Here is a 144179-nt window from a genome sequence, read left to right as displayed (position 1 = left end):
CCTAACCGCACTACACCACCTAACCCCCATCCCTAACCACACTACACCACCTAACCCCCATCCCTAACCGCACTACACCACCTAACCCCCATCCCTAACCACACTACACCACCTAACCCCCATCCCTAACCGCACTACACCACCTAACCCCCATCCCTAACCACACTACACCACCTAACCCCCATTCCTAACCGCACTACACCACCTAACCCCCATCCCTAACCGCAATACACCACCTAACCCCCATCCCTAACCCCCATCCCTAACCGCAATACACCACCTAACCCCCATCCCTAACCCCCATCCCTAACCGCAATACACCACCTAACCCCCATCCCTAACCCCCATTCCTAACCGCACTACACCACCTAACCCCCATCCCTAACCACACTACACCACCTAACCCCCATTCCTAACCGCACTACACCACCTAACCCCCATCCCTAACCGCAATACACCACCTAACCCCCATCCCTAACCGCAATACACCACCTAACCCCCATCCCTAACCCCCATTCCTAACCGCACTACACCACCTAACCCCCATCCCTAACCACACTACACCACCTAACCCCCATCCCTAACCGCAATACACCACCTAACCCCCATCCCTAACCCCCATCCCTAACCGCAATACACCACCTAACCCCCATCCCTAACCGCAATACACCACCTAACCCCCATCCCTAACCCCCATTCCTAACCGCACTACACCACCTAACCCCCATCCCTAACCACACTACACCACCTAACCCCCATTCCTAACCGCACTACACCACCTAACCCCCATCCCTAACCGCAATACACCACCTAACCCCCATCCCTAACCCCCATCCCTAACCGCAATACACCACCTAACCCCCATCCCTAACCCCCATCCCTAACCGCACTACACCACCTAACCCCCATCCCTAACCACACTACACCACCTAACCCCCATCCCTAACCGCACTACACCACCTAACCCCCATCCCTAACCACACTACACCACCTAACCCCCATCCCTAACCGCACTACACCACCTAACCCCCATCCCTAACCACACTACACCACCTAACCCCCATTCCTAACCGCACTACACCACCTAACCCCCATCCCTAACCACACTACACCACCTAACCCCCATTCCTAACCGCACTACACCACCTAACCCCCATCCCTAACCGCAATACACCACCTAACCCCCATCCCTAACCCCCATCCCTAACCGCAATACACCACCTAACCCCCATCCCTAACCACACTACACCACCTAACCCCCATCCCTAACCGCAATACACCACCTAACCCCCATCCCTAACCCCCATCCCTAACCGCAATACACCACCTAACCCCCATCCCTAACCGCAATACACCACCTAACCCCCATCCCTAACCCCCATCCCTAACCGCACTACACCACCTAACCCCCATCCCTAACCACTCTACACCACCTAACCCCCATCCCTAACCGCACTACACCACCTAACCCCCATCCCTAACCGCACTACACCACCTAACCCCCATCCCTAACCACACTACACCACCTAACCCCCATCCCTAACCGCACTACACCACCTAACCCCCATCCCTAACCACACTACACCACCTAACCCCCATCCCTAACCGCACTACACCACCTAACCCCCATCCCTAACCACACTACACCACCTAACCCCCATTCCTAACCGCACTACACCACCTAACCCCCATCCCTAACCACACTACACCACCTAACCCCCATTCCTAACCGCACTACACCACCTAACCCCCATCCCTAACCGCAATACACCACCTAACCCCCATCCCTAACCCCCATCCCTAACCGCAATACACCACCTAACCCCCATCCCTAACCCCCATTCCTAACCGCACTACACCACCTAACCCCCATCCCTAACCACACTACACCACCTAACCCCCATCCCTAACCGCAATACACCACCTAACCCCCATCCCTAACCCCCATCCCTAACCGCAATACACCACCTAACCCCCATCCCTAACCGCAATACACCACCTAACCCCCATCCCTAACCCCCATCCCTAACCGCACTACACCACCTAACCCCCATCCCTAACCACTCTACACCACCTAACCCCCATCCCTAACCGCACTACACCACCTAACCCCCATCCCTAACCGCACTACACCACCTAACCCCCATCCCTAACCACACTACACCACCTAACCCCCATTCCTAACCGCACTACACCACCTAACCCCCATCCCTAAACGCAATACACCACCTAACCCCCATCCCTAACCGCAATACACCACCTAACCCCCATCCCTAACCGCAATACACCACCTAACCCCCATCCCTAACCCCCATTCCTAACCGCACTACACCACCTAACCCCCATCCCTAACCACACTACACCACCTAACCCCCATTCCTAACCGCACTACACCACCTAACCCCCATCCCTAACCGCAATACACCACCTAACCCCCATCCCTAACCCCCATCCCTAACCGCAATACACCACCTAACCCCCATCCCTAACCCCCATCCCTAACCGCACTACACCACCTAACCCCCATTCCTAACCGCACTACACCACCTAACCCCCATTCCTAACCGCACTACACCACCTAAACCCCATCCCTAACCCTAATTATTTAATTGTTTTACACATTATACACATTTTTAATTGCCAAAGAAACTGCAGCTCCATATGACTGACCACTGGGGGCGATCTAGACCACAAATACATTTCTTAGCATAGCCACGTTAGCTTTACAAAAAATGTATGTAAGATTTGGTATTTATTTGTATCCATCCATCCATCCATCTTCTCCCGCTTTATCCGGGGCCGGGTCGCGGGGGCAGCAGTCTAAGCAGGGATGCCCAGACTTCCCTCTCCCCAGACACTTCCTCTAGCTCTTCCGGGGGGACACCGAGGCGTTCCCAGGCCAGCCGGGAGACATAGTCCCTCCAGCGTGTCCTAGGTCTTCCCCGGGGTCTCTTCCCGGTGGGACGGGACCGGAACACCTTCCCAGGAAGGCGTTCCGGAGGCATCCGAAAAAGATGCCCAAGCCACCTCAGCTGACCCCTCTCGATGTGGAGGAGCAGCGGCTCTACTCTGAGCTCCTCCCGGGTGACCGAGCTTCTCACCCTATCTCTAAGGGATCGCCCGGCCACCCTGCGGAGAAAGCTCATTTCGGCCGCCTGTATCCGGGATCTTGTCCTTTCGGTCATGACCCAAAGCTCATGACCATAGGTGAGAGTAGGAACGTAGATTGACTGGTAAATCGAGAGCTTCGCCTTGCGGCTCAGCTCTTTCTTCACCACGACAGACCGATACATCGACTGCATTACTGCAGAAGCTGCACCGATCCGTCTGTCAATCTCCCGTTCCATCCTTCCCTCACTCGTGAACAAGACCCCTAGATACTTAAACTCCTCCACTTGAGGCAGGCACTCTCCACCAACCTGAAGTGGGCAAGCCACCCTTTTCCGACTGAGGACCATGGCCTCAGATTTGGAGGTACTGATTTTCATCCCCACCGCTTCACACTCGGCTGCAAACCGTCCCAGTGCATGCTGAAGGTCCTGGTTAAAAGGGGCCAACACGACAACATCATCTGCAAAGAGCAGAGACGAAATTGTGTGGTCCCCAAACCTGACACCCTCCGGCCCCTGGCTGCGCCTAGAAATTCTGTCCATAAAAATTAAGAACAGAACCGGTGACAAAGGGCAGCCCTGCCGGAGTCCAACATGCACTGGGAACAAGTCTGACTTACTGCCGGCAATGCGGACCAAGCTCCTGCTTCGGTTGTACAGGGACCTGACAGCCCTTAGCAAAGGACCCAGGACCCCATATTCCCCAAGCACCCTCCACATTTATTTGTATGTATTATGTAAATCGTATGCTGCATTGTGTAGATTGCAAGAAATTGATTGTGATTACGCATTTTGCATCTTTGAAAAATGAAACCTCTAAACCTCCGGATTACATATTGTTGCATACGAATTACATGAAATGCAACTTCCATATTTTGGTGACATACAAATCATGTAATCTATACAAACAGGAGATCAACACTTGAAGCCTGTCCTGTTAACCCCTTTTGGGTATCCTACCTATAAATGTGTGGATTTAACCATCCACCTTGAAAAGGGCGCATTACCAAGGTCATGACCTCTCCCCATTGGAATACATTGCCTACACATTCATATAATTAATGTGTGCAGAAGGCTTTTATCAATGTCCGATTGAGTTGAACCTTGGAACATATCAGGCTTTATCCATGTCCCATTGAGTTGAACCTCGGAACATATCAGGCTTTATCCATGTCCCATTGAGTTGAACCTCGGAACATATCAGGCTTTATCCATGTCCCATTGAGTTGAACCTCGGAACATATCAGGCTTTATCCATGTCCCATTGAGTTGAACCTCGGAACATATCAGGCTTTATCCATGTCCCATTGAGTTGAACCTCGGAACATATCAGGCTTTATCCATGTCCCATTGAGTTGAACCTCGGAACATATCAGGCTTTATCCATGTCCCATTGAGTTGAACCTCGGGACATATCAGGCTTTATCCATGTCCCATTGAGTTGAACCTCGGAACATATCAGGCTTTATCCATGTCCCATTGAGTTGAACTTCGGAATATGTCAGGCTTAATTCATGTCCGATTAAAATGAAACCTGGAACATATCAGGCTTTATCCATGTCCCATTGAGTTGAATCTTGGAACATATCAGGCTTTATCCATGTCCCATTGAGTTGAACCTCGGAACATATCGTCTTCGGAGGTAGAGCTTTAACTGGGATGATTTTTAGCTTGCTGTGGAACCAGGAAGTGGGTCATATCCCCCTCTATGTGATATATTTACTCGCCCAGCCTTAATGTTATCTAAACTCATTGTTATGCAGGTTTCATTTGTTAAGGCAAACATTCCCATTCGGGATTGCGAATGCGCACATTTTCAAAATCCCATATGGATCATGCATTCTGCATGTGTTTACAAGTAAGGATTACAACTTTTGTATGTGAAGGAGATACAGAAATGTAGCCCCGTTTTTCAGGCTCAAATCACTGTCGGTTGGCAATTTTAGTCTTCACCATCTTTTGAGGCTGTGACATTGTAGATTAGGTAGACCTTTATTTCTTCTTTGACCTCGATTACTGCCGGCCTCATGTCCTCAATTTGTTTTCAGCCTCTAATGTGGAAGAGCATTCGGCCTCAATTACTGCCGGACTCTTGGCCTCACTTTACATTTCCAGCCTCTAATGTGGAAGAGCATTCGAACTCGATTACTGGCCTCATGGCATAATTTTTTACAATGATTTCATGTAATAAGGAAGAGTTGTGTGACAATGTTCTTTGAAAGTTTTGTTCATTATTCAATGAGGCTGTAATATTTCAGATGAGGTAGAGCTAGTTTTTCTTGTCTTTGTCCTCAATTACTGGTGGCCTCATGGTCTTACTTTGTTTTCAGCTTCTAATGGGGAATTACTGCCGGACTCCTGGCCTCACGTTTTACAATGATTTCACTCTTGATTTCCTGCTTTCAGCTTCTAATGTGGAGGAGCATTCACGCTCGATCACTGCAGGCCTCGTGTCCTCACTTGATTTCAGCCTCTAATGAGGAAGAGCTTTCTGCTGGCCTCAATTCTGCCAGCCTCATGGCCTCCCTTTAAGTTTCCAGCCTCTAATATAGAAGAGACTTCTACCTCGATTATTGTCCAGCCTCATGGGCTCACTTTACCTTTTCATCCTCCAATGCAGATGAGCTTTTGGCCTACATTACTGCCGGCCTCTTGGATGATGTGATGGCAATTTCTAAAGTCCAAACTATTTACAAAAATGGTAGGTAAAACAGAGGAAAACTCAAATGCACAATAAACAGTTTTATTCTTGCAAGGAGAGAATACACAGGTTACAAAGTAACAATGAATAATCTCTAAGTCAGTATAGGAAATGCATCAGTATATAAGGAGGGAAAAAGGGGTGTGGTAAGATGCTGCCCCTCTGTCCCATGTCAACCAAACACACCCTTTGTTCTATCACATGTCCTGGGCTTAACACAAGGGACATGGTGTCTTCCCTCATGTGGTTAACTTTCTTAACCCTTAAGGGGGAATTAAAGCATCTGAGCAACCTACTCATATGTAGATGATTAACCCTAAAATTACTCGTGGCCAAACAAGAATGCCCCCTAGGACAAAACCTAGATCCCCTCTCCCACACTCCTCTATGCATTTAAACATTGGGACTCAGTCCTTTACTCAGAATATAATTTATCAGGTTACAGAAATTTCCCTAACAATTATTACAATTTTGGCCATTCATTTTAAGCAATGGCCCCTGAAAAAATTAATATTGACATTCAGAGGATGTAGTTAGTATGCCCAATAAGTAATCGGTTTAGGGTTGTCCTTTTGGTTACATACGATTTACGTAATCAAAATCCAGATTGTGTACATTACCAAAAAATTATTTTTGATTACGTAAAACGCATGTTGGAAGATTAATTCACTTCAACAATAACTTATTGCAACATGCAGAATACGTAATCTGCATGATGTTTGTTAATACGAATTACGCAATATGTATGGTTTGGAAGTTTGCTTATCCTTTAGGTCATGGGGACTTTCAATCAAGGTGTCTTTATTTCTTGTCTTTGGCTTCAATTACTGCCATTCTCATTTCTGCCAGCCTAATGGCCCTTAAGTTTTCATCCTCTAATACGGAAGAGCCTTGGCCCTCAATAACTGCCAGCCTCTTGGCCTAACTTTACGTTTTCAGCCTCTTTCCATGGGGACTTTAGTAGTTTTCAAAATAAGAGTCTGACATCTACAGTATAGAACATATGAATTATGCAGTAAGTATGGGGCTGCAGTTTGCTCATCCTATAGGCCATGGAGACTTCCAAACTTTCAATCAAGTTGTCTTGGACTCACCCTTTCAATTGTGGGCATTAAGGATGACTATAAATGTGACATTCACTTATGCAGCGGCTTCCTACAAAAGACATATTTCGGAATTCAAATGACGCAATCTGTATTCTACAACCCTAAAATTATAGCATATTGCAGCATACATGATACGTAATCTGCATATTGTTTTGTGTAAAATGAAAACACAAGTCTTCCATTGTCTTTGAGGACCACATGACTTAGTATATCTTTGAAGAGTTGAAGAATTACATATTATGTATGCGACGTGGAAATATATTGTGATTTCTTTTTGTATGGGAAAGTGTAGAGCTTCATAACGCAAGATTATAAACAGATTACGCATTCTTGGTGTAATTTACATATTGTAACATACGTAATATGTAATATGAAGATGAACCCTAAACAAACATAGTAAGTATGTCACCTGACTTATTCTTGGAGGACTTGAAGAGTCTGAGATCTGCAGATTAGAACATACAAATTACAGAATGTGTGTGCAACTGGAAAACATGAATAAGTTTTTCAATTACGTAATCTAAATCTGTTTCTTGTAAATATTTTCCTATGCAACAACGCCACCACCTGGTCATAATATTTTTCGGCTATTTACATATTTTAGGGATTTAGATTTTGAATTGTGTTGTGTAAAAGTCCTGTTGTAATTTATCCATTAAAAGTCTATGAGCGACATAAGTCGCATTTACACTGCGTCGAAAATGTGAAACAGTTCACTGGATATCCATTCATTGTATGAGATTTTCAGGTTCTTGGAAATATATCGCATGGAATAGTCTTTTCTCAGACCAAAAACATAATCTGAATGTCCGAATGACTTTTGTATTCATGTTGTGAAATACAATCGTTCATTGAGCATAATAATGTCGTTAAAGTTAGTTCTCTCTAATGTTCCTGTGTGTTTACCCCTACAGACTGTCAGTTCTTTAGGCTGTGATGAGGTGGTCCAGTGGTTGGAGGTGAACACCAGCACCAGGATGAGTTCGTACCAGAAAGACTCTTTGAGACGTGTGGCTGAGCTGCACCTGTGGAACATGTAGCCACCGTAGGATTTTCTAGATGGACCACAGGAACATGTAGCCACCGTAGGATCTTCTAGATGGACCACAGGAACATGTAGCCACCATAGGATCTTCTAGATGGACCACAGGAACATGTAGCCACCATAGGATCTTCTAGATGGACCACAGGAACATGTAGCCACCATCGGATCTTCTAGATGGACCACAGGAACATGTAGCCACCCAGGCAATTTCTAGGTTGTCTGAAGAGGGACTCTGCATCTGGATATCTGACTGCAGGAGGAGACACAATAGCTTTGGGACAGATGCTAGGGATCCATGTTTATGTTGTTAAAAAGATAATAAATAGAAGATGACTCCACACACTGATGCACGACCAAAGGATGGGTTACTGTAAGAACATGTAGTCAGGATACACATCACCTTACTTTCGAGTATATACCCTGTACTGTTCAGATACATGGAATCACAACTTGAAAAGAGACACAGAATGTCTTTCAAATGTTGTTTACTGATGTGAAATAAAATCCTTAACTGTGAGATACTCAACTGTATGTATGTGATTGGACTTGATAGTACGTAATATTTTGTCAGTGGTATACTGGAAGTTAAATTGAAAAGTGGGTAATAAAATAATTGAGTGAGCATGCAAACAGCATGACCACTAGCCTTGTTATGGTAATTTTGAACTAAGGTACATTTGAGAAATGTCTGTCTTTCCATTTGGCTGATATGTAGATCTTTACTTTGATTGTAACACACATGTATGTATAATATCAGAGGATTAACAGGTATTTGGGCCATGTACTCCTGCCTAGAAGAAGGGTGTCAGTCTTTTGTTCCTCAGGAATGTGGTCCTTGGGGGGAGTAAGGTCAGTTGGCCCCTTTGGGTAAACACTACAGTAAACATTATGGCAGGAAGGATAAGGTGGGGGAAGATAGCATTTGACTTGTGTGATGGAACAAAGGGAATGTGTTTGATTGACATGAGACAGATGGCAGCATCTTACCACACCCCTTTTTCCTATGTGATATATATGGTTGAATGAGCTATATTGAGTTAGAGACTATTCACTGTTACTTTGTAACCTGCGTACTCTCTCCTTGCAAGTTTATGAAAACCGTTTATTGCGCAATTGATTTCTCCTGTCTTACCTACCATTTTCATAGAACTGTTTTGCACTTTAGAAATTGCCATCACAGCCTACAATGTAAACATGTAACAAATATGTTTAATGTATAATATAATGTAAACAAATAAATATAACAAGAAACTATTTAAAAATACAAATGGACCAATAAACATTGATTTAACAATTCCATTTACACTGAATACAGTATGAAAAATATGCTGATAGGTATGGGAGATTCAGTGGGAATTATTAAATAATAGGTAATTCACTTTTTTGTGAGGTGCGGAGACAGCATCAAGCTTAAGGAGTGTTGTAAGTTGTCAGAGTGTAAAGGTCACAGTGATGAGAGTTGAAGGGTGTCGGAGTATAAAGGTCACAGTGATGAGTCTTTAAGGGTGAAGAGTGTAAAGGTCACAGTGATGAGTGTTGAAGGGTGTCAGAGTGTAAAGGTCACAGAGATGAGTGTTGAAGGGTGTCAGAGTGTAAAGGTCACAGTGATGAGTGTTGAAGGGTGTCAGAGTGTAAAGGTCACAGTGATGAGTGTTGAAGGGTGTCAGAGTGTAAAGGTCACAGTGATGAGTGTTTAAAGGTGTCAGAGTGTAAAGGTCACAGTGATGAGTGTTGAAGGGTGCAGATGTTACAAACCAGATGACTGAGTGATAACACATCCATAATAAGATGGAAAATCAGTGCCCCCCAGTCGATAAAGGTTTATCTAAAAATTACCAAATGTACAGTTACAGAATGTTTCTCACTCAATATTTGTATTTTACAATACTCTATATTTTTAATCTATCTGTCTGATGTATGAAGCTGGCTGACTGACTGGTGTTGAAGTCTAACACTTCCCCAAGTTGGTTTGTTGGAAAGGAGAATAAAACACCAGGAGTCAGGGCAAATACCGTATCATACGTCCATTTATTACAGAAGCTTCTGGAGACACGTGTCGCCGCACAATGTCTAAGGATCAACAGTCAAAACATCATTTTTATACTTCTACTACGCCCAAAAAGATAGAGGCGTTAACTTACAAAGCAAGTGTGTCCTTGGCCCAATCCCAGTTCTATTCCTTATAGGATAACTGCAAGTACCCCTTGGCCCCCCTTGTGGTGTCTGTGTTGTCTGTCGACTATGTGTGTGTGTCTCTAACCTGTGTCCTGTTTCTCACAAAACAGACATACTAAATCTTTCTCTCCCCGGCAACCGCTTGAACAGGGTTTCCTATTCTCCTACTTGCTCCTTCAGTTTCAGCTCATATTACAAACAATTAATATTCTGCTTCATTGGTTACAACAGCTTATAACAGTTCACTAACTAATACAATCAATATATCTACAATTCCCCCTTTTGATCTCTCCCCAGAGAGATCACCCCTATTCGCCAAGCTCCAGTTCTCCCGGGTCATGCTGCTCCAGTAGAGGCATCAGCTCCCCTGGTGGCGGTCCTGGAGCCTCCTCAATGGCTGTAGAGATCACTCTCATGGCAAGCCCTCTTATGCATGGGATACAACAACACACACAAGTAACCATTATAGCACCAAATGTAGAAAGTGATAAAAGAACAGACATTATCAAACCTTTCCACTGGCCGAACATCGAGGTCATCCATTCCTCCAGCGGATTATCTATCCCAGAATGCTCGTATGTGACCCCTTGACATAGTCCAATTCAATCCCCCAAATTTCCTCAAACAGGTGTCCTCAGGTGGGGTCGTGAACCTCTTTGCTGAGGGAATGAAGACCCGATGCCAACCTGGGAAACCTGTAACAACATACAACACACATCATTATGCCACCAATGTCCCATATACCATTTCATTCTACTATCATCTCCCCAGACCTTTCTCTGTAACCCTGTCATCTTGGTACGAGTGGTATGAGCCACTCGGTGTCCTATACCCCCTTTTGTTACAGTATTTTTCAGTTCTTTCCCCTAAGAGTCTATTTCCCTGGCGCCGTCCTTTGTCTCCTTCACTCGCTCGTGGTCCTGCCGTGTCCTGTGGTCCGCTCCTGGCACCGGTCCGGCTGGTGTTGGTCCTCCTTCCGTCCACGCTGGGGAAAGCTCCTCCTTCCCGGTTTGGATGAGGTCCTTTAGCGACCTCCCTGGCTCCTGCGCTGGTGTACACTGACTCCAATGGTACCACGTCTCTCCTTTGTCCCTCATGTGGACCGCATGACTCGTTCTCTCCACCACCTGATGAGGACCCGTCCACCTTGGCTCTGACCACTTTCGCTTGATGACCTTCAGCAACGCCCACTCCGCCTGGGGCAGGTTCTGGTCCAGCGGGTGCAGGTCCCTCCTTTCTCCGACTCTGTTGGTGAATTCTGAAACGAGAGCTCGCAATTCATCAAAATACATTTTATGGTCTTTGGGCCACTTTTCCCCTTCCGGGACCGCAGGCCCCGCGGCTGGTCCTGGAAACTGTCTCCCCATCAGCAGCTCGTATGGGGTGAACCCAGTGGTCTGATTTAACGAGCACCGAATCGTCATGAGTGTCAGTGGCAGTGCATCCACCCAGTTCAATTTAATCTGTGCACATATCTTAGCCAACTTGTTTTTTAAGTTCTGGTTCATCCTTTCTACCTTTCCCTGGGACTGTGGATGGTATACAGTGCCAAAAGCATGTTTTAGGCCCAATAATCTCTCTACCTCCTGTAAATCACTGTTCTTAAAGTGAGTCCCATTGTCTGACCTGATTTTCTCTGGGACACTTGATCACTGTCTGACTGTCCTCCCTTCTTGCCGGCCAGGCTTCTGGCCACCCTGTGAACATGTCCACACACACTAACATGTAGCGGCACCCCCGTACAGTTTCCCCCATGTCAGTGTAGTCTATCACTATCTCTTGTCCAGGTCTCGTCGTCATGGGGAACGCCCCCCTCTCAGGTTTGATCGTCGGTTTTGGATTGTGGTGAGTGCAGATGGTGCATGTCCTAGTGTAGTTACGTACCATGTCTACCATAATTGGTTCCTCAACATCTGTGCTGGCCCTACATGGCCCAACCCGTGGGCTTCTGCAAATTTATCTCCCCGCATGGCTGGTGGAATTATTACTCTACCGTCTGGCCCTCTCCAGAGCCCGCTCATCTCTGTTGCTCCTCTCTGTTGCCAAATTGTTTTCTCTTGTGTGGAAGCCCCCTTTTGATGTCTCACTAGCTCGTCTCTCTCAGAGCCTTCTCCCCCTTTTTTCTGAAACAGGACCCCGTTCATGACTTGACCTGTTTCAGAAACATCTAAAAAAAAGGTTTTGTGTAGTCGGGTATGGCCAGATCAGCTGTGGTGGCTAGTTGTTGTTTCAGCAAAATGAAGGCCTGGTCGGCCGGGCAAGTCGAATTGAGAGTGGCTTTAAGTTTACGCATTCCCTGCTCCTTAACTAGCGCTCTAAGTGGCTCTGTGAGCCCTGAATAGTTTGGGATGTAATTGCGGCTGTACCCCGTGAGCCCCAGGAATGATAGCATTTCCTGAACAGTAGTGGGTTTAGGATGGTGGAGGATGGTTGTGTGGTGAGCTGGGGAAAGCCCCGCTCCCTTCTGCGAGATTACTCTGCCCAGAAAGGAGACCTGCGTCCTTACCAGCTGTAGCTTTTCTTTTGATACCTTGAACCCTTTCTCAGCCAGTCTGGTGAGGACCGTCATTGTAGCTTGGATGCAGGCGGCCACCGTCGGGGCCGCCAGAAGCAGGTCGTGTATCGCCATTGTCGACCCCTATGTGTGAAAGAAAAAATATTACGAAGTTCCTCTGCTAGTGGGAGACAGAAAAAAGCGTTAGCCAGGTCAATGCAGGTGAACCATTTTTACGTCTTACAGCTGTGAGTACCATACGTTTGGCGCCTGAGTGAGTGTCCAATCAGTGCATTCGACTGCCCTTTTAACCATGGGCCCCAGGTCTTTTGCTTGGTGTTTAGGATGCAGGGCCAGCGACACATGTGGGACGGACTCCTCCGCCATCATGTACCACTGATCCTGCTCGTCTGTCAACTGTACATCTGCCGCTACCCCTTCAGGGCCTACATGTATGAATTTAGACCCAACCTGTAACGTGTCCCCACACACTACATCCCCAAACCCCTCTCTATACACCTCATCGCCCTGCCGATCATAAAATAGGGTTACATGTGGGGGGTCTGGCGGAGGAAAGTACGGCTCGAGGAGGGAGATCCACGGCCTCCACTTGAAGTACTGGGACAAAATACCCTGTTTGTCCGGCTTTTCCGGTATCAATAGTCCCCAGTATATCTCTGCTATTTCACCCTTCACCGGTTGTACCAGGTACTGCCCTTTGCGTGTGGTTTCAGGTCCGCACACCGCTGATGTCCCGTCTGGTAACGTGACAGTTAGTCCATCTGGAGAACATAAGATATTAGCCCCCAGTTTTATCAACAAGTCTCTCCCCAATAAGTTCACTGGTGTGTTTGCCGACACCACATTCGGATGGCTGAGGGCCTGTTTACCCAGTATCGTTTTAAGAGGAAATGTCACTGGCAAAGTCTGTCCCACCCCTTCAAACCCCACAACCTCCACTGTCCTGGAAGATAGTAGTCCTGTGACGGGAGGGGCGGTGATGGTGGAAAAAGTGGCACCTGTGTCAACCAGAAAGGGGAAGTCCTTCCCGTCGACATTCAGGGACAGCATAGGGTCTGCCCTTCCCCGCTGTCCCCTCCCCTCCCTGTAGACCGTCACCCCTGGTCCCACCCTCCCTCATAAGAGAGTGGGTATTGTCCAGGTGCACTAGGTGGTGGGACGGCGTGTGGGTTGGGAACTGGAGCTGCCCCTTGGTTTGGGTATCCTCTGCCCCTTGCAGTGTTCTGTGGGCACTCTCTGGACCAGTGGTTCGGGTCACCACACGCAAAGCAGGCTCCGTATGGGACTTGGGCTCCTGGAGCCCCTCTGCCTCTACCCCGCCCCCTCCCCCTACCATAACCTCCCCTCAGAGTCCCTGGTCGATAGGGCGCGGTGAATGCCCCCCGGCCACCGTGAGGTTGGGGTGCCCATGTGGGAACAGGGTATAAATCGGGTGTGTCAGGTTCTCCTGAGCCTAGGGTTGCCATCTGTCTGTGTTTCTTTTTCCCTTCATTGAATCTCACTTTGGCTTCACCCAGCTGTAAGCGCAACAGGTTCTCTTTCAGTCCCTGTATCTGTTTGTCTTTCTCTGTCTCCTCATCTTTAGCCCTCTGTAAATGATGCACTATGTGTCTTTCCCATACATGTGATTCACTACCCGGCCAGTCAGGATTTGCCATCATTGCCTCTTTTATTTTCTCTGGAAGTCCCTCTAAGACCGCCCTTCTAAACCACTCCTGCTGCAGACCTCCCTTCCCCGGGTGGTGCCCTGTGTGTTTGGCCCATGTGTCCTTACATGCTTCTAGATAATGTCTAGGGTGTTGCTCTTTTTCCCAAGGTAACTTGGGCATCGGGGCCCCAGCGGGCAAGGGAAATCGTCCCCTCAGGGCCGTGGCTATGGGCCCGACCACCTGACTGAAGGGAGTGTCGTCAGGGCTCCGCCTAGTGGCGGCCCCTTTTTCTATCTCAGTCATAGCCTGGGCGGACACGGCTCGGGCAGCTACTTCCCTCCAGTCCCCCAGTGCCAACATTTGACCAGCTGTGAGTTTATCAAATTGTGACAACCATAGTCCACCTCCTTCTCCCATCGGGGGTAATTTATCTACCAGTGCCTGTACGTCTCCCAGCCCCAATGGTTTATATCGCGGTTCTCCGCCTCCCACTCTAAAGAGAGGCAGCTGAAACCCAGCACAACCAGCTTCCCCTGCTTGTGACCGCGTATACATTTTATTTTGAGTCCTTTGAATTGATTCTACTGTGTCATGGTGTAGTTTATGTTCTGGTGGGGGCGTACGCGGCAGAGGGTATACGTCTACGTCCGCCTTACTCCCATCTCCACTACTGTCTGTGTCGGGGTCTTTGTCTGAGTCAGTCCATCTCCCTACTGCATTGCCCGTGAGTACCACCCGTCCTCTATGTGAATTTCCCTTTTTCTGCCTAGTTTTTGTCCTACTCACTGTGTCACTATCGTCCGACCCCGACCTTGAGTCCTCACCTAACCTGCCTTTAGTACGGCCTGATCTTTTCTTTCTGGCCCCTGTAATCTCATCCTGTCTATTATCTCCTAGTCGTCTCCCCTTCTCGCTCCTCTTTCTCTGCCCTTGCCTTGAACGGTTTCACCTCCCCCTCAGCATCTGTCTCACTCTCTGATGGAATCTTGCACAACACAAAGTTAAAACCTTGACTGGAGAGTTTTAGCATTAACTTACTGAATTTAAAGTTATGTGTTGATCAACAATTTTAAACCCCAATCTAATGGCTATCTCTTATAAATGTCCTAAATTGGGAATTACTATTTTACCAATGTTTCATAAATGTTGCACTTATTTTCTTTACATTTAACACTGGCCAGTTGATTCTAATTTGACATGTCTTTGTCGTGTTTCATAATTTAGATGAGCTCAATTTTCATACAATTACGTGTACACAGAATTCTCCAATTGGAATGGGAAAGCAATTGCCATTTTAATATTACAATATAGAACCTGATTTTGCTCTATTTTGATTTATTTTAACATTGGGAATCTACTTCCCTGAATTTCAATTGGTGTGTCTGTCATCTTTTGCACCTCTCTCCTAGAGTGTCTCTGTGTTCTGGATTGGGATGCTTAGAGTTACTCCCTACTTTCTGGGACGGCAGCCAAAAGCCGTCTTATCTATTTGACTCCTCTCACTATCCTTTAACTGGACTCATTCAAACTTAACCAACAGACCACCTTTACAATATTTTCAAACAATTGAATGAAACCACTTTAAAGAAAACTATGTTTACACAAATAATTACCCAAAACTTGACCAAAACCTTTGTCCACTGTTGAATACTTTCTCGTGGCACATCTCCCACTAAATCTTTGTCTATCTGGCTATTTTCTTCATTAACCCTTCTTCCAATCTATCCAGACGTCCCTTTTCTAGAACTCGAGCAAATATCACTATCATCTACTGTCAATTTATCCACTATGCGCATCACTCCCAATGAGTCTCCTTTCACACACTTCCTTACAAACAGACTGGAATTCTCTTCCCTCACACACTTTCTCTTTCGCATACACATTCACACACACAGTCTACTGGTCCCCACCTGCTTCCAGGTCCACAGGACGTTACCATACAGGTCTTCTTACAACCCCACCCGTTCAGACCTCCAACCTCGTTGGAGCGGTATCCATGGTGTGTCCACACACAACATCTCAAACATTGACCTTCATCCCATTCACAAACAACTCAATAATTTTCTTAAAACACAATTTTCTCTTCTCCTGACTTCTTCATGACAACAAACAATTCAACACTTCTCTCAACAGTTCTCTCTCAAACTCCCCGTCCATTTCAACCTGACTTATGTTACTGTGAGTCCCAGACTCAGAATAATTAACAAATGATTAACGGGTCCCTGACCCAACACTTTTGGGACTCAAACCCAGTTTTCTTACACAGAATTTGGGGAGTTCCAAAACTCCCCGGGCCTCTAACCCAGATACAGAATTTGGGGAGTTCCAAAACCCCCCGGGCCTCTAACCCAGATACAGAATTTGGGGAGTTCCAAAACTCCCCGGGCCTCTAACCCAGATACAGAATTTGGGGAGTTCCAAAACTCCCCGGGCCTCTAACCCAGATACAGAATTTGGGGAGTTCCAAAACTACCCGGGCCTCTAACCCAGATACAGAATTTGGGGAGTTCCAAAACTCCCCGGGCCTCTAACCCAGATACAGAATTTGGGGAGTTCCAAAACTCCCCGGGCCTCTAACCCAGATACAGAATTTGGGGAGTTCCAAAACTCCCCGGGCCTCTAACCCAGATACAGAATTTGGGGAGTTCCAAAACTCCCTGGGCCTCTAACCCAGATACAGAATTTGGGGAGTTCCAAAACTCCCCGGGCCTCTAACCCAGATACAGAATTTGGGGAGTTCCAAAACTCCCCGGGCCTCTTACCCAGATACAGAATTTGGGGAGTTCCAAAACTCCCCGGGCTTCTAACCCAGATACAGAATTTGGGGAGTTCCAAAACTCCCCGGGCCTCTAACCCAGATACAGAATTTGGGGAGTTCAAAAACTCCCCGGGCCTCTAACCCAGCTGAACCTTTACACACAATAAATACTTCGAGGTGCCCCTAAGTCCTCGGGCCTCTAACCCGACTGGTTGCCGAGACTCTAACTCGCAACTCTTCACCGTCCCCGTCGGGAAGTGGCGTAGGGTAGTCAACCCTAGAACGATTAACGGGCCTCTAACCCGACTTACAGTGAGACTCTAACTCACCCACCGGTAGCGGGCCTCTAACCCGACTTACAGTGAGACTCTAACTCACACACCGGTAACGGGCCTCTAACCCGACTTACAGTGAGACTCTAACTCACAGACCGTTCCTCTGACCTCCTGAATTTAAACCAGTCTCCCAATACGTTTTCCACAGGTTCAAAATTTAGTTCATAGCCAATATGCAGATTTAGATATAACAGGCTCTGCTTACCTTTTTTATGATGCACCGGTGCTGGAACCTGTGAGTCCTGTGTAGTTCAACTGGACCGAGTCGAATTCCTTCTCCCTTTTTCCAATCCCGGACTGAGCCCCCAAATTGTTGAAGTCTAACACTTCCCCGAGTTGGTTTGTTGGAAAGGAGAATAAAACACCAGGAGTCAGGGCAAATACCGTATCATACGTCCATTTATTACAGAAGCTTCTGGAGACACGTGTCGCCGCACAATGTCTAAGGATCAACAGTCAAAACATCATTTTTATACTTCTACTACGCCCAAAAAGATAGAGGCGTTAACTTACAAAGCAAGTGTGTCCTTGGCCCAATCCCAGTTCTATTCCTTATAGGATAACTGCAAGTACCCCTTGGCCCCCCTTGTGGTGTCTGTGTTGTCTGTCGACTATGTGTGTGTGTCTCTAACCTGTGTCCTGTTTCTCACAAAACAGACATACTAAATCTTTCTCTCCCCGGCAACCGCTTGAACAGGGTTTCCTATTCTCCTACTTGCTCCTTCAGTTTCAGCTCATATTACAAACAATTAATATTCTGCTTCATTGGTTACAACAGCTTATAACAGTTCACTAACTAATACAATCAATACATCTACACTGGCCTACTATATTGTAAGGAGCAAACAACAGTAGTGTTGTGCTAGCTCCGGAAGAAATTGAAACCACTGTACCTTTTTCTTTCCTTTCCGAAAAGGGAAAGAAAAACCACTGGAGGGTCAACTTGGCCTTGTGCTTAGGGTCATTGTCGTGCTGGAATGTCCAAGAGCATCTTATGCACAGCTTTTGTGGAGAAGAATGCAAATTGTCTGCCAGAATTTTCTGATAACATGCTGCATTCATCTTGCCATCAATTTTCACAAGATTCCCAGTGACTTTAGAGCTCACACAGCCCCAAAACATCAGTGAGCCCCAAATATGCTTCACAGTGGGGATGGTATTCTATTCACTATAGGCCTTGTTGACTCCTCTCCAAACATAGTGATTAGGGTTGTGACCATAAAGCTCTAATTTGGTCTCGTCACTCAAAATTACAGTGTGCCAGAAGCTGTGAGGCGTGTCAAGGGGCTTGTGGAATTCACTGCTTTCTCTCGAACTGCATGTGGGATTGTTTGAGTTTGCGGATTGTTAACGTGCTGTACGCTGCCTGCTGATACCTACCTGGCTACCTGCCAAACTTTTCCAAATTTACTCTATATAGACTAATTGGTCAAAATCCTATTTTAAGAGTTTTCCCCACGCAATATTTTTTATCTATTGACCTCTTACCCAACTTAACTACACCGGGACTCTTACTCGACATAATTAACGGAACTACTCACCCCTGAACACCCGAGGCTAAGTATCATTATGTCTTATCACTGTAATTGTTGTAGCAACAACACGGAGGAGAACTATCGTCTTCAGTTAAAGATAGCAGAGTTAGAGGCTCGGCTTCTGACGCAAATGTTAGGCAAGGATTATGCTAGTGTAGAAATAGAAAAAACTGCGTCAGTGCCACCAGGTAGAAACTATAGTTTTGTTAGTCCCCCGGCACAGCTCCTGCAGCCGGGCAATAACTTTCTGTTGGTCACTGGGAAGAAATGCTGTCAACCAGTTAAACCTGAATCGTTGCTAAAACCAACAGGTTTTCCCCCCTGGAGTCAGAGTCAAGGCCAAAGCCGTCTTCGGAGGGGATTGATCGGCAGGCATTTTCTACCGGTGGCCTTGAAGATCGGCGATCGTACACTGTTTACCGGGGGGCAGAGCCACCGACATAGCCGCAAATCTGGGGTTGGTGCTAGCGAAGTCTAAAACTGGCAAGTATAGAGAGTACAGAGATATTGTTATTCACGTTGGCACCAACGGCGTTACGATGAAACAGTCAGAGGTTACGAAGCAGAACATAACATCAGCGTGTAAACTAGCTAGAAAGATGTGTCGGCATCAAGTAATTGTTTAGGGCCTGTTAGCCAGCCTGCTAGCATAGTGGAGTCTGTCAATAGCATAGCCAGAGTAGTTAGTACAGCTTTACCTATTGCCACTGTGACTCGTTCCAGGCTGAGAAAAGTTAAACGAGGTAGTACTAACAAAAACAACCTTATTAAACAAACCTATTAAGATAAAGCCTTCCTCCACCTCGGTCACAAATAAAAATAAAAATGACTGTATCACTTCGCATCTCAAAATGGCACTCCTAAATGTTAGATCCCTTGCTCCAAAGGCAGTTGCAGTAAATTAATTAATCTCTGATCATAAACTAGATGTTATTGGTTTATGTGAAACGTGGCTAAAGCCTAATGAATTCACTGCCCTAAATGAGGCCTCTCCTCCTGGTTATACTAGTGATCATATCCCTCGTGCATCCCGAAAAGGAGGGGGTGTTGCTAATATTTATCACAGTAAATATAAATTTACTCTCAAACATATCATTCTTTTGAAGTTTTACTCATGAAAGTTAACCAGGTCGATAAATAGTTTTACATAGCTACTATTTATAGGCCCCCTGGGCCATACACAATGTTTCTCAATGAGTTTCCAGAATGCGATTTCAATATTCATATGGAAAAGTCCAATGACCCTCTTCAAAAAGAGGAAGCCATAATTGACTCAATGGGTTTTATCCAACATGCCTCAGGTCCAACACATTGCCACAGTCACACCTTAGATTTAGTCCTGTCACGAGAAATAGATATTGTAGATCTAATAATTTCCCCCCAAAATCCTGGATTATCGGATCACTGTCTTATTACATTTCCCGTTAAAACAAGAAATCCACTTGCTCCACAAACAATGAGTTTCAAAAGCCGTACTATAAATTCTCGGACTACAAATAAATTCCTTGATATTCTTACAAGTTCGCTCATTAACGACAGAGTAAAGAAATCTGTAAACGATCAAATCGAGGATCTAAACTCAATACTGCGAAATACATTAGACACAGTTGCACCACTAAAAACAAAAGAAATACCCAACGAGAAACTTGCTCCCTGGTTCACAGACAATACTAGAGCACTTAAGCAAGCCTCCAGGAAATTGGAGCGAATGTGGCGCTCCACCAAGTTGGAATTATTTAGACTAGCCTGGATAGACAGTAAACTACAATATCGAAAATCACTCACGTCAGCTTGAGCAGCATATTTCTCCAACCTGATTGAGGTGAACAAAAACAATCCAAAATTTATCTTTGATACAGTTGCAAAGTTAACAAAAAAGCAAAGCTTAGCAAGTGAAGTGGGTCTTCACTTTAGTTGTAATGAATACATGAACTACTTAGATGAAAAGATCATCACCATTAGAAAACAAATAACTGACTCCTCCTTAAATAGTTATGGTCCTCAAAATCTCAGTTGTCCTAAAAATGTCCTGAACCTCCTTGACCAGGTGTCAATGGGGACACTTGAATTTTTTGATACTGTATCGCTCAACATATTTACTAAATTTGTAATGAGTTCTAAACCCACAAACTCTCAGCTAGACCCGATTCCAACAAAATTACTTAAGGAGCTATTTCCTCTGCTAGGTCAGCCAATGCTGAACATAATAAATTGCTCCCTTTCCTCCGGATATGTACCAAACTCACTAAGAATTGCGGAAATTAAGCCTCTTCTAAAAAAATATAATCTGGATCCCGACAATTATAGGCCAATATCGAACCTCCCGTTCCTCTCAAAAATCTTAGAAAAATGTGTTTCCCAACAACTGAATGCCTTCCTAAAGACAAATAACATTTATGAAATACTCCAGTCCGGTTTCAGATCCCATCATAGTACTGAGACTGCACTTGTGAAGGTAACAAATGACCTTCTAATGGCCTCGGACAAAGGTTCCGCATAAGTCTTGTTGCTTTTTGATCTTAGTGCTGCATTTGACACTATTGATCACTCCCTTCTCTTAGAGAGACTGGACCCCCATATTGGGCTACGTGGACATGTTCTAGCCTGGTTAAATCTTATTTATCTGAAATATCAGTTTGTTAGTGTGGATGGCATATCCTCTGACAAGTCAACGGTATGCTTTGGTGTTCCTCAAGGCTCGGTTCTGGGCCCATTATTGTTCTCACTATATATGCTCCCTTTGGGCGATGTAATCCGAAATCACAATGTAAACTTTCATTGTTATGCTGATGACACACAGTTATATATTTCAATGAAGCATGGAAGCCCCTAAATTAGCTACTTTGGAAGCATGCGTTTCAGATATTAGGAAGTGGATGACAAAGAATTTCTTGCTCTTAAACTCAGGGAAAACAGAAATGCTCGTTTTAGGACCCAAAAAACAAAGAGCGTTGTTAGCAGATCTCAATGTGAACCTCGACGGCTGCATGGTCGTATCCCGAAAAACTGTAAAAAAAGTTGACGTTACCCTTGACCCTGACCTCTCCTTTGAAGAACATATAAAATATGTCTCAAGAGTTGCTTATTTTCATCTTTGAAACATTGCAACAATTTGAAACTTTCTATCAAAAACTGATGCAGAAAAATTAATCCATGCTTTTGTTACTTCTAGACTAGATTACTGCAATGCTCTTCTCTCTGGTTATCCAGACAAATTAATAAATAAACTTCAATTAGTGCTGCACACGGCTGCTAGAATTCTAACTAGAACAAAAATATTTGAACACATTTCTCCTGTCCTAGCGTCCTTACACTGGCTGCCTGTTAGGGTTAGGGCTGATTTTAAGGTTTTACTGTTATCCTACAAATCAATACATGGACTTGTTCCTACCTACCTTGCTGAAATGATCCAGCCATACATACCTACATGTAACCATAGATTGCAAGATGCAGGCCTTTTAATTGTACCTAGAGTTTCTAAACAAACAGCTGGCGGCAGGGCCTTTTCTCATAGAGCTCCACTACTGTGGAATGATCTGCCAATTAAGGTTAGAAATGCAAACTCAGTGCAAACTTTCAAGTGTCTACTAAAGACTCATCTCTACAGCACGGTTTATAATTAGGTGTAGCCTGGCCCGGGGGTGTGAAGGTGACCAGTAGGCTTGATACTGTCCACCCTTGCTGTCTTGCCAGGTGGGCTCTCGTCACCACTGAGATGCCCTCCCTCCAATGCCTTTCGGGGGAAGAGTCACTGGCTTGTTGTTGACTCTCTGTTGCGCACATGTGCAATTGGGCTGTACGCTGCTGGCAATACTCGGCCCTCTTTCAAGGGGGTTGTGGTTGGTGGGTTTCCCTTTGGTTGATGCCAGGCAATGTGGGTGGATTGATTTCCTGCATGTTGGGCCCTGTCCGGGGCCTCCCCCGGGTAGGGCCACAGTGTCGCCGGACCCCCCGTCTCAGTTCCATGGTGTTACACTGCTATATTATTGTGCTGGGGGATATGAGGAATGCACTTCTAACTTTTCTCAGTTCCTCCAGTTTTATATTTTAGGAGGAGATGAGGTCCTGGTCTACACCTGCGGATTACCTGGTTTGGGGGGCCCGTTGCTGTCCCTGTCCTTGTCCACCTGGTCATACTTCTGACCTAGTCTAAAATCAAATAGCCTCTGGATTTAGCTCGGAGAAATGTATTAATTATTCCAATTGGACTCTTAATATCTCACCCGGCACAGCCAGAAGAGGACTGGCCACCCCTCTGAGCCTGGGTCCTCTCTAGGTTTCTTTCTAAAATTCGGCCTTCTTAGGGAGTTTTTCCTAGCCACTGAAATTCAACACTACTGTTGTTTGCTCCTTGGGGTTTAAGGCCAGGTGTCTCTGTAAACTGCTGTTGTAAAAAGGGCTTTATAAATACATTTGATTGATTGATTGTAACAAGGCAAAACATTCAAGGGTATGTAAACTTTTGATCAGGGCTATTTGGGTGATTTCTGTTATCTTTATGATTTGAAAAGGAGCCACACAACTATGTGATAATAAATGGCTTCATATAATCACTATTCTTGAATAAAAGACAGTTTTTTGCATGATCAGTCATATTTTCAAAATCAATGCCTACATTTTCTGCCTGGGTATGCAAACTTTTGAGCACAACTGTACTGTATGCTGATACAGTATCTCACAAGTGAGTACACCCCTCGCATTTTTGCAAATATTTGATTATAGACATTAACGGCTGTGTGTTGTGTTATTTTGAGGGGACAGCAAATTTACACTGTTATACAAGCTGTGCACTCACTACTTTACATTGTAGCAAAGTGTCATTTCTTCAGTGTTGTCACATTAAAAGATTCATCAAATATATATTTTTGATTACTGTCAGGGAAATGTATTACTGATTAAAGGACTGAGTCCCCTTCATATTGGGAAAGGAATGTGGGAGTGTGGGATCTGGTATTTGCATAGGGGGCATCATTGACTGGTATCGGCTAGTTATAAGGTTACTCATTAATCTGCGCATCAGGGCATCTATAGTGTGTCCGGGTTCGGTTGGAACTCTTAGAATTGAAGAGGTTACTCATGGGGGGGAAGGACAGCTTTGTCCTTTGTGTGAAACTTAGGTTGTAATAGAACAAAGGGAATGTGTCCTGTTGAGTTGGGACAGTGGTGCAGGATTTTACCACACCATTAATTTAGAGATTATTCACTGTTACTTTGCAACCTGTGTATTCTCTCCTTGCAAGAACTAAACTGTTTGTTGTGCAATTGAGTTTCCTGTCTTACCTACCATTTTCGTAAAATCGTTTGGACTTTAGAAATTCCCATCACATTAAATCAAAAGATAATTTGATTCTAGATAATTATGCGGTGTGGAGACAGCGTGCTATTCCCCTCCCTGCTCATCTCTCCCAGGATTTATAACATGTTCACTGCCGTTTTAGTAAATGCATTAAGCCTTTGAACGCCTTTTTGGCTGTTTTCACTACTGTGATATTTGGGTTTGTACAGAGAGTTCTGTAACAGGTATCATCAAGTGTTTTATGGCTCAAACATCAGCACACACACACAGAGGGTGTGGGGGCCGCATTCGGCCTGTGGGCCGCCAGTTGCCCATGCCTGCTCTAGAGTCTGAGCCAATTGTTTCAGTCCAGAGTGGGGAACGAGACCAAATCCAATGCTTGCTGTGCTGAATATCTAGATGCTACTTTCAAAGTCAAAAATCTATTTCTCTGCAGTAAGGTTGCACGCTAGTCTCAAGGCTAGTCTCAAGGTTGCGCGCTAGTCTCAAGGCTAGTCTCAAGGTTGTGCGCTAGTCTCAAGGCTAGTCTCAAGGTTGTGCGCTAGTCTCAAGGCTAGTCTCATGTCGCCAGACACCATTAAGCATTGTGTTAAACTGAGTAATCCTGGAATATCGGAACACCATCTTATTAGATTTACTGCCACAACAACTACCCCACTTACACTACAAGCAAGGACTTTTAAAAGCTATCATTTATATTCTCGGAAAACCCAAATATTTTTGGATCCTATACCAGGTTACCTCCACCAACCTAAGGATGTTTACGTTGAAAGACAAAACACTGCAATATTGAAGAGCACAATTTTTTTCCCCAACTAGTTGAGGATGGAAACCATCCAAAATTTATTTTTGATACAGTTAAAAAAAAAATATATATATATATATCTTTCCAGGCTGTTGAAATGGAAAACAAATAACAGATTATATAGTAACTGAAACTCTCATGAGTAAAACCCAATGAAAGTAATACACTGAAAAGTTAAATAATGGTATCAGCTAGACAGACCCATTTTCAAAGTTCTAAGGGGGGACTTTATAATGAAGCAGATTTATAATGAAGATGTATTTATCTGTTACAGTCATTCACTCAGCAAGTTCACTGGACTCTGCATTAGCAATCAAATCAATCTTTTGCAATCAATATGAAACTATGCGGATTGGTTGGGCAAACTCCTAAAAATGTGTTTTGTGGATTTGGAGAAGGCATTCGACTGTGTCCCTCGCGGCATCTTGTGGAGGGTGCTTGGGGAATATGGGGTCCTGGGTCCTTTGCTAAGGGCTGTCAGGTCCCTATACAACCGAAGCAGGAGCTTGGTCCGCATTGCCGGCAGTAAGTCAGACTTGTTCCCAGTGCATGTTGGACTCCGGCAGGGCTGCCCTTTGTCACCGGTTCTGTTCGTAATTTTTATGGACAGAATTTCTAGGCGCAGCCAGGGGCCGGAGGGTGTCAGGTTTGGGGACCACACTATTTCGTCTCTGCTCTTTGCAGATGATGTTGTCGTGTTGGCCCCTTCTAACCAGGACCTTCAGCATGCACTGGGACGGTTTGCAGCCGAGTGTGAAGCGGTGGGGATGAAAATCAGTACCTCCAAATCCGAGGCCATGGTCCTCAGTCGGAAAAGGGTGGCTTGCCCACTTCAGGTTGGTGGAGAGTGCCTGCCTCAAGTGGAGGAGTTTAAGTATCTAGGGGTCTTGTTCACGAGTGAGGGAAGGATGGAACGGGAGATTGACAGACGGATCGGTGCAGCTTCTGCAGTAATGCAGTCGATGTATCGGTCTGTCGTGGTGAAGAAAGAGCTGAGCCGCAAGGCGAAGCTCTCGATTTACCAGTCAATCTACGTTCCTACTCTCACCTATGGTCATGAGCTTTGGGTCCTGACCGAAAGGACAAGATCCCGGATACAGGCGGCCGAAATGAGCTTTCTCCGCAGGGTGGCTGGGCGATCCCTTAGAGATAGGGTGAGAAGCTCGGTCACCCGGGAGGAGCTCAGAGTAGAGCCGCTGCTCCTCCACATCGAGAGGGGTCAGCTGAGGTGGCTTGGGCATCTTTTTCGGATGCCTCCGGAACGCCTTCCTGGGAAGGTGTTCCGGTCCCGTCCCACCGGGAGGAGACCCCGGGGAAGACCTAGGACACGTTGGAGGGACTATGTCTCCCGGCTGGCCTGGGAACGCCTCGGTGTCCCCCCGGAAGAGCTAGAGGAAGTGTCTGGGGAGAGGGAAGTCTGGGCATCCCTGCTTAGACTGCTGCCCCCGTGACCCGGCCCCGGATAAGCGGAAGAAGATGGTATGGTATGGTATGAAACTATGCACAGTAAGATGTTAATACATCTTAATTTACATTCATAACTTTATCAGACTCAGTGGTGTTTACAGTCACTGAAGTGTAAGTCACACCATTGTAGTTCCCGGTAGATGGGAAGACCAGCTCGCTACCATTCAGGCATGTGACTTTCACTACAGCTGAGTAGGCGAGGTCGATGACTGCTCGTCCCACTGACATCTCAACGGTCACGGTCTTCCCTGGAGGGATCTTCACAGTGGTGGTATCTGCTTCTGTTATGGTTTCTTGATTGGACATTGAGGAGGACTGCTCGTGTCCCACGGTCAAGCTCCACCCAGTAGACACCTCCACCAGATCAGGGATCCCTGCTTTAACAGACACACTGAGGGTGGACTCAATCTTATTGGTGGTGGTCCAGGAGGATTTCTTGGTCACGGTCCTGCTGTACTGAATGGTCTGATCTTGAGGCGCAGTGGTGTTGTTGTGATAAGACACCGATTTTATATATTCTTTTCTCACCTACAATAAACACACAACCACCCCCACACACGCATAGAGCAAAGATTATTCTTCAATCATAATTAAGAATCAGTCCAACATTAAAAACAGATATATTTCTGTGTGTTATCCTGTGTAAGTTGTTTGTGTTGACCCATATCAAAGTATAATGTTTATTCAGTAGACAGGACACAACACGTTTTCCTGTATGGAATGCAAAGTGGGCCAACAAGCATTTAACCCGAACAAGAATTTCTTTATTCACCTTGAAAAAGCAAGTGAAAGAGGATCAGTTAAATGCTGAATAGTGTCTGTAGTTGCTGTTCACAATTAAATTGGCCCCAAAACACATAGGAGATTAATCTGCTCTTTGAAATATGGGTATTCCAGATGATTGTCAGACACAGGAAAAAGGAAGAATACTTGGCAATTTCTGTCCTGGACACAACCCCCATAATGCCTCATTTTCAATAGAGATGTTTCTATCAGTCAACATTCTTTTGACAGTTATGGTCTATGAGAACAGGTGCTATTCATGCATGAAATTGATCCAATTTCAGTTGCTTTTCCGAGCGAATTAAAAAACTTTATTTGAAAGGTATTGGCCCACTGATCCTGCCATATTCTGACTGTCAGAGCTTTACTCACCTGGGGTGTGATCATGGCCAGGTTAGGATAGTGCATGTCGGTTAGCACAGACGTCCTGATGGGGCTGATGAAGAGGAAGCCCATGCAGTCGATGTCAGCGCCACACCTCCCCTGCAGCCCCAGACAGACCCCAGACCCCACATCTATGGAGTACTCAGTCTTCAGGGGCCAGCTATTCATATGCTGAAAGAACTCCCGGCCCGTACTGGTCCAGAACCTGATGCCACCCAGACGCATGTACTTGTTGGAGCTGTTCCCCCACAGGGAAAGCTTGGTGATGTGCTCGTCAAGGCTGAACTCAAACTCACTGAAAGTGTCTACGCCCGTCGGTCAGCTCTGCCCGCACAGCTTTGATCTGCCAACCTTCCACTGCCACTCCAATCTTCTTGAGGGTGGCACCATTGTCCCTTCCAGTGAGTTCAAATGGACCTCCACCTTGTCCACCGATGAGATACAGTAAAGTTGCCATGTTGGGTAACCTGAAACAGAAATGTTCATCATACATTCATGTATCCTCTTACTCCACCCAAAAAGATTCAGACATTTTATTTACATTAAAATTAATAAAGAACTACCCTCATGAGCAACGAGACAGGAACATTTATGAGTTGTGTGATACAACATCACTTTTGTATTTATGCATTTTGTGATACACTCACCTAAAGGATTATTTGGACACCATACTAATACTGTGTTTGACCCCCTTTCGCCTTCAGAACTGCCTTAATTCTACGTGGCATTGATTCAACAAGGTGCTGAAAGCATTCTTTAGAAATGTTGGCCCATATTGACAGGATAGCATCTTGCAGTTGATGGAGATTTTTGGGATGCACATCCAGGGCACGAAGCTCCCGTTCCACCACATCCCAAAGATGCTCTATTGGGTTGAGATCTGGTGACTGTGGGGGCCATTTCAGTACAGTGAACTCATTGTCATGTTCAAGAAAGCAATTTGAAATGATTCAAGCTTTGTTACATGGTGCATTATCCTGCTGGAAGTAGCCATCAGAGGATGGGTACATGGTGGTCATAAAGGGATTGACATGGTCAGAAACAATGCTCAGGTAGGCCGTGGCATTTAAACAATGCTCAATTGGCACTAAGGGGCCTGAAGTGTGCCAAGAAAACATCCTCCACACCATTACACCACCAGCCATGATGGATCCATGTTCTCATTCTGTTAACGCCAAATTCTGACTCTACCATCTGAATGTCTCAACAGAAATCCAGACTCATCAGACTAGGCAACATTCTTCCAGTCTTCAACTGGCCAATTTTGGTGAGCTCGTGCAAATTGTAGCCTCTTTTTCCTATTTGTAGTGGAGATGAGTGGTACGCGGTGGGGTCTTCTGCTGTTGTATCCCATCCGCCTCAAGGTTGTGCGTGTTGTGGCTTCACAAATGCTTTGCTGCATACCTCGGTTGTAACGAGTGGTTATTCAGTCAAAGTTGCTCTTCTATCAGCTTGAATCAGTCGGCCCATTCTCCTCTGACCTCTAGCATCAACAAGGCATTTTCGCCCACAGGTCTGCCCCATACTGGATGTTTTTCCCTTTTCACACCATTCTTTGTAAACCCTAGAAATGGTTGTGCGTGAAAATCCCAGTAACTGAGCAGATTGTGAAATACTCAGACTGGCCCGTCTGGCACCAACAACAATGCCACGCTCAAAATTGCTTAAATCAACTTTCTTTCCCATTCTGACATTCAGTTTGGAGTTCAGGAGATTGTCTTGACCAGAACCACACCCCTAAATGCATTGAAGCAACTGCCATGTGATTGGTTGATTAGATAATTGCATTAATGAGAAATCGTCGGCATAGCTGTGGTGGTTAATAGAAAGATTTGGTAGAATTCTGAGCTAATTTTGTGTTGTTATAGGTTCTACATGCAACATCTTGTTCTCACCACTTTGTACTTCTATTGAGTCAATGGCGTCGTACCACCTTTCGTCGTTCCAACTCTTTCCATTGTGAGTCTTTGCTTTCCTGTAATGTTGCTTTATTTTTTTAATTTAATCAGGGATCTGTTTGTTAGATCGGATGAAATGCATCACAAGAAGCATAAGATTTAGCACATGATACACACTGCTATTCGAAAAGCATAACATACCACATTTTCGCAGCACGTAACTCCTCAACCCGAAAACCCCAACCTAAGTCCTAAAACTCCACCCTACCTCCTAAAACCCCACCCTACCTCCTAAAACCTCACCCTTAGTCCTAAAGTCCGGGGGGTGGTTTCAAGTGAGAGCCGGGCTATAAGGTCTACTGGCTGATTGGCACCAGTCTGTGTCAGTGGAAACAGAACACAATCTGGACTTTGGGGTACAACACCAGTGTTTGGCACCAGTGGAACCGAGGCAATAGGTAATCATAGAATGTCGGTTGCCCAGACAACTCGGTCTCACACATGACAGCCGGGGCATGTTAATATAGGTGATTTTGCTAGCTCTCCCAGTAAGGACTAGAGTCCTGTTCACCTTTGCAATACAAGGAGCAGGAGCCCCTTGCTACTTTTAAGATGTTCCTCTAAAGGGTGACTTCTAATGGTTTCTGTTTGGCCCAAGGCCCAGTCCTCCGCACATACAGTGGGGAGAACAAGTATTTGATTCACTGGCGATTTTGCAGGTTTTCCTACTTACAAAGCATGTAGAGGTCTGTCATATTTATCATAGGTACACTTCCCCTGTGAGAGATGGAATCTAAAACAGAAATCCAGAAAATCACATAGTATGATTTTTCAATAATTAATTTGCATTTTATTGCATGACATAAGTATTTGAGCACCTACCAACCAGTGAGAATTCCGGCTCTCACAGACCTAATAGTTTTTCTTTAAGAAGTCCTCCTCTTCTCCACTCATTACCTGTATTAACTGCACCTGTTTGATCTAGTTTCCTGTATAAAAGACACCTGTCCACACACTCAATCAAACAGACTCCAACCTCTCCACAATGGCCAAGACCAGAGAGCTGTGTAAGGAGCTTGGTGAGAAGGCAACAACTGTTGGCGCAATTATTAGAAAATGGAAGAAGTTCAAGACGATGGTCAATCTCTCTTGGTCTGGGGCTACATGTAAGATCTCACCTCGTGGGGCATCAATGATCATGAGGAAGGTGAGGGATCAGCCCAGAACTACACGGCAGGACCTGGTTAATAACCTGAAGAGAGCTGGGACCACAGTCTCAAAGAAAACCATTAGTAACACATTACGCCGTCATAGATTAAAATCCTGGAGCGCACACAAGGTCCCCTGCTCAAGCAGTGGCCCTGCTCAAGTTTGCCAGTGACCATCTGGATGATCCAGAAGAGAAATGGGAGAAGGTCATGTGGTCTGATGAGACAAAAATAGAGCTTTTTGGTCTAAACTCCCCTGGCTGTGTTTGGAGGAAGAAGAAGGATGAGTACAACCCCAAGAACACCATCCCAACACTCAGTGTGTGTCTCAAAATGAATGTGTCAAATAACACTATCTAAAACGTTGAATAAGCCGATTGACCAATCAGCACTTGAAGTTGAACTATTGTGACTTTTTCTACACGTAGGGATTACACTAGAATCTGTAAAGCAATGATCAATCATTACATACAGTATCTCACAAAAGTGAGTACACCCCTCACATTTTTGTAAATATTTGGTTATATCTTTTCATGTAACAACACTGAAGATATGACACTTTGCTACAATGTAAAGTAGTGAGTGTACAGCTTGTATAACAATGTACATTTGCTGTCCCCTCAAAGTAACACAACGCACAGCCATTAATGTCTAAACCGCTGGCAACAACAGTGAGTACACCCCTAAGTGAAAATGTCCAAATTGGGCCCAAAGTGTCAATATTTTTTGTGGCCACCATTATTTTCCAGCCCTGCCTTAACCCTCTTGGGCATGGAGTTCACCTGAGCTTCACAGGTTGCTACTGGAGTCCTCTTCCACTCCTCCATGATGACATCACAGATCTGGTGGATGTTAGAGATCTTGCGCTCCTCCACCTTCCATTTGAGGATGCCCCACAGATGCTCAATAGGGTTTAGATCTGGAGACATGCTTATCCAGTCCATCACCTTTACCCTCAGCTTCTTTAGCAAGGCAGTGGTCGTCTTGGAGGTGTGTTTGGAATACTACCCTGTGGCCCAGTCTTCGAATGGAGGGGATCATGCTCTGCTTCACAGTAAATGTTGGCATTCATGCTTCCCTCAATGAACTGTAGCTCCCCAGTGCCGGCAGAACTCATGCAGGCCCAGACCATGACACTCCCTCCTCCATGCTTGACTGTAGGCAAGACACACTTGTCTTTGTAATCCTCACCTGGTTGCCACCACACACGCTTGACACCATCTGGACCAAATAGGTTTATCTTGGTCTCATCAGACCACAGGACATGGTTCCAGTAATCCATGTCCTTAGTCTGCATGTCTTCAGCAAAGTGTTTGTGGGCTTTCTTGTGCATCATCTTTAGAAGAGGCATCCTTCTGGGACGACAGCCATGCAGACCAATTTGATGCAGTGTGCGGCGTATGGTCTGAGCACTGACAGGCTGACCCCCCACCCCTTCAACCTCTGCAGCAATGCTGGCAGCACTCATACGTCTATTTCCAAAAGACAATCTCTGGATATGACGCTGAGCATGGGCACTCAACGTCTTGCTATGAGGTGCCATGTTGAACTTCCAGTGACCAATATGAGGGCGTGTGAGAGCAATAACACCAAATGTAACACACCTGCTCCCCATTCACACCTGAGACCTTGTAACACTATCGAGTCACATGACCCCGGGGAGGGGAAATGGCTAATTGGGCCCAATTTGGACATTTTCACTTAGGGGGGTACTCACTTTTGTTGCCAGCGGTTTAGACATTAATGGCTGTGTGTTGTGTTACTTTGAGGGGACAGCAAATTTACACTGTTATAGAGGCTGTACACTCTTTACATTGTAGCAAAGTGTCATTTCTTCAGTGTTCAGTCACATGAAAAGATATAATCAAATATTTACAAAAATGTGAGGGGTGTACTCACTTATGTGAGATACTGTATGTAATGATGCTGGGACAGTTGTGTTGTGGTCCTTCCATTTGGATCAGAACAGTAACAAGTGGCTCAGAACAGGATGGCTGTAAACGTTGACCTAAAACTGTGGTTGCCATGACAATGCAGCATTTATATTTTCATGTTTGTGTGAAGACTTGTTTTCTTGTATCTTGAACAGAAGACATTATAAACTGACAAGGGGGTAGAAAAAGGTATAAGCAACAATGTGAGTTCAGAACAACCCATGGCCTGTTGGTTTTGACTTGTTCTCCATGAAGAATACAATTGAAATAATCAATGGCTATCCAGTCTTTTGAGAAGTTAAAAGTTGAGAAGTTTCCTTGTAATACATGCAATTGTATTGAAATGAACTTACTCCATGCAACAGTAACACAGTATGATTATGTACCACAGCTGAAAACTATTGTGCTGATTAAAGTGGTCTTAAAACTGGTCTTCTTTAGACTAGTTAAGTATCTGAAGCATCAGCAATTGTGAGTTATATTACAGGTTCAATATGGCCTGAAGGAAAGAACTATCTTCTGAAAGTTGTCAGTCTACTCTTGTTCTGAGAAAAGAAAGCTATTCCATGCAAGAAATTACCAGGACGTTTTTGTACAATGTACAGGACAGGACAGGACAGGGCAAACTGGCTCTAACCAGAATAGAAAGAGGAGGGGAAGGCTCCAGGGCACAACTGAGCAAGATGACAAATACATTAAAGTGTCAAGTTTGAGAAACAGATGCCTCAGAGATCCTCAACTGGCAACTTCATTAACAACTATAGTACCTGAAAAACACCAGTCTCAACATCTACAGTGAAGAGGTGATTCTGGAGTGTTGGCCTTCTAGGGAGAGTGTCTTCAATCCAGTGTTTGTGTTCTTTTGCCCATCTTATTCTTTTCTTTTTATTGGCCCGTCTGAGATATGGCTTTTGGATTCCAACTCTGTAAGCCATCTGTTCAAATTAGAGATCATCCTGAAATGACTGTATGGTCATAAAAAATTTCACACTTATCACAATCAAAGAACAAAAAAGCAAAAAGTCAAAAAAGTCAAAAAAGCAAAAGGTCTTATCGGTCTTAATCTGAATGTCAATGTATACTCTAACTCTTTGACAGCTCTGCTTCACAATTTTGAATATAAGGAATGTAATAATAGAGAATGCAATTTTTTTAACATGATCATGCTTTCTTAAACTTGTAGTTCAAAATATTAACATATAGAGAACACATTTCTTAAGAAAAATGGGGCTCATGTATGACTTTTATTATCTTCATCAAGATTTGGTATTAAGCAGTGGCGTTTCTGGCCAAAGTGTCGCCCTAGGCGAGATCTCTAAATGTCACCTCCCGCCAAAAAAACAAGAAACCAGGCAAGCCTAGTTTGTCTGTTGATTTTGGTTGTGAAGGGATCATTGGCTGTGAAGTTGTTTTCCAGTTTTTCAGCATAGCTCTTCTTTGCTGCTTTGACTTCCCTTGTCAGTTTGTTTCTGGTCTGATTGTACAGGGTTCTGTCCCCACTTCTGTAAGCCTCCTCCTTGGACTGACGAAGCTGCCTGAGTTTTGCTGTAAACCAGGGTTTTTGGTTGCAGTATGTGCAGCACTTTTTTGTCGGCACACACATATCTTCACAAAAACTCATGTAAGATAACACAGTGTCATTGAGTTAATGTAGGTCTGTGGATGCGGCCTCAAAGACACTCCAATCAGTAGAATTAAAGCAGGCTTGTAATTCCACCTTAGACTCATTGGTCCATCTTTTTACAGTCTTGACCACTGGCTTAGCAGATTTAAATTTCTGCTTGTAATCAGAATAATCAGAGTCCCAAAGCTGCACGGGGAACAGAGTGATAGGTGTCCTTTAATACTGTGTAGTGGTGGTCCAAATGTGTTCCCTGGTGGGGCACTTAATATGCTGTCTGTATTTTGGAAGTTCACGGCTGAGGATTGCTCTGTTGAGGGTCCCCAATAATAATAAGCAAGTTAAACAAATTTCTTGAATTCACTTGGGTCCATTGTGAAAATAGGTGGAATTTTCCTTTGGGTAACGAGGCCTTGAGGTGACAGCTGTGCTTTATAGAGTGGACATACTGGTTGGGCAGGATGAACAGACATGTCAAAAGACTTTCAAAGACATAAAGAATGTGTAAAACTGAGCCATTTTTGCCCGGATGGCTTATGTGGAGCTGACAAAGAAAAGCAAATGATTTGGACTGAATCAGTGACTCAATGTGTTTCAAAATTCATTTTAAGACACTCAGTGTGTGTCTCAAAATGAATGTGTCAAATAACACTACCTAAAACGTTGAATAAGCCGATTGACCAATCAGCACTTGAAGTTGAACTATTGTGACTTAATTCTTTAGGTGTACATTCTTTTTCTACACGTAGGGATTACACTAGAATCTGTAAAGCAATGATCAATCATTACATACAGTATCTCACAAAAGTGAGTACACCCCTCACATTTTTGTAAATATTTGGTTATATCTTTTCATGTAACAACACTGAAGATATGACACTTTGCTACAATGTAAAGTAGTGAGTGTACAGCTTGTATAACAATGTACATTTGCTGTCCCCTCAAAGTAACACAACGCACAGCCATTAATGTCTAAACCGCTGGCAACAAGAGTGAGTACACCCCTAAGTGAAAATGTCCAGATTGGGCCCAAAGTGTCAATATTTTTTGTGGCCACCATTATTTTCCAGCCCTGCCTTAACCCTCTTGGGCATGGAGTTCACCTGAGCTTCACAGGTTGCTACTGGAGTCCTCTTCCACTCCTCCATGATGACATCACAGATCTGGTGGATGTTAGAGATCTTGCGCTCCTCCACCTTCCATTTGAGGATGCCCCACAGATGCTCAATAGGGTTTAGGTCCGGAGACATGCTTATCCAGTCCATCACCTTTACCCTCAGCTTCTTTAGCAAGGCAGTGGTCATCTTGGAGGTGTGTTTGGAATACTACCCTGTGGCCCAGTCTTCGAAGGGAGGGGATCATGCTCTGCTTCACAGTAAATGTTGGCATTCATGCTTCCCTCAATGAACTGTAGCTCCCCAGTGCCGGCAGAACTCATGCAGGCCCAGACCATGACACTCCCTCCTCCATGCTTGACTGTAGGAAAGACACACTTGTCTTTGTAATCCTCACCTGGTTGCCACCACACACGCTTGACACCATCTGGACCAAATAGGTTTATCTTGGTCTCATCAGACCACAGGACATGGTTCCAGTAATCCATGTCCTTTGTCTGCATGTCTTCAGCAAAGTGTTTGTGGGCTTCCTTGTGCATCATCTTTAGAAGAGGCATCCTTCTGGGACGACAACCAATTTGATGCAGTGTGCGGCGTATGGTCTGAGCACTGACAGGCTGACCCCCCACCCCTTCAACCTCTGCAGCAATGCTGGCAGCACTCATACGTCTATTTCCAAAAGACAACCTCTGGATATGACGCTGAGCATGGGCACTCAACGTCTTGCTATGAGGTGCCATGTTGAACTTCCAGTGACCAATATGAGGGTGTGTGAGAGCAATAACACCAAATGTAACACACCTGCTCCCCATTCACACCTGAGACCTTGTAACACTATCGAGTCACATGACCCCGGGGAGGGGAAATGGCTAATTGGGCCCAATTTGGACATTTTCACTTAGGGGGGTACTCACTTTTGTTGCCAGCGGTTTAGACATTAATGGCTGTGTGTTGTGTTACTTTGAGGGGACAGCAAATTTACACTGTTATAGAGGCTGTACACTCTTTACATTGTAGCAAAGTGTCATTTCTTCAGTGTTCAGTCACATGAAAAGATATAATCAAATATTTACAAAAATGTGAGGGGTGTACTCACTTATGTGAGATACTGTATGTAATGATGCTGGGACAGTTGTGTTGTGGTCCTTCCATTTGGATCAGAACAGTAACAAGTGGCTCAGAACAGGATGGCTGTAAACATTGACCTAAAACTGTGGTTGCCATGACAATGCAGCATTTATATTTTCATGTTTGTGTGAAGACTTGTTTTCTTGTATCTTGAACAGAAGACATTATAAACTGACAAGGGGGTAGAAAAAGGTATAAGCAACAATGTGAGTTCAGAACAACCCATGGCCTGTTGGTTTTGACTTGTTCTCCATGAAGAATACAATTGAAATAATCAATGGCTATCCAGTCTTTTGAGAAGTTAAAAGTTGAGAAGTTTCCTTGTAATACATGCAATTGTATTGAAATGAACTTACTCCATGCAACAGTAACACAGTATGATTATGTACCACAGCTGAAAACTATTGTGCTGATTAAAGTGGTCTTAAAACTGGTCTTCTTTAGACTAGTTAAGTATCTGAAGCATCAGCAATTGTGAGTTATATTACAGGTTCAATATGGCCTGAAGGAAAGAACTATCTTCTGAAAGTTGTCAGTCTACTCTTGTTCTGAGAAAAGAAAGCTATTCCATGCAAGAAATTACCAGGACGTTTTTGTACAATGTACAGGACAGGACAGGACAGGGCAAACTGGCTCTAACCAGAATAGAAAGAGGAGGGGAAGGCTCCAGGGCACAACTGAGCAAGATGACAAATACATTAAAGTGTCAAGTTTGAGAAACAGATGCCTCAGAGATCCTCAACTGGCAACTTCATTAGGCAAGGCAAGGCAAGGCAATTTCATTTATATAGCACATTTCATACACAATGGTCATTCAAAGTGCTTTACATAAATATCCATTTGACAGAGGTACTGTTACAGAAATAAGAAATAATAAAAACCATTAAGAATATAAAATCAAATACCAACTATTAACAACTATAGTACCTGCAAAACACGACCCAAATAAAAAAAAAATATATAATTACGAACTATGGGAAGTAAAATTTCTTGGTAATCTGAGAATAATGGGTTTAAAAGAAACAATTCTGTCTACCGGAGATATAGAGGAGGAAAAGAATGAGGAGTGCTACGCCGGACTAATCCAGTTTCTCGATGATAAAAGCTTGTCACTGGTGATGCGAGAGGCGACTGATGACGGCAAGGAAGCGCTAAAAATACTTCGAAGTCACTACGCCAGTCAGAGTAAGCCTAGAATTATCGCCTTATATGTTATAACCTTCCTTGTTATATTTCTGATTGAATCACTCAGACAAGAGATTTAACTTTCTTCCATCCTTTATCTCCGTTTCCTTACGTGATGACCTTTATGACGTCACATCCATACACAACATCCCCCCTTTACTTGAATATGAACTTCAACAAAACATTCACATTTTCTTACAAATTAACATGTTAAGAATGTTCACAGTACATGTATAACACTGTATATCTTAATTGAACAACAGCAATGCTTTCTGAATAAATACACTGCACAACAACATAACTCTTAATCTGTTTTCTTGTTTGTTTTTTTATACATAACCTTATGTAAAGAAAACTTATGTTAGGTTACTTCCATAACCTAACTTTTGTCAGTCACTCAACAACATAATCTCTAAACCTTTCAGGACGCTTGATTTGTCTCTGGGGTCTGCAAGGTTTAGGAATCTGTTCGTCTCTCTGAAATGTTTCACAGTCCCCTTTGCTTTCCTCTGCACTTCCCTTCTCCTCCTCATCACGACTTGGCTCTTGAGCACATGTCATTTCACCATCCAATGTTGGTGTCTCCGCAGACAGAAACTTTTTGACACATGTTGTATTCCGAGCATACTTTGCTCCAGTGGGTGACTGAATGACAACGCTGTTACCTTCTCTGCGTATAACCTTGTGAGGAGTGCTGTGAAATGTTGTTGTGAATTTGTCTTTTTTATCCTGTTTCACAAGCACTTGATCTCCAACCTCAATGTTTGATGTTTTAGCGCCTCGTCTGTGATCTGTGTATAGCTTGGCTTTTCCTTTCCGCTCTGCATCTTTGTCTCGAGCTTCAAGGTCACTGTGTGGAGTTGTGATGTCCGGTAGTTTCCCTCTGATCTTCCTCTGAAAAAGAAGTTCAGCTGGGCTTTTGCCCGTTGTGGCATGTTGTATGGACCTGTAGACAGTCACATATTTGCGTAGCTCTCTTTTCCAATCCTGACCTTCAGCTTGTGCAATTCTTACTCGTTTCATCAATGATGCGTTTTGTCTTTCCACTTCTCCATTTGCTTGTGCCCACTTTGGAGTTGTTTTGATATGGTGTATTCCATTCTCCTGACAAAAATCCCGGAACTCACTGGACTTGAATTGTGGGCCACAATCTGACCTGATTGTTAAAGGAAGTCCGTGCCGACTGAAAATGTCTTCCAAGCGGTCAATCACTTTTTCCGCTGTTGTTGACTTGAGGATTGCATATTCAGAATACCTGCTGTAATAGTCAACAACAACCAGAATTGAATGTCCATCCGGTAAAGGACCAAGTAAATCTGTGGCTAAGTTTTTCCATGGCCCTTCAGGCATCGCTGTGGGCGACAGTGGTTCCGGAACATCTGGTTTCGCTACTAACTGGCAACCATGACACGTCCTCACAAATCTTTCTGCGGCCCTGTCCATTCCGGGCCACCAAACCTTTGTTCTCAGGTGTTGTTTTGTTCCTACCAAACCAAGATGACCCTCATGTGGCAGCTGTAACGCTCTTCCTCGGAGTGACTGTGGCAAGACGATTCTTGTTCCTCTGAGTATTATTTGGCCAATGACACACAGCTCACCTGCAATATGTCGGTATGCAGGACAGTCATCAAAACAACCTGTCTGGATGGCAGTTCTCAGTCCCTGTAATTCCCCATCATTTGCTGAGATTTGCTCAACTTCCTTGGTAGTCAGGGCGGTGGGTGTCGCACAAACTGCTATAAACCGCACGTATTCCTCTGCTTTATGTGTGTGCGTCTCACCTCTTGCTGATGGGCCCAGTAAGCGTGACAGAGGATCTGCAATGTTGTGTGTCCCGGGTATGTGAATAACCCGGAAATCATAAGGCTGTAATCTCAAGACCCATCTTTCGATTCGTGCGCATGGTTTTGAGCGAGGGCTATAAATTGCTTCCAATGCTTTGTGGTCTGTGACAAGATCAAACTTCCGACCATAAACATAGGGGTGCAACCGTTCACAAGCCCACACCAAAGCAAGTGCTTCGCGCTCTGTTTGCGAATACCTTTGTTCGCACTCTGTCAAACTCCTGCTCACATAGCAGACAGGAACCATTCCTTCACTTTGGTCCTGAACTAGTACTGCTCCGACGCCTTTTGGTCCAGCATCAGCAATGACCTTAGTTGGTGCGTCTTTGTCAAAGTAAGCCAGAGTTGTGGCCTCGGCCAATTTATCTTTGAGAGTTTTGAAAGCTTTTTTTTGTTCAGTCCCAAAATTAAATTTGGTGTCTTTTTTTGTCAGTCTGCGCAGAGGTTCTGAGATGCTCGCAAACTGAGGTATGAAACGGCTACTGTAGCCAGCTAAACCGAGAAAGCTTCTCACCTCTGAAACGTTTTCAGGTTCTCTTGCCTCCACAACTGCTCTCACCCTCTCTGCTGTTGGGCCTATGCCTTTCACCGACAACAGCATGCCCATAAACACCAATTTGTCCATGTTAAACTGGCACTTCTCTACATTCAGAGTCAAGCCACAGCTTTCCAGTCTTTTTAATACTGCATGCATTCTTTTCTCATGAGTCTCTTTGTCAGGTGCATGGATGATGATGTCGTCTGATATGTTCTCCACTCCTTCGATGCCAGCTAGAACAGTGGCTATTTCGTGCTGGTACTGCTCACTCGCTGACGACACTCCGAACACCAGTCTTTTGAATCTGTATATGCCATTATGAACAGCGAACGTGGTGATACCTCTTGATTCCGGGGTCAATTCCAGCTGGTGGTAGCCCCATTTTAGATCCAGTTTGCTGAACACAACTGACCCGTTCCTTCCTTGCAACAGCTCATCCACTGTGGGGATCGGGAACCGCCCACGAACGATTGCAGTGTTTGCTTGTCTCATGTCCAAACACATCCTTATTTCCCCATTTGCTTTGGGTACAATGACAATTGGGTTTACCCAAGGAGTTGCTCCATTGACTTTTTCGATAATGTCCATGTGGAGCAGCTCATCTATTTTTTCTTCAACAGCCTCTCTCAGGTGGAATGGGACACGCCTAAGAGGCTGTGCAACTGGTGTCACTGCGCTGTCTATGTGTAGGCTAATTTGTTTTGTGTTTAGTTTGCCTACTCCACAGAACAATTTGGGGTACTTCTGTTGTATCATGGACTTCACATCACTCACCACTGCAACATTAGCTCCAACCCTCAGCACTCCTAATTTAACTGCTGTTTCCTTTCCGAGCAATGGCTCTCCTCTCCCGCAAATAACTGTAAACTCAGCTGTTGTGCCACGTTTTCCAATTTCGACCTCACACCAGAAAACTCCTTTTACTGGTAAAGGTTCACTTGATGAGTATGCATACAGTTTTTTGTCTGATTTAGCAGAGCTGCATTTGATCTTTTTTTCTTTCAGCATTTCCCACGTTCCTTCATCCACTATGTTGCTTGTTGCTCCTGAGTCAACTAACATGGGTAATCTAACCCCTCCCACTGAAAATTTTATTCTGTCCATGTTGTTCTCTTTTCTTACAACAAATGCAAAATCTTCATTTTTCACATCGGATTCAACTCTTTTTATTGTCTGTCTTACACTTTCCTTTGTTTTACAAATTTTTGCAAAATGATCTCTGCCATTGCATTTTCGGCATGATTTTCCACGTGCAGGACATTTATAATCTTTTGCAAAATGACCTGTCTGTCCGCATCTGTAACAAGATTTGTTTAAATCAGCACTATTTTTATTACCTTGCATTCGTTTTTTCTGGTCTCCTCCTCCTTTTCTGGACACAAGACTCACAGTCTCTTTCACTTCAGTCTCTGGAGAAATGTGAAATGCTGCCATCTGCAGTTCAACACGTTCGCACTGCGCTGCGATTTCTAGAGTGCGAACAAGTGTCAAAGCAGTCCCTTCCTCCAGCAGTTTTCTACGCACGTATTCAGAGCTGCACCGACTAAGAACAGCATCCCTTATTTGATTGTCTTTATCATCTCCAAAAGCACAATCTTTTGCCGCTTGACTTAAACATGTTGTAAACTGTTGCACGGTCTGTCCCGTTTTCTGCTTTACCTGATAAAACGTCTGTCTTGCAAACGCCGTGTTTACCCGTGGCACAAAGTATGCGTTCAGTGCTGTCACTGCATCCGCGTAGTCTGCTGGCCCTCCTGTGTTAGCGAGTGTGGAGAAAATGTCCTGTACATCTGTCCCAGCGTGATGTAAGAGCAAGGCTCTCCTTCTTTGCTTTGTAGCGGCAGGTGCATCATCAGTTAGGATCAAACCCTTTCCATCGGCAAAAAGTTCAAATGCATTTAACCATCTTGTCCACCGCGGACCCAACGTGGCTGGATCACTGTAACAGTCGAACTTCGGAACAGCACCCTCCATCTTTAACGCGTGTCGCCTGTTTACACTAAACTTTTCAGTTAACTGATAAAACTACGGTCGGATTGACGCACGTCTAACTCACTTTCAGATTTAACTAACGAGTGAGTCCTTGTAACATCCCCGTCGCCAATGTTATAACCTTCCTTGTTATATTTCTGATTGAATCACTCAGACAACAGATTTAACTTTCTTCCATCCTTTATCTCCGTTTCCTTACGTGATGACCTTTATGACGTCACATCCATACACAACATTATACACTGAACTAACTTCGTTAAAGAAGGAATCTAACGAGACGATAACAGACTACATTAACCCGAGCTGAGAATGCGGTGACTTACCTAAGAAACGCAAAAGTAATAAGTGACGGACTGATGATAGCTATGACCCTAAAGGGCCTGCCAGATACCTACAAACCTTTCGCTATCCACAGAGTAGTGAAGAATTGACTTTCATCCAGTTCAAAAGCAAACTAAGAAGCTATGAAGAGAGAGAAAAATTTGATAAGCCCAAATCTGACAATAGTATCCGTGACCTGCTACGGATGTGGAAACCGCAGTCATATTGCGCGTGATTGCCGCCAAAAAAGCGTACCTAAGTGGTGCAGCTACCATAGAAGTTCAACACACAGTGATGAGACATGCCGCAGGAAAAAGGACAGGCACAAAGAAGAAGCAAAACAGGCGGCAGAAAAACAAGAGGAGCGTGAGAAAGAACAAACTTTTCTATTCAAAGTAAGTAAAACATTTCTTCCAGACAATATTACTAAAAATGGACTAATGGTACATTTGGAGCAACATCCCACATCTTATCAGAGGAGAACGACTTCACAAAATTTGACGAGAGTTTCGACCCAAAGTCACACCACATGGAGTTAGCAGATGGAGCCAGGATGAACAACGTGGCATTAAAGCGGGGCGACGCAGAGGTGTTACTGCTGGATGTGGAAGGGAAATGCGTCAGGATCACTCTAAAGAAGGCCTTGTTCATACCATCATACCCACAGAGCATCATCTCCGTTCAAGCTGCTACAACAGATGGGGCCAGGGTGATCTTCCAGGAAGGACAGAATGAACTGATAAGCAAGGGTGGAGCTGTGTTCCGCATAGAAGAGCATGAGAGACTGTACTATTTGAAAACGGTAAATAACAACAAACAATGTGTTGATGCATCAGTCACTGATATGATGTCCAGGGACAAAGTGAGTCTAACTTGTGATGTTAAAACATGGCATGAGATCATGGGACATTGTAATATTAGTGATGTGTTGAAATTACCTGAAGTGGTAGAGGGTATGGAAATCACAGGTAATACCAAAATAGACTGTAACGTTTGTACTGAGGGAAAGTTTATCAACAGCAGAAGTAGGAAAACTGACACAAAAGCGGGTGGGGCCCTGATTTATCAGGTCCCACTGAACCAACTTCTCAAGATGGATATAACTATGCAATTTCATCACAGAAGATTTTTCAGGGGCAGTAACTGTTTACTTCCTTAAGAACAAGAGTGACACTACTCTAGCGAGAGAGAAGTTCCTTGCAGACAGTGCACCATACGGTAGAGTCAAATGCATAAGTTCAGACAATGGCACAGAATACACAGGCATTGCATTTCAGTCACTTTTATGAGAAAAGGGTATAAGACATGATACATCATCTCCGTACTCTCCTCATCAAAATGGTACAGCTGAGAGACAAGGGCGAACCATTTTTGAAATGGGAAAGTGTCTGCTAAAAGAGAAGGAATTATCAAAGGTTCTGTGGCCTTATGCTGTCCAAACTGCAACTCACATCCGAAACAGATGCTATAATGACAGAATTATGAATACACCACACTTCATATTGACAGGAAGAAAGCCAGACCTTTCTAAAATGTGGGTTTTTGGATCAGAATGCTATGCGCACAAACACAATCAGAAGAAATTGGACCCTAGATGTGAGAAGGGAATATTTGTGGGGTATAGTAAAAATAGCCCAGCCTATATGGTATATAATCCACAGACAGGAAAGGTGTCAAAACATAGATTGATGGAATTCATTAGGAAGAGCAGTGCTGAACAGCAGACACAAACCAATGAAGATCACCTAGAAATTCAAAACTACAGAGACAGGACACAGGATAGTGAGAACAGTGGTGATGCCCCACAAAGTGAGGAAAGCACAGAGAAGATTGAAATACGGAGAGGTGTCAGAACATGATGGAACTTTGGAAAAAGTAGACACAGAAGACAACAAAAACAGCACAGGTCCAACAGCCACGGCTAGTCAAAAACATTACCACTCGAACAGAGAAAAGAGAGCTCCAAAGTATTTACAAGATTACCTAACAGACTCCAAAGATGATGTAACCAATGTGAGTGTTGATTATTGTTACAGGGCAGTGTGTGGAGCCCCACAAACCTATAGAGAGGCCCTTATGTCACCTGAGGCTCCCGGATGGGAATATGCTATGAAGGAAGAGACGGACTCACTTAAAGAAAATGACACATTTGACAGGCATTAATGCAGATAGCTGCTGTTAGATTCTGTCCAAGTTTGATCCATGAACAAAATAAATGCAACCAGAAGTCAGGGGAGAGCCATCTTTATTCAGCATGAGTCTATGATGTTTTCCTTCCATTTCTCATTTCTCTCTCTCCAAAATTACAGAGGCAACACTGTTTTTATGCCAGGATACATAGGAGGTGGCCAGTGGTCATAACCAACCATTACACATTCCAATACCCTCCAATAAGAAAGGTTTATCCTACAACAGACCCTTGTATGGTATGTTCCAACCTATGGTCAATGGACCTATCCATATAGCCTATGTCAGTCACATGGGCAACTCCTAGCAGGAGGTATGGACAGGATGTGTGGGGCCCATCAGTAACAGGCAACACGTCCTGTCTTTGGTCCTTCTTTCAGAGTTAGTCAGCACATCTGTGTTGTGTTAAGTTTCTCATGTCAATTTCCCATCACTGCTCAGAACAACTTCTAAGTTCATCAGATGGACGTCAAAACAGCATATTTGCATGCTCCAATAGAGGAAGACATATACTTAGAACAACCAGAGGGTTTTGAAGAGACATCTGACATAGGAGACAAGTTAGTATGCAAGTTGAAAAAATCTCTGTATGGTCTAAAACAGTCTGGAAGAAACTGGTTGTCAAGGTTGTGGTGGGAGAAGGACACAGGCGCAGAGTAGAGGTAACTTAAGTAATCCATGTTTTAATAAAGAAAGATTCAAACAAACAAACAAACAAACAAACCGCAGCAACCAGTGACCTGGGTCATCTAAAACAGGACAAAACCAAATTGAACCACATTGGCTTGGCCAACAACATGAACTTAAATAGGGTGCCCAATTGGAGGCAAAGATCAACACCTGCCTCCAATTGGGGAGACCAAAGAGGATTAGAGGTGGCTAGATGCCACCTCCTGTCCTGTCCTGGCTATGCCCCGAGCCCAGCGCAGAGAAGGCTAGGGGCACAGCCAGGACGTGACAAGTTTGAGCAAAAAGAGGGAAAAATTAAAATGAATCCGAAAAGGTACATTCTCAAAATGCTTGAAAGGTTTGGAATGTCAAACTGTAAACCAAAGGCTACTCCAAGTGAGTTAAAAGTGGAGTGTAATTGGAATGAGGATGAAAACAACAAAGAGACCAAGACCCCCAAAGAATACCGTGAACTTGTTGGAAGCTTGATCTATGCAATGACCTGTACCAGACCAGATATTAGCTGGATAGTCGGTAAACTGTCACAAACCCTTGCAAAGCCTAAAACGCATGACTTAGTAGCTGCTAAACATGTCCTGAGATACCTACAAGGTACAACTGACTATGAGTTGTGTTTCAAGAAAACAGACAAGACTTTAAGTCTAATAGCATTCAGTGATTCTGACTGGGCATCTTCTGTAGAAGATAGGCGTAGTACCTCAGGATACTGTTTCAGCCTGACAGAATAAGGACCTGTTATTTCAGTCTAAGAAACAGCCGACAGTGGCACTGTCGACCTGTGAAGCTGAATACATTGGTCTAGCATACACTACTCAGTGAAGCATGTACCTAACTCAACTTCTAAATGGCATGAACAGTAGTGTTTACACTTGCACCACGATGTATGGTGATAATCAGGGTGCCATTGCACTGAGTAGAAATCCAGTGAATAGATCTAGATCTAAACACATTGATGTGAAATATAATATATCCGTGATGCTGTCAGTGAGGGAAGAATACATATTGTGTACTGCACAACAGAAGACATGGTGGCAGACATTTTGACAAAATCTGTATAAAAATTTTAATTCAAAAGTTCAAAGGTTTTCTGTTTGGGAACTAAATATTTGTGATAACATTGTACATGGCTTAAGATGTTGAGAACAAGTGGGGGTGTTGAGTTATATGTTCTCATTAATCATATATTTTAAGTTCCTTACTATTATTTTGCCCCTCCATGAACTGCCACCTTAACGTGGTGGAGGGGTTTGAGTACCCAAGTGACCCTAGGAGCTATGTTGTCTGGGGCTATATGCCAGAGGTGGGGGACTCGAGTCACATGACTTGACTCGAGTCTGACTCGAGTCACAATTTTCAGGACTTGTGACTTGCTTGATTAAAGTATGAAAATTACTTGACTTGACTTTGACTTGAGAACAAGTTACTTGAGACTTGACTTGACTTGAAGTGGAAGACTCGACAATGACTTGAACTTATAATTAACAAACAGCAATACAATTATTTTATATGTTGTGACATCAGCACCACTAATCAGCGTATGTGCCTTTAACGCTGCACAATTCAAACCGTGCCAAACATGGCAGACAGTAACGTTAGTTGAGCTCCACAAATAGGACTTTGAACTGGACCGTGTGAATAAAAAAATATTTTTTCAAATTTCATTCGTTATTTTTAGAACCACAAGGAAAGGTAAGAACGTAATCTCTTTATATTCAGTTGAATATGAGCGGGCATGTATATTATCACACGTAGGCTATAATGTCTGTATTAAATGTTGGCATTTTCAAGTGTTTGTGGACTGCGTGTGGAAACTAAAAAGCATTGTGCTTACACCATAACAGTCAACTTTACTGCATGAAAGGCTAACATGGAGGCGCCGATGTGATTACTAGCACCTAAACATTTCGAAGATTTTTATTTTTTTTACTCATACAGCGTAATTACATATTAGGCAGTTTTTCAGTCACAATAATTAGTTTATAAGGTTGTTATTATTAGCCCTTATTACATGGATTGGCTGAATTCCAGTGCAGAATGCGTGTTATTTCTTGATAACAGACCGTTGCCATGAAAAACAGCGCGTTACTATGGACGCAGCAGGATTCTATCCAGAGACGGAACGGACTATTTTCTTTAGAGGAAGCAGTACAAATGTTTTAAAATCAATAAATTCCTTTTGAAATCAATCTTTTGTGTCAAATTATAGATTTATTTGGTAGGTAGTCATGTAATAAGCGGGATAAGGTATAGCGAGGCGGTTGTTATAGCGAATACAACCCCTTCAGGCTGATTCAAGATCCCTCCGCTTTGTCCCCCCCAAAAATTTGACCGCGGAGGAGAAAAATATTTGATTTTGAAATCAAGCTTCGCATCAAGCGCATGTCAGAAACAGCCCGAACGGGCGACGTGGGGCCGCCTTGCCGTGGGCTCACCACCCACAGGAGGGACCATAAGGGGCCGGTGCGAAGAGGATCGGCGGCAGTCGAAAGGCAGGGGCCTAGACAACCCGATCTCTGGACACGGAAACTGTCTCTAGGGACGTGGAATGTCACCTCGCTGGCGGGGGAAGGAGCCTGAGATCATGCGTGAGGTTGAGAGGTTCAGATCAGAGGTAGTCGGGATCACCTCTACGCACGGCTTGGGCTCTGGAACCACACTCCTTGAGAGAGGATGGACTCTCCACCACTCTGGAGTTGCACATGGTGAGAGGCGGCGGGCTGGTGTGGGTTTACTTATAGCTCCCCAGCTCTGCCACCATGTGTTGGAGTTTACCCCGGTGAACGAGAGGGTCGTTTCCCTGCGCCTACAGGTCGGGGATAGGTCTCTCACTGTTGTTTGTGCCTACGGGCCGAACGGCAGTGCAGAGTACCTGACCTTTTTGGAGTCTCTGGGAGGGGTGCTGGAAAGTGCTCCGACTGGGGACTCTATCGTTCTACTGGGGGACTTCAACGCCCATGTGGGCAACGACAGTGACACCTGGAGGGGCGTGATTGGGAGGAACGGCCCCCCTGATCTGAACCCGAGCAGTGTTCAGTTATTGGACTTCTGTGCTAGTCACTGTTTGTCCATAACGAACACCATGTTCAAGCATAAGGGTGTCCATCAGTGTACGTGGCACCAGGACACCCTAGGCCGCAGGTCGATGATCGACTTTGTTGTCATCTCATCTGACCTGCGGCCGTATGTCTTGGACACTCGGTGAAGAGAGGGGCGGAGCTGTCAACTGATCACCACCTGGTGGTGAGTTGGATCGGATGGCGGGGGAGGAAGCTGGACAGACTCGGCAGACTCAAGCGTACTGTTAGGGTCTGCTGGGAACGTCTGGCCGAGTCTCCTGTCAGAGAGATCTTTAACTCCCACCTCCGGCAGAGCTTCGACTGGATCCCGAGGGAGGCTGGAGATATTGAGTCCGAGTGGACCATATTCTCCACCGCCATTGTCGAAGCAGCCGCTCAGAGCTGGTGCCTGTCTCCGGTGCCTGTCGAGGCGGCAATCCCCGAACCCGGTGGTGGACACCGGAAGAAGGACTATCGGCTGGCCTCGAAGAGATTCTGGCAAACCATCCGGCGCCTCAGGAGAGGGAAACAGTGCCCTACCAACGCTGTTTACAGTAGAGGTGGGCAGCTGTTGACCTCAACTGAGGATGTCGTCGGGCGGTGGAAGGAGTACTTCGAGGATCTCCTCAATCCCGCTGTCACATCTTCCATTGAGGAAGCAGAGGATGAGGGCTCAGAGGTGGACTCGTCCATCACCCGGGCTGAAGTCACAGAGGTGGTCAAGAAACTCCTCGGTGGCAAGGCACCGGGGGTGGATGAGATCCGCCCTGAGTACCTCAAGTCTCTGGATGTTGTGGGGCTGTTTTGGTTGACACGCCTGTGCAACATCACGTGGTGGTCGGGGACAGTGCCTCTGGGATGGCAGACCGGGGTGGTGGTCCCTCTTTTTAAGTAGGGGGACCGGAGGGTGTGTTCCAACTATAGGGGGATCACACTTCTCAGGCTCCCCGGGAAAGTCTATGCCAGGGTTCTGGAGAGGAGAATACAGCCGATAGTAGAACCTCAGATTCAGGAGGAACAGTGTGGTTTTCGTCCGGGCCGTGGAACACTGGACCAGCTCTATACCCTCTACGGGGTGTTGGAGGGTTCATGGGAGTTTGCCCAACCAATCCACATGTGTTTTGTGGATTTGGAGAAGGCATTCGACTGTGTCCCTTGCGGCATCTTGTGGAGAGTGCTTGGGGAATATGGGGTCCTGGGTCCTGGGTCCTTTGCTAAGGGCTGTCAGGTCCCTGTACAACCGAAGCAGGAGCTTGGTCCGCATTGCCGGCAGTAAGTCAGTTGTTCCCAGTGCATGTTGGACTCCGGCAGGGCTGCCCTTTGTCGCCGGTTCTGTTCGTAATTTTTATGGACAGAATTTCTAGGCACAGCCAGGGGCCGGAGGGTGTCAGGTTTGGGGACCACACTATTTTGTCTCTGCTCTTTGCAGATGATGTTGTCGTGTTGGCCCCTTCTAACCAGGACCTTCAGCATGCGCTGGGACGGTTTGCAGCAGAGTGTGAAGCGGTGGGGATGAAGATCAGTACCTCCAAATCCGAGGACATGGTCCTCAGTCGGAAAAGTGTGGCTTGCCCACTTCAGGTTGGTGGAGAGTGTCTAGGGGTCTTGTTCACAAGTGAGGGAAGGATGGAACAGGAGATTGACAGACGGATCGGTGCAGCTTCTGCTGTAATGCAGTCGATGTATCGGTCAGTCGTGGTGAAGAAAGAGCTGAGCCGCAAGGCGAAGCTCTCGATTTACCGGTCAATCTACGTTCCTACTCTCACCTATGGTCAAGAGCTTTGGGTCATGACCGAAAGGACAAGATCCCGGATACAGGCGGCCTGGAGGGACTATGTCTTCCAGCTGGCCTGGGAACGCCTCGGTGTTCCCCCTGGAAGAGCTGGAGGAAGTGTCTGGGGAGAGGGAACTATGGGCATCCCTGCTTAGACTGCTGCCCCCGCGACCCGGCCCCGGATAAGCGGAAGATGATGGATGGATGGACTATTATTTTGTTTGTTTTTTAGATTACGTTACTGACTGTTGTATAATGCGCAAGAGTTCATTGTGCGTATGTGTAAACCAAACGGTACTGTGTTGCTGCCCGCGTGTGTGTGCGCTGATGTTCCCTCATGTTCTAATGTTATGCCAGTGCGTTCAGATGTAAACCAACAAATAAACAACACGAAGAAGTGATATCTATATTACTCTTAAATAAATGGATGACAACAACATATTGCAAATCGACATGACAGATAGAAATGAAACCTTAACACCAACACAAGCCTGAGGCTGGATGTACACTGCGACCAGAATGAATGAGGAAAACTCCCACTTTGAATAAAACGGTTTACAGTTAATTAATAATTTATTTATTAATTAACTGTAAACAAATTTAGTAAACTCTTTTATGTAGAGACGGAGTCCACCTCCACTCTTTTATGTAGAGACGGAGTCCACCTCCACTCTTTTATGTAGAGACGGAGTCCACCTCCACTCTTTTATGTAGAGACGGAGTCCACCTCCACTCTTTTATGTAGAGACGGAGTCCACCTCCACTCTGAAAATGTAGAGACGGAGTCCACCTCCACTTTGAAAATGTAGAGCTTAAGAAGCATAACCTGTCCATAAAGCTATTGATCCACTTTTACACAGCCATCATCCAGTCTGTTCTCTCCACATCCATCACTGTTTGGTTGGGATCTGCCATGAAACTGGAAAGGAACAGACTACAATGGACAGGCAGAACTGCAGAAAAGATCATTGGTGCCAACATGTCCTCCATCCAGGACTTATACAAAACCAGAGTCAGTAAAAGGGCAGGAAACATCACTACAGACCCATCACAACCTGGATACAACCTGTTCCAGCCCCTCCCCTCTGGTAGGCACTACAGAGCAATGTACGCCAAAACAAACAGACACAGGAACAGTTTCTACCCACAGTCCATCACTCTGATGAAAAGTCAACTTCAGACACTTAGTGTCAGGCACAATCCCTGTATAACAACCCAGTAACTCTGACCCTAACATCCACCTGCCTACTACTTATTTATTTGTCATCTTGTAATTCAGTGTTGTTCATACTGTATATATCATCATGGATGTAGCACAAAATTCTGGGCCCTGTACATAGGCGGTCTCTGAGGGCCCCTCCCCACTTTATTCAAGATTCAAACATTTTTGAGGGCCCCTCTACACATTAGGGCCCTATATACTTAGTACCCCTTTTCCCCCCAGTCCAACGCCCCTGTATATCATATCCACCTACCTCATGTACATTACACCTGCGTACATTACTTATCAGTCAGGGAAAGGATTTGTGTGGCACTTTCAATCGATCAACAACACAAAATATCCCTGGCTTATAGCGTTGAAGGAACATTGTTATTGTGTGTACATTCTTATTTCTTTGGTACATGTAATGTCGTTGATTTGGGCTTTGCGATGTCTATTTGTGTTGCAGCGTCTTGTCATACTGCATAATGGTTCTGTAAATCCTTGATGGTTTCATTCGCAATATATACATGTTTCCGTAATTACTGGTGTTGTAAACCTCTTTTTAAATTGCTTTATTCCACAGTCACTGTGAATATGGGATGGTTACTTCGAATGACAATAGCCTAATAGCCCATAGGATTAGGCCGCCATACATGCTAGGAATATTAGCTTTGTGTCCATCGTGCTGAAGTTACTAATCGTTATTGGTAAGAATAAAGTGCCTCACTTTGAAAATCAAATGCCCGTCCAACACGTTTGTTTTGGTTACTAACCTGTATCGACCTGACTGGTAATATTGAAGACACCTGGTGCCACACTCTAATCAGCTAATTAACTCAAAACACCTGCAAAGGCCTTTATATGGTCTCTCAGTCAATTTCTGTAGGCTACACAATCATGGGGAAGACTGCTGACTTGACAGCTGTCCAAAAGACGACCATTGACACCTTGCACAAGTAAGGCAAGACGCAAAAGGTCATTGCTAAAGATGCTGGCTGTTCACAGAGCTCTGTGTCCAAGCACATTAATAGAGAGGCGAAGGGAAGGAAAAGATGTGGTAGACAAAGTGTACAAGCAATAGGGATAACCACACCCTGGAAAGGATTGTGAAACAAAACCCATTCAAAAATGTGGGGTAGATTCACAAAGAGTGGACTGCAGCTGGAGGCAGTGCTTCAAGAACCACCACGCACAGACGTATGTAAGACATGGGTTTCAGCTGTCGCATTCCTTGTGTCAAGCCACTCTTGAACAAGACACAGCGTCAGAAGCGTCTCACCTGGGCTAAAGACAAAAAGGACTGGACTGCTGCTGAGTTATGTTCTCTGATGAAAGTAAATTGAGCATTTCCTTTGGAAATCAAGTTCCCAGAGTCTGGAGGAAGAGAGGAGAGGCACAGAATTCACGTTGCTTGAAGTCCAGTGTAAGGTTTCCACAGTCAGTGATGGTTTGGGGTGCCATGTTTCTTGTAATGTTTTTGTAATTTATTTAAAAGGGACAATGCACATTATTTAAAAAATTTGGTTTACACTCAAACTGTAAATGCACCAGAGTTAGCTAAAAAGCTATTTTTCTTCTGTAGTCTCTTGGCAGGTCAACACAACATCATGGTACACAAGTAAAAATACATGAAAAACACCTGACAACTTAAGAAACTAGCTAGCTAATAATAAGTAGAATACAAAGATGGGCAGTACCTACTATTGATGAGTACAGTTTTGAGTGTTTTTAATCCATTTCTTGAGTTTGAATTTAAACGATAGGTAGCTGGTGCTCTCTCTGAGTTCAGTAGGGAGAAAGTTCCAATAATTTGAAGCCTGTACAGAGAAGACTGTTTGGCTAAACTTACTTCGCCTATACTGTACAACACAGTCTCCCCTGGTAGCTGCCCTAGTTGCCCTACCACTGCTGTTCTTCTGTTGTACAAATTCACCCAGTGGTGGAGGCGCAAGCCCATGTAAAATTTTAAAAAGGAGGCAGGCATCTAGATAGTGTAAAAAACTGTTAAAATTGAATAAGTTGTATTTAATAATAATATTGCAATGGTGATGACTGATAAGTTTGCTTATAAAGAGTTTCTATTTGTTTAAGAGTTGTGACGTTTGCTTGGGACCAGCTTGTGAAACAATATATGTGTGAAAAAACCATGGCATGCATAAATAGTTTGGCTGCCTCTGATGTTAGATATGGCCTAATGTGTCTGAAGTTAGCCATATTATATCTGATGGTATTAGCCACTTTTTTAACATGCTTTTTAAAAGTTAATTTAGAGTCTAGAATAATATCAAGGTATTTAAAATCGGACACTACCATGATTTCCTCTCCTTCTATAAAAACACCAGCTTGTTGTACACTTGTAGGCCTCTTAGAAAAGAACATACAGACTGTTTTGGTAATGTTAAGATGTAGATCTGACATTTTTAGCCAGGTAGAAACATGCACCAGTACTTCATTTAGTTGCAGCCTGTTGTTTGGTCTTGGTATGCAAATAAATAACCGTATCATCTGCATACATTTGTATATTAACAGATTGACAAACTTTTTTGTTTGACGTAGAATTAAGGCAGTTCTGAAGGCGAAAGGGGGTCAAACACAGTATTAGTATGGTGTTCCTAATAATCCTTTAGGTGAGTGTATAATCACACGTTTTATGAATATATCAATATGCATGCGTAATCACACATTTTAGGGAATATATTAACGAGTGATCCAACAACACTATGAGTTCTTAGATGATGCAGCCCACGCACACACACAGACAGAAAGGCCTCAGAAAACATATGGCCTTGAGATTGAGGCAGTTGGTCTTGACGTTCCATAGGGGTTTACCAGTAACTGTGCAACTCAGCAGAACAGCATCCTGTGTCCAGATATTCATGGCCCTGAAATGTATGGCTTTTTGAGTTCAATGAAAGTGTGACCCCAACATGAACCATGAGATCTTCAAGTTAAGTTAAGGACACTCAGGAAGTGATGAGGGGCAAGAGGTAAACCCCGCCTTAAAGGGGACTTCCAAAGGTGATGGTCATATGGCGCGATGTTTGAAGATTTTGTATAAAAAGCCATGGTCCTGAACATAGAATGTGGGTGTATCTGCAGAAGGGCCTGGCTTTTATGTCTGTCATTGTTCTATGGTTTTCATTAAAGTCTATTGGCTTCACAAGTTCCTGAGTTGAAGTGCTTTTTGTATTAGTCGTTGTGGACTTGGTTTTCCACGACAATACCAAATCTTGATGAAGACAGTGAAAGTCATACATGAGCCCCATTTTTCTTAAGAAATGTGTTCTCCATCCATCCATCTTCTTCCGCTTATCCGGGGCCGGGTCGCGGGGGCAGCAGTCTAAGCAGGGATGCCCAGACTTCCCTCTCCCCAGACACTTCCTCTAGCTCTTCCGGGGGGACACCGAGGCGTTCCCAGGCCAGCCGGGAGACATAGTCCCTCCAGCGTGTCCTAGGTCTTCCCCGGGGTCTCCTCCCGGTGCGACAGGACCGGAACACCTTCCCAGGAAGGCGTTCCGAAAAAGATGCCCAAGCCACCTCAGCTGACCCCTCTCGATGTGGAGGAGCAGCGGCTCTACTCTGAGCTCCTCCCGGGGGACCGAGCTTCTCACCCTATCTCTAAGGGATCGCCCGGCCTCCCTGCGGAGAAAGCTCATTTCGGCCGCCTGTATCCGGGATCTTGTCCTTTCGGTCATGACCCAAAGCTCATGACCATAGGTGAGAGTAGGAACGTAGATTGACCGGTAAATCGAGAGCTTCACCTTGCGGCTCAGCTCTTTCTTCACCACGACAGACCGATACATCGACCGCATTACTGCAGAAGCTGCACCGATCCGTCTGTCAATCTCCCGTTCCATCCTTCCCTCACTCGTGAACAAGACCCCTAGATACTTAAACTCCTCCACTTGAGGCAGGCACTCTCCACCAACCTGAAGTGGGCAAGCCACCCTTTTCCGACTGAGGACCATGGCCTCGGATTTGGAGGTACTGATTTTCATCCCCACCGCTTCACACTCGGCTGCAAACCGTCCCAGCGCATGCTGAAGGTCCTGGTTAGAAGGGGCCAACACGACAACATAGAAGGGGCCAACACGACAACATCATCTGCAAAGAGCAGAGACGAAATAGTGTGGTCCCCAAACCTGACACCCTCCGGCCCCTGGCTGCTCCTAGAAATTCTGTCCATAAAAATTATGAACAGAACCGGTGACAAAATGTGTTCTCTATACAGTAATATTTTGAACTACAAGTTTAAGAAAGCATAATCATGTTAAAAAATTGCATCCTCCGTTATCACATTCCTTATATTCAAAATTCCAAGAATGTAGAGTTTCTTCCACTCTGTGAAGCAGAGCTGTCAGAGAGTTACAGTATACATTGACATTCAGATTTAGACTGATAAGATTTTTGGATTTTTTAACTTTTTGCTTTTTTGTTCTTCGATCGTGATAAGAGTGACATTTCTATGACCATACAGACATTTCAGGATGATCTCAAATTTGGACAGATGGCTTATAGAGTTACAAACAAAAAGCCATATCTCAGATGGGCCAACAAAAAGAAAAGATTAAGATTGGCAAAAGAACACAAACCTGGATAAAGGAAGCACTCTGCCTAGAAGGCCAACACTCCAGAATCACCTCTTCATGGTTGACATTGAGACTGGTGTTTTTCAGGTACTATGGTATTTAATGAAGTTGCCAGTTGAGGATCTCTGAGGCATCTGTTTCTCAAACAAGACACACTAATGTATTTGTCATCTTGCTCAATTGTGCCCTGGAGCCTCCCCCACCTCTTTCTATTCTGGTTAGAGCCAGTTTGCCCTGTCCTGCGAATGGAGAAGTACACAACGTTGTACGAGACCTTCATTTTACTGGGAATTTCTTGCATGGAATAGCCTTCTTTTCTCTGAACAAGAATAGACTGACAACTTTCAGAATAAAGTAATTTCCTTCTGGCCATTTTGAGCCTGTTATATAACTCACAATTGCTGATGCTTCAGATACTCAACTAGTCTAAAGAAGACCAGTTTTATTGCTTCTTTAATCAGTACAATAGTTTTCAGCTGTGGTAACATCATCACAAAAGGGTTTTCTAATGATCAGTTAGCATGTTAAAATATAAACTTAGATTAGCAAACGCCATTGGGACACAGGAGTGATGGTTGCTGACAATGAACCTCTGTACGCTGTGGAAAATTCTTAAATCAAGTAATCAAGTAAAAACTCTTCAGTCGTTAGCATAACATTTATCTATTTCATGTTTAATCGTATATTCAGGAACAAGTATCATGACAAAAGAGTACAAGTACAGAGACCAACGCAGGTGTTTCATGACAGTTGTTCTGATTTTACATTGATAAGGTTCAAGCTTATTTTCTGTTTCAACCGTACAGATGACATCACTAGTTCTTGCTGAATGTACATACATGAATAGTTGCCACCATGATGTAACCTGGAAATGCAAGGTTGGCATACAAACACAGACCCATGATCATACTGACTCAACCAGCAACACTGATCCATGATCATACTGACTCAACCAGCAACACTGATCCATGATCATACTGACTCAACCAGCAACACTGATCCATGATCATACTGACTCAACCAGCAACACTGATCCATGATCATACTGACTCAACCAGCAACACTGATCCATGATCATACTGACTCAACCAGCAACACTGATCCATGATCATACTGACTCAACCAGCAACACTGATCCATGATCATACTGACTCAACCAGCAACACTGATCCATGATCATACTGACTCAACCAGCAACACTGATCCATGATCATACTGACTCAACCAGCAACACTGATCCATGATCATACTGACTCAACCAGCAACACTGATCCATGATCATACTGACTCAACCAGCAACACTGATCCATGATCATACTGGCTCAACCAGCAACACTGATCCATGATCATACTGACTCAACCAGTAACACTGATCCATGATCATACTGACTCAACCAGCAACACTGATCCATGATCATACTGACTCAACCAGCAACACTGAACCATGATCATACTGGCTCAACCAGCAACACTGATCCATGATCATACTGATCACACATGAACATTCCAGATGCTCTGATGTCCTTTCAGGTACTTTTAATGAGCATTATAATGTTCCTTTGCAAGTACGATAGGCATATTACACACATACAGTCATGTGAAAAAATTCAGTTATTCATTAAGAAATGTTCACATATCGATGTCTAATCTTGTTATGTTTATCTATGGAAAAGAAAGTGATCTAATTGCAGGTAAACAGGAAAAAATAACATTGTTTTTCTCATTTAACAAAGGACATCAACATAAATGCATATTTTAACTGAGGAAAAAGTAAGGACACCCTACCCCCCTAATACCTAGTGTTACCCCCTAATACCTAGTGTTACCCCCCTAATACCTAGTGTTACCCCCCTAATACCTAGTGTTACCCCCCTAATACCTAGTGTTACCCCCCTAATACCTAGTGTTACCCCCCTAATACCTAGTGTTACCCCCTAATACCTAGTGTTACCCCCTCAAACCTAGTGTTACCCCCCTAATACCTAGTGTTACCCCCCTAATACCTAGTGTTACCCCCCTAATACCTAGTGTTACCCCCTAAAACCTAGTGTTACCCCCAATACTTAGGGTTACCCCCTAATACCTAGTGTTACCCCCTAATACCTAGTGTTACCCCCTAATACTTAGTGTTACCCCCTAATACCTAGTGTTACCCCCTAATACCTAGTGTTACCCCCTAATACCTAGTGTTACCCCCTTTGGCTGAAATAACTTCAGTGAGATGCTTCTTGTAACCCTCTACCAGTCTCTGACATCAGTCTGAGGAAAGTTTGCCCCACTCCTCAATGAAGAATGCTTTAAACTGTGTGATGTTTGAGGGGTTTCTTGCATGTACAGCCCGTTTTAAGTCACCCCACAGCATCTCAATGGGATTAAGATCTGGGCTTTGACCGGGCCATTCCAGGACTCTCCATTTCTTAATTTTCAGCCAGTCCTTGGTGGATTTACTGGTATGTTTAGGGTCATTGTCATGTTGCAGGGTCCAGTTCCGCTTCAGCTTAAATTTTCAAATTCTCACATGTTACTCAAGCACCCTCTGATACACTTTAGAATTAATGATGGATTCTATGCAGAGATGGGGACAAGTCACACATGGTCAAGTCCAAGCAAGTCTCAAGTCTTAACCATCAAGTCTCGAGTCAAGTCTCAAGTCACAGTTCAGATAAATCAAGCAAGTCAAGTCAAGGGATCACCCTAAGCAAGTCAAGTCGAGTCCTTATAAGTTTCAAGTCCAGTCAAGTCACAGTACTAAAGAGATGAACACACACACACACACTGTCCTCTGTTTCTGACGTGCGCTCGGTGCGAAGCTCGATTTCAAAATCAAATACCGTTCCGTCTCTGGTTAGAATCCTGCTGCGTCCATAGCAACGCGCTGTTTTTCATTGCAACGGTCTGTTATCAAGAAATAACACGCATTCTGCACTGGAATTCAGCCAATCCATGTAATAAGGGCTAATAATAACAACCTTATAAACTAATTATTGTGACTGAAAAACTGCTTAATATGTAATTACGCTGTAATTATTCTTGTCTGTATGAGGAAAACTATAAAACCGTTCGAAATGTTTAGGTGCTAGTAATCACATCGGCGCCTCCATGTTAGCCTTTCATTTAGTAAAGTTATCTGTTATGGTGTAAGCACAATGCTTTTTAGTTTCCACGCGCAGTCCACAAACACTTGAAAATGCGCACATTTAATACAGACATTATAGCCTACGTGTAATAATATACATGCCCGCTCATTTTAAGATGCCCATCAACAGTAAAATTCAGGCTATGCCACTGTTATAGTCAAATTCCCTTACATCTATTTAACAGACGTATTCAGTAAGGATAATGGTCACATTTCTAACAAGAAAAAAACAAACAATATGGAACCAAGGCCAAATTATGACAAACAAAATATTAATTCATTACTTTAGTAACTTAATCGTTATAGATCTTAGTGAAACTCAATATAAAGAGATTACTTTCTTACCTTTCCTTGTGGTTCTTAAAATGACGAATGAAATTTGACGTTTTTGCATATTTAGCATCTGGCAAATCTTTTTTTATTCACACGTTCCAGTTCAAAGTCCTTGTATCCAAACGATACTATTTGTGGAGCTCCACTAACGTTACTGTCCGCCATGTTTGGCGCGGTTTGAATTGTGCAGCGTTAAAGGCACATACGCTGATTAGTGTTGCTGATGTCACAACATATAAAATAATTGTATTGCTGTTTGTTTATTATAATTTCAAGTCATTGTCAGTCTTCCACTTCAAGTCAAGTCAAGTCTCAAGTAACTTGTTCTCAAGTCAAAGTCCTGTTCTTTGTCTACGTTCTCTCTGGCAAACTTCAGTCTGGCCTTAGTGTTTCTCTTGGAAAGTAAAGGTTTCGTCCTTGCACACCTCCCATGAAGATTAAACTTGTGCAGTCTCTTTCTGATTGTAGATGCATGCACTTACAGATCAACGGTCGCCAGACCCTGCTCTAGGTCCCGTGATGACATTTAAGGGTTTTGGAGACATTATTTTAGCATCTTGCTGTCTTCTCTCGGGGTGAACTTGCTTGGACGGCCAGACCTGGGCATGTTGGCAGTTGTTTTGAATGTCCTCCACTTTTACACTATTTACAGTGGCTGCTTTCAAACTCTTTTGAGATCTTTTTAAATCCCTTACCTGACTCATACGCTGCAACAATCTTCTTTCTGAAGGCCTCAGACAGGTCTTTCGATCTCACCATGGTGTTCACTGTCACGTCAACAGTCAGGACACAACAAACTGAATGTCTGAGATTTAAATAGGGCAAACCTCCTTCAAAATGCTGATGTGATACACCTGTGTGTGATTTCAGCCATTTTAAGTGGGACAAAATATGGGGGTGTCCTAATTTATTCCTTACCAGAAATTGCATGTTTATTTTATTACATTTTACAGAAAGTTTTAAAAATTATTTCCTTCAGTTTTAGTTGTTTCATTATATTACTTGAATCTCTTAGTATTGTTAAAATTTATATTAAATATCCATATGTCTAAATATGTTAAAAAACACAAATATTTTCATAGGGTGTCCTAGTTTTATCACATGACTGTATGTATCTATAATACTCTTTCAAAAGTGATGCTAGCAAGTGTACCGCTTGTATAACAGCTGTCCCCTCCAAATAACTCAACACACAGCCATTAATGTCTAAACCGCTGGCAACAAAATTTAGTTCATCCCTAAGTGAACATTTCCAAATTGGGCCCAAAGTGTCAACATTTTGTGTTGCCACCATCATTTTCCAGCACTGCCTTAACCCTTTTGGGCATGGAGTTCACCAGAGCTACCGGGCCACTACGCTTGATTGAGCTTGCAGGTCCCGACCGACCATAAGTTGTTGGAACGTGAGAAAGCAAGGCAGCCCCTGTCCAAACCTTCCATCCATTAAACAGCACAAGTCATACGATTAAGGTTTTATCAGGACGGAATGTTAAAGAAATGTCCATTTCATTAGAAAAGTACAGAACAATTACTTATTACATAAAGACTATACCCTTTCTTTCACACCCTCAAATGTATATATTGTGGTTCTCTAAATATTATATATATGGAGTAGTATATGACTATGCACAAGATTAAACATGTTTTGCATTGAGCAAGTCAGTTATCCCCAATCAGGTTTTGCTGATAAAAGGCCACTGATTCATTAGTTTTCCATGTGGAGTGGAACTAATGTTCTCACTGTGTATGTTTTGTTAAACTGTCTAGGTCTTTATGGTGTGTGTGATGTTCTGTGTAAATAACAGGGCAATTGCTCTGTGTTTGTAATGACAGGGCTGTGGGTTTGATTCCCACAGTGGAGCTAATTAACAATCTTCAAATAATGTGTTGAAAGAAGTTAGGGTTTTTGGAAAATCAAAGAAGATGAAACTTTCTAGTTCTTTTGGTCACATTGGGGTATTTCAGAAAGCAGGGTTAACATACTCTGAGCTTAAACCACAACTCTGGGTAGACTGACTCTGAGTCAAATTCAGAATGACAATTAGTTCAGTCAACTCTGATTTAAGTAAACCCTGAGTAAAGCATGTGCATTAGGAGATAAAAAGCCCTTATCAGTGGAACTCAGATAACATGATTCACCCAGGACAACAAGTGAAAAAGGGCTTGAACCCAATTATCATTAAACATTTATATAGTGTGTGTGTGTAATATTTATGCGGTTATGCAGATGCAACCCAACAGGCACATAACGTACTTGGCAGCAACTGAAGATTAAAGATAAAAATATAATTAAATAACCTAATTAAACAGATTCAGTGGCAATATTGAACAGAAAGTAAGATTTAAACAAAAAGTTTTAAAATGTAACACCTAAAATGCCTTTAAGCATTCAAGTCTAAATAACTGGACATGTTGAAATTGGACGTCCATTATAGGCAATAGAAAAAAGGGAACAGGGACAGGGTCCAAACAGATGGAGTCCTACAGAAGCTGTAGAGATGCCTTCAGTCAAAACAGGTGGAGATCCACAACCACCACACAGAGGCTGTAGAGATGCCCTCAATCAAAACAGGTGGGGGTCCACCACCACCACTACCAGAGGCTGTAGAGATGCCCTCAGTCAAAACAGGTGTAGGTCCACCACCACCACCACACAGAGGCTGTAGAGATGCCCTCAGTCAAAACAGGTGTAGGTCCACCACCACACAGAGGCTGTAGAGATGCCCTCAGTCAAAACAGGTGGGGGTCCACCATCACCACCACACAGAGGCTGTAGAGATGCCCTCAGTCAAAACAGGTGGGGGTCCACCACCACCACTACCAGAGGCTGTAGAGATGCCCTCAGTCAAAACAGGTGTAGGTCCACCACCACCACCACACAGAGGCTGTAGAGATGCCCTCAGTCAAAACAGGTGTAGGTCCACCACCACCACCACACAGAGGCTGTAGAGATGCCCTCAGTCAAAACAGGTGTAGGTCCACCACCACACAGAGGCTGTAGAGATGCCCTCAGTCAAAACAGGTGTAGGTCCACCACCACCACCACACAGAGGCTGTAGAGATGCCCTCAGTCAAAACAGGTGGGGGTCCACCATCACCACCACACAGAGGCTGTAGAGATGCCCTCAGTCAAAACAGGTGTAGGTCCACCACCACCACCACACAGAGGCTGTAGAGATGCCCTCAGTCAAAACAGGTGTAGGTCCACCACCACACAGAGGCTGTAGAGATGCCCTCAGTCAAAACAGGTGGGGGTCCACCATCACCACCACACAGAGGCTGTAGAGATGCCCTCAGTCAAAACAGGTGGGGGTCCACCATCACCACCACACAGAGGCTGTAGAGATGCCCTCAGTCAAAACAGGTGTAGGTCCACCATCACCACCACACAGAGGCTGTAGAGATGCCCTCAGTCAAAACAGGTGTAGGTCCACCACCACACAGAGGCTGTAGAGATGCCCTCAGTCAAAACAGGTGGGGGTCCACCACCACCACCACACAGAGGCTGTAGAGATGCCCTCAGTCAAAACAGGTGTAGGTCCACCACCACCACACAGAGGCTGTAGAGATGCCCTCAGTCAAAACAGGTGTAGGTCCACCACCACCACACAGAGGCTGTAGAGATGCCCTCAGTCAAAACAGGTGTAGGTCCACCACCACCACACAGAGGCTGTAGAGATGCCCTCAATCAAAACAGGTGTAGGTCCACCACCACCACACAGAGGCTGTAGAGATGCCCTCAGTCAAAACAGGTGGGGGTCCACCACCACCACTCACAGAGGCTGTAGAGATGCCCTCAGTCAAAACAGGTGTAGGTCCACCAACACCACTACCAGAGGCTGTAGAGATGCCCTCAGTCAAAACAGGTGGGGGTCCACAACCACCACACAGAGGCTGTAGAGATGCCCTCAGTCAAAACAGGTGATGTATTGCTGAAAGCATCTCTGGAAGAAGCTCATCGGACCCAACAACACCCCAAGACACAAGAGCCTACAGTGGATAGAAAAAGTCTACAAACCCCTGTTAAAATGCCAGGTTTTTGTGATGTACAAGAATGAGACAAAGATAAATCATGTCAGAACTTTTTCCACTTTTAATGTAACCTATATTCAATTGAAAAATAAGCGGAAATCTTCGAGGGAAGATAGTGTGACCATAAGTGTGTCTTGGTAGAAGTTGTGTGTGTGTGTGTATGTGTGTGTGTGGAGGGGGCTAATAAGCTACTGGTGTAGTTACTGTCCATTCTAAAGTATTGTAACCAACCGTATGGGATGGGCTGAAGGCATAGTGACTGAATGAGTCCTATTTGAGTTCTAGGTTTATCCGGTTGTCACGGTAACAGGAAAGGGGGGTGCACAGTGTTTCTGGGGGATATATAGCAGCTGAATTGAGACCTTTCATTCTCTCTCCAGTGTGCCTCAGCCCAAGACGTTCTGCGTTACTTAATACTAACTATAGTGTTTCAAGGCTAGGTTTATTGTTTTGTGCAGCTCCCTAATACCCACTTGTGTAGTGTTCTACTAAAACGCCATTCTGTAGTAACTAAGATTCACTCTCCTTGCCTTATTTGGAGCTAGCTAAACTAGAGGGTCGGGAAACCCGTAAATGCCACAATATTGTGGTTACTGTCCCTTTAAAAATATTGTGGTCACTCCTGGTTATTATTTTGAATTGTCAGTGGCAAAAGTAATTTGACATTCCTACTGACGAATTGCTTAAAGATGTTTGAATAATGGTTCTTGAAATGAATGTTTACATTGTTTCTATTGGCTGATTTAATTTTTTGTATCTATAACATTTTAACATTGTGCCAACCAACCCCATGATGTGTGCCAACAAACCCTGTGATGGAGCTGGTTGGCACAAATGCACAACATGACTTAAATCACAAATCACCTAATTTTAGAAAATATTTCTGTATATTAAAACATATTTATTTATAGCTGAACCCTCTATCAGGGGTATTCAATTAAAATGTTAAGGGATCCTGTCACTAAAATGTCCTTCACATCAAAGGTCCAAACCATCATAATGAGGTCGACAGTCATGCTCTGGCTGTTGAAGGAGGTCTTTGGCTGCAGGACGCTTGTTTCTCCTTGTGGACCACACTTCAGTCAGTTGTTATTGTGTAGATTATGACCCCCGCAGTGGTTCTCAAAGTGGGGTCATGACCCCCGGGGGGTCACGAGATGCTTTTGGGAGGTCGCAAGATGATTTCTATAATAAATACATTAACAAAATAAAAGGAATATTTTTTATAAACCTGAAAAATATATACTATACTATACATAAAAGGCAATACAACTAGTGTTGACAAAATTTTAATTTACGTTGTCGTCACAGAATGAGAATTGGTTTGTTGAAACTGTTGTGTGAGTGGAGGCCAAGATGGAGATGTTCCATGCTGTCACGCTGCCACTGTAGTCCTCTAGCTCTTCAGAGAATTGCATTTTAACAGGCGTTGTATTTTACAATGTCCATATACAGTGGGAGAACAAGTATTTGATACACTGCCGATTTTGCAGGTTTTCACACTTACAAAGCATGTAGAAGTCTGTCATTTTTATCATAGGTACTCTTCAACTATGAGTGATGGAATCTAGAGTCCAGAAAATCACATTGTATGATTTTTAAGTAATTAATTAGCATGTTATTACATGACATAAGTATTTGATCACCTACCAACCATTTTGTACTAACTGGAGTCGATTTAGGGTTTTCTGACCTACCCCCAGGTACAAGGAATTACAGTAACCCAGCAGAGACGTAATAAATACATGGATAACTTTCTCAAAGTCCCTCGGAGGAAGATAGACCTTAAACTTTGTCAAAAGTCTTAGCTGAAAGAAGCTAGATTTCCCTACTAGACTAATTTGCTTATTGAGTTTGAAGGAGCTATCAAAGATAAAACCGATATTCTTAACAAATGGTCAACTATAAGAGGCTAGAGGGCATAGGGTACCAAGAGAATCACCCAGCAAGTTACCTCATCCACACATAAGAATCTCTGTCTTACTTTCATTTAAAGTAAGAAAGTTTAGCTTCAACCAGATTTTGATGTCCTTTAAGCAGTCTAAGATAGGCTGTACAGAGTCTTTAGATGTTGTTTGAATCGGCATGTAAATTTGTACATCGTCGGCAATGAATAAAAGGAGATAGTGTTTCTTAAAAATTTACCCCAAGGGTAACATAGAGTGAAAAAAGGATGGGGCCTAAAATGGAGCCTTGGGGGACCCCAAAAGTAAGAAGTGCCATGGTTGATGAAAATTCGGCTAGGTGGACCGAATAACTCCCATCAGTCAGGTATGACTCTAACCATTTCAGGACAGTTCCTTTGATGCCAATGGACTGTTCAAGGTGATCGAAGACGGAGCAGAAGGGTCTAGGGCGGAGGAAGTCGGTAATTTGTTTAGAGCAGCAATCTTTCCAATATATATATATATTTTCAATCCTCACACAGTTTGGCTGAACAATACAAGCCGCCCTACTGGGGTTTATCAGAGAGTTGAAGAGAATCTGAGGCCTATGATTATGTTACATACAAGGTTTGATATAAATTGTGCTTTTGCAGCTTTAACAGCTCTCTGATAGTTAGTACAACAGTCACGTAGCATTCCTAGGGAAACCTGAAGTTTATCCTTTATCCATTTTCTTTCAGCTCGTCTAAGTGAACGTCTGAGAGTGCAGGAACTGTCATTTGGCCAAGGCTCTAAAGATGGCTTTGAGCGTTTAGATTTGAGTCTAAGATATCAGTGCAAGTGGAATGCATGAGAGTAGTAAAATCATCAGCGCTAAGAGCACAGCTGTCATATAGATTACACAACAAAGACTTGTTAAAAGCATTAGAAAAATGCAACGAAGTTTAGGGGTTAATCTCATGCAATTTACATGCAGGAACAGATTTGTCTGCCTTAGAGCAGGGAACTGTGACAGTGAACAAAACAGGCAGGTGATCTGATATACAAATATCACACATTTCAGTGACGTGGACACACAAACCGTAAGACAACACAAGGTCCAGTGTGTACCCTTTATCATGTGTCGGATCAGTCACTGACTGAACGAGATTTAAGGAGTCTATAAGACTCGTAAAATCCTTGACCAAAGGCCTATTTTCACAGCAAACATTTATTAATATTACCAACATTTATAAAACTATCGTAATCCAACATAATCACCGCCAAAAAGGTGGACAATACACCACCGCGCACAGTTCGGGAAATGGTTGAACTCAAACAATTGCAGTTCAAACCTAACGAAACTGTCAGAAGGAGTCTGCCGGCATTTGAAAGTGGAATTTAATACAGATGCTAGCCCACCACCTCTGCCAGTAGTCCTAGGGGAGCTGAGGAAATTACACTCCGGAGGAAGAAGTTCTGAGAGAGGAGAAAACTCACCAGCATGGAGCCAGGTCTCCATTAAAAACTAGAGGTCCAAATCACAAGTAGTATAAACAGGATTTGAACAGGAACGTCTTATTTGCTAGTGATCTAGCATTAATCAGAGCCTTGCACAGCACACACTCCCCACTGATCCGTGAAGGGGCACGGTTCAGAGGACGAAGGTTCCCGTGATCCATGCCGCCTCTGCTGGCCCGTGTTCGCCGGATTGGGGGAGCCTCAGCCAGTAGACTCGGAATGACAGGTCGGATCCAGCGGCCTCTGGAATCCAGTAGACACCTGACTGCAGGAACACAGTACCATCCACCGCCAGGATCAGTCGCATAAGTCTCGCCAGCACACCTCCCGCTTTCCCAGTCTCTTCAAGCGTTTCTTAAAACGATTTTTACGGGAGTAGGCACAGGTTAGGCAGCGCAGGTCTACAGGTAAATTAGATGTGAAGGGAGGGAGATCTGGAATTTTCTCTGCCAAGTTATGCTTTAGCAGCAGCAATTCAACTGTGTCTGGGATGCTAAAAGAGCTTAGCGATCATAAACTAATAATGCAGAGACATTACAACGACAAATACATATAAACAAAGCAACAGCAAACAATACTGATTAGACGATTCCACTGGCGCCATCTTGAATCAGGTGTTCTCCTTCTTATACTGTGTATTGCCCCCTTTAGCATCAATGACAGCGTGCAGTCTATTGTAATAGTTGTCTATGATGACATTCATTATTGCAGGTGATATAGCTGCCCATTTGTCTTGGCAAAATGCCTCCAGGTCATGCAGTCTTTGGTCGTCTTGCATGAACCGCATGTTTGAGATCTCCCCAGAGTAGCTTGATGATATTAAGGTCAAGAGAATTTCAATTTAAAAAGCCACAGGTGTGGGAGATTCACCTTTAATTGCCATTTTCACCTGTGCGTGTGTCACCTTGTGTATCTGAAACAAGGCCAAACATTCAAGGGGATGTGAACTTTTGATCAGGGCCATTTGGATGAGTTCTGTTATCATCAAGATTTAAAAAGGAGCCAAACAACTATGTGATAAAAAAAAAAAGCTTCATATGATCACTATCCTTACATAAATTACAGTTTTTTTGCATGATCAGTCATATTTTCAATATAAATGCCAACATTTCCACATTTCTGCCAGTGTTAATGTTGAACCCTGGAGTATGTCCTGTCTTATTATCAAATAAGCCACGGGAATGCTGTCTCTAACATTCTGGTGTCCTGTTTAACCATAGAAAGATATTAGCCCTTATACTTCAGGACTGCCTTAGGCCCTGTCCTCCTGGTTGAGTTGCAGATCAAGTTGCTACTTGATGACTGCTGCCATTGCCCACACGTCACCTGGTCGTCCCTGTTCTAAGTTTCTACCCTACTAGGGAGTTCTCTTGCCCCTGTGCACACTCCACAAACAAAAACCTAAACAATGATCAGCCTGTTTCTAAACTCTCTTGTCTAGCTAAAATCATGAGTCCCTAGTAAATAAATTGCTAAGACTTTTTTGTAGAAAATAAATGTACAATTTAAAATATACACCAGTCAATGTTCATACCTGGTCCAAGCACCATTGTCTAGTTCAGTGGTTCCCAAACCTCTCCTGGGGCCCTCTCAGCCATCTCACAGTTTTAGTTCTGGACTATAGCTCACCTGATTCAACAGGTAAGGGTTTGTTAATTAGTTAATAAGTTGATTCAGGTGAGCAAGCTCTGGGATACATCTAATAGATGGAATGGCTGGGGGGCCCCAGGAGAGGTTTTGGAACCACTGGTCTAGTTAACAGGAAACACTGTGTCACACTTTTAATTGATCTACCAAAAGCTTTTGACACGGCTGATCACACGTTTCTCATTCAAACATGATCATGAATGGGCCCAGAGCAGGCTGATATAACTGGTTTGATAACTTAAATGACTGATCTCAGTGTTTACTCACAGAAGAAGTTAAATCAGATTTTTTTTAATATATCAAAGGGCTCCACAAGGATCAGTCTCTTTTTTAAAACCTATCAATATAGTTTATCATAGTGCATTACACTTTACTACAGGTGGGTGTTTCTGTACACATCATTGTTCAGGATGTCTCCTTCATGCATTTCTAGGCTTACCTGTATAAACTACTAGCATACATTACTTCTCTGCAGAAATAAAAATGATCAAACACAGCCTCAGGTAACTCTAGAGATCCCTTCAATCTCCACTGAGTTAGGTAGATCAGCTTTTAGTTTTTCTGCATATTACAATTGGAAAGAATTATTGTGAACCAAATTATTTGGGGCCTCTAGTGCAATTCAAAAGTATGTTTGAGGACTTTTTTCATGAAGTATATGTTCATAATGGCTTGTAGTGAAAACTGAATCCTTGGGCCAAATATGAATCTAGGTTGAACCTTTAAGGCCTGAGAGTGACTCAGACCAACATACAGCTCTACTAGTTATCTTGCATTGCAACTAGACCATTACTCAGTGACACAATGCATTTGTAAAGAGTTTAACCTTTGTCCATCCTACTTTCAGAAAGGTATTTTTTTGCACACTTTTCGGTCTTAACATTATGATAACATTCATGAGGTATATCAAAGAAGTCTCAAGACGCTAAAATATTTTGTTGTGAAACTAGCAGATATCTATAGCTCAAGACGCCATCTTCTGAGGTAGCATGAGACACATTTTAAAATGACCCCCCTAGAGGTTTGCAAGTGTGAAAATTATATGGAGATTTGTTTCCCAGGAAGGGACCTGCATGAATAAGAAACATGAAGACCACAATTTTCAAGGAATGCTGCTTGAGCACATTTTGCTAGATTGATGAGATAACTGAAACTTAAAAATGGCTTGTGTGTATAGGTAACAAAAATTGGTAGCATTTAATAAAGTTGTTATGCATTACAGAACTTGTAATGTATTAGCTAATAGGACAAATGACAATTTCTATTAAGAAACACAAGCTAGTTTTTGGTTCCAGGTTCTTAAGATGGATAACTTTTACTCTAAGAACGTTGGTGGAATTGGATTATGGGCAATTTTAAAGATGATTTCGAGTCAACAAATTAATGTTAATTAACAGGCTTGACCATTGTCCTGTAGTTAGACCCAAGATATACATCTGTAACACATTAACGTATAAGCAGACACAGTTTGTAGGGTAGAGCAGAAATTAATACATTATATAAAAATGGCTATAGTAAATAATAAAGAATCATTACATTTTTAAATAAGCAAAGAATTGCCATTATTGGTGACTTGAATGATCATAAGACAACACAAGGTTGTCTTGAATGATCTGTGAAGACACCATTAATACTGAACAATACAGACAGGTTGTGGAGCAACATATGTTGCCATCCAGATGATGTATTTTTCTGGGAAGTCCTTGCTTATTTCAGCCAGACATTCCCAAACCAAAGACTGCATGTATTACAACAGCATGACTCCAAAGTAAAAGGGGCAAAAATTGCCTGCCTGCGGTCCAGACCTGTCACCCATTGAAAATATTGGTACAATCACAGTTTCAACATTTGATATGTTGTCTTTGTATTATTTTCTATTAAATATAGGGATAAATGAGTTGCGTTTCATTTCATTCTGTTTTTATTAGCATTTTAAGCAGCGTGACACATTTTTTGGAACAGGGTTGTACAAGTATAAGACTGTGAATGGGACTGGACATATGGTAATTGTGTGAAAGTTCATTACTGAACCAGGAAGAACATTTTTATTCCTGAGGTAATGACACTAAAGAGAACCTATATAATTAATTTCAACCTATTTCCATTTATGCTACATGAGCATATCTTTGTTCAGAAATACATGAGTGAAAACATGCAGCTGCTGTTGAGGAGTTATTTCAATGTACGTTTATTTCAGTAATGTCATAATAACCTCATCATCAATCTTTGTGGACGGGTGCAGACTTGACTGAAAGTAGAACTGCAAACCAAATAAGGTTGGAGAAACAAAGTGTTTTGTCCTAAAAAGGTGTGGCTCACATTCACCTCCAACCCTCTTTATCTGTATAAATAGGTGTGTGTTTCCACTTACAAACCACATCTACTGAAGGACCTCTGCACTAGAGAATCCAATCTGACACTGCTCTCTTGGTTTGCTTGTTTCAGGTTGAAAGGTGATTAAAGTCCTGCAATTCAGATAGCTGATTTTTTAACGGGTCACGGACAATTTTTAAATGCTGTAGTTTTGATGCTCTATTTTTGATGCTCTTTTGTTGATGCTCTAGTGTTGCAGTAACATGTTTTTTCGAATTTTAGTTTGGTGCTTGATGGTCGTTAAATTTTTTACCATCTTGCTAAAACTAGATTGAATTTGATCTTGTTGACCTTAGTCTGGATGTCTGAAAACAGTGTAGACTTAATGCCACTGTCACTGATGGGCTGAGATGATTGCCAAGCCTGTGTGTGACAGGGTTACTGACTGCTATGGTATAACTGCAGTTTGATCCAACCCAGCCAGCTCAATATTTAGTGTTGCATGGTAAAAATGTATTAGCTGTATTGTTTTATGTTACTGGATACATGACAATGGACAACACTGATTTGAGATAACGTTACTTAAATCATAGTGCCTAAATGTGGGTCTTTATATAAAGCATCTGACACAATGTTTATTGTGCCTTATGTGACACAAAAAGTAATATATCAAATAATTTATAAAGAAAAAAGTGATGTTGTATCACACATAAAGGCAAAATGTTCATGTCTAGTTGCTCATGAGGGTAGTTCTTTATTTATTTTAATGTAAAAAAAAAAATCTGAATCTTTTTAGTTGCAGTAAGAGGATACATGAATGTATGATGAACATTTCTGTTTCAGGTTACCCAACATGGCAACTTTACTGTATCTCATCGGTGGACAAGGTGGAGGTCCATTTGAACTCACTGGAAGGGACAATGGTGCCACCCTCAAGAAGATTGGAGTGGCAGTGGAAGGTTGGCAGATCAAAGCTGTGCGGGCAGAGCTGACCGACGGGCGTGTGAAGACCTTTGGAGAAGCGAACACTTTCAGTGAGTTTGAGTTCAGCCTTGGTGAGCGCATCACCAAGCTTTCCCTGTGGGGGAACGGTGCTGGGACGCGTCTGGGTGGCATCAGGTTCTGGACCAGTACGGGCCGGGAGTTCTTTCAGCATATGAATAGCTGGCCCCTGAAGACTGAGTACTCCATCGACGTGGGGTCTGGGGTCTGTCTGGGGCTGCAGGGAAATTGTGGCGCTGACATCGACTGCATGGGCTTCCTCTTCATCAGCCCCATCAGGACGTCTGTGCTAACCGACATGCACTATCCTAACCTGGCCATGTTCACACCTCAGGTGAGTGCCACTCATACAGTCAGAATATGGCAGGATCAGTGGGCCAATACCTTTCAATTAAAAGGTTTCTTTATTCACTCAGAAAAGCAACTGAAATGGGATACATTTTATGCATGAAAAGCACCTGTTCTCATAGTCCATAACTTTTGACTCTGATAGAAACATCTATATTGAAAATGAGGCATTATGGAGGTTGTGTCCAGGACAGAAATTGCCATGAATTTTTCCATTTTCCTTCAGTATCTCTGACAATATCATCTGTTATACCCATATTTCAAAGAGCAGATTCATCTCCTATGTGTTTTGGGGCCAATTTATATTGTCAACTGCAGACACTATTCAGCATTAAAATGATCCTCTTTCTCTTGTTTATTCAAGGTGAAAAAAGAAATACTTGTTCTAGTAAAATGCTTGTTGGCCCACTTTGCATTCCATACAGGAAAACTTGTTGTGTCCTGTCCACTGAATAAACGTTATACTTTGATATGGGTCAACACAAACAACATACACAAGAGAGCACACAGAAATATATCTGTCATTTATGTATGTTTTTAATGTTTTTTAATGTACTGCTTCTTAATTATTACTGAAGAATAATTTTTGGTCTATGTGTATGTGGGTTGTGGTTGTGTGTTTATTGTAGGTGAGAAAAGAATATATAAAATCGGTGTCTTATCACAACAACACCACTGCGCCTCAAGATCAGACCATTCAGTACAGCAGGTCCGTGACCAAGAAATCCTCCTGGACCACCACCAATAAGATTGAGTCCACCCTCAGTGTGTCTGTTCAAGCAGGGATCCCAGATCTGGCTGAGGTGTCTACTGGGTGGAGCTTGACCGTGGGACACGAGCAGTCCTCCTCAATGTCCAATGAGGAGACCATAACAGAAGCAGATAACACCACTGTGAAGATCCCTCCAGGGAAGACCGTGACCGTTGAGATGTCAGTGGGACGAGCAGTCATCGACCTCGCCTACTCAGCCGTAGTGAAAGTCACATGCCTGAATGGTAGCGAGCTGGTCTTCCCATCTACCGGGAACTACAATGGTGTGACTTACACTTCAGTGAATGTAAACACCACTGAGTCTGATAAAGTTATGAATGTCAAATAAGATGTATTAACATCTTACTGTGCACAGTTTCATATTGATTGCAAAAGATTGATTTGATTGCTAATGCAGAGTCCAGTGAACTTGCTGAGGGAATGATTGTCACAGATAAATGAATCATCATTATAAACCTGTTTGTGTTTCCATGTCTCTCCTTAGAACTTAAACGTAAAACCAAATATAATATGACTGAAAGAATCCTTGCAAGTTTTAACCCTTTTGTTGAGAATATGTTGGTGAGGTTTAGCAACTTCCAGAATTTGTCAATGATTTTACAAACATGATCAACAATATCAGAACTGTATGATCTTGGCTAGTTTGATTTGTGGAGCCTCCACACACATTTTTAATTAAAAAGGCTTAGCTGCTCTAAGACAGTAATAAAGTGAAATATCTCCACAAAGTGGATTAATCTGTGAGTTGATTTCCCTTGTGCTCAAGTTCAACTATGTTTCCTTTGAAAGGGATATTACAAAAGGATCCACTTTGTCCTCAAACTATGTTCATTTACACATTAACTATTCTAAGCCCAAGTTCATCTACAACAAACGAATGAATGCTTACTTCTATACTCCAAGGTTCTCAAAAATGGTCATGGCATTTTCTGTTTGTACTGAAACTGAACGAGAACTCCATGATTGTTATTGTTATTGTCAAGTTGCAAACTTGGGAAGGGTTGTGCGCATGCGACCGGCAGGGAGAGTCAGTGAGAGTGTGTGAAAGTTTGGTGTGGAAACTTTTAGAGCTTTCGTGTTTGTGTTTCTCTTCTTATTTTATTGATAAAGTTCTTACGGGTCCGGTTTATAGAGCCGTTTATGTACGCGCGTATACACAATGGATTTTAGAATTTTTTCTGTCCTCTGGACGCTCTTCCTTGGATTGATTATCTCCGACTTCGTCAAAGGAGCTGTCAGCCATGGAAAGATACAGTAGACCAGAAATACACTGCTGCAATTGAACTGTGGGAGAACGGGAGGGACAGACATCACGCTACAACTGCCTGATTGTATTCTAAAAAACCCAGGGGGGAAAGCACCGGCAAAAAAGAGAAAGCGAGGTAAGCGGGGAGGCGTCAGGCAACGCTTCCGAAAACAGCGGCTTTCTCGTATTCCTCTACCCTCCATGATCCTAGGGAACGTCCAGTCCCTGAGGAATAAAATGGATGAGCTCCAGGGAAACGTCAGCTTTCTGAAGGATTTCAGGGAATGTTGTGTCCTGGCTTTCACAGAGACCTGGTTGACAGAGAACGATAAGGACACCGACTTGTCAATTAATGGATTTGGGGCACCATATCGACTTGATCGAGAGAGAGAGGTAACGGGGAAATCTCAAGGGGGCGGGGTGTGTTTATATATCAACAAACGATACTGTACTTCTGTGACTGTAAGAGAACGTATCTGTACATCAGATGTTGAACTTTTATCAGTATCACTACGACCTTTCTACCTACCCCGTGAAGGGCGAACGATGCGTCTGCTTCTAACACCATCTTCGAAACCGTGCAGAAATTACAATCACTTTCACCTGAGGCGCCAAACTTTATACTGGGTGATTTTAACCATGTATGCCTTAAGAAAACACTGACGAACTTTTACCAGTATGTTTCCTGTACTACCAGACGGGATAAAACCCTGGATCTCTGCTATGGATCTATAAAAGACGCTTACAAATCGCTGCCTTTACCGCCGCTAGGGTCAGCGGACCACAACTGTGTACATTTGCTGCCAACATACAAAACTGACCTAAAAAGACATAAAGCTCAAATTAGAGTAATTAAAGATTGGACTGATGAATCAGTAGCATGCTTACAAGACTGTTTTGATTGTACAGACTGGGAAATGTTTAAAAATTCCTGTGGGGATGATCTAAATGAATGGACTGATGTGACATGCTCATATATTGCTTTTTGTAGAGACATGATTGTCCCATGTAAACAGGTGAAAATCTATCCTAACAACAAACCATGGGTAACTAAAACTGTGAAAGATATTTTACAGAAAAAGCAATCATGTTTTAAGGGGGGTGACATTGCTGAACTACAAATAGTAAAAAAGGATTTAAAAATAGGAATTCTCAAAGCAAAACGAGACTATAAACATAAACTAGAGAACCAGATGGCAACCAACAACCTTGGATCAGCCTGGGACAGTATGAAAACCATAGCAGGCCTCCAGAATCTAAAAAGCAGTAGCCCAATCACATTGGATGGCTTCAGCTCGGATACTGAGCTGGCCAGTGCTCTTATTCAATTTTACAATAGTTTTAATATTTATGATTTTACCTATGAAATAAATAATTTGAGTAAGCAGCTTGTAGACATTCAACATTTTAATATAACACAAACAGAAGTGCACAAAGCATTCCTCTCTATAAAAACTTGTAAAAGCCATGGTCCAGATAACATCTGTGGGCGCACACTCAAAACTTGTGCAAAGCAATTGAGTGTCCCCTTTCATTATATTTTTAATAAATCTTTAGAGGCACAATTAGTACCAGGAAAGCTGGAAAGATGCTGTAGTTATCCCTGTTCCCAAATCTAACAACACCAAAACTCTTAATGACTTCAGACCAGTGGCACTCACATCAATAGTAATGAAAGTTTTTGAAAAATTAGTGAGGTCTGAAATATTGAGAAAAACGGAGCATTCACTCGACCCTCTGCAATTTGCTTATAGACCCCGTAGGGGGGTAGAAGACGCCACAGTAACTTTACTTAATTTACTTTTTAAGCATTTAGATAACAATGGCTCTTACGCCAGACTTTTATTTATTGATTTCTCCTCGGCTTTTAACACAATTCAACCTCATATCTTAACCACAAGGCTGCTGGAACAGTTTGATTTAAGTAAAAACCTGGTTGGCTGGATCCTTAACTTTTTAACGGACAGGACACAAAGAGTGAGAGTGAATGGCAAACTCTCGGAAAAAGTCTGTTCATCAACAGGCTCCCCACAAGGATGCGTACTCTCACCTCTTCTTTTTATCCTGTACACAAATATGTGCCAGAGCAGGTGGGGAAACAGGACTATAATTAAATATGCAGATGACTCAGTAATTGTTAGCCTGCTCCAAAGCAGTGAAACAGGTCACGGCCCAGTCATTCATGACTTTGTTGAATGGTGTGAGGCGTCTCACCTTCAACTAAATGTAGTTAAAACAAAGGACATGATTATCGATTTTAGGAGAAAAACAACTCAAACACAAGAAATTACATCGATCAAGGGTCAAAATGTTGAGTGTGTTGAATCGTATAAATACCTGGGGATGGTTATAGACTCCAAACTTACATTTGGTACCAACTGTGAACAAATCTGTAAAAAGGGGCATCAACGTTTGTTCTGTTTGAGGAAACTGAATCAATTTCACATTGATAAGTCCATCATGACCCTTTTTTATCATGCCTTCATCGAGTCAATTTTATCTTTTGCGCTAGCAGCCTGGTTTGGGAATCTCACCTTGAAAAATAAAAATTCGCTCAATAAAATAGTAAAGTGGTCCAGCCGGCTGATAGGTGATCCACAGCTTAATGTGGAGACCTTGTACACAAAACAGCTACAGCGAATAACTAGCTCGATTTTAAATGATAATTCTCATCCATTGCACACAGAGTTCCAGCTTCTACCCTCTGGGCGTAGGTTCATAGTCCCCAGGTGTAGAACAAAAAGACACAAAAACAGTTTCGTCCCTGCAGCCATTAGTTTTAGAAATAAACTCTAGTTTTATTGTGGTCTTAGTTTTTATGCATTTTACTTCATAATTGAGTATGTGGACTCTACTGTAACTAATTTTATTCTATGTAGCCTATGTATTTATTTTATTCTGGACCAGTAAGAACTTTTTCTCTTTTTTTTTTCTCTTTTCTTTTTTGTACTCTTGTTGATGATTTATATGATGTGTGATATGTGTGAGGACTCTACTGCAAACAAAATCTACCTTCGGGTATAAATAAAGTAACTTGAACTTGAACTTGATGATTTCAGGTCTCTTTTGAACTGCTTTAACAGAAATAAAATATTATCCACTGAATATGTGTATAGAGATTGCTAATGGGGAACTTCTCAGCACTTTGTTTCAGAAAAAGGACAGACATAAATACTTTTCTCCAAGCAAGTAGTACTCATCTTACTGTCTTGAAACAAGGCTTAACCAAGAGACAGTTTTACACGTTCATATGTGTGGCCTCCAAAAGAGGATTTACAGTTTTACCCATTTTATTTGACAAATTTCTCCAAACTCAGGTAACTATTCTCAAAACAGTTAACACAGCAAACTAAACACACTCATATGTTGGCAAAACAGTTAAGTATTCACTGCACAATGAAACAGCATTTTATTCTAGTAATGCATTTATTAAAATTCAATATTAACATCCAAACTAAGTGTGTTCTCTGTTGATTTGATAACAAATTCAGCTGAAGATACACAAAGAAAGAAATGAAAATACATGTTTTTCATTAAGTTCTTCAGTGAGGAGTTCAGGTGTGTAACAATGAGTTGTCACCCCACAAAAAAATACATTATGCAAATACGTACATAGGTAAACACATATATATATATATTTTTTTTTTTACTGCATTCATTGAATCAATTCATTTATTGATCATACCTCTCAATTATATCTGGACAGAGAATTTTATCAACATTACTGCAAATATTTTCACGAGTCATGCATCGTGGAAAAAAACACCTTGAATGCTGTATCCATCCTTGACATGCTTGTGGCCCAACACCTCAGATTATGTACTTTCCATCTCCAAGAGAAGAATTCCTCAATTAGATTCAGGAAAGGAGAATATGGTGGAAGGAACACCATCCTGAAATGTGGATGATTCTCAAACCAATCTCGCACTAGTGCTGAATGGTGGAATTGAACATTGTCTCAAACAACTACAAAATTCTGCACCATTTGCTCCTGATCAACCTGCGGAAAGAGGATTTCATTGAGGAGGTTTAAAAAATGTAGGAGCCTTGCTGTGTTGTATGGCCCCAAGACAGCATTGTGTGCCACAACACCAGCTGTAGAAATTGTGGCACAGAGAGTGGTGTTGCCTCCTCGTTGTCCAGGGACATTGACTGTAGCACAATGGCCAATCACATTTCTCCCTCTTCTCCTTTTTTTGTGAAGACTGAAGCCTGCTTCATCAATTTACAGGTTCTCATAATGAGTTGCACTGCTATCCAATTCCAAGATTCTAAAGTTATTTGTACACAAGGTACGATACAGTAAGTTAGTGTTTTACAGTAATGGCATTGATTGCAGTCAATACTACTGTGAAACTGTTGCTGAAGTTTGAGTTCACACTTTGAAGCAACAGTATACAAAGATATCCTTAAATCTTTTCACTTACAGTAGCATGGAATAGTTTATGGACACATACTTAAAATTCAGGAAAAATATATCTTTGTGTTGACAGTAGAAGTGCAGTAATTTGGTTGCACATACTTGAACAAACTGGATTTGCAACTCCTTCACTCTAACGGAGCGAACAGACTTTTTGAATGGAATTTCTGAAATAAATAAACGTTTTGATGGTATTCTAATTATGTGACCAGCACCTGTACAAATGATTTAGGAAATGTAAACTTGTACGTATGCAACCAAAAAAAAACACTTGTTCACAAATAAACCCAATGATTAATTAAACTAAAAGTTCCATCCATCATCTTCCGCTTATCCGGGGCCGGGTCGCGGGGGCAGCAGGTTAAGCAGAGATGCCCAGACTTCCCTCTCCCTAGACATTTCCTCCAGCTCTTCCGGGGACACACCGAGGTGTTCCCAGGCCAGCTTGAGACATAGTCCCTCCAGCGTGTCCTAGGTCTTCCCCGGGGTCTCCTCCCGGTGTGACGGGACCGGAACACCTTCCCAGGAAGGCGTTCCGGAGGCATCCAAAACAGATGCCCAAGCCACCTCAGCTGACCCCTCTCGATGTGGAGGAGCAGCGGCTCTACTCCAAGCTCCTCCCGGGTGACCGAGCTTCTCACCCCTATCTCTAAGCGATCGCCCAGCCACCCTGCGGAGAAAGCTCATTTCGGCCGCCTGTATCCGGGATCTTGTCCTTTCGGTCATGACCCAAAGCTCATGACCATAGGTGAGAGTAGGAACGTAGATTGACCGGTAAATCGAGAGCTTCGCCTTGCGGCTCAGCTCTTTCTTCACCACGACAGACCGATACATTGACCGCATTACTGTAGAAGCTGCACCGATCCGTCTGTCAATCTCCTGTTCCATCCTTCCCTCACTCGTGAGGAAGACCCCTAGATACTTAAACTCTTTCACTTGAGGCAAGAACTCTCCACAAACCTGAAGTGGGCAAGCCACCCTTTTCCGACTGAGAACCATGGCCTCGGATTTGGAGGTACTGATTCTCATCCCCACCGCTTCACACTCGGCTGCAAACCATCCCAGTGCATGCTGAAGGTCCTGGTTTGAAGGGGCCAACACAACAACATCATCCGCAAAGAGCAGAGACGAAATCGTGTGGTCCCCAAACCTGACACCCTCCGGCCCCTGGCTGCGCCTAGAAATTCTTTCCATTAAAATTATGAACAGAACCGGTGACAAAGGGCAGCCCTGCCAGAGTCCAACATGCACTGGGAACAACTGACTTACTGCCGGCAATGCGGACCAAGCTCCTGCTTCGGTCGTATAGGGACCTGACAGCCCTTAGCAAAGGACCCAGGACCCCATATCCCCGAAGAACTCTCCACAGGATACCGCGGGGGACACAGTCGAATGCCTTCTCCAAATCCACAAAACATATGTGGATTGGTTGGGCAAACTCCCATGAACCCTCCATCACCCTGTAGAGGGTATAGAGCTGGTCCAGTGTTTCACGGCCCGGACGAAAACCACACTGTTCCTCCTGAATCCGAGGTTCTACTATCGGCTGTATTCTCCTCTCCAGAACCCTGGCATAGACTTTCCCGGGGAGGCTGAGAAGTGTGATCCCCCTATAGTTGGAACACACCCTCCGGTCTGCCATCCCAGAGGCACTCTCCCCGACAGTTATAAAAGTTATAACTGTAATAGTGATCCATGAGTGATGAAGACACAGTTCTCAAACTTGACATCAATTATGTCTTTAATATGCGCCCTACTCAACCATCACAGGTATCGCAGTACTTCCTACTCGTTCCTGCGAACGTTTTACTCTACATTTGAGGACTGTGTAGGGCCTCTGCAGTTGAGCATCAGTGCTTGAATACAAAAGGCATTCACTTTATAACATAGTCAAACTTACCCTGCAACTATGCCTAAAAACAAATACATTTGCCAAAGTGTTTTCACAATGCACTATATTAATATGATATCAATATTATTCTCCTATACTTGAGTGAATGGGGAATACACAGCCTAGTCAAATTATCAGATCATGACATTTAGGTCATTAAAGGAACAAAATCAATATAAACAAAACTCACACATACATAGGTATAACGACATTTCCTGAAGTAGTTCTATCAGATAGTTTTTCTCTTTTTAACGAATCTCGCTCACAGCAATGCTAGAGCTAACAACCAAGATGCTATTCATCACTTGCTAGCAAAGTATAGACGAGAATTTATCACGACACGTTATTCAGACGATCCATTATACACTAGTCACCCTTCCTACATTCAGGCTGCATAGGCTACACCCACCAGCTCAAAAATCTAAAAGCGCGTAGCTACGCGTATGTGAACCGCTGAGCCGCACAAACGATGATTGGTTGGATGGCGGAGGTGGGGTTTTACAGAGAGTACGGATTTCCGGCCTAATTTGACTTCCTGTATCAACAAAGATGAAACAACAATGGAGTCTGGAGGCATGGCTCAAATTGAGGAACTTTTGATAGTATAGGAGAAATTCTGGGCGAAGAGCCAGCAACTTGCCAGAAAAGATAGACAAATTTGTAAGAATAAAGAAGAAATTGAAGAGTAAATGTGGAGATGCAGGAAAAATGCTTTCTTGGCAGTCCGGGCACATTAAACACAGTGAAACCAACTCCAATTTTGTTGAGCACACAAACGAGGTATATTCAGTTTTTCAAATTGGTAAATTCAAGAATAAAGATTAGAATTCACAACACAGGAAACAAAACATTTTTATCCATACACTTGAGTTATCCCTATGGACTGGGAGTGAATAATTTTTTTTTTCACGTTGTCGTAGAAACTAAACTGCATCCTAAACTGCAAGTACTGAAAGTGTATACTCCAGTGATTCTGTTGCGTTTATTTTACATGTACCAGTCGTTTGTTTGCATGGCTGCGTTTATTACCTAACTACTCAGTTAAATGTAGCTATATTTAGATGTAGCCATCAATATTGCTGCCACAATTGTATCTGTACAAACAGTAGTTTTATTTAAAGCAAGTTTGGCTAGCTAACAATACTCTTTTGCCATGCTTTTGGCAAAGCAAGTTTGGCTAATTAACACATATTTCAAGTTCAAAAGATTTTTGTCATTTGCAATAAGTTACGGCATTTAAATGCTTGGTTTTCCTACTCCTGTCAGTGCAGTTAAAAGTAAAAAAATAACAGTAATTGCTATTTAAAAAGATAACACAATCAATCAGTAATAACATTTTACAAAAACACATCAATAATAATAACTCTACAACTATACAACCGTAGTGCAATGTAAAAGTGACAGGTGTGCATGATATAAAGTGACAGGTGTGCATGATATAAAGTGACAGGTGTGCATGATATAAAGTGACAGGTGTGCATGCTATAAAGTGACAGGTGTACATGATATAAAGTGACAGGTGTACATGATATAAAGTGACAGGTGTACATGATATAAAGTGACAGGTGTGCATGATATAAAGTGACAGGTGTACATGATATGAAGTGACAGGTGTGCATGATATAAAGTGACAGGTGTGCATGATATAAAGTGACAGGTGTACATGATATAAAGTGACAGGTGTGCATGATATAAAGTGACATGTGTGCATGATATAAAGTGACATGTGTGCATGATATAAAGTGACAGGTGTGCATGATATAAAGTGACAGGTGTGCATGATATAAAGTGACAGGTGTGCATGATATAAAGTGAAAGGTGTGCATGGGACTATGGATGGAAGGGAAGAGGGGTTCCTGAGTTGAGCAGCCTTACAGCCTGTGGAAGAAGCTGTCCCGTAGCCTGTTTGTTTTGGACTGAATACTCCTGGGGCCTGTTGCACAAAAGTAGAATGAAGAAATCCAGGATAACTGAAAAAGCGCAGCTTGACTTAGCGTGATCCGCTCATCGCGGCTTATTCGGTTGCACGTTTGCCGAGCCAGGATGAGAAGGTGAAGCTATGTCAAGCCAGGTGTAGATAGTCGGGATAAGTGCACGTCCAGGTCGTTCTTAAATAGACCACGGTATCGATCACAGATTCACTGATTCAGAGATGGAGAAGAAGCGTGTGGCATATTTTTCACCCGAGGAGCAGCAACTCATTATGGAAAGTTATGAGGAGGTAAAGGATATAATATGCAGAAAAGGAAATACGGCTGCTGTTATTAAACAGAGAGAAAAAGCCTGGCAGACAATAGTGGACCGACTGAATGCGTAAGGATTCAAAAATATCTACTTTCTAGAAAAGTTGTACACTGTTTTAATTGCTTTTAATATGCTTGTTTTATGTGTCGGTTTCAGTGCTGTATCTCGTTGGGGGTGGGGGGGGCAGCTGCAGACTTCCCCCCCAGCTGAGGAAATGGCCCTTGATTTGAACCAAGGAAGGCCTGTGATGGAAGGATCTGTATGTAACAGGACCCAGACGCAGTACAGTATGACAGCCAGCCTGGCAACATAGTAAGTATGGGCTAATGGAAATCTGAATTATGCACAATTCCTGCTGTGCTAATCAATAAGTGGTTTACAGAATTCTGTATACATAACATCTGAACAAGCAAATAGAGCTGGCAGATGCACAGATAGCTTTAAGTAAAAGGACTCTCCAGGATCTGGACCTTGGTGTAGAAATCAAGAATAGAACACTGAGGAAAATCCAGAAACTAGAAAAATAAGTGACTTCAATCCACACTGTTAGCTCATCTTTAAAACAATGTATTAATCATGTTTTTCTTTCTCACTCCCAAGCTCCAAACTGACAAGTGACAGCACTAAAATAAAAAGCTTAAGAAGCATTGTGGTGTTCCCTGTGTGATGAATGTACACTAAACTATGCAAAGTTATTAGTTCAGTGAGGTGAAAATTGAGGTTATGAAACCAAAGTAAGCTACTATAATATCGAATAAAACATTAGGCCTAATTAAGGAGTAACACAAACAATCCTTTATTGGAGAAGGACAAGACAATGAAATCACTCATCTGAAATAATGTATTGGTCTCTGACCAGCCTGCCATTAATGTCATCTGGGAATATAGCTGCATTGTCCCACTCAATCTCCGGTGCCACTGCTGGACCCCTTTCCTTCCTCAGACAGGTAATATTATGTAGGACCATGCAGGCTACAGTAATGTCACAGGCCCTGTCTGGGGTGACCCTCAGGTGGTGGAGACACTGAAATCGTGACTTGAGAAGGCCAAATGCCATCTCAATTCGGGCCCTTGTTCTTGCATGGGCAAGATTGTATCCTTGCTGTGCTGCTGTCTGAGGGTCTGCAAGGGGAGAAGGTATGTCTCACAGGCATAAACCTTGTCTCCCAGCAGAACGGCAGAGAATTCACCTGAGAATACAAAATGTAATCATTACAACTACACAAGTAAAACCTTTGACGCAATTGTGTTTATCAGTGAAATGTGTGTGGCCTACCTTGTGATAGTCGCTGGGAAATGGTACTGGACCTAAAAACTCGGGAGTCATGGACGGACTCAGGCCACTTTGCCTCCACATTGGTAATGATGCAGGCAGCATCACAGATCATCTGATACAATGCAATGTTTCCTATTCAGTATACATGTCATGCACAGAATACATTTGGGCTAGTTGACAGTAACTAAATAATTTTTCCTGAACATTGATACTGTGGAAGGATTTTCTGTTGACACCATCTCCCTCGTGGGCCCCTGAGGGCGTTTAATGTGGATCTGTGTGCAGTCCAGCGCACCAATGACATTAGGGAAAGCTGTAACACAAAATAGTCTGAGTATATCCTGTGACTGTTGTAATGTAACACGTTTTTGTAATCTGTAATTCATGTTACCTGCAATCTTGTAGAAATCTCTTTGATGAAGCACATTCGCAGGCCACAGAAGAATGTAATAAAGATGTGTGCCAAGGATTTCAGTGCCAAACACACTTCTGACACAACAGCAAATAGTGCCTTTATTTAGAATTTCGGCATGTCCCACGGCATATAAAAACATGCCGCTTCTAAAAGAACGCAGTGCCACACAATAACGGATTCCATCTCCAGGAAATCGATACCTCTCATGCAGGTACTCGTCGGGAAAAGATAAAGGGTCTGATCTGTCCCGAAACACCCTCATTGAAACACTTCATTGAAATCCCTGTTGCAAATTCATCAACCATTACAAACCATCTAAACTGCAATAGTAGGATTTAAATCAAACTCGTCACAGCAATAGTGACAAGTAATGCATGTTAACAATAGAGTAGAAAACATTCAGAAGACAACGGAAACAACTGTTAAAGACGTTTATTTCGGATCAGAGCGGCAGCTGATTTAACACATAAGACTCCAGGATTAATCTTAGCCTGGCTGTTAGCCTGCTCTGGAGCAGGCTAGCTGCAAAGAAGAATAAATCTAAATGGTAACTTGGCTGGGTTTAATTCAGCCTGCTTTTGTGCAACCAAGTCAAAGCTAAATTAATCCAGGATAACTTGGATATCCTGGCTTAATCCCTTATCCTGGTTTCGTGCAACAGGCCCTTCTGCCTGATGGCAGCTTGGTAAACAGTCCGTGGCATGGGTGGCTGGGATCTGAAATTATCCGTTTGCTCCTTCTCCAACATGCTGAAATCCATGCCAAATCTCTTTAATCGTAGGAAGAAGAGCTGTTTCCAGGCCTCCTTCACCAAGATATTACAGTGATGAGACCCGGTCAAGTCATCACTGATGTTGACCCAGAGGAACCTGATGTTGTGAACTCTCTCTACAATCATCTCCTTTGTTTTGCTGATATTGAGCTGGAGGTTGTTATCCTGACAACATGAAGTCAGTGACCTTACTTCGTCTCTATAGGCTGACTCGTCGTTGTCAGGGATCAGGCCTATGATGGTGGTGTCGTCCGCAAACTTAACGATGGTGTTGGAGATGTGAGTTGCCAGGCAGTCGTGGGTGAAGAGAGAGTGCAGGAGCGGGCTCAACCCATAGTACTGAGAGTCAGTGAGGAGGAGGTGGCGTTGCACATCCACACCACCTGGGGTCTGCCCATCAGGAAGTTCAGGATGCATCTGCACATAGTGGGGTCGAGACCCAGATCCCTGAGCTTAACCACCAGCTTGTGGGGCAGAATGGTGTTGAAGGCTGAGGTATAGTCAATGAACAGCATTCTCACGTGTGTTCCTTTTGTCCAGAAGAGAGAGTGCAGAGTGGAGGGTCAGAGCAATGGCGTCCTCTGTGGATCTGTTATGTCTATAGGCAAACTGCAGCGGGTCAAGTGTTGCAGGCATGGAGTCTGTGAGGTGTTTTAACTAGCCGCTCAAAGCACTTTATGATGATTGGTGTGAGTGTTACAGGGTGGTAGTCATTCATGTAGAGGACTAACTGCTTTTTTGGCACAGGATCCAAATAGTAATAGTACTATTTTGCCATGTGTTACAAACCCTGTGGCTCTATCAGTCTAGGGTGGATGGTGCAGAGATCCATAACAAAACTAATGCAAAGTGGTGTAGTGTCCATGAATAGTGGGAAAAAACATCACAGACAACCAAAGCTACCATCAAACAGAAAACTTTTATTATTAACACACGGTAAACGGGGTAGGGAAAAGGGGCTCAGCTGGACCCAATAATATAGTCCAATCACCCCTAAACTGAACTTGCCTGCCTCAAGAACCTTTTAGCTGACTACTAACCAATACAAAAATACAGTGGGTGGTCCGCTCAGTTCTAACTAATGTTTTTAGACAAAATGTTCCTACTGGTTGTGTATTCCCAACGGTGACTTGCTAAAAACAAACAAAACACACAGGTTGAACAAGAACTAAACAGCAAACAATGGACTAGACAACACCAAACAAAACACCACAGCAATACATACTCACATGAAACAGGACAAAGTGAGATGTGCTAAACTAAGTGATGTATGAATGAACAAAGTGTCTGTCTTTCAAAAAGGGTGTGTATCTCAAGAGTGTTTATGTCCATGTGGGGTAACGCAAAAGACTCTCTCTGGGAGAACCAACTGACTGGGTTTTTAAACCAGGAATGTGTGATGTGATTGGGTAATGGAAAAAGGAACAGGTGGTGCAATTAGGAAGAGTGTCCACTGATTGGTCCACCTCAGCAGTCATGCGATGCACTCATAACTGCCAGGTGGGAAACACCTCAGGAACATAAAGCACACCTGGGGAAACAGCAGGAGGGTAAAAACACAAACGCACATACAGGGTACCTGCATGAGTAACACCATGCTTTAGTTTGGTAAAGCAAATTTGGCTAACAAATATTTTTATTTGCAAGCAGGCATATGCCTGTTTATTTTCAGTTGTCATGCACTGCAGGCTTATGTTGTGCCCCTCTCCCCCTTCAGGTTGAGTAGCTCTGTTGAATAGTAACGTGTTGTCATTGCAGTTGGAGGACAGCAGCAGCTCATCGATCCTACAGTCACCTGAAACGAACCTGGATTCAAATGTAACTTTCCCAGCCACATCAGTTGACCCCCAGGCTGAGAACAGCCCATCATTAGAACCTGTCCTTTTAATTACCAAAGACCTGTCTACCAAAAACAACCTAGGAGTGTCTACAGGTTTATTGACGACTCTTCATCCAGCTAGAGAACACCAAAAAAAAATAGGAAGAACAATGACCTGACAGCTGGACTTAACCTTCTGGATCAGCGCTGAAAAGGGGAAAGAGACACGCCATGCTCACTTTAGTTTGATGACGATATTGCAAGATTTTGTCACACCATAGGTGTGACTACTGCAAACTACTACGACATAAAAAAGGTCTAGCCAAGTTCAAAATCCATCAGCTTTTATTTGAGACGGGGAAAGAAAGTGCTGACGACACTTAAATAAAAAAAAAAAATATACAAATAATTAAACACTTAAATAAATAAATATACATTACATTTGCATTGTGTACACTTATGCATCATCCAAATGACATCGACACTCAAGTTTACACCATCTAAATGAAATGTCTATTGCATTTGGATGATGCATGTGTGTACACAATGCAAATGCAAAACATTGTCCATTGACCCACAGTAGCAACCAAACAATAGATGTTAACAAACTTTCTGTTGCACGCCACACTTATTTTGGCAACCCTGCATGCTTGTGTTCCCTGCATAAACAAACACAACATCCCAGTATCCTAACTCATAAAGAATAGAAAGGAAAAAGCGATTTCATTATCTCATTAGGGCCACTCTGGATAAGGTAGTCAGATTGGTTATGTCAATGCGTAGTCTGTCTGATACATTCAAGCCTATTCTGTTTTTGAATGGGTGTTGGGAGTAACGTTTTGTTATGATTGTTAAATATGATTTATAACAGGGAAGTGGAAAACATTACTTGAGTTGTATCTGTTTTGTCCAGCCTGCCTGGACCTGGTCCCTATGTTTAACACCTTGCATCAATTTATTCTATCGGGAACTAAATAACATTACTACAGTGAAATCTATATTTTTCATACCTTGTAAAGGCTTAAGCCTACTATTGAGGTATTGATCGGTGCTGGCAGCCTGGTACAAACAAGGACACACCCACTTTACCAGTCCTCCACCTGATTACGCACTTGACACAATGAAAGTAGCCTAACTGAAAACAGGTCACATGCTATCAACATAAATTCTCTGGGTAAATAGTTCTCAAAACAACCCAATTCTGTATCTATAACGACAAGGGCGCACTGATACTCGTTCGTGTGCTACATGATTGACAGCCTCATCTGATGGTTGCTTCTCAAGTGTCCAATCAGTGTTCCAAGCATAAAGCACATAATCCAATGTGGACAGCTCTATCAATTGGGTGAGGTCCCGCCCCATTGCATTTGGATGACGCACAAGTTCACACAATCCAAATGAAATGTCTATTGAGCAAAGAATAATTCAGGACAATCAACTCTTCCACAATATTCACCAATGCAGTCTCCAATTGATCGTGTTTTAAGTTGAAATACCATCCGCATGAAGCAGGTATACAAAATGCCCTTTGAGAGGAACTATGTTAGAGTGAAAGAGATGTGACTACAGTTTGCAAGCCAATTATTGCACTTTTGCTGTTTATTCCCTAGATATTATGTATGTCTCCATAAAGTACTCCAATGAAAATATTCAGGCATCTTTCTGCATAGTGCTGTATCAAAGTGGGAACTCAGACTTCAGCAACATTTTACAGTAGTATCTACTTTGCAATCCATGCCATCATGGTAAAAAACAAACGTACATTATTGTGCCTTGTGTTCTTTTTACTCTAGAGAATGCTGGAGTTGGATAGCAGTGCAACTCATTAGGAGTACCTGTGATGGTGAGGTGACGGACAGCTCTGTCATCTCCCGGTTTCCCATGGTTCAGGATCTCACCCTGGACTCCTTCATTGCCTTGTCTCCAACTGTCACTCACACCAGGTCCCGAATAAGTCATCAGTATGTGTTTAAATGTTGCTCCTCTGCTCCCCTCATTTGTCTGTCATTGTTCAATGTCTCCGTTTGCGCTCATGTACGTGGTGAATGTTTCGGTTTGTACCCTTTTGTTTCGTTTAGTGTGTTCAAGTGCTCGGTGTTACGCAAACATCGACTGCCACTCTGCCTGCGCCTGGTCCCTTCCTCTCCACCAACCCTGACAGTAACTGTATAATGCTGAAGCTGCCTTCAATCAATAGAAGAAGAAGAAATGTAATTGGCCATCGTGCCACAGTCAATGTCCCTGGACAACGAGGAGGCAACATGTGCTGCGATTTCTACCATGTGGCACACAATGTTGTCTTGGGGCCATACAACATAGAAGTGCTTCATTATGCAGTGGATTTTGACCTGTGTCGCCAACATGAGTGTTAAGTTTTTTGAGAGCAGTTACCTGAGTTTGGACAAATGAGTCAAATTGATTGGTAAAAATCGAAAGAACAGGGGTTACTCCACCCGGCACTTGGTCCTGGTTAACATTCTAGCAGCAGCATTCTGAATGAGCTACAGCTGTTTTACAGTCTTTTTGGGGAGTCCAGTTAAGATTCCAGTTAAGTAGTCAACCCTACTAGAGATAAAAGCATGGATGAGATTCTCTTGCTTTTTGGGATATCAAGCCTTTGATTCTGGCTATATTTTTAAGATGATAGAATGCTGTTTTGGTGACGGCTTTGATATGACTGTTGAATGTGAGGTCTGAGCAGAGATGGGGACAAGTCACACATGGTCAAGTCCAAGCAAGTCTCAAGTCTTAACCATCAAGTCTCGAGTCAAGTCTCAAGTCACAGTTCAGATAAATCAAGCAAGTCAAGTCAAGGGTTCACACTAAGCAAGTCAAGTCGAGTCACAGTACTAAAGAGATGAACACACACATACTGTCCTCTGTTTCTGACATGCGCTCGGTGCGAAGCTCGATTTCAAAATCAAATATTTTTCTCCTCTGCGGTACAATTTTGTGGGGGGACAAAGCGGAGGGATCTTGAATCAGCCTGAAGGGGTTGTATTCGCTATAACAACCGCCTCGCTATAACTTATCCCGCTTATTACATGGCTACCTACCAAATAAATCTATAATTTGACACAAAAGATTGATTTCAAAAGGAATTTATTGATTTAAAAACGATTTTATTGCTTCCTCTAAAGAAAATAGTCCGTTCCGTCTTTGGTTAGAATCCTGCTGCGTCCTTAGTAATGCGCTGTTTTTCATGGCAACGGTCTGTTATCAAGAAATAACACGCATTCTGCACTGGAATTCAGCCAATCCATTTAATAAGGGCTAATAATAACAACCTTATAAACTAATTATTGTGACTGAAAAACTGCCTAATATGTAATTACGCTGTATGAGTTAAATTTAAAAAAAACTCTTCGAAATGTTTAGGTGCTAGTAATCACATCGGCGCCTCCATGTTAGCCTTTCATGCAGTAAAGTTAACTGTGTAAGCACAATGGTTTTTAGTTTCCACACGCAGTCCACAAACACTTAAAAATGCCCACATTTAATAAAGACATTATAGCCTATGTGTAATAATATACATGCCCGCTCATATTCAACTGAATATAAAGAGATTACTTTCTTACCTTTCCTTGTGGTTCTTAAAATAACGAATGAAATTTGACGTTGTTGCATATTTTGCATCTGGCAAATATTTTTTTATTCACACGGTCCAGTTCAAAGTCCTTGTATCCAAACGATACTATTTATGGAGCTCGACTAACGTTACTGTCTGCCATGTTTGGCGCGGTTTGAATTGTGCAGCGTTAAAGGCACATATGCTGATTAGTGGTGCTGATGTCACAACATGTAAAATCATTTTATTGCTGTTTTTTTTTTTATTAGTTCAAGTCATTGTCGAGTCTTCCACTTCAAGTCAAGTCTCAAGTAATTTGTTCTCAAGTCAAAGTCAAGTCATTTTCATACTTTCATCAAGCAAGTCACAAGTCCTTAAAATTGTGACTCGAGTCAGACTCGAGTCAAGTCATGTGACTCGAGTCCCCCACCTCTGCTGTGTACCACCCCAAATATTGCAATGATAGGATCTGGATCAATATTCTTTTTACAAATGTAGGTGAATGTATGAAATATCTCAGACCAGAATGTGCCTATGCTTGGGCATGACCAGAACATGTGAGCCAGAGAGGCAGGGGCTTGATGACAGCGTGTACAATTAGGATCCACATTAGGATATATTTTGGCCAATTTGGTCCTAGAGAGGTGCAGGCGATTAAATACTTTGAATTGTATCAACCTGTGCCTAACACAGATAGACAATGTGTATATTTTATGTATAGCTTTTTGCCAAATTTCATGTGTTAATTCTATGTTTAAATCCTCCTCCCATTGTACCTTAACAGACAGAAGAGATGGACATTTCATGGCCTGAATAGCAGTATACAGTTGGGAGACACCACCCGAGAGATGAGGCTTGACCGTCAGACAATGATCAAGAGGGCCGATATTTGGTTTTAAATGGAATGAACAAAACTGGGAACGGACAAAATCACGGACCTGAAGATACATTTGTTTTTGGTAAACGTAATTTATTAACCAAATAGTCAAAAGAAGCGAATGTGTTGTCTACAAAAAGGGCTCCCACACTGTTTATGCCTTTTCTAGCCCAGGTGAGGAAGGCCGTATCTATCAGCGATGGCTTGAAAAGAAAGTTTGAGGACAGAGGCATAGACACCAAGGCTTGTACATGACCAAAATGTTTGCGAAATTGGGTCCATATGCCTAAGCTGCCTCTTACAATTGGATTATCCATATGTGCACCCACTGCCACTGGCAGTGGAGCCCACAACATTGAGGCCAGAGAGACGGATGAGCATGAGTGTTGTTCCATTAGACACCAACTCGGCCTACCCCCACCAATAGAAGCTCCATACCATATTACTAATTTGTGAATGTTTGCAGCCCAATAATAGTATAAAAAATGTGGTAGAGCTAGTCCAGCATTCTCCTTACGTCTTTCAAGAACTCTTTTACATACGCGAGGTTTAGTTTTGTTCCATATAAATGTACTGATGTGCCTGTCAAGCTCCTTAAAGAATGATTTGGGTATGAAGATTGGGACTGTTTGAAATAAGTACAAGATCTTAGGTAGTGTTACCATCTTTACTGAATTAATACGACCAGCCAGGGACAAAGGCAGAGTAGACCAACGATTAAGGTTCTCTTAGATCTGTCCTAAGGCTGATTTGAAGTTATTTTGGAATAGGTCTTTATTTCTACTTGTGACACTTACACCCAAGTATGTCATGGAGCCCTCTGCAGTCACTTTTGGTGAGGTTAATCTTGTACCCAGAGGATTTACCAAATTGAGAAATGGTGTCTAGGCATTCTGGGATTGAAGTCTCCGAATCTGATATAAACATCAGCAAATCATCGGCATACAATGACACTTTATGAACCAGGCCGCCCCTCATGATACCCCGTATATTGTTATTGCATCGCAATGCTGCGGCAAGTGGCTCAATGACCAGATTAAAGAGAAGAGGGGACAACGGACAACCCTGTCGTGCCCCTCTCTGAACAGTGAAATATTGAGAATTTAAGTTATTAGTCCTCACTCTAGCTTGAGGTGCTGCATACAACGTCTGAATCCAAGAAACAAAAACTGGACCAAAGGCGAATTTGCTTAGAGTTTTAAAAAGGTGTTTATACTCAATTTGATCAAAAGCTTTTTGCTCATCTAGTGAAATTACTAATTCTGGCGAGTGAGTTGAATGTTTAGAATATATTATGTTAAAGAGGCGACGTAAATTGTGAAAAGACTGCCCTTTACAAAACCTGTCTGGTCAGGATGCACAATTTTTGGTACTATAGGTCTTTTTTGGGAAGCACATTTATTGTGGCTTGGGTCATAGATGTAGGTAGCCTCTCTTTTTTGAGTGATTCATTGTAGACGAGGCACAGTAAAGGTATCAACTTGGGGGCAAAAGCCTTATCAAACTCAACTGGATACCCATCTGGGCCTGGTGCCTTTCTATTTTCCATTGACCTAATTGCTTGACTAATCTCAGTTTCAAATATCGGCTGCTCAAGGATGGCCTTATTCTCCTCAGCTATATTCGGGAGAGTCACATTGTCAAGAAACATATGGTTGCTAGGGTTGTCTGAAGAATATAAGGTTGAATAAAATAATCTGAATTGCTCGTTAATGTCTTTGGGGTCAAGCTTAACTTCTCCATCTGCAGTTTGTATTATTGTAATAAAATTGGCAGCAGAATATTGATGCAGCTGGTGAGAGAGTAACCTACTTGCCCGCTCTCCATGTTTGTAAAAGTTTTGTCTAGATTTCAAAAATGTCTCTCCTGCTTCCATAGAGGCAAGAAGATCAAATTCAGTTTGTAATGCTATTCTTTTTTTGCGGAGGTCACCTGTAGGGGCCGAGGAGTATTGCTGGTCAACAATGTGGATTAAATCGATCAGCTCATTGTAGCGTTTAGACCTGCTTCTATTCAGGCGGGCAGTATTTTCTATTATTTGACCCCTAATATATGCTTTAAGAGTTTCCCAGTATTAAAATATCGTTGTCTGGCAACCGGTTGGTTTAAATAAATAATCTGTGATGAAATGAAATCTACAAATGTTTCAACAGACAACAAAGATGTATTAAATCACCAATTACACTGAATTGGCCTAACCTGGAGCCAAATCTCCATAATGACCGGAGAATGGTCAGATATAACAATGCTTTCATAACTGCAAGACTTAATTGATGCGAGCATTTTTTGATCCAGTAAAAATAAATCTATTTTTGAGTATGTTTGATGAAAAGCAGAGAAAAAGGAAAACTCCTTTAACGTAGGTTTCTTGAATCTCCATGGATCTACTACACCACTAGAACCGCAAAAAGCATTTATAGTAATTGCAGATTTAGATGGAGAAGGAGGGGTTGTAAATACTTTGGAACAGTCTAGAGAAGGTTTAAGAACCGTATTGAAGTCTCCTCCCAGAATCAGATGATGTGTGCCCAGCTCTGGAATACGGCCAAACAATTCTATAAAAAATTCTAATCAAGATGGCTGTACCGCGAGATTTTGAATTTAGTTCAGAGTGGTAGACCTGTGATACGCATCCTCTCTTTAATTTTGGAATGTCTGTTGTGCGAAGGTGTGTTTCCTGTAGGAATATCATCTCTGCTTTCAATTTGTTTAAATGAGAAAACACTTTACTTCGCTTTACAGGATGATTGAGTCCCCTCACGTTCCAGCTCACAAATTTAGTCGCAGGTCTATTCATTCCATCTGCAGAACCCATGTCTGATAGTCCAACTCAATGCTATTATGAAAACTCATCTCCAACTCTGAGAAAAAGAAAGAAGGTTAAGGGGAAAGGAACAAAAGCACAAAGACAGCAAAAAAGTAGACTGTGCAAAGTAAGAAGAACATTTTTAAATCACCCATTAACAACACAGACCCCTGCTGGTCCCTCCCCAAATGAGAGACTGCACCCGCCAAGCTCCCAAGCCACTATGAAGTTTCATAGAAAGAAGAAAATAGAACTTACCAAGTGGAGCTGAGGCCCCACACAAACCTTATAATAACCATTTATCTGAACATCTATACCACCAACAAGACTAATTAGAACCATTACTCAATATCTCTGTGTACATTGAAGAGAAAAAAATTATCAGTACTTGACTTCTGCATATGTTAGAAAAAAGTTAAACATGAAAAACCAAGCAGACATATATATATATATATATATATATATATTTTTTTTTTTAAATAGGCAATTAAATAAATAGATATATAATAATAATAACAGGCCTACTGTAAAACAGTCAAATTACCCATGCTTGTTTCCTGCGTGTATTAGAAGACCGTTCTGAATGAAACATGGGAGGAAAAAAAAAAAAATATATATAAAAGCCTTTGGAGATGTAACAGCCTTTCGTAGAATGCTTTCCTTTTCTTGATAGTAGTGGCACTTGACGACAAAAGCTCTCAGTGGCTGACCGTCTCCCGGGGCTTGCTGCAAAGTACGGTGAGCCCTATCAATAACGGGTGGCTCGTCCAGGCCCATCACTTTTTGTAAAAGTTTTGCAACAAAGGTACTCGCTGAGACGCCTGCCTCTCATCCTTCTTTAACCCCAAATATGCGTAAATTACATCTCCGTGATCTCGCTTCCAAATCCTCAGCCTTTGCCGCAAAACTCACCACCTCTTTTTTCAGTTCAGCCACCTGTTGTTCCAGATTAGCGATGGCATCCGAGTGAGTGTTAGCTGCTGTTTCCAAGCCTGCGGTGCACTCCTATAGCGCGTTAGTTTTGATGTTAGCCTGATCGATTGCACCCTTCAGCTCGTCTCTCAAACCACTGATTTGCTTGCGTATTTCTTCATTTTGCATCTCTGCTTTCTCATCCATTTTCGCCAGCAGTTCGTTTCGTAATGCAGTTATTGCTTGCAATATAACTGACTGCCCCAAGCTTGTGTTTTCTGCTGGTTTGTTAGCTTTAGCAGCCTTCCTCAGGTCCGGCATGTTTATACGCGGCTTACCTCGATTAACAGAATAAAAACAAAAATTCTCACCTTTTACCAATCTACACAGTGTCTATATGACTTCGAACAGCAAAAAAAAAAGTATTGTTAACCTATTTTAAGGTTCATGTAGGAGAGCTCAGTTATACACGTCTACATCTCTCCAAGGTCCTACCGGAAGCCACTAGCAGCTTTTATTAAACCCTCCTCCACTTCTGTACAAACTTATGAGAAAGTGAAGCATAATACTGCGCAATGGATGGAGGTTAACATGCAAATTCTGAGAAAGCATTATGATACGATGCTAGCGGTGACCTTTGCCCACAGCCCTTAGGCCCTCTTCATTTGCTCAGGCAGTAACAAAGCCCAACGCTGTCTCATATCCGCATTGCTCACCTAGCCAAAATCCCCTACAGTCCCCTAACCCTAACCTCCCCTAGATGTCACAACCTAATCGTTACCCTAATCTTAACCCTAACCTTAACCCATCCCTTTCCCTTATGACTAACCCTAACCTACTTCCCTCCCACATGCCCAATCCTAACCCCTCCCCCACCCCTCATTCCCATGCCTAATCCTAACCTGCCCCTTACCCCCATTCTGGATCGTAGGATTCCTTCCATCCCCTGTCTAAATCCTCCCTCTAATCCTGCTCTCACACCCGGGACTGACCCAATTCAGCTCCCTATTCCAACAGGATTCTCCAGGTTCCGTTGACCCCTGTAAAGACAGTAGATAAGAAGTTAGCATCAGAATCACTGTTCCCTAACTTTCACAGGTCCCCTAATCCTCGTACAGTAGAGGTCAATGTGGTGATTGAGCCCTACCCTCATGGGAACATCCCTTTCACACTACACAAGGACCCATCATCAGGGGAGAACAGTAGGACCCCTAGCCCAGACAATAAGTGTTCTTCCTCTTCTAAAGAGGAACACCGGGCAACAGCACAGGTTAGCGACTCTAGTGTTGTAGTGGAGGGAGTAAAAAGACAACTTCCCACTTACTCTAGTGTGGCACATCCTTGCAGTAACACCATCTCTTCTATGTCCCCTCGAGAACCAGAACAACAGAGCTCCCGTGCAGTTGTAAAACAGCCCTCAGGAATGGCAATGGTTAAAAAATGTGGACATAAGGTGATGATGAGTCACACAATAGAGGAGAGTTCCTACCTGAGTGAATCCCAATCTGAGTCCACTTCAAAAAAAATTACTAACCTGCCAACTGAGCCTACTATCACACGCCGGGAACCTGTTAGACACCCAAACACACGTCAAAAGATTTGAGATTGGACCATTGACATAATTAAACCTTTGGTGGTTATGAGTGACTCTAATTTGTCTTGTATACCTGCCTTCTTGGATGCTCAGGTGCAGGTGGATAGCTTTCCAGGGGCCACCTTTTGCCATTTAGATGAAGTGGTTAAGAAACTTCAACCCAATCCTTTAACAGAGAAGGTGGTATTAGCTGCAGGCCTGAACAATGGTCTCTACCCTCAAACAACAAATACTGCCTGTAAACAACTACAGGGGCTATTAAACACTTGAGAGAGTAGATTTCCTAGTGCTGTGCTTTATGTCCCGATCATTAACTTCTCGGACAGACTAGAAGGGCTTCAGCAGGCTTGCCTATGGGGCCTGAATAAATACATTCTAGATAAATGCAATTACCTAACTGAGCTGAGTAAACTCCATTTCCAGGTAGAACCCCAAGACCCAGTCCACTGGACAGCCCGAAGAGCATCTCAGATCCTGAAACTATGGCTCGACCAGTTAAACATGTGAGGGGAGAAAAATGTACAACCCCCGCATTTAACATCAATAACCTTTCTCAATCTTACAGGCTCTCTGAGATAGAGAGGGAGGTTTTGGAGAGGGGCCTTACTTTAATTCCTACCCCGAAACAGACAGATCACAGGGAGCTCTGTAGGGATGTACACGTTAACCACTGGAGGTTGAAACTCTTAGATTACTTTAAACATGTTACAGACTTCCCTCATGTGCCCTTTTCCCTCGGTGTGGGAGCCTAGACTGGGCTCTGTTTCGGGCCCCATACAGACTCTTATACAGAGGGACCTAGATGCCCTTAGCAATCTTAGGCCCAGACCACCAGCAAAGCATAACCTTACTAAGGAGCAATTCAAGGCAATTAGGAATTTGGGCAATAATCCTAACATTGTCATTAAACCAGCTGACAAGGGCTCTCAGATTTTGATTATGGATCGAGTACAATACATCATGGAGACCAAACAACTGGATAATACTGAGCACTATACCACATTATCCCACTCTATCCAATTAGACGCAGGATATGATTCGAGAATTAGTCACACAGTTACATGACACTCAGTTTATCTAAAAAAAAAACAAATGTCTTACCTGTTGAGCCCAGCTGAACCTAGAGCCAGACAGTTGCTCCCTAAAATCCACCAGAAAAATGGTTGGTTCCCTTCTAGGTTCCATGTGGCCGTCCCATTGTCAGTGATTATGCTTCTGAATCCTATAGGGTACCTTAATCCTCTTTCCCAAAAATACGCCAGTTATTTCAAAGACACATATGATTTTGTAAACAAATTAAAGGGCTTGGTCTTACCAACGGATGTCATTTTGCTCTCAGTGGACATGAACTCTTTGTACACAAATATTGAGACAGGCTTTCAATCATTCTCCGGACCCTAAACGGCCAGATTTGTTGGAGGTGAGTTTAACACAAAGTGATTTTGAATTCAATAAAAAATACTACCTCCAGATCCAGGGAACAGCCATGGGTAAAAACTTTGCCCCTGCCTATGCCAATCTATATATGTGTTCATGGGAGGAAACAGCATTTTTAAAATGTAAATCCTTACCTTCATTATATTACAGATACCTGGATGACATCTTTGGCATTTGGGAAGGGCCTCTCTCAGAATTTGAGGGATTTCTAGTGGTTTTAAATACACATCACACAGCTATTACTATTACACATAACATACAACAGGAAAAGATAGAGTTCTTGGACACACAAGGATTCTTCATACCAGGCAAGGGAGAAACCAAGTCATTGGCCACCAGGGTCTTCTTTAAAAGAGCTCTCTTGCATATGTCTAGTTTCCATCCAAAAAATACCTATAGGGGATTAATAAAGTCACAACTTATATGTTTCCATAGAATCTGTACCTTTCCTGAAGATGTGAAGATAGCCACTCAAACGCTCTTCACAGCTTTGAGACCTAGAGGCTATTCCAGACGTTTCTTGAGAGGCATAAAAACAGAGGTAAACAGACCTTTGAAAATGGAATACACTATGTTAAAGTTACTGACAATCTCACAATGATACCTTTTGTGTCTACTTTCTCCCCTTTGGTGGTTGGCTAGCCTCTAATCTCATTTCCAACAGGCTCAGCAGGTAATGGGGGCATTGGGGAACTTCAGGGTGATCTCATCCTATAGGAGAAACCCACATTTTAAGGACATTTTAGTCCACTCTACTCTCAATCAAACTAATAAACAGAAATTGGGAGAAAAATATATCCTAAAAATGAGTTACCTTGAAAACATCTTTTCAGGTTTGAGAGCCCCCTTACGGCAAAGGATTGACCTGATGTTGACCAATGTTGTCTATGGTATCAGGTGTAAACAATGCCTTAAGTTATATATTGAGGAAACTAAGAATGCCTTAGGCACTAGACTAAAACAGCATTCATATCATATAGGGAAGAAAGACAGAGCCACAGTATTATATACCCATTTCCAGGTCCACACAATAGATAACTTGACCATCTTTGGCCTAGAAAATAAACACAAAGCTTAAAACACAGAGACAGAAAGCATCAATATGTTGGATTAGAATTTTAAATCCCTTTGATCCTATGTGTGAGTGTGCCCAATAAATATTCGTAAATAATGTGTGTTGTCCTTTTTCTGTTAGTTGATTGTTGGGACACTCAGAAGTCTTCTTGAAGGCCTTAATTGGAACGACCATGTCGAATTAGGAGAACCTCCCCCATAGTGTTCGTAAGGTCCTCCATCACATAAAAAGGTCTTAATCTCTGCCCCGGATATGATGGGTTCTTGAATTCTGAATGTTCTGATGTAAACCACATGGGTATTTTGGGCTCTGATCTCTTCTCTTGTCTATTTATCCATTTGTATGTTCCCAAATAGTAGATTTATTACTATCTATTTCTAAAAAAATCTTTGCATGCATGGCTTGGTGAGGCTATATGCTAGCAAAATACACAGCTGTCAATCATATTTGAAAGCTTTAGTAACTGCAGTAGTTACACATTCTTTGTAACTTATCACATAAAGCACATCTTCGATCGCATTTGCAGATGAAGGCAAGAGAGCTAGCCTACATTCCCAACAGTAATTAGTGAAGTACAGTATTGGGAAGCATCTTACCCAAACTGTTTTTGTGGAGCAAATAATTATTGCTGGGGGGCAATGCCCCTGTGCCGCTGGGTCTGTATACATGATTAAAGGAATAATACATAAAAGGCAACAATACATAATATAATACAATAGGGGGAAACCCCGGGGAAGACCTAGGACACGCTGGAGGGACTATGTCTCCCGGCTGGCCTGGGAACGCCTCGGTGTCCCCCCGGAAGAGCTGGAGGAAGTGTCTGGGGAGAGGGAAGTCTGAGCATCCCTGCTTAGACTGCTGCCCCCGCGACCCGGCCCTGGATAAACGGAAGATGATGGATGGATGGATATAATACATAGAGGGCAAGACTAAAATGGAAAGACAACAAAAATGATGTAAAATCAAATCAAAGTAATACAATAAGAAGTTAAGAGAAATCGAATAAAACCAAGAACAAATTAAAACACAGTAATAGGATGTTAAATATAAGTAAAGAGTGGACTTGAACTTCAGACTGAACTCTAAGCAAGAGAAAAAAGGTGGGTCTTTAAATTTGATTGAAAACTGTCAGTGGTGGAGCAGGACTTCATGTGTGATGGGAGACTATTCCAGAGCATGGGAGCAGCTACAGACAAAACTAGGCTACATCATCCTTCCTGGAGGGGGGGTTCTTGCTTCTTCCAAATACACCAAACATTTTGCCCATGTCTATGATCTGATGTTTTAATCCTTAATATAATTGATGCAACTGTTCTTTACTTTTATTTACTGTATTTTCATTACATTCATGTTCACAGGAGGAGAGGACTTTGAAATTGGTGCATAAAAATTCACCAGAATGCAGGAAATTAAGCATCTGACACCCTCATTGGGGAGGACCCCCAGACTCCCACTTCATTTGTGTTCCCCGGGTTTGGGGCCGCTGGCCAGGTGTTCCTTATTTTTCCACATTGAAGGTGGCATCCCTAATCAAACACCACAGCGTGATATGTTGTTGACTTGCACAGCTGCATTTGGTTCATTCAGCATGAGTCTTGCACATCTAGCTAACGTTAGTTGTTATACAGTTGTGCTCATAAGTTTGCATACCTTGGCAGATATTGTGAAAATATGACAGAATTTTTATTTTATTTAAGGATGATGATCACATGAAGCCATTTATGATCACATAGTTGTTTGGCTCCTTTTTAAATCATAATGATAACAGAAATGACCCAAATGGCACTAATCAAAAGTTTACAGACCCTTGAATGTTTGGCCTTGTTACAGACACACAAGGAGACACACAGGTTAAAATGGCAATTAAAGTATAATTTCCCACACCGAGTCGTCAATATCATCTCACTTATAATAAATAAATAAGTCTTGATTTAATGTATTATTAGGGGACCAAGTACCGTAGGTACAGGTATCCTATTGTTTTTGTTGGTTTTATTATTATTATTGGGGTTTCAGCAGTTCACTGGTGATACCCTATAGAGTTTGTTCCGGTTCATTAGGGTTTCAGCAGTTCACTGGTGGCGCTATTGGGGTTCCCCACATTAGTAAGCTCACCACGCTCAACATGTTTAAAATAAAATCTTGAAAAGAGGTATATAAGTTAATCTCCTCCCAAGGAACATATTTGCAATTGGGATGTAATGGTTTTTCAGCAATTCTGAATTTGTTAAAAATGCTTCAAACGCTACTTCTGTAGCATCAAATGACAGATTTAAACCTTTTCACAAGGCCCTTCAGCGTGATTTCTTAATGCATATTATTTCAGTATGCACTGACAATTCCAAAATGTTATATTATGACAACAAAAACTGCCACCACAGCAGCCCATAAACAACGTGTTGCTTATTAGATATGGAGCAGTATTCTGATTTCAACTGGTTAAAATTATATTTTGAAACTATTTAGTTTTTAACAGTATACTGTTAAAGAGTATACTGAATATTAATTGAGCAACCTTCTAAGAAGTGTTATTTTCCTGAGGATCACTCCAATAAAACATATGCTAACCAGCAGACAATGGTTTGTGTGTTTATAATGCCTTTATTTACGTGATTATTCACTATTTCACAAAAGATGTTAAAAATAATGAATTCCGATTCTTGCATATTTAGTAACGGACAAATATGATCAGTGAAAAGCACCTTTATGAAGGTTATGTTGAGTTTGTTTGGCTAATTACTATTCACTTGCGCAGCAATTTTAGTTTTCATTCCACTGAATTCTGGGACCAAATGTCTGCGATCAAAGATGGTTGAACAAGACGATTCACCAATCTGACCGGAAGCTCAAATCTTGATTACCTTCCTGTCTCTGAGACACTCAGCTTGTCACCTGTATCAGACTTTGTTTGATAAACAGTCTTTAGCATACAAGCAGCAAATCGTGAAATACCACATGTGCGGCAGACCAGCCATCATGTAATCTTAAGTTGATCAGTCTTTTTTCTTTACCAGACGGCAAGTAAGGTAGGTAAAACGCTCCAGTCTGTCATTTGCAACATCAATAAAAACAAAATATAAAGCAATTAAACAAAATAGTAAAGTAGACGTTAATTGGGAATTAGGTTGGAAATTTCAGAAATGATGATTATTGACACGCTAGTTAACATTTTATGTTAAACTAATTAGGATGTAATGTAGGAACATCTAAGATGTATTGTAATTTTCTTTAGTGAGGTTTAGATTGTTAGATTGTTGTGTTGTAAGATTTTTTGTTAAAGGTCCCATGACATGCTACTTTTTGTAGGCTTTAATATAGGCCATAGTGGTCCCTAGTACTGTATCTGAAATCTTTTTTTAAAAATTCAGCCTTGCTGCAGAATTATAGCCACTACAATACAGTCACAGAATGAGCTTCCTTCAAACGGCCCGTATTGGTGTCTGTGACTTTAAATTTTAATGAGGATGAAAAAGGCGAGGCAAGGTGGTGGGTGGGCGTGGCCTTTACTATCTTGCGGCAAAGGTAACGTGCATGTTTACCGGTATGTCTGGATCATATTGCAATGGCACGGAGACACATTGAAGCATTTCAGTTTGACCCAGAATCCGATCCAGATGGAGAAGCAACGGATGAAGAAGTTGCAACTCAGCGCCTCCAGAAGGATGTTTCCGAATGGTTAGTTAAAAATATTATGTCTATATGATACTTTGTTAGGATGTCTGATTATCATGTAAGTTAAAGCTAAAGCTAATCTGCTTTTGCCTTTTCATGTTTCTCTGATTTGTGATGATTTTAAAGCTGTGTTAGCATCTATATCAGTAAATATTCTAGTTTAGAGAAGAGGGTTTTTTTAAATGTAAAAATTCTCCCGTCATATCATGAAGTCACGTTACACAAGATATATAAAGCCTATATATTTATTTGCGCGCAGGAGTAAATAATTTTGTTGTGTAACATTATGTACATAGTCGTCGGTGAAATGTTTGCCACAGACATGCAAAACTTTGGGAAGCTGTGTCGGCGCTTTTCCGGAGAAAATGAAATCATTCCACTGGTTTTTCTGTGGCATGTACGAAGGAAGTAAAAAAAGGCTTCGTTGCTCATCTCTACATCCTATTACTGAGCAATTATTGTGTTTCCTTCGCTCAAAAGCCATGATGCCCCTCCTCGTCGCGTAGACAAATTGAAGTCGCGCTCACACACATGTGTGCCTCACACCTGGCTCTATTTAAATTCTTTCTCTGGGCGGGCAAAGCAGAAAAAGGGGAGTTACCATGGGAGTTAACAATTTCTCCTTGCGACGTCACAAAGAGACGGGTCCAGATCAGCCTGTTTGATTCTCCGTTTTCTCCAAGTCAGAGAAAGATAGAAAATGCTCAATTTACACCGAATAGAATTTTTAGAAAATTTGGGACCATATATAGGCTAGGTGAACTCATATTAATGTTAAAAAACCTCACAAAATGAAAATTTCATGTCAGGGGACCTTTAAGATTTGTACTGAGCCCTGTTGTCTTTTTAACGCACAATGGAGAAGAAATACATTTGGTGGCGGATTTATTGGCAAAGCCTTTTTCGAGAGAACCTGGAAATTGTGGGGAAGGGTCGACCAAATCGTTCAGGGTAAGGATGTAGTAGATGCAGTGCTTGCTGTTCGATTTTTTGTTTAGATTTGTACTGCGCCCAGTTGTTTCTTAACTAACAATGGAGAAGAAGAACTGTATTTGTAGACAGATTTACTGACAAAGCCTTATTCGAGAAAACATGGAAATTGCGAGTAACCAACTGTATCAGTCAGGGAAAGGATTTGTGTGGCACTTTCAATCGATCAACTACGAAAAGTATACCTGGATTATAGCGTCGAAGGAACATTGTTATTGTGAGTACGTTCTTATTTCTTTGGTACCTGTAATGTCGTTGATTAGGGCTTTGCAACGTCTATTTGTGTTGCAGTGTCTTTTCATACTGCATAATGGTACAGTACATCCTTGATGGTTTCATTCGCCATATATTCATGTTTCCGTAATTACTGGTGTTGTAATCCATCCATCTTCTTCCGCTAATCCGGGGCCGGGTCGCGGGGACAGCAGTGTAAGCAGAGAGGCACAGACTTCCTCCAGCTCTTCCAGGGGGACACCGAGGCCATCCGGGAGACATAGTCCCTCCAGCGTGTCCTAGGTCTTCCCCGGGGTCTCCTCTCGATTGGACGGGCCCAGAACACCTTCCCGGGAAGGCGTCCAGGAGACATCCGGAACAGATGCCCAAGCCACCTCAGCTGACCCCTCTCGATGTGGAGGAGCACCGGCTCTACTCTGAGCTCCTCCCGGGTGACCGAGCTTCTCACCCTAAGGGATCTCTAAGGGATCGCCCAGCCACCTTCCGGGATCTTGTCCTTTCGGTCATGACCCAAAGCTCATGACCATAGGTGAGAGTAGGAACGTAGATTGACCGGTAAATCGAGAGCTTCGCCTTGTGGCTCAGCTCTTTCTTCACCACGACAGACCAATACATCGACCGCATTACTGCAGAAGCTGCACCGATCCGTCTGTCAATCTCCCGTTTCATCCTTCCCTCACTCGTGAACAAGACCCCTAGATACTTAAACTCCTCCACTTGAGGCAAGAACTCTCCACCAACCTGTAGTATGCAAGCCACCCTTTTCCGACTGAGGACCATGGCCTCGGATTTGGAGGTACTGATTTTCATCCCAACCGATTCACACTCGGCTGCAAGTTGGAACACACCCTCCGGTCCCCCTTCTTAAAAAGAGGGACCACCACCCCGGTCTTCCATCCCAGAGGCACTGTCCCCGACCGCCACGCAATGCTGCAGAGGCGTGTCAACCAAGACAGCCCCACAACATCCAGAGACTTGAGGTACTCAGGGCGGATCTCATCCACCCCCGGTGCCTTGCCACCGAGGAGTTTCTTGACTACCTCAGTGACTTCAGGCTGGGTGATGGACGAGTCCACCTATGAGCCCTCAGCCTCTGCTTCCTCAATGGAAGACGTGACGGCGGGATTGAGGAGATTCTTGAAGTACTCCTTCCACCGCCCGACGACATCCCCAGTTGAGGTAACAGCTGCCCACCTCCACTGTAAACAGCGTTGGTAAAGCACTGTTTCCCTCTCCTGAGGCGCCGGACAGTTTGCCAGAATCTCTTCGAGGCCAGCCGATAGTCCTTCTCCATGGCCTCACCGAACTCCTCCCAGGCCCGAGTTTTTGCCTCCACAACCACAATGGCTGCAGTCCGCTTGGCCTGACGGTACCCGTCAGCTGCCTCAGGAGTCCCACAAGCCAACCAGGCCTGATAGGACTCCTTCTTCAGCATGACGGCATCCCTTACTTCCGGTGTCCACCACCGGGTTCGGGGATTGCCGCCTCGACAGGCACCGGAGACCTTACGGCCACAGCTCTGAGCGGCCGCTTCGACAATGGGGGTGGCGAACATGGTCCACTCGGACTCAATATCTCCAGCCTCCCTCGGGATCCAGTCGAAGCTCTGCCGGAGGTGGGAGTTATAGATCTCTCTGACAGGAGACTCTGCCAGACGTTCCCAGCAGACCCTTACAGTATGCTTGGGTCTGCCGAGTCTGTCCAGCTTCCTCCCCCGCCATTGGATCCAACTCACCACCAGTTGACAGCTCCGCCCCTCTCTTTACCCAAGTGTCCAAGACATACGGCCGCAGGTCAGATGAAATGACAACAAAGTCGATCATCGACCTATGGCCTAGGGTGTCCTGGTGCCACATGCACTAATGCATGCTTGAACATGGTGTTCGTTATGGACAAATTGTGACTAGCACAGAAGTCCAATGACTGAACACCGCTCGGGTTCAGATCAGGGGGCCGTTCCTCGCAATCACAGCCCTCCAGGTGTCACTGTCGTTGCCCACGTGGGCGTTGAAGCCCCCCAGTAGAACGATGGAGTCCCCAGTTGGCGCATTTTACAGAACCCCTCCTAGAGACTCCAAGAAGGTCGGGTACTCTGCACTGCTGTTCGGCCTGTAGGCACAAACAATAGTGAGAGACCTATCCCTGACCCATAGGCGCAGGGAAACGACCCTCTGGTTTACCGGGGTAAACTCCAACACATGGCGGCAGAGCTGGGGGGCTATAAGTCTGCCGCCTCTCACCATGGGCAACTCCAGAGTGGTGAAGAGTCCATCCTCTCTCAAGGAGTGTGGTTCCAGAGCCCAAGCCCGGTATCTCTAGTCGGAACCTCTCAACCTCACGCACAATCTCAGGCTCCTTCCCCGCCAGCGAGGTGACGTTCCATTTCCCTAGAACTAGTTTCCATGTCCAGGGATCGGGTTGTTGAGGCATCCGCCTTCGACTGCCGCCCGATCCTCTACGCACCGACCCCTTATGGTCCCTCCTGCAAGTGGTGAGCCCACAGGAAGCGGCCCCACGTCGCTCCTTTGGGCTGAGCCCGGCCGGACCCCGTGGGGAAAGGCCCGGCCACCAGGTGCTCGCATACGAGCCCCAACCCCGGGCCTGGCTCCAGGGTGGGGCCCTGGCTGCGCCATACCGGGTGACTTCACGGCCCTCAAAATGGTTTCCATCATTAAAGGGTTTTTGAACCGCTCTTAGTCTGACCCGTTGGCCAGGACCTGTTTGTCTTGGGAGACCCTACCAGGGGCATATAGCCCCAGACAGCCCCAGATAGCTCCTAGGGTCACTCGGGTACTCAAACCCCTCCACCACGTTAAGGTGGCAGTTCATGGAGGAGCTGTATTCCACTGTCACTGTGAATATGGGATGGTTACTTCGAATGACAATAGCCTAGTAGCCCATAGGATTAAGCCGCCATACATGCTAGGAATATTAGCTTTGTGTCCATCGTGCTGATGTTACTAATCGTTATTGGTTAAGGATAAAGTGCCCCATTTTGGAAATCAAATGCCCGTCCAACACGTTTGTTTTGGTTACTGACCTGTATCTACTTGACTGGTAATATTGAAGATACCTGGTGCCACACTCTAATCAGCTAATTAACTCAAAACACCTGCAAAGGCCTTTAAATGGTCTCTCAGAATAGTTCTGTAGGCTACACAATCATGGGGAAGACTGCTGACTTGACAGCTGTCCAAAAGACGACCATTAACACCTTGCACAAGGAGGGCAAGACACAAAAGGTCATTGCTAAAGAGGCTGGCTGTTCACAGAGCTCTGTGTCTAAGCACATTAATAGAGCGGCGAAGGGAAGGAAAAGATGTGGTAGAAAAAGGTGAACAAGCAATAGGGATAACCGCACCCTGGAGAGGATTGTGAAACAAAACCCATTCAAAAATGTAGGGGAGATTCACAAAGAGTGGACTGCAGCTGGAGGCAGTGCTTCAAGAACCATCACACACAGACGTATGCAAGACATGGGTTTCAGCTGTCGCATTCCTTGTGTCAAGCCACTCTTGAACAAGACACAGCGTCAGAAGCGTACCTGGTTTAAGGACCATGGTATCCCTGTTCTTAATTGGCCAGCAAACTCTCCTGACCTTAACCCTAATGAAAATTCATGAAGAGGAAGATGCGATACGCCAGACCCAGCAATGCAGAAGAGCTGAAGGCCACTATCAGAGCAACCTGAAATAAGAAAAAAGAAATAAACACTTGAAAATACATTATACAAGTTTCACTTTTTGAATGGAATTACTGAAATAAATCAACTTTTTGATGATATTCTAATTGTATGATCAGCATCAGGACATATAATTAATTTCAACCTATTTCCATTTATGCTACATGAGCATATCTTTGTTCAGAAATACATGAGTGAAAACATGCAGCTGCTGTTGAGGAGTTCTTTCAATCAATCAAATCAAAATTTATTTATAAAGCGCTTTTTACAACAGCATTTGTCACAAAGTGCTTTCCAGAGACACCCGGCCTTAACCCCAAGGAGCAAACAACAGCAGTGTTGAATTTCAGTGGCTAGGAAAAACTCCCTAAGAAGGTCGAATTTTAGGAAGAAACCTAGAGAGGACCCAGGCTCAGAGGGGTGACCAGTCCTCTTCTGGCTGTGCCGGGTGAGATATTAACCTGAACCATACTGGCGTCCCGTCTACGGGACGGTTCATACTCATTTGCGGCATGTGGTAAAAACTGCGACGATTCGTAAAATATATATTTTTTTGGCATAGGCATGTCTTATATCGCCAGAAAGCTTGGAATCTCGTTAAACTAATTATAATATGCAATTTAAAAAAGCTATTACGACGACCAAACACGGTGCAATTGTTTCAGGACAGTCAACAAGAACAAAATACTTTACTGTAGGCACTCGGTTTCATTTTTCATGTATCACGGAAAATATTGTACTTACATTACTGAACCTCCGCAGATTTCTTATCCCTCTGTTCCCAGAGAGGACGGGAAGCATATTTTTGCTTGGTAAAATCCGTTTTAATTTTCATAGTATCCATGCGTCACAGAATGAAAAATGACTCGATCAACATGCAACCAAACTATTCATGCTATCCAGACTGTAACACAAGTATTTTCCCCGTGACATTTGGTATGTCTGTAATGATTAGACACTCAGGAAGATAACTAGCCTTATTCCGAGATTCTACACAGCGAATTGGCTGCGCAATACCTCAGTAAACCCTAGTAGCGCGCCTCACGTTACGCACCAATAAGATGGACCAAGACAAACTTGAAGGACAATATCTTCCTCCAATGACGACCAATTAATTTGAAACATAGCTAGCTAGATAGCCAATGAGCTGGCCTTTCTTGTGATGTGGGAATGTGCACTGTGGGAAGAATGGGCTGGAATCTAGAGGTGTGCTCAACCGGACACCCCTGCATCATTTTGAATTGAGAGAGCATCAGAGCGCGCTAGTATTTTCGTTACGCACATTGTTGCTAGTACTTAGTAGTTACTTCTTCTTGTTATTTCGATAATTTTAAACATTTCGAATTTGAACATGGCTCCTAAAAGTGGGAAAGCGAAATCCAAGACCAAGTACACAAACTTGGAGGAGATTTTTGAGGAGATTCAGCGAGAGAGTGACCGAGAGCTAGACAAGGACTCTCTTAGTGAACAAAGTTTTGATTCTGGCGAGGAAGAATTGTTCTTGGAAGGAAAGGATCCCGTTTTAGATTGGTGAGTAAAATAAATTATTGTTCTTTATATGTATGTTCATATGTATGTGTGTACGTGTATATGCTTGTGTACACCTGAAAAATATTTTTATTTGGGTAGTGAGTGTAGTAATATGTATATATTACAAATATACAATTACACTACAAATAAACACATACACAAATATATATTTCAGCTAAACTTTCATATAAAAAGTTATATAAATACAGATTGAAAGAACTGTTCTTTGTCCTGTGCTATATGTGAGCGTCTTGTTTTGTCTGGGGTTTTTTCCGTCCTGTTTTGGGCCCAGTTGTAAAAGAGATCTTAGTCTCAGTCTGCATGCCTTGGTGAAATAAAGTTTAAATTAGAATATATATATATATATATATATATATATATATATATATACACACACACACACACACACACACACACACATTTGTTATATGGCTATAACATGTTGTTGTCCCAATATATAATTGTAGTATTTGTCCCCATATGTAATTCTAGTCAAATCTAAATGTATTTTATTTTTTTAACAGTGGAAGCGACTCAGACTCGGATGATCTCTGGGAGCCGGCTGCAAAGAGACAACCACAATCAAGCAGTCCTGCCCTCACTACTTCAGGAGCATCTACATCTGCCATTGTTTCTGGCTCTACAACAAGCACACCTTTTGTCTAATTTGTCTGGATAACCAGAGAGAAGAGCATTGCAGTAATCTAATCTAGAAGTAACGAAAGCATAAATTAATTTTTCTGCATCAGTTTTTGATAGAAAGTTTCTAATTTTTGCGATGTTTCGAAGATGAAAATAAGCAACTCTTGAGACATATTTTATATGTTCTTCAAAAGAGAGGTCAGGGTCAAGGGTAACGCCAAGGTTTTTTACAGTTTTTTGGGATACGACCATGCAGCCTTCGAGGTTCACAGTGAGATCTGCTAACAACGCTCTTTGTTTTTTGGGTCCTAAAAGGAGCATTTCTGTTTTATTTGAGTTTAAGAGCAAGAAATTCTCTGTCATCCACTTCCTAATATCTGAAACGCATGCTTCCAAAATAGCTAATTTAGGGGCTTCTCCATGCTTCATTGAAATATATAACTGTGTGTCATCAGCATAACAGTGAAAGTTAATATTGTGATTTCGGATTACATCGCCCAGAGGGAGCATGTATAGTGAGAAAAGTAATGGGCCCAGAACCGAGCCATGAGGAACTCCAAAGCATACCTTTGACTTGTCAGAGGATATGCCATCCACACTAACGAACTGATATCTTTCAGATAAATAAGATTTAAACCAGGCTAGAACATGTCCACGTAGCCCAATATTGGTTTCCAGTCTCTCTAAGAGAAGGGAGTGATCAATAGTGTCAAAAGCAGCACTAAGATCAAGAAGCAACAGGACGGATGCGGAACCTTTGTCTGAGGCCATTAGAAGGTCATTTGTTTTCCTTCACGAGTGCAGTCTCAGTACTATGATGAGATCTAAAACCAGACTGGAGTATTTCATAAATGTTTTTTGTCTTTAGGAAGGCATTCAGTTGTTGGGAAACACATTTTTCTAAGATTTTTGAGAGGAACGGGAGGTTCGATATTGTTTTTGTTAGCACTACCTTGTTTAACTTTTCTCAGCCTGGAACAAGTCACAGTGACAATAGGTAAAGCTGTACTAACTACTCTGGCTATGCTATTGACAGACTCCACTATGCTAGCAGGCTGGCTAACAGCCTGCAGCCTGACCTGCACCCTATCTCATGTTAAAGCTATATACTTTCAATGTACGTTTATGTCAGTAATGTCATAATAACTTCATCATGAATCTTTGTGGACGGGTGCAGACTTGACTGCCCCCCAGTGGACAAAGAGGAAATAGAACTGCAAACCAAATAAGGTTGGAGAAACAAAGTGTTTTGTCCTAAACAGGTGTGGTTCACATTCACTTCCAACCCTCTTTATCTGTATAAATAGGTGTGTGCTTCCACTTAAAAACCACATCTACTGAAGGACCTCTGCACTAGAGAATCCAATCTGACACTGCTCTTTTGGTTTGCTTGTTACAGGTTGAAAGGTGAGTAAAGTCTTGCAATTCAAATAGCTGAGTTTTTAATGGGTCACTGACAATCCCTCTATTTTTGATGCTCTAGTGTTGATGCTCTATTGTTGATGCTCTAGTGTTGCAGTAACAGGTTTTTTGTCCTACTTTAGTTTTTTTGCTTGATGGTCGTTATATTTTGTACCATCTTGCTAAAACAAGATTTAATTTGATCTTGTAGACCTTAGATTGGATGTCTGAAAACAGTGTAGACTTAATGACACCATCACTGATGGGCTGAGATGATTGCCCGGCCTGAGTGTCACAGGATTATTTTCTGTTATGGTATACCTGCAGTTATATCCAACCCAGCCAACTCAATATTTAGTGTTACATACTAAAAATATATTACCTGTATGGTTTTATATTACTGGATGTATGACAACACTGAAAGGTTTGAAATAACTACTAAATGTAATTATTTTTATAAAGCATCTGACAGAATATTTATTATGCCTTATGTGACACAATGAGTAATATATCAAATAATTTGTAAATAAAATGTGATGTTGTGTCATGTTCCTGTCTGGTCATGAGGGTAGTTCTTTATTTATTTAAATGTAAATAAAATGTACACTTCTACTGATTGAAATGTCTGAATCTTTTTGGGTGGAGTAAGAGGATACATGTATGTATTGATGAACATTTCTGTTTCAGGTTACCCAACATGGCAACTTTACTGTATCTCATCGGTGGACAAGGTGGAGGTTCATTTGAACTCACTGGAAGGGACAATGGTGCCACCCTCAAGAAGATTGGAGTGGCAGTGGGCGGCTGGCAGATCAAAGCTGTGCGGGCAGAGCTGACCGACGGGCGTGTGAAGACCTTTGGAGATGCAAACACTTTCCGTGAATTTGAGTTCAGCCTTGGCGAGCGCATCACCAAGCTTTCCCTGTGGGGGAACGGTGCTGGGACGCGTCTGGGTGGCATCAGGTTCTGGACCAGTACGGGCCGGGAGTTCTTTGAGCATATGAATAGCTGGCCCCTGAAGACTGAGTACTCCATCGACGTGGGGTCTGGTTTCTGTCTGGGGCTGCAGGGGAGGTGTGGCGCTGAAATCGACTCCATGGGCTTCCTCTTTATCAACCCCATCAGGACGTCTGTGCTAACCAACATGCACTATCCTAACCTGGCCATGATCACACCCCAGGTGAGTGAAGCTCTGACAGTCAGAATATGGCAGGATCAGTGGGCCAATATGTTTAAATTAAAAGGCGTTTCTTTATTCACTCAGAAAAGCAACTGAAATGGGATCAATTTCATGCATGAAAAGCATCTGTTCTCATAGTCCATAACTGTCAACTCTGATAGAAACATCTATATTGAAAATGAGGCATTATGGGAGTTGTGTCCATGACAGACATTGCCATGAATTTTTAAATTTTCTTTCAGTATCTCTGACAATATCATCTGTTATACCCATATTTCAAAGAGCAGATTTAATCTCCTATGTTTTTTGGGGCCAATTTAAATAGTGAACAGCAACTACAGAAACTATTCGGCATTAAAATGATCCTCTTTCTCTTGCTTATTCAAGGTGAATAAAGAAATACTTGTTCTAGTAAAATGCTTGTTGGCCCACTTTGCATTCCATACAGGAACACTTGTTGTGTCCTGTCTACTGAATAAACATTATACTTTGATATGGGTCAACACAAACAACATACACAAGATATATAAGATATATAACATTAATTATTACTGAAGAATAATTTTTAGTCTATGTGTGTGTGGGGGTGTGTGTTTATTTTAGGTGAGAAAATAATATATCAAATCGGTGTCTTATCACAACAACACCACTGCGCCTCAAGATCAGACCATTCAGTACAGCAGGTCCATGACCAAGAAATCCTCCTGGACCACCACCAATAAGATTGAGTCCACCCTCAGTGTGTCTGTTAAAGCAGGGATCCCAGATCTGGCTGAGGTGTCTACTGGGTGGAGCTTGACCGTGGGACATGAGCAGTCCTCCTCAATATCCAATGAGGAGACCATAACAGAAGCAGATACCACCACTGTGAAGATCCCTCCAGGGAAGACCGTGACCGTTGAGATGTCAGTGGGACGAGCAGTCATCGACCTCGCCTACTCAGCTGTAGTGAAAGTCACATGCCTGAATGGTAGCGAGCTGGTCTTCCCATCTACCGGGAACTACAATGGTGTGACTTACACTTCAGTGAATATAAAGACCACTGAGTCTGATAAAGTATGAATGTAAATTAAGATGTATTAATTTACATATTGTTTCATATTGATTGCAAAAGATGTATGTGATTGCTAATGCAGAGTCCAGTGAACTTGCTGAGTGAATGACTGTCACAGATAAATAAATCATCATTATAAACCTGTTTGTGTTTCCATGTCTCCCCATAGAACTTAAACGTAAAACAAAATATAAAAATAGGTCTGAAAAAATCCTTGCTAGTTAGAATTCCCTCGTAGCACTGGCAGACACAAGTGTTTTTCTTGCTACAGGTTTATTTGAAGCTTCTTCTCCAAATCCACCGTGAAGACACAGTATAACAAGAAAATAAAGACCACATTAGCTTAATCTAAACATACAAGGACATGCACAGCATGTAAAATGACGTTCACCAAAGTAAAATACAGACACAGAACAACATACCTCGTTGGCTGCATGCTGTACACAAAGGAATAGGGGTTTTCTTAGATCGCTGACATCCGCTATAAGAACCTTAAAACATTTATCGGAGCATTAAATTGTCCATGCTTCGCTAGCTGTTAGCTTGCCGACTCACTCAGCAGCGTCCCGAGAGGCCTTGCGCGGAGACTTCAAAATAAAAACACTTCACTCTTACCAAATAAAATCACTAAATAAAACTAAATGCAATTTATATAATTCTAAATTATGACATTGGTTGAAACAAATTATACATTATTATAATGTAATTATGACAATTACACTCCCACCAAATCACACAAACCTTAATGTGGATTTCTCTAAAACACGATGGTTGTTGCAAGTAAACTTCTAAACACAACTTCTGAATTTCTGGTATTAGGCCTAACCATTTAACATGGAGTTTCAGGAAAACATTAAACACCTTAGTCTGCCTTAAGCAACGTAACATGGGTCATGGGTCTGTATGGGTCTTTCAAGAAACAATGTTTTGGTTGTGGGTTTCCCCTTTTTGTCAAATGTAGTGTTACTAACTAGCAATCTTAGTTTTCTCACCCTACCCTGGATAGACTTCTGTGACCTTTGCCAGCTTCCATTCGTTGCGTGGTGCCAGATCATCTTGTAGAAGGACGATGTCATTGACCTTCAAGTTTCTTTTTTCCTTGTTCCACTTTTGTCTTGGTTTTAAGTTTAATAGATATTCCTTCTTCCATCAGGTCCAAAACGCATTAACCAAATACTGCACTCTGCCCCACCTCTTTTGAAGATGAAGACTTTCTCCAACAAATTGTCCAGGTGGAGGCAAAATGATGGTTGACTTAATTGTAAGGATGTGGTTCGGAGTTAAAGGTTCAGGTCCAGATGGATCATTCAAATGTACAGCTGTGAGTGGTCTGCTGTTAACAATAGCCATAACCTCATACAGAAGCATCCTTAGAGAGGTGCTGTCGAGCCTTCGTGATGACTGGTTGAGTATAGCAGTTAGAACACTCCTTACTGTTTATTTGTCTCTCCCAGACACCGCCCATGTGACTTGCCACTGGAGGGTTCATAAGAAATTCACATCCTAGAGCCTTTACTCTTTCTTGATCCATTTCTTTCATGAGTTCTGCAAACTCTCGCCTTGCACCAACAAAATTGGTTCCTTGGTCACATCTTAGTTGACGTACATTTCATTTTGTACTTGTGAAGTTAGCTCAAAAGAATGACTTCAAAGAGGAAATACAAATGTTGAATCATGGTAAACTGCCACAAAACCATCAGTTGTTCCAGCTTTATCCAGTAATGCAAGACGGTGTTCTCAGAGTGGGAGGGCGATTAAAGAAGGCCTCCTTACCTCATGACTTGAAGCATCCGGTAATCTTACCGAGAGATGGGGTGATTACATCTCTAAACATAGGGTACTGCCATGAAAAAAAGTCAGCATCAAGGCAGAGGACAAACACTCAATGAGCTCAGAGCACATGGTTACTGGGTAGTGGGTGGCAGCAAAATTGTGCCAAGCTACATCAAACAATGTGTTACATGCAGGAGAGCTCACAGACCAACAGAAACACAAAAGATGGCAGATTTACCTGCTGACCGTGTTGATCCCTCACCACCATTCTCCTTCTGTGGGATGGATTGTTTTGGGCCCTTTCTCACTAAGTAGGGACGTAAAGAGCATAAGAGGTACGGTCTGATATTCACCTGTCTATCCTCATGGGCAATCCACATTGATATATTGGAAGATCTAACAACAGATGCGTTCATAAACACACTGCAGTGTTATATAGCTATTCGTGGAGCTGTAAGACAAATCAGGTCAGATCGAGGGACTAATTTTGTTGTGGCAAAAAATGAACTCACAAAGGCTTTAAAAGAAGTTGATAAAGACAGACTGAAGTCATACCTGGCCAAGAAACATTGTGACTTTATCATGAATTCACCTGCTGCCAGTCACATGGGAGGGGTTTAGGAACGGCAGATAAGGACAGTTAGGAGCATCCTCAGCTGTGTCCGTTCCAAGAGTGCAGGAAGATTAGATGATGCTTCTTTAAGAAAACATTTCTATGAAGCGATATCAATAGTAAACAGTCTCCCACTCACTACTGACAGCATTATTGATCCTAAAAGTCTAGAACCACTTACTTCAAACCATTTTCTGACCATGAAAAGCTTTGTTCCGCTTCCTCCTCCAGGAAAATTTGTGCCAGAAGATGTGTATGCCAAGAAAAGCTGGCGCAGGGTACAATACCTGACAGAACAATTCTGGAGTAGATGGAGGAAAGAGTATCTAGCAAACATTATCCTCAGACAACGCTGGCACTCTGCAAGGCGTAATGTGAAGGTTGGAGATATAGTCATTGTCAAAGTAGACAAGGTGCCCCCGTACTGTCTGAGGGACAGTGTTTCTGAGATTTCATGTTTAGTCTCTATTTTGATAATTTCATTTGTGTTTAAATTTATACAGTAATTAAAAATATTAAAACAATGTAATGAGGAAATAAACGATCAAAGGACATCTGTATGATGCGTGGCCTTATTTAATTGGACCAGTGTAATTACGATGAGCTTTGCTGATTAAAGAGCATATTGTGCATCCCTTTTGCTTGTATGATGCTGCTAGTAATGTAAACTTAAGACAGTTTTACATAGTTTATGACGCCTGAATGCCTATAAATACATCTATAAGTCTTCATGAAATATATTAGAACCCCGACATTCAGTGTCTATGGACCTTAAGTTAACTATTGCAAGTCCCCATGTTTAGATAAGAAAATAAATGTAGTTAGAGTGGGGTCTGTTGTTTGCCTGCGGATGCATCCTTGACCAGCATCCTTGACCGGCACCAGTGGATTAGATACTCGTAAATTAGTAAATCTGTATAACCCTTTTAGGGTCTATCCTTGGGTGTCCAGACATTGTGGCTCCTAAAAGGTTGAAAAGGTTAACCATGTGAATGTGTTTTATTGACACACATCTTACCACACCCCTTTTTCCTCCTTTAAATGAGGATGCTTGTTCTGTGTTACTTTAGAGATTATTAATTGTTACTTGCAAGAATTAACTGTTTATTGTGCATTTGAGTTTTCCTCTGTCTTACCTACCATTTTAGTAAATCGTTTGGACTTTAGAAATTGCCATCTTACTTTGGAGTGCTCGTTAGGGATCCTAATCCTGCTCGGTTTGAGTCTTTTTCCAAACAGGTTAACCGTGCATGGCCAGAGAGAAGTCTCTGGAACTCTATTATCCCCCGAAAGAGGGCTATCCTTTGAGAGGTTAAGAAGGAGTGCCTGGCTGGAGCTGAGACTCGTGCATGATCAGTACAGGTTTCCTGTGGAAATTGAATTTGGAGGTAAGAGCACAATACAGGCGGGAATAGGCCATTGGATATGTGTTAGGGCACATTTTAAATCTGCAGTTATATTATCTCACTTACGGGCCGACGGGTCTATTAACAGGTGTTAGAACACGTTAATTGAGATAAGAGTGTTAGGGCACTTTAGCGTTAGGGCGTGAGTATACTTGGGGTTAGGGCTCCTTTTTGCGTTAGGGCGCAGGTGTATGTGTTAGAGCACATTATTTAGACTAAAATAGATCTTGCTTTTCGCCCCTTTAATTTCCTTTTGCCAGGTTTTCTGAACATGGGTAAGTCCGGCCATTAAACGTCCCTCGTAGTTACGTTGGGCCAGCAGAGATAATGAAAGATAGGTATGGTGTTTGGACTTGTGAACAATTATATCTCTGGGAATTTTGGGGTTTTCCGAAATATGGCAGCTTTAGCCAATGACAGTTGCATGGGTTGAAAGAGAAGTTGGAGGAATACGAGCAGGGGAGACGGAAAGTTTATTGGAAAGCTTATGGCGTGTGGAAAGAAGAGGCTGATAAAAGATTTAGGCAGAGTAGTGTAGGGACTACTGATCAATGTGTTCTGGCTTCTACTAGAGTGGATGTGGACCTGTACTGCCCTCCCCGACCTCCTACTTATAATGCTGTGCGAAAGTCTGCAGCTATTCCTGAATCACGGGCAGTAAAGCCACCGAAGCTGTCTCAAAATAGTCCCCCTCCTGCCCGGAAGTTTTATCCTTCGCTCGTGGCCGACCTTGGTGCGACATCCCCAATTGCCGGGAGGACCAGGAGCGTCACGTTGGGAAGGATGAAGGTCATTTCCCGATAGTAGAAGTTGCGAATCTGGCCGCAGGAGGTGAAGACGACGCGCCCCCAACTATTTTCGTCTACCGCCCATGGTCTCCTGCTGACCTGAAAGACGTGGCCGCTTCACTACCCAACCCAGACAAAGCAATCGTGTATTTCTCCAGATGCTTGACCAATATAAACCAAATCGGAATGGGCCGCAAACCAGAGGGAGTTAATGATTCTCCCTGGGAACAGCAGTGTAAGATGAGACTGATTGCAGGGCTGCTCCCAACATTACAGAAACATGTAAAGGAGCACTGTGTGGCCTTGGACGAGGGCTGCATGGAAATCGTTTGGCCGTATATCAAGCACGCTGAAAAAGTCTGCGAAGATAAGAAAAAAGACGAGAAAGGGAAGCGCGAAACGAAACTACAGATGGACAGCGGCTACGACCAAAGAGGCCGAGGACGGGGTAGAACGAGAGGACGAACACAGCCTAGAGGCAGAGGACGAGGGTCTGCTAACCGATGCAACTATGACAAAGGTTGCCATCGTTGTGGGTTGATTGAACACCGGGTACTCGATTGTCCTGAAAAAGACACAAGGGAAGACAGACAAAGTAATAGGGACACTTCTAATTCCGGTGGATTTACTGTGAACATCCAAGGGGAACCCGGAGAAACGACAGCTACCAGGAGGAGGGGTTTTGACAGTCAGAGGGGGCAGGACAGGACACATCTACCGGTAGGATCAATCCATTACATGACCCCGCATATATTGATGTTATTCAGACACTTAATGTAAGCACACTAACATAATTTTACCGTTTTACAGTTGCTGGACTAACTTAGAGTGTTAAAGAATAAATTATAAATGTGGTTCTCCTTTATACCGGATATGCCTGACACAAATGTTCTCTCACACAACTAGCTAACCGTCTGCACATTTAAAAAAATTAAAAGCGACCCTACCCCACCCCCCACATACACTTTCAGTTAGTGTAGCTAGCTAAAACCGTGCTATCATAATAGAACCATAGTAAATACAATGTTAAGCACTTTTATCACATTTAAACACACAACGTATATTTTTACCTCTAACGTTAACGTACAGTTGATACATTTAGATAAGGAAAAAATGCTAAATTACTTGCTAGCTAATGTTAGCTAGCAAGTAAATTCCATTAATCCACATGTAGGCACATCGACTGCCTCACACCCCACTTAACGTTAAAACATGGTTTAAATAACGACAAACAGCCTTTATAAATTGATTAATGTAGTTCTTACCTTTTAAACCCGAATATCCCAATCCCACAGTTTTCTTCTGGGCGCTTAGCTAAGTTCACTGCCACGGTAAGTGAAGACAAATATCCTGCTCCTCAATGAATGAGCACGAAAAAACCGGATGTGGAAAGTAACTCAAATTGAGTGTATGTTCCTGACTCCTTGAAATGACGCTCCCCACAGAATTTCTCAGCACTGCAAATGTTAGAATAACACACAAATCAACACCCATTCACTCAGAATAATTTACACTATGAATTTAACTCAAATTAACACTACAGATTGTGCTGTGTAGCTAGGAATGACAATACACTGCAATATTGAAAAGTGCTTTTTCCAACCTAATTGAGGACAGAAACCATCTAAAATGTAATTTTGATACAGTAAAAAAAAAAAATATATATATATATCTCCAGGCTGTTGAACTGGAAACAAATAACAGATTATACAATAAGTTAACTGAAACTCTCATAAGTACAACCCGATGAAAGTAATAAAATGAAATGTTAAATAATGGAATCAGCTAGACAGACCCATTTTCAATGTTCTAAGGGGAGACATGAAAACAAAAGCAGATTTATGATTATGATTTATTTATCTGTGACAGTCATTCACTCAGCACGTTCACTGGACTCTGCATTAGCAATCAAATCAATCTTTTGCAATCAATATTAAAACTATGCACAGTAAGATGTTAATACATCTTAATTTACATTTATATCTTTATCAGACTCAGTGGTGTTTACATTCACTGAAGTGTAAGTCACACCATTGTAGTTCCCGGTAGATGGGAAGACCAGCTCGCTACCATTCAGGCATGTGACTTTCACTACAGCTTGAGTAGGCGAGGTCGATGACTGCTCGTCCCACTGACATCTCAACAGACACGGTTTTCCCTGGAGGGATCTTCACAGTGGTGTTATCTGCTTCTGTTATGCTCTCTTCATTGGACATTGAGGAAGAATGCTCTTGTCCCACGGTCAAGCTCCACCCACCAGACACCTCCACCAGATCAGGGATCCCTGCTTTAACAGACACACTGAGGGTGGACTCAATCTTATTGGTGGTGGTCCAGGAGAAAGACTTGGTCACGGTCCTGCTGTACTGAATGGTCTGTTCTTGAGACTCAGTGGTGTTGTTGTGATGAGACACACACAACCACCCCCACACACACATAGACAAAAAAATATTCTTCAGTCATAATGAAGAATCAGTCCAATATTAAAAACATACATAAATGACAGATATATTTCTGTGTGCTGTCTTGTGTATGTTGTTTGTGTTTACCCATGTCAAAGTATAATGTTTATTCAGTAGACAGGACACAACAAAATGTCCTGTATGGAATGCAAAGTGTGCCAACAAACATTTAACCAGAACATGTATTTCTTTATTCACCTTGAATAAGCAAGAGAAAGAGGATCATTTTAATGCTGAATAGTGGCTGTCGTTGCTGTTCACAATAGAAATTGGCACCTGAACACATTGAAATATGGGTATAAGAAATTATATTGTCAGAGATACTGTAAGAAAAAGGAAACATCCATTGCATAGTGACAGTGTCATTAAGTCTACACTGTTTTCAGACATCCAATCTAAGATCTACAAGATCAAATGAAATCTAGTTTTAGCAAGATGGTACAAAATATGAGGACCATCAAGCACAAAACTAAAGTTGGAAAAAACACTTGTTACTGCAACAGTAGAGCATCAATAGCAGAGCATCAACAATAGAGCATTTAAAATAGAGCAAAATATGTATTTTCCATGTCAGTGACCCGTTAAACAAGCATCTGTAATTTTACAGCTGAATTGCAGAACTTTACGCACCTTTCAACCTGAAACAAGCAAACCAAGAGAGCAGTGTCAGATTGGATTCTCTAGTACAGAGGTCCTTCAGTACATGTGGTTTGTAAGTGGAAACACACACCTATTTATACAGATAAAGGGGATTGGAGGTGAATGTGAGCCACACCTTTTTAGGACAAAACACTTTGTTTCTCCAACCTTATTTGGTTTGCAGTTCTATTTTCCTCTTTGTCCACTGGGGGGCAGATGTTATGTGAATAACCTTTCAGTCAAGTCTGCACCCGTCCACAAAGATTCATGATGAAGTTATTATGACATTACTGACATAAACGTACATTGAAAGAACTCCTCAACAGCAGCTGCATGTTTTCACTCATGTATTTCTGAACAAAGATATGCTCATGTAGCATAAATTGAAATAGGTTGAATTTAATTATGTAGGTTCTCTTTAGTGTCGTTACCTCAGGAATAAAAAAAATGGTCTTCTCCCGGTTCATTAATGACACAATTACCATATGTCCAGTCCCATTCACAGTCTTATACACAATTACCACATGTCCAGTCTTATACACAATTACCATATGTCCAGTCCCATTCACAGTCTTATTGACATAAATACATTTCACACACATAAACCTTCATGTTCCACCACAACATTTGATCATGAATGGGTAAAGTGAGCTTGCATTCTCAACTTGTGTGTGTTGCTTCAATCTCTGTATCCCTTCCTTTTTTACAACTCTAAGTACATCTGACATTGACTGAGAACAAAAAAGACATCTTGAAGGACCTGTTTCACATTGAAATACATTATGTTCATACAAAGTACATGGATACATTTTGATAAGAATTGCATCTCTATTGTTAATTTTTTTTTACTATTACTATGCACATTTTTCATTATCGACCATTTGGTGAATATAATTGCACTATGTTATGTTTTGATATCTGAATGAATGTACTCATTGTATTTCAGAACTTGGTGGCTGAATCACTGATCTTGAGGTGAAAGATGTTTACAAACCAAATGAAAGTAAAATGACTTGTTTTGAATGCAACATTGAATGATTTGGGTGTAAAGTCTGTTTGGAGTCTTGTATTAAGAGTTTTGAAACACTGCACCATACTATTGACAATATTACTAAAACAACTAAAAACATTGTACTTCACTTTAAATACAGCACACCACTTTCATGTTCATTTACATGAGAAGATTCTTCAATATTTAGTACAGCAATTTATATGCACTTAATTTTTACCCCAGCCTACATACCCACACCCAGCCTTTGTGTCTGGTCATATACTATGCTTGGAATGTTACTGTGTTACAAATTGTATATCTTGGGTCTGAATACAGGACCAAAGGTCATGCCTTAATCACACTAGGTTGACCTTTGAGTTAGACCCGTCTGTCTTAGGATATGGTGCCAGGAAGCATAGACTGAAATGTGTCCCTAGTTGACAAGGGGAACAATTCTTCAGAACTAATCTTGTGATCCTTCCTTGACTTTTTTCCCAGCCTCTCTGCATGCATCTTTGTTCTTGTAAACTTAACATCTCTGGATAACAGTTATCTTTGTTACTTTGTATACAATTGAATACTCTCTCAACTTATTGAATTAATTTCCTTGGAATCATCTGTAAAACGGCTTAAAGTCCAGTCCCACCAACTTTCTTAAAGAAAAAGTTATTGGCCGGGCTGTTTGAAGAATCTGGAACCAAATGCTGGCTTGCGTTTGATTAAAAACCTTTAAACATATATTCATTTGTCTTATTGGCTCCCTAAAAGATGAAAACTAACTGATACACATTACCCATTTCTAATACACACTACCCATTTCTGATACACACTACCCATTTCTGATACACACTACCCATTTCTGATACACATTACCCATTTCTAATACACACTACCCATTTCTAATACACACTACCCATTTCTGATACACACTACCCATTTCTGATACACACTACCCATTTCTGATACACATTACCCATTTATGATACATACTACCCATTTCTAATACACACTACCCATTTCTAATACACACTACCCATTTCTTGGGAAAACTGTTTCAGTAATTTAATCAGTCTTACCACTTATGAAAGCAAAATGTGCTCAAGTAGCATTCCTTGAAAATGTGAGTTTTCTTGTTTTCTGTTCACACAGGTCCCCCATACAATTATCTTCACAGTTGCATCCCCGTAGGGTTTGACTGGAAATGTGGTGGATGTGACCTCCGATACCACATCAAGCTATTGATGGCTGTAGGTTTACAAAACATAATATCCTAGCATCTCAAGTCTTTTTCATCTCAGAAAATGTGTCATAAGGAAAACAAGCCCCAAAAGTGACTGATTTAAAAAGTTACAACCTAGCTATTACAGTTTTTGCCCATTTCTTGAACACATTTAGCAAAACTTCACTCATTGTGCCAAAACCGCACACACAAGTAAACATGACACAACACTGGGACATATACCATTCACATCTGTGTCAAATTGAAACTCTGCTATCAAAACCTAACATTCCTTTGTCAAAATGTAACTCTGATGACAAAATGACACATACTTGCATCATAGGCATACACTTTCAGATCAGGGGGAACACACTAGTCTACTTTAGATAAAACACTGCAGTCTTTGATTTTCAGTGTTTATTCAGAAGGCACATTTTCAAACAACCAAAAAAGCAAATAGGCCTACTCAGTATTGTACATTGCAGCACTTTACATTGCAGTAACATGAATTCAGATAAAGCATAAAAATAATACTGATAATAGAAAAAACACTATACTGTAAACACAGAAAATCATGGTAATTGTGCATACGTGGGCTCATGGATCCCACCGTCTGTTGGGGTCTGGCCACAGGACCTCATCGACATCGCAAGCAATGTCTCCTCTCGCTAGGCACCGGGGAAAATATCCCCTTGCATGTCGAAACCATCCATGGATTGCTGTCACCTGAATGTCCTGGACCAGAGCAGCCCGATAGAAACTGACATTATCCCAGACCACCACAAACCTGGGCTGATCTGGTCTGTTCTGTACAACTATATTATGGAGAGCATCTAGACATGTGAGTATATGTTGGCTATTGTATGGACCTAGTTTTGCATGATGATGCAGAAGCCTTCGAAGGCTTATGGCGGTACACACAGTGTTATTACCCCCGCGCTGCCCCGGTACACACAGTGATATTACCCCCGCGCTGCCCCGGCACACACAGTGATATTACCCCCGCGCTGCCCCGGTACACATAGTGATATTACCCCCGCGCTGCCCCGGCACACAATGTGATATTACCCCCGCGCTGCCCCGGTACACACAGTGATATTACCCCCGCGCTGCCCCGGTACAATGTGATATTACCCCCGCGCTGCCCTGGTACACACAGTGATATTACCCCCGCGCTGCCCCGGCACAATGTAATATTACCCCCGCGCTGCCCCGGTACACACAGTGATATTACCCCCGCGCTGCCCCGGTACACACAGTGATATTACCCCCGCGCTGCCCCGGTACACACAGTGATATTACCCCCGCGCTGCCCCGGCACACAATGTGATATTACCCCCGCGCTGCCCCGGTACACACAGTGATATTACCCCCGCGCTGCCCCGGTACACAGTGATATCACCCCCGCGCTGCCCCGGTACACACAGTGATATTACCCCCGTGCTGCCCAGGTACACACAGTGATATTAGCCCCGCGCTGCCCCGGTACACACAGTGATATTACCCCTGCGCTGCCCCGGTACACACAGTGATATTACCCCCGCGCTGCCCCGGTACAATGTGATATTACCCCCGCGCTGCCCCGGTACACACAGTGATATTACCCCCGCGCTGCCCCGGTACACACAGTGATATTACCCCCGCGCTGCCCCGGTACACACAGTGATATTACCCCCGCGCTGCCCCGGTACACACAGTGATATTACCCCCGTGCTGCCCAGGTACACACAGTGATATTAGCCCCGCGCTGCCCCGGTACACACAGTGATATTACCCCCGCGCTGCCCCGGTACACACAGTGATATTACCCCCGCGCTGCCCCGGCACAATGTAATATTACCCCCGCGCTGCCCCGGTACACACAGTGATATTACCCCCGCGCTGCCCCGGCACACAATGTGATATTACCCCCGCGCTGCCCCGGTACACACAGTGATATTACCCCCGCGCTGCCCCGGTACAATGTGATATTACCCCCGCGCTGCCCTGGTACACACAGTGATATTACCCCCGCGCTGCCCCGGCACAATGTAATATTACCCCCGCGCTGCCCCGGTACACACAGTGATATTACCCCCGCGCTGCCCCAGCACACAATGTGATATTACCCCCGCGCTGCCCCGGTACACACAGTGATATTACCCCCGCGCTGCCCCGGTACACACAGTGATACTACCCCCGCGCTGCCCCGGTACACACAGTGATATTACCCCCGCGCTGCCCCGGCACACAATGTGATATTACCCCCGCGCTGCCCCGGTACACACAGTGATATTACCCCCGCGCTGCCCCGGTACACAGTGATATCACCCCCGCGCTGCCCCGGTACACACAGTGATATTACCCCCGTGCTGCCCAGGTACACACAGTGATATTAGCCCCGCGCTGCCCCGGTACACACAGTGATATTACCCCCGCGCTGCCCCGGTACACACAGTGATATTACCCCCGCGCTGCCCCGGCACAATGTAATATTACCCCCGCGCTGCCCCGGTACACACAGTGATATTACCCCCGCGCTGCCCCGGCACACAATGTGATATTACCCCCGCGCTGCCCCGGTACACACAGTGATATTACCCCCGCGCTGCCCCGGTACAATGTGATATTACCCCCGCGCTGCCCCGGTACACACAGTGATATTACCCCCGCGCTGCTCCCGGTACACAATGTGATATTACCCCCGCGCTGCCCCGGTACACAATGTTATATTACCCCCGCGCTGCCCCGGTACACACAGTGATATCACCCCCGCGCTGCCCCGGTACACAATTGCCCTGTGGCCAATTACATTACGACCCCGTCGTCTTGTTTTGCTCAGGTTGAATCCAGTGCTACACATACAGAACCCTGACCCATCACACAGGTACCTGTGTAGCTCTCCAAATGGATCCATGTGGTACTGATATGGTACATATTCAGCGGCTACTGGATTTCACCAATACTGTAATGTAAATGTAAAGGACAGTTACACTTACCCGTACATATTCAGCTACAAGTCCTTTGACCCGGACACTGTTCCTCTCAAATGGGACCCTGTAGAGCTGCTTCATGGTGATGTGTTTTCCCAAGATGCATCTGATGGTGGTGATGCTCACGTGGTTCATGTTGTTGAACACTTGCCTGTCTGCAAGTATTTTCTGTCGTAGCTGGAGACGGATGTCTGCCCTCACTAGGTCCACAACGGCAAGTTCCTGTTGTGTGAACAGGCGTTGGCGTCCTCCCCCAGAAGGTCTTCTAGTCATTCTGAAGAAATACAACCACAAATCGTCATCGGTTTGCTTCTTTTTCTTACAGTACTTTACTGTATATACTGTATCATCCACTGTACTGAAACATCTCAATATAAGTAATCATGGTATGTTTCACAAAAACTACCACTTTGCAATACCCTGTACATGTGATGTGGTAATGTGATGTACTGTAGTACAGTGCTGTAAATACCATCTGAGCAGAGTAGAAGGTAGAGAGGTGAAGACATACCTGTTTTCCAGTCGGAATGACCTTATTATGGATGCCACTGTGAAGCGGCTTAGATGTGGGTGGACTCTCTGCCCAGCTTCCCTCATAGTCAGGCCATGGTTGATGACATGGTCCACCAAAGTTGCTCTTATATCATCAGAAATAGGGGTCCGTGCATGGCCTCGTCGACCTTGACCTTGTCCTCCTCTTCCTCTTGCTCTTGCTCTTGCTCTTGCTCTTGCTCTGCCTCTTGCTCTCCCTCCATCCATGCTTGCAAAGTTCTTGAAATGGCTAAACTGAGGGCTTTTTGTAGCTGGCTGATTGGTGTTCATTTTTGCAAGTAAGTGCCTTCAGGTGTGTATCTGAGTGGTTGCAATTACCCGATGTGTTTTGTATTTTGGATACATGTGTTTTCCAAATGGCACCCTGAGATTTCATTTTTGAACGAAGTGTCTTATGTTTGAGGTATGGGTACATGTGTTTAAGGTATGGGTACATGTGTTGGAGGTATGGGTACATGTGTTTAAGGTATGGGTACATGTGTTTGAGGTATGGGTACATGTGTTTGAGGTATGGGTACATGTGTTTGAGGTATGGGTACATGTGTTTAAGGTATGGGTACATGTGTTGGAGGTATGGGTACATGTGTTGGAGGTATGGGTACATGTGTTTGAGGTATGGGTACATGTGTTTGAGGTATGGGTACATGTGTTTGAGGTATGGGTACATGTGTTTAAGGTATGGGTACATGTGTTTGAGGTTTAAGGTATGGGTACATGTGTTTGAGGTATGGGTACATGTGTTTGAGGTATGGGTACATGTGTTTAAGGTATGGGTACATGTGTTGGAGGTATGGGTACATGTGTTTAAGGTATGGGTACATGTGTTTGAGGTATGGGTACATGTGTTGGAGGTATGGGTACATGTGTTGGAGGTATGGGTACATGTGTTGGAGGTATGGGTACATGTGTTTGAGGTATGGTACATGTGTTTAAGGTATGGGTACATGTGTTTAAGGTATGGGTACATGTGTTTGAGGTATGGTACATGTGTTTAAGGTATGGGTACATGTGTTTAAGGTATGGGTACATGTGTTTAAGGTATGGGTACATGTGTTTGAGGTATGGGTACATGTGTTTAAGGTATGGGTACATGTGTTTAAGGTATGGGTACATGTGTTGGAGGTATGGGTACATGTGTTTGAGGTATGGGTACATGTGTTGGAGGTATGGGTACATGTGTTTGAGGTATGGGTACATGTGTTTGAGGTATGGTACATGTGTTTGAGGTATGGGTACATGTGTTTAAGGTATGGGTACATGTGTTGGAGGTATGGGTACATGTGTTGGAGGTATGGTAACAAAAGCTTCAAGTTGTGTTACTTTAGTCTAAGCATGGGTCTATAGTGTTCAAGCAACGGGCAAAAACTGTAAGTTTAAAGTACAAAGGTTCCACATAACTCTCTACAATGTATTGTGTCACTGAGTCAGGGTCTAGAAACAATACTAGACAATGTAGGTTTAGAACCAAAGCTAGCAAAATAACAACCGTGTTTCTCAGTTCATTGGTGCTGGATTACCATAATGTCGTTTACCCCAATTTAACTTTCTGATGGTCCGATGGGGATGTCCTACGGCAGTTGAACAGATGTTTTCTTCAAAACAGTTTTTAAACAAAATATAGCTGTGTACCTTTTGCATTCCGTAGCAATGCATGATCCTGCTCTTTCTCTCTTCTTTCTCTTTCTTCCTAGGTTGGTAGCTTTCCCATTTATATTACAGTTTTTTCTGATGGCTTAGGGAAATTGCTTGTATCTATTGGCTATTTTTGCAAAACTCTACACACAAATAAGAAAACCTTTCAGCAAATCAGCAAAACATTGAAGTTCTCTTGCAAAAGCTAATAAACCTTGCTTAACTCTTCAAACCTCCGTAACAATTGTATTTTCGTATCAAACAGTTAACACAAGCCATCACATTAATAAGCACACAATGCGCCAACTACACACTGATGACATGAATAAAAAACACATCTGGCTTTTGCTTTCTCTGTGCACAAGGTAGGCCATGTCAGTTTGAGGTCATACTTTTGTCATAGTTCTGTAAACATACAGGGATCCAAATTTCAAGTCCCATATGATGATGTATCTGGTCTGGTCTGGTCTGCTCTGGTCTCTGAACATTAGTGAGCCTGTCATGTAAGGTGTCCAGGAATGTAATGATGTGTGCAGTGTTATATGGGCCTAGGGTTGCATGATGGTGAACAACACCATTTTGACTTATAGCTGCACACATGGTTATGTTACCACCACGTTGTCCTGGGACATTGATTATGGTACAGTGTCTAATAATGTTCCTGCCACGTCTCCTTGTTTTAGTGAGGTTAAAACCTGCCTCATCCACAAAAATATTTAATTCTGTCATTAGTCAAATTTGTTGGTTATGTTAATGTAATGTATTATTGTTTGAAAGAAGAAGAAGAAGCTAACTACCGCCTGTGTAGCTTTGCATGTTTACAGTTATCTGTGTAACCTGACACATGTACAATGTGCAATGAGAATGAATGTGCATGAAAAATCTGTTTCCAAAAAAGTTGTTGCTGCTTGAAATGCAAATAAAAACAGAAAGCAATGATGTGAAAATAATGTATCCCTTTTTTTAATTGAAAATAGTACAAAAACAATATATTAAATGTTGAAACTGAGAAATAGTATCTTTTTGGAAGATTAGATGCCAGCTACCGGTTTCTAAAAAGTTGGGACAGGGGCATGTTTACCACTGTGTTGCATCACCTCTTCTTTTAACAATAATGTAAACATTTGGGAACTGAGGAGACTAATTGCTGTAGTTTGGAAAGTGAAAGGTTTTCCCATTCTTGCTTGGTAATGGATTTCAGCCATTCAACAGTTCCGGGTCTCCTTTGTCGTATTTCTCTTTCATAATGCATCAAATGTTTTCAGTGGGTGACAGGTCTGGACTGCAGGCAGACCAGTTTAGCACCTGGACTCTTTCATTACAGAGTAATGCTGTTGAAATATGTGCAGAATGTGGTTTGGTATTGTCTTGCTGAAATAACCAATGCTTTCCTTGAAAAAAAAACTAATTCTGGATGGGAGCTTACAGTATATTACTCCAAAACCTGTATATATTGTTCAGCATTAATGGTGCCTTGACAGATGTGCAATTCACTCATGCCATGTTCACTAATGTACCCCCATACCATCAAGGATGCTGGCTTTTGCACCTTCCGCTGATAACAAGCCAGGTGGTCCCTCTCCTGTTTAGCCTGAAGGATGCAGTGTCCATAATTCCCAAAAAGAATTTCAAATATTGATTCCTCAAACCAAAGGACAGTTTTCCACTTCGCCTCAGTCCATCGTAAATGAGCTCGGGCCCAGAGAAGGTGGTGGCGTTTCAATTTCTTGTTTATTCAGCTCTCTTAATTTTAACCCTTCGGTTCTTCACTCAAAACTTTCCTTTTCAACTTTTTTGGAAAGAAAAGAAAAAGGTGCAGTGATCTCTTAATTTTTTCCGGAGCTTTATATGGTTTCTTCTTTGCATTGTAGACTTTTAACTTGCATTTCTGGATGCACCGACATGCTGTGTTCATAGACAATGGTTTTGGTTCCTGAGCCCATGCAGCGATTTCCACTATAGTGTCTGTTTTTCATGCAGTGCCGCCTGAGGGCCCAAAGATCACGGCCATCCAATGTTGGTTTTTGGACTTGTACAGTGATTTCTCTGGAATCTCTGAAACTTTTAATTATATTAAGTACCATAGATGATGAGATTCCCAAACTCTTTGCAATTTGACATTAAGAAACATTGTTACACTACTGAATTTTGCCTGTGCAGTTTTTCACAGAGTAGTAAACCCCTCCCCAACTTCTGAAGACTGCATGCTCTTATGGGCATACAGTACATGTTTCAAGAAACAATAACATTTCTCAGTTTCAACATTTGATATGTTGTCTTTTTCTATTACTATTTTCTATTGATTATTGGTTTCAAATGATTTGCACATCATTGCATTCTGTTTTTCTTTACATTTTACACAGCATCACAACTTTTTGGAAACAGAGTTGTACAATAATGTCTTGAATGGCAAGGTATTGTTTCTACATCTACAGACCTGCATGATACCTAAGGCTTGCAGCTTAAAACATTTTGATGAAAAAATACAGATATGACACCCAAAATACTGAAGTTGAATGTGCTGTCAATATAACCGGTTATTAGACTCACTACCCCAATACATAGTTATCAGCCTGGTTGATCATGCTGCCAATACAGGTAGTTCTGATGAAACGGAACTCTAGTAACTGTAGAACAGAATATAAATACAAAACCATATGCCATTTGGGAATTTGTACAGAAACCATAAACATATAAAACAAACCCCTCCAAGAACTGCCACCTTAACGTGGTGGAGGGGTTTGAGTACCCGAGTGACCCTAGGAGCTATGTTGTCTGGGGCTATATGCCCCTGGTAGGGTCTCCCAAGGCAAACAGGTCTTAGGCGACGGGTCAGACTAAGAGCGGTTCAAACCCCCCTTAATGAAGAACAACATTATGAGTACCGTGACGTCGCCCGGTATGGCGCAGCCGGGGCCCCACCCTGGAGCCGGGGTTGGGGCTCGTATGCGAGCGCCTGGTGGCCGGGCCTTCCCCCATGGGGCCCGGCCGGGCTCAGCCCGAACGGGTGACGTGGGGCCGCCCTCCCGTGGGCTCACCACCCACAGGAGGGACCATAAGGGGCCGGTGCGAAGAGGATCGGGCGGCAGTCGAAGGCAGGGGCCTAGACAACCCGATCTCTGGACACAGAAACTAGCTCTAGGGACGTGGAATGTCACCTCGCTGGCGGGGAAGGAGCCTGAGCTAGTGCGTGAGGTTGAGAGGTTCCGATTAGAGGTAGTCGGGATCACCTCTACGCACGGCTTGGGCTCTGGAACCACACTCCTTGAGAGAGGATGGACTCTTCACCACTCTGGAGTTGCCCATGGTGAGAGGCGGCGGGCTGGTGTGGGTTTGCTTATAGCTCCCCAGCTCTGCCGCCATGTGTTGGAGTTTACCCCGGTGAACGAGAGGGTCGTTTCCCTGCGCCTACGGGTCGGGGATAGGTCTCTCACTGTTGTTTGTGCCTACGGGCCGAACGGCAGTGCAGAGTACCCGACCTTCTTGGAGTCTCTGGGAGGGGTGCTGGAAAGTGCTCCGACTGGAGACTCTATTGTTCTACTGGGGGACTTCAACGCCCACGTGGGCAACGACAGTGACACCTGGAGGGGCGTGATTGGGAGGAACGGCCCCCCTGATCTGAACCCGAGTGGTGTTCAGTTATTGGACTTCTGTGCTAGTCACAGTTTGTCCATAACGAACACCATGTTCAAGCATAAGGGTGTCCATCAGTGCACGTGGCACCAGGACACCCTAGGCCGCAGGTCGATGATCGACTTTGTTGTCGTCTCATCTGACCTGCGGCCGTATGTCTTGGACACTCGGGTGAAGAGAGGGGCGGAGCTGTCAACTGATCACCACCTGGTGGTGAGTTGGATCCGATGGCGGGGGAGAAAGCTGGACAGACTCGGCAGGCCCAAGCGAACTGTAAGGGTCTGCTGGGAACGTCTGGCCGAGTCTCCTGTCAGAGAGATCTTTAACTCCCACCTCCGGCAGAGCTTCGACTGGATCCCGAGGGAGGTTGGAGATATTGAGTCCGAGTGGACCATGTTCTCCACCGCCATTGTCGAAGCGGCCGCTCGGAGCTGTGGTCGTAAGGTCTCCGGTGCCTGTCGAGGCGGCAATCCCCGAACCCGGTGGTGGACACCGGAAGTAAGGGATGCCGTCAAGCTGAAGAAGGAGTCCTATCAGGCCTGGTTGGCTTGTGGGACTCCTGACGCAGCTGACGGGTACCGACAGGCCAAGCGGGCTGCAGCCCGGGTGGTTGTGGAGGCAAAAACTCGGGCCTGGGAGGAGTTCGGTGAGGCCATGGAGAAGGACTATCGGCTGGCCTCGAAGAGATTCTGGCAAACCATCCGGCGACTCAGGAGAGGGAAACAGTGCCCTACCAACGCTGTTTACAGTAGAGGTGGGCAGCTGTTGACCTCAACTGAGGATGTCGTCGGGCGGTGGAAGGAATACTTCGAGGATCTCCTCAATCCCGCTGTCACTTCTTCCATTGAGGAAGCAGAGGATGAGGGCCCAGAGGTGGACTCGTCCATCACCCGGGCTGAAGTCACTGAGATGGTCAAGAAACTCCTCGGTGGCAAGGCACCGGGGGTGGATGAGATCCGCCCTGAGTACCTCAAGTCTCTGGATGTTGTGGGGCTGTCTTGGTTGACACGCCTGTGCAACATCGCGTGGCGGTCGGGGACAGTGCCTCTGGGATGGCAGACCGGGGTGGTGGTCCCTCTTTTTAAGAAGGGGGACCGGAGGGTTTGTTCCAACTATAGGGGGATCACACTTCTCAGCCTCCCCGGGAAAGTCTATGCCAGGGTACTGGAGAGGAGAATACGGCCGATAGTAGAACCTCGGATTCAGGAGGAACAGTGTGGTTTTCGTCCGGGCCGTGGAACACTGGACCAGCTCTATACCCTCTACGGGGTGTTGGAGGGTTCATGGGAGTTTGCCCAACCAATCCACATGTGTTTTGTGGATTTGGAGAAGGCATTCGACTGTGTCCCTCGCGGCATCTTGTGGAGGGTGCTTGGGGAATATGGGGTCCTGGGTCCTTTGCTAAGGGCTGTCAGGTCCCTGTACAACCGAAGCAGGAGCTTGGTCCGCATTGCCGGCAGTAAGTCAGACTTGTTCCCAGTGCATGTTGGACTCCGGCAGGGCTGCCCTTTGTCACTTGTTCTGTTCGTAATTTTTATGGACAGAATTTCTAGGCGCAGCCAGGGGCCGGAGGGTGTCAGGTTTGGGGACCACACAATTTCGTCTCTGCTTTTTGCAGATGATGTTGTCGTGTTGGCCCCTTCTAACCAGGACCTTCAGCATGCGCTGGGACGGTTTGCAGCCGAGTGTGAAGCGGTGGGGATGAAAATCAGTACCTCCAAATCCGAGGCCATGGTCCTCAGTCGGAAAAGGGTGGCTTGCCCACTTCAGGTTGGTGGAGAGTGCCTGCCTCAAGTGGAGGAGTTTAAGTATCTAGGGGTCTTGTTCACGAGTGAGGGAAGGATGGAACGGGAGATTGACAGACGGATCGGTGCAGCTTCTGCAGTAATGCAGTCGATGTATCGGTCTGTCGTGGTGAAGAAAGAGCTGAGCCGCAAGGCAAAGCTCTCGATTTACCAGTCAATCTACGTTCCTACTCTCACCTATGGTCATGAGCTTTGGGTCATGACCGAAAGGACAAGATCCCGGATACAGGCGGCCGAAATGAGCTTTCTCCGCAGGGTGGCCGGGCGATCCCTTAGAGATAGGGTGAGAAGCTCGGTCACCCGGGAGGAGCTCAGAGTAGAGCCCCTGCTCCTCCACATCGAGAGGGGTCAGCTGAGGTGGCTTGGGCATCTTTTTCGGATGCCTCCGGAACGCCTTCCTGGGAAGGTGTTCCGGTCCCGTCCCACCGGGAGGAGACCCCGGGGAAGACCTAGGACTCGCTGGAGGGACTATGTCTCCCGGCTGGCCTAGGAACGCCTCGGTGTCCCCCCGGAAGAGCTAGAGGAAGTGTCTGGGGAGAGGGAAGTCTGGGCATCCCTGCTTAGACTGCTGCCCCCGCGACCCGGCCCCGGATAAGCGGAAGAAGATGCCATGCCATATAAAACAAAAGTAGACGTTTTAGAGGAAAGAAACTGTGTGGAGTGGTTTGGTGTCAAAACACCAGTGCTAAGGTGCATCCTTCCCCAGGGCTGGGTCTGGCCACAATACTTCGTTCACGTCACACCCTATATTCTGTCTTGCTAAACAGCGAGGAAAGAGGCTACTAGAGTGGTGTATCCAACCTTGGACAGAGGCATCATCTATGTCCCCACATGTCTCCTCCATTGCCAAGTAGTGACATATGGGCCTGGGGCCGACAATCAACTTTCCAGCACCATAGAGAAAAATTCCTCAATAGGATTCAGAAAAGGTGAATATAGGGGGAGGTACACAACTGTGAAGCGTGGATCGGTGGCAAACCAGTTTTGGACTGGAACAGCCCCATGAAAACTCACATTATCCCTTATTACCACAAATCTGGTCTCCTCTGGATCCAGAAATGGATCTGAAAGAAGCAGATTGTGAGTGTTATAAGGATCAAGTGTGGCACGCTGGTAGAGGACACTGTTGTGCGTGATGGCAGCACACACGGTCACATTTCTCCCACTCTGTCCAGGGTCTTTGATAATGGCCGTCTGTCCAATTACATTCCTCCCCTTGCGCCTGGTTTTGGTGATGTTGAAGCCAACCTCATCCAGGTAAATATTTTCATGCAGAATTACATGAGCATCCATCTCCAATTCTCTCTGTAAGAGACAAAATAATACACAGATCAGTGAACATGGTACAGTCCAATAATCTGTATCTGCAAGTTGAAATGCTGGAAGTGGTGTTGCATACTTACATCCACATAGTCAGGTCGCAGATCTTTGACTCTTTCAGTCTTTTTCAAATGGCACCTTGTTTCATTGTCCCTCCGCGCCGTTGAAGGACGCGTTGCCATGTCAACAGGCTAACTGCATCGATGTTGCGGAACACTGTTGCATCATTTATCATGTGATCTCTCATCTCCCGAAGCTTAATGACATTGTTGGCCAAAACCACATTTACAATTGCCATCTCTTGTTCCTGTGTAAACATGCGCCCTCGTCCTCCACGATGTCATAGCCTCTCCACTCTGTAGACGATTCAAAAACAGTGTGTGCAGTATAGTACAACAGTTTGACTGGTTGTTGAAATACAGTACTCTTGCCATCCACTCCTACAATGCAGTAAATGGGTCGGTTAGAGCTTCAAATGTTTACAATATGTAATACTGTACTATACAGTAATGCTGAAGTATCCATAAAATGTTTCAAACCTGTTCTCATTTCAAAAAGGTTTGAATCATAGATGCCACTTATTATAGATGCCACTGTAAATCGACACTGTCAATCGACTCAAGAGCCCAGCCTCCCTCATTTTTAACCCTGGTTGATAACATGATCCATTCGCAAAGCCCTAATCTCATCAGAGACAGCTGTCCTTTCATCTCTTCTTCACCCCTTGTCCTCTTCCTCCTCATCCTCGTTCTCGTCCCCACGTTCTCCCAATGTCTGCATCCATTGTCCTGAACAGGCAATTATCAGTGTATTTATAAGCCTGTACCAAAACGTGATTGGTTAATAATCAGTTAAGCAATTTGTGTCTACACATGTGAGGATTGTGTGTGAGACACTGGTGCAAAGGCATTCAAGTTCATTCCTGTTAGATTTTTGTGCCATGAGAATTGTGTGCAGTGTTTTGCAAAAACTGTTTTATGAAATTGGAAACTGAGTGAAAGGCTGAGAATTAGCTTATAGTTCTGCAGACTTGGTCTGGTTTTGCTCTTTGAGTGACAGGTTTCACAAATTGTGTGACATGATTTTGTGTGGAAGCAGTTCGAAATAACTGTAATAGATAGAGATAGATTTTTTTATTTAACAGTATACAGTATTTAGCGATGTGTTATATGAAAACAAAAAATTCCCTTTTTCATGTAAATTTTTACATATTTCTTACATATAAACTCAATTATAGTGAGCTGAAAATTCACCACAAAATGACAACCATGAAAACAAAAAACTGCAAAAATGAATAATTCTGTGGTAGTTCTGTAAAAAACAATGAATTGCACCTCCATACGGTACCACGACATGTTCCCATCTTCTTGGTGGACATCCTGTCTCTGTTGTTGGTCTGGAAAGAGATTTTCGTCAACATCACATCTGATGTTTCCATTGCGATGCACCGGGGGGCGAAATCTCCTGGAGATTCCTATGTCATTACTATGTCATTACTATGTCACCTGGCAGGTCCTTTGCAAATATAGCAGATATCACAAACATTTAATGTCATAGAAATGTATGGAATATACACGTAGGTCTGATAGATTTTGATAATTGAATGGATAATTTTGCATGTGACGGCTCACATGATGTTAGAATGTTTAGAAGTCGTGAAGAGTTTGACAATTTCAATGACAATCAACTCATCAGGTTTGATCAGCTGATGAGTTCTAATCTGGTGTGAGCAAGAAACTTATTGTTCAGAGATTTGAACTTACTGTTCTGAAAAAGATTATTGTCATTCGAGAAATCTGCCAAAACGATTGAGAAAAACAGTAATAGCATCATAATTATTTTAAGTGGATTTTTTTCAAATAAATTGTTGCTTTTACCTTTCTATACCCCTCCCCCCTTGTCAGTCTCCCAAATATAATTAATTATGTTCTAGATACAAGAAAACAAGTCTTCAAACAAACATGAAATAAGAATCCTGCGCTGTCATGGCAACCATAGTTTTAGGTCAAAGTTTACAGACATCCTGATCTGAGCCACTTGTTACTGTTCAGATCCAAATGGAAGGACCACAACACAACTGTCCCAGCATCATTACATATGTACTGATGGATCACTGTGACATAGGGATTACAAATTATGGTTTAATCCCTACATGTAGAAATGAATGCACACCTAAAGAATTAAGTCACAATAATTCAAGTGCTGATTGGTCAATTGACTCATTCAAAATGTTAAGTTTATTTATATTTGAGATGCACTGACCCAAAAGTGCACTTCTGGTTAGATGCTAACTGCATTTTGTTGTACTGTACTTGTACTTGTTTAATGACAATACATTTGATTTAATTCAAGTACCTGGTCTACTGGGTGGCAGTCAGCGTCTTCAACCCCCAATAACAAAGGTTATTCTATCAATCACTAACTCAGCCTGAGACATTTTTCTCTTCTTAGCTGGCTCTGCTTTACCGGATCCTCAGCTTTTTATGATCACAAGACATCTTATGTCTTTGGAAGTCTTTCAACAGCCCCATGTCTGTGTATCCTGCCCAACCAGTATGTCTACACAGCTGTCACAGGGTCTCATTACTCACCAGGAGAGGCCATAAGGCCAATACAAAAAGCAAACTGATTCTACCCATACCTTTCCGATCCCCTAACAACAGGGATTTCAGCCACCACCCACCGATCACCCAATCACCCATGTTACAAATGACTACCAGTGAAAAACACTCCAATTCTCTTTCCAGACTGACATTAATTCATGCATTAAAACATTTTGCGGCGCTCTATTCAGTAGTGCACAGGTCAGTCAGCCAGGGAGAGTCTGAGGATTCAAATGGCACAGCCCGAGCAATCTTTGCCCCATGTTAAGTGCCAGATGTGGAAAAGTCCACTTTTCAGGGAAAACAACAAAGAAAAGAAAAGTCTGAAGAAACTTCTCAAAAGACTGGATAGCCATTGATTGTTTCCCTTTTATTCAGCATGGAGAAAAGTAAAGTCCCATGGGTTGTTCTGAAGTCACATTGAAGCAGTTGAGCAGGTTTCTATTTGATTGACAGAATGCAATTCGTATAGAAGCTTATTAGTGTTCATACACTTATTACCAGGGGCGTTTCTAGGCAAAGGCAGACTAGATGGGGCGCCTAGGGTGCCAAATGCAGGGGGGCGCCTAGGGTGCCAAATGCAGGGGGGCGCCTAGGGTGCCAAATGCAGGGGGGCGCCTAGGGTGCCAAATGCAGGGGGGCGCCTAGGGTGCCAAATGCAGGGGGGCGCCTAGGGTGCCAAATGCAGGGGGGCGTCTAGGGTGCCAAATGCAGGGGGGCGCCTAGGGTGCCAAATGCAGGGGGGCGGCAATTGTGATGCCCCCACCCCCCCATAAAAAATATATGGGTCAGTCAGTCTATATGTGGTTTGAATTATTATAAAAATACAATGAATAATACATTAAGTCAAGACTTATTTATAAGTGAGATGATATTGATGACTCAAGAGACGGTGAGGGAGGGCAGTTAGGGTTAGGGGTTAGGGTAAGGGTTAGGGTTAAGGGTTAGGGTAAGGGTTAGGGTTAAGGGTTAAGGGTTAAGGGTTAGGGGTTAGGGTAAGGGTTAGGGTTAGCTAGATGTGCAAGACTCATACTGAATAAACCAAATGGAACTGTGCAAGTCAATAACATATCGTTATCTAATCAGTCGTGCCATGGGGTTTGTTTAGGGTTGCCAACTTCAATGTGGAAAAATAAGGGACGCCTTCCCCACATTCCCTGCATTCTGGTGAATTTCTATGCACCAATTTGTTCTTTTATGCATCATTTTCAAAGTCCTCTGCTCCTGTGAACATGAATGTAATGAAAATACAGTAAAGTAAAGACCAGTTGCATCAATTATATTATCTTCTGCTTACAGAACTGTCAACTTGTGTATCTGGGAGAACCGCACTGCTGATGTTACCGTGCGTCTGAGTCTCCGTAACCAGGGCAACAATGATGTTCAGTGACAGACAACTCGCCGGTCAATCTGATTTAATATTTCTCCGCTATGTTTCATTAAACTCTTTTGGTTTTATTATTTTTTGTGTCAATTCAAACTTGTGAAAACATGGAGTGTGCACAAAAATATGGGACAAATTGTGTCCCGTAATGATTCTGTAAGGGACAGTGCATTTTATTTTTGGCAACCCTAGGTTAGATACCTTCATTACTTCAGTAGCATACTAGCTGGCTAGCTAGCGAACCATATGTAGGTTGACATAACTAACTGTGCTTAAGTTAGTTGCCTGAAGTCGAAAACACAGGGCCGTTCCGCTTCAGCTTAAATTTTTTTACAGATGGTCTCACATGTTACTCAAGCACCCTCTGATACACTGTAGAATTCATGATGCATTCTATGATGGTGAGCTGGCCATGTCCTGCTGCAGCAAAGCATCCCCAAACCATGACACGTCCACCTCCATGCTTCACAGTTGGAATGAGGTTATTTTCCTGGAATGCTGTATTTGGTGGGTGCCAAACATGTCCTCTGTTCTGGTGTCCAAATAATAAAATTTTAGACAAATCTGTCCAAAGAACATTATTCCAGAAGTCCTGTTCTTTGTCTACGTTCTCTCTGGCAAACTTCAGTCTGGCCTTAGTGTTTCTCTTGGAAAGTAAAGGTTTCTTCCTTGCACACCACCTGTGAAGATTAAACTTGTGCAGTCTCTTTCTGATTGTAGATGCATGCACTTACAGATCAACGGTCGCCAGACCCTGCTCTAGGTCCCGTGATGACATTTTAGGGGTTTTGGAGACTTTATTTTAGCATCTTGCTGTCTGCTCTTGGGGTGAACTTGCTTGGACGGCCAGACCTGGGCATGTTGGCAGTTGTTTTGAATGTCCTCCACTTGTACACTATTTTCTAGACAGTGGCTGATTTCAAACTCTTTTGAGATCTTTTTAAATCCCTTACCAGACTCATACGCTGCAACAATCTTCTTTCTAAAGGCCTCAGACAGGTCTTTCGATCTCACCATGGTGTTCACTGTCAAGTCAACAGTCAGGACACAACAAACTGAATGTCTGAGGTTTACATAGGGCAAGCCTCCTTCAAAATGCTGAGTAATAATGTTTCTAATCATGTGCACCTGATGTGATACACCTGTGTGTGATTTCAGCCATTTTAAGTGGGACAAAATGTGGGGGTGTCCTAATTTATTTCTCACCAGAAATTGCATGTTTATTTTATTACATTTTACAGAAAGTTTTAAAAAGTATTTCCTTCAGTTTTAGTTGTTTAGTTATATTACTTGAATCTCTCAGTATTTTTAAAAATAATATTAAATATCCATATGTCTAAATATGTTAAAAAACACAAATGTTTTCATAGGGTGTCCTAGTTTTTTATGTATCTATAATACTCTTTCAAAAGTGATGCTAGCGAGTGTACCGCTTGTATAACAGCTGTCCCCTCCAAATAACTCAACACACAGCCATTAATGTCTAAACCGCTGGCAACAAAATTGAGTTCACCCCTAAGTGAACATTTCCAAATTGGGCCCAAAGTGTCAATATTTTGTGTGGCCACCATCATTTTCCAGCACTGCCTTACCCCTCTTGGGCATGGAGTTCACCAGAGCTACCGGGCCAGAACGTAGAGCTCTTACTCAGGCCACTACGCTTGATTGAGCTTGCAGGTCCCGACCGACCATAAGTTGTTGGAACGTGAGAAAGCAAGGCAGCCCCTGTCCAAACCTTCCATCCATTAAACAGCACAAGTCATACGATTAAGGTTTTATCAGGACGGAATGTTAAAGAAATTTCCATTTCAATAGAAAAGTACAGAACAATTACTTATTACATAAAGACTATACAATTTCTTTCACACCCTCAAATGTATATATTGTGGTTCTCTAAATATTATATATATGGAGTAGTATATGACTATGCACAAGATAAAACATGTTTTGCATTGAGCAAGTCAGTTATCCCCAATCAGGTTTTGCTGATAAAAGGCCACTGATTCATTAGTTTTCCATGTGGAGTGGAACTAATGTTCTCACTGTGTATGTTGTGTTAAACTGTCTAGGTGTTTATGGTGTGTGTGATGTTCTGTGTAAATAACAGGGCAATTGCTCTGTGCTTGTAATGACAGGGCTGTGGGTTTGATTCCCACAGTGGAACTAATTAACAATCTTCAAAGAATGTGTTGAAAGAAGTTAGGGTTTTTGGAAAATCTAAGGAGATGAACCCTTTTAGTTCTTTGGTCACATTGGGGTATTTCAGAAAGCAGGGTTAACATACTCTGAGCTTAAACCACAGCTCTGGGTTGACTGACTCTGAGCTGTCAAACTCAGAATAACAATTAGTTCAGTCAACTCTGAGTTAAGTAAACCCTGAGTAAAGCACATGCATTAGGAGATAAAAAGCCCTTATCAGTGGAACTCAGATAACATGATTCACCCAGGACAACAAGTGAAAAAGGGCTTGAACCCCATTATCATTAAACATTTATATAGTGTGTGTGTTTGTAATATGTATGCGGTTATGCAGATGCAACCCAACAGGCACATATCAGCAACTGAAGATTAAATATAAAAATATAATTAAACAACCTAATTAAACAGATTCAGTGGCAATATTGAACAGAAAGTAAAATTTTTACAAAAAGTACCATACTGACAACAATGGCCAGGATTGTCTATTTGAAAGTAACACCTAAAATGCATTTAAGCATTCAAGTCTAAATAACTGGACATGTTGAAATTGGGCGTCCATTATAGCCAATAGAAGAAGGATTGAGGGCTGAAAAACAGATGGGATCCAACAGAGGCTGTAGAGATGCCCTCAGTCAAAACAGGTGTGGGTCCACCACCACCACTACCAGAGGCTGTAGAGATGCCCTCAGTCAAAACAGGTGTGGGTCCACCACCACCACTCACAGAGGCTGTAGAGATGCCCCTTCAGTCAAAACAGGTGTGGGTCCACCACCACCACTACCAGAGGCTGTAGAGATGCCCTCAGTCAAAACAGGTGTGGGTCCACCACCACCACTACCAGAGGCTGTAGAGATGCCCTCAGTCAAAACAGGTGTAGGTCCACCACCACCACTACCAGAGGCTGTAGAGATGCCCTCAGTCAAAACAGGTTGGGGTCCACCACCACACAGAGGCTGTAGAGATGCCCTCAGTCAAAACAGGTGTAGGTCCACCACCACCACTCACAGAGGCTGTAGAGATGCCCTCAGTCAAAACAGGTGGGAGTCCACAACCACCACACAGAGGCTGTAGAGATGCCCTCAGTCAAAACAGGTGTAGGTCCACCACCACCACTCACAGAGGCTGTAGAGATGCCCTCAGTCAAAACAGGTGGGAGTCCACAACCACCACACAGAGGCTGTAGAGATGCCCTCAGTCAAAACAGGTGTAGGTCCACCACCACCACACAGAGGCTGTAGAGATGCCCTCAGTCAAAACAGGTGGGGGTCCACAACCACCACACAGAGGCTGTAGAGATGCCCTCAGTCAAAACAGGTGGGGGTCCACAACCGCCACACAGAGGCTGTAGAGATGCCCTCAGTCAAAACAGGTGGGGGTCCACAACCACCACACAGAGGCTGTAGAGATGCCCTCAGTCAAAACAGGTGGGGGTCCACAACCACCACACAGAGGCTGTAGAGATGCCCTCAGTCAAAACAGGTGACGTATTGCTGAAAGCATCTCTGGAAGAAGCTCATCGGACGCAACCACACCCCAGGACACAAGAGCCTACAGTGGATATAAAAAGTCTACACACCCCTGTTCCGTGCTGTCACGCTCCACTGTAGTCCTCTGGCTCTTCAGAGAATTGCATGTTAACAGGCGTTGTATTTTACAATGTCCAAATACAGTGGGGAGAACAAGTATTTGATACACTGCCGATTTTGCAGGTTTTCCCACTTACAAAGCATCTAGAAGTCTTTTTATCATAGGTACTCTTCAACTATGAGTGACGGAATCTAGAGTCCAGAACATATCATTGTATGATTTTTAAGTATTTAATTAGCATTTTATTGCATGACATACGTATTTGATACATCAGAAAAGCAGAACTTAATATTTGGTACAGAAACCTTTGTTTGCAATTACAGAGATCATACGTTTCCTGTAGTTCTTGACCAGGTTTGCACAAACTGTAGCAGGGCCCACTCCTCCATACAGACTTTCTCCAGATTGTTCAGGTTTCGGGGCTGTCGCTGGGTAATACGGACTTTTAGCTCCCTCCAAAGATTTTCTATTTGGTTCAGGTCTGGAGACTGGCTAGGCCACTCCAGGACCCTGGGATGCTTCTTACGGAGCCACTCCTTAGTTGCCCTGGTTGTGTGTTTCAGGTCGTGGTAATGCTGGAAGACCCAGCCACAACCCATCTTACTGAGGGAAGGAGGTTGTTGGCCAAGATCTCGCGATACATGGCCCCATCCATCCTCCCCTCAATACGGTGCAGTCGTCCTGTCCCCTTTGCAGAAAAGCATCCCCAAAGAATGATGTTTCCACCACCATGCTTCACGGTTGGGATGGTGTTCTTGGGATTGTACTCATCCTTCTTCTTCCTCCAAACACAGTGGCCCTCATTTATCATTCTTGCGTAGAAACGGGCGTATATGTTGGCCTAAGATTTTGATGTGATGTACCATTTATTCACATTAATAATTGCATGACAATTTGTAATATTCGTCTTATTATTTTATGATATTTATTATTAATGACGTTTATTG

At 43.3% G+C, this 144179-nt stretch overlaps 3 protein-coding genes, 1 long non-coding RNA gene and 1 pseudogene across 8 annotated transcripts in view; 4 read left to right on the top strand and 1 right to left on the bottom strand.

Annotated features, from left to right (window-relative positions):
- Positions 1 to 8686, top strand: part of LOC105007749 (transient receptor potential cation channel subfamily M member 2) — a 78873-nt gene extending 70187 nt beyond the window's left edge. For all 5 annotated transcript variants that reach the window (XM_034289132.1, XM_029115956.2, XM_029115955.2 and 2 more), the window contains one exon: positions 7832 to 8686. In XM_034289132.1, the coding sequence (XP_034145023.1) occupies positions 7832 to 7957 (126 nt within the window). In that variant the 3' untranslated portion in view covers positions 7958 to 8686. The remainder of the gene's footprint in view (positions 1 to 7831) is intronic.
- A 17853-nt stretch (positions 8687 to 26539) lies between these two features.
- LOC105008108 lies at positions 26540 to 121406 on the bottom strand (annotated as a pseudogene).
- Positions 70838 to 73648, top strand: LOC105008107 (aerolysin-like protein). Its single transcript, XM_010867320.5, has 3 exons — positions 70838 to 70935; positions 71639 to 72131; positions 72775 to 73648. The coding sequence occupies exons 2-3, from the start codon at positions 71649 to 71651 to the stop codon at positions 73243 to 73245; spliced, it is 954 nt and encodes a 317-aa protein (XP_010865622.4). The 5' UTR covers positions 70838 to 70935; positions 71639 to 71648; the 3' UTR covers positions 73246 to 73648.
- On the top strand, positions 74475 to 83348 carry LOC117593478. The gene is made up of 3 exons (XR_004574893.1): positions 74475 to 74556; positions 82875 to 83030; positions 83319 to 83348. It is a non-coding gene; the product is annotated as an uncharacterized LOC117593478 (long non-coding RNA).
- On the top strand, positions 111330 to 113677 carry LOC105008791 (aerolysin-like protein). The gene is given in 3 exon segments (XM_029115918.2): positions 111330 to 111426; positions 112108 to 112600; positions 113204 to 113677. Coding segments are annotated over 2 exon segments (942 nt in total). The 5' UTR covers positions 111330 to 111426; positions 112108 to 112117; the 3' UTR covers positions 113663 to 113677.
- Positions 121407 to 144179: the final 22773 nt, after the last annotated feature.

The sequence above is a fragment of the Esox lucius genome, chromosome 20, assembly GCF_011004845.1.
Source record: "Esox lucius isolate fEsoLuc1 chromosome 20, fEsoLuc1.pri, whole genome shotgun sequence".
NCBI classification, from domain to species: Eukaryota; Metazoa; Chordata; class Actinopteri; order Esociformes; family Esocidae; genus Esox; species Esox lucius.
This window is presented reverse-complemented; position numbering and strand designations above follow the sequence as displayed.

Coding starts and splice junctions, on each gene's coding strand:
- LOC105008107 (XM_010867320.5), top strand. CDS start 71,649: ATGGCAACTTTACTGTATCTCATCGGTGGACAAGGTGGAGGTCCATTT. Junction 72,132..72,774: donor TGGCCATGTTCACACCTCAG/GTGAGTGCCACT, acceptor TGTTTATTGTAG/GTGAGAAAAGAATATATAAA.